This window comes from Ornithorhynchus anatinus, chromosome 2 (assembly GCF_004115215.2).
Source record: "Ornithorhynchus anatinus isolate Pmale09 chromosome 2, mOrnAna1.pri.v4, whole genome shotgun sequence".
NCBI classification, from domain to species: Eukaryota; Metazoa; Chordata; class Mammalia; order Monotremata; family Ornithorhynchidae; genus Ornithorhynchus; species Ornithorhynchus anatinus.
Window position 1 is genome coordinate 33,020,834 of NC_041729.1, and position 105,714 is coordinate 33,126,547.

A 105,714-nucleotide genomic window follows, 5' to 3' on the forward strand; every position below is an offset into this window, starting at 1 on the left:
TTTGTATTTTCCCCCAGAGCTTAGTACAGGGCTTTGCATACAGTAATTGTTTAATAAATAGTACTACTATCAAGAGCAAGTAAGGAAGAATTAGGAGCCCAGGGCAGCATTGTCAACTTGGACACTTGAGCTAATCCCTCTGCCTCAGGATGCATTCCCTCTAGGAAAACAAATCCGTCTTTTAGGACTTCGAGCAAAATGGAGCTAATCCACATAAACAGCAGCAGAAAAGCCTCCTCTAACCCCCTAACGTGTTGCTAAACTGAGACATTATCATCTTTAAAAAAATGAGGCTCCAGGATTATTATTATTGTTATTTATTTTTGCAAATGGGTTGTGTTTCCTGTATCCTGCATAGACTGAACATGGTTTCTGGGGTCGGCCAGCCAGCCTACCTGTGGTCTTAAACTCCTGAGAACCAGAAGGCAAGAAGCCTTACATTTCTCCACAGCCTACAAACACGTGTCTCATTTGTTATGCAAAAGAACCACATCACAGAAGAATGGGCACACACTAAAATAAGAAATGAGTCTTTGAATCACTGTTGGCAACTGGGGCAGAATGGGAAAGGTGGTGGGGAGAGGACCCTTCTTTATGAAGTTGTTAATATGTAGAGGGCACCCTCTTAAAAATACTGGCCACTAGCATTAAAAATAAATCACCTGTCTACAGAAGGCTAATTTTATTTTGAAGAGTTCTATCATGGCCCTGGGTCGGCCCCTTGGGAAATACTAAGTCACAGAAGAGTTAAGGCTACTCACACCCCCTTCCTCTTTCTGTATCTTCCCCGCCCCCACCCCCCTTCTTTACCAATCAATCATATTTATTGAGCGCTTACTGTGTGCAGCACATTGTACTAAATATTTGGGAGAGTACAACCCAACAATATAACCACCACATTCCCTGCCCACAACGAGCTCAAAGTCTAGAGGATGAGCTTACAGTCTAGAGGGCCCCAATTAAATCACTGAATATACTTGGCTCTCACATCATTTCTGTAAGAGCAGCATGGTGTAGTGGATAGAGAACGGCCCTGGGAGTCAGAAGGTCACGGGTTCTAATCCCAGCTCCGCCACTTATCTGCTGTGTGGCCGCGGGCAAGTCAGTTCAGTTCTCTGGGCCTCAGTTACCTCATCTGGAAAATGGGGATTAAGACTGTGAGCCCTATGCGGGACAGGGACTGTGTCCAACCCGATTTGCTTGTATCCACCCCAGTGCTTAGTATACTTGGCACATAGTGAGCGCTCAACAAATGCCATAATTATTATTGTCATTACCGCAGCCCACACAACTCATTTTCCCCCTGCCTAGTCTACAGCCTAGACTGGATCAAGACTCCATGGGCAGACCGGAGCCCAGGCAGGGCTGTAGGCTACAGCCTGAGGGGAGCATTGTGTGTGCAGATGAGTTTTCTGAACTGGTGAGTAAGGCTATCACAGGGCAAGACTAAGGGCAGGATCAGCTTCTCCTTTTTCTGGGTCCCACCCCCACATCAGATTTCAGCACACCGATTCTTTGGAACGTCCCCCCTCCCTACTTTTAATAGTATTTGTTAAGCCCTTACTACGTGCCAGGCACTGTTCTAAATGCCGGGGTAGATATAAGCTAATCAGGTCCGACGCTGTCCCTGTCCCACGTGGGGCTCACAGCTTTAATCCCCTTTTGGCAGATGAGGTGACTGAGGCAGAGAGAAAGTGAAGCCACTTGCCCATTGTCACCCAGCAGGCACCTGGTGGAGGCGGGATTAGAACCCAGGTGGTCTGACTCCCAGGCCCGTGCCTTATCCGCTAGGTTTCACCTTGGCCCGGCGTACCCGCCTCACCTGTGCCAGCGCTGGCCACTCCACGGCAAGCCAAAGAAAGCCTCCCTCCGAGACTGAAGGCGCCTTTCCTTTCCACCTGCCCGGGGCTCGCTCACGCTCTGGTCCCTCAGCGGACACAGGCGGTCACCGGCGGTCCCGCGTGAAGACTCCCCGGCTCGGGCTCCTGCCTTTGGCCTTGCTCTGTCCATGCCACTTTCCATCCAAATTCAGACCTCAGATTTCAACAACGCAACTTGGGGCATTGTTTTTGATGGCCGAGGAGATCACCTTGGCACCGTTTTCTCCGATGCTGTTTCCCTGGAGGCTGGAAAGAGGGGAGTACGTTTAGGCAGGATCTGAAAAAAGGCCTAAGGGCTGGGTCCGTATTATATATCTACTTCACCATTTGGTGGAGTGGTGGGTACATAATCAGCACTTCCCAAATACCACAGTTGTGATCATTATGCCAGATTGCTTGTGAGATGGGATGACAAGGTAGGGAAGCAGGGGGATGATCCCAGAGGAGAGGAGAAAGGGTAGGGGAGAAGGAAGGCAGAGAGAACAGACCCAACCCCCAGGAAAATCTAAGACCAGAACCTCAGCTTTCTGGAAGCCACACTGCTCTCCAAGATTCCATCCTACAACAACCTAATCAGGTGGGAGACACCTGTCCTTCTTATCAATCGATTGATCATATTTAATGAGCACTTACTGTCTGTAAATCGTACTTATCGAGCATTTACTGTGTGCAGAGCACTGTACTAAGCGCTTGGGAAAATACAATATAATAGACACATTCCCTGCCCACAGTGAGTTTACAGTCTAGAGTTTGCAGAACACTGTACTAAGTGCTTGGGAGGGCACAATGAAGCAGAGTTGGTGGACACGTTCCCTGCTTATAGTCTAGAGGGGGAGATAGACAGGAATATATTATGGATATGTACATTGTGTACATAAAAAGGGATTTACCCACGGGACCACCCCCGCTCCCTTTAGCGCCCAACATCAGGAGATCCTCATCCGCCGATATCCCATCTCTCAGCGGGCCTTCCTCTAGGCCTGGAACCATTTTGGCATCACGGGGCGGGCGAGGAACACGGAGAGTTTGGGTTGGGACACGCACTGCCTTTCTGTGCTCAGAGAGGTGACTCAAACCTCGTCGGTCTCCCAGGCAAGTCAACCACAGCAGCTGTCGGACTAGCCTGTCTATTCCCCACTCGCCCTTGCTCCGACTGTTTAAATGGCTTTTCATCTGGGGAAATGGGCCCTTTGGCTCAGGGTCCTGCCCCTGCCCCTGTTCCAAGGTCAAAATAAAAGCCCCCGGCATTATTGATCACTAGGTTCACAGTATTCATCCGGTCATCACGTACTTGATATGCTTGAGCCCGTGGTTGCCAGACAGCGCGGCCGAGATGCAGAGCGCTCCATCCATCCCCAGAGTGTTCTCCTGAAGACTGGGGCAGAAGAGAAATCCGGCAATCAATCAATCAATTGTATCTATTGAGCATTACTGTGTGCAAAGCATTGTACAAAGCCCTTGGGAGGGTACGATATAACAGTTGGCAGACACGTTCCCTGCCCTCTAGGAGCTGGTAGCGTAGAGGGGAAGACAGATTTTAAAATAAATTACGATTATTTACATAAATGCTGTGGGGCTGAGGATGGGGTGAATATCAAGTGCTTAAGAATTAGATCCAAGTGCATAGGAGGCAAAGAAGGAAGAGTAGGGGAAAGAAGGGTTTGGTCGGGGAAGGCCTCTTGGAGGAGGTGTGATTAATAAGGCTTTGAAGGAAGGGAAAGTGGTGGTGGGTCAGATATGAAGGGGAAGGAGGTTCCAGGCCCGAGGTGGGACATGGATGAGGGGATGGTGGCAAGATAGACGAGACTGAGGTAAAGTGAGTTGGCTGGAGTTAGATGAGTGAAGTGTGCAGGCTGGGGGGTAATAGATCAGCCAGGTAAATGTAAGAGGGGGCCAGCTGATTAAGTGCTTTAAAAACCAGTGGTAAGGGGTTCCACTGTTTGATGCGGAGGTGGATGCACCCACTGGAGGAGTGGGGAAAGCCTGAATTGAAAGTTTGGGTTGTTTTTTTTTTCAGAAAAATGGGGCAGAAAAGTGAAGTGTGGACTGATGTAGGGAGAGATAAGAGGCAGGAGGGTCAATGAGGAGGGTGATGCAATAATCAGAGCAGGATAGGATAAGTACTTGGATCCCTCTGCTGCCCCTCTACCCCCGCCTTCACCTCCCCTTAGCTAAGCCCCCTTTTCCCCCCTTTCCCTCTGCTCCTCCCCCATCCCTTTCCCTCCCCTCAGCACTCTGCTTGTCCACTCATTTGTATATATTTTTTATTACCTTATTTATTTTGTTAATGAGATGTACATCACCTTGATTCTATTTATTGCTATTGTTTTAATGAGATGTACATCCCCTTGGTTCTATTTATTGCTATTGTTTTTGTCTGTCTCCCCCAATTAGACTGTAAATCCGTCAATGGGCAGGGACTGTCTCTATCTATTGCCGATTTGTACATTCCAAGCGCTTAGTACAGTGCTCTGCACATAGTAAGCGCTCAATAAATACTATTGAATGAATGAATGAATCAGTGTAGAAGCAGTTTGGATGGAGAGGAAAGGGAGGAGCACGGAGATGTCGGGAAGGTAAAGCTAACAGGATTTGGTGACAGATCGGATGAGAGAGATGAGTCAAGGATAATTCCAAGGTTACGGGCTTGTGAGACAGGAGGGTGTTGGTGGTGTCTACAGTGATGGGAAAGTGACAGGGAGAACGGGCTTTGGGTGGGAAGATGAGTTCTGATTTGACTGTAACCCCCTTGTGGGACAGGGTCTGTGTCTGATGTAATGGCAGTATATCTATCTCAGCGCTTACCACAGTGCTTGGCATAGAATAAGAACTGGGTAAATATCACAATTATCATCATCATCGAAACCATCTGAAGCAGCGTGGTCTACTGGATAGAGCACGAGCCTGGCAATCAGAAGGACCTCAGTTCTAATCCGGGGCCTACAACTTTTCTTCTGTGTGACCTTGGGCAAGTCACTTAACTTTTCTGGGCCTCAGTTCACTCATCTGTTAAATGGGGATTAATACTGTGAGCCCCATATGGAAGATAGACTGTGTCCAACCTGATTGACTTGAATATACCCTGGCTCTTAGTTCAGCGTCTGGTACAGAGTAAGCGCTTAACAAAGACCATAAGAACAAAAAAGTCTAATGGTGACCCTTTGGGTGGCTGGGGCACGGCTTCTCGGGGCTTGGTTTGGGCCCCTAACACTGGTCGGGGAGAGAGGGACAGATGGAGAGGAGACAGACAACCAAGTGCTTAGTGCAGTGTTCTGCACATAATAAGCGCTCAACAAATACCACCGTTTGATCAGGCAACCTAGGATTCATTTTGCCTTGGGAGGAGGCTCAAAGCCACAGCATCAATGGGCTGGATTCTCTTGGGCTGACCCGGAGGAGTCAGCCAGTCAGTTGTATTTATTGAGCACTTACTATGTGCAGATCACTGTACTGAGCGTTTGGGAGAGTACAATAAAACAGACATATTCCCCACCCAGCTCCCACGGAGCGGCGGCTTTCCCAGCCGCCTTCCACCCCGGAGCAGAGAGGAGCAGTCACTCACTTGAGGAGCCGGAGGCTGGCGTTCACCTTCAGGGCACTGGCCATGGCCTTGGCCCCCGCCAACCCGATGGCGTTCCCTCTGAGGCTGTTGGGAAATGGGAGAGCAAAGGCAACGTCAGAGAGGGGAAGGGACTGGCCCAGGACGGCGTCCCGGAGGCCCCGAGTCGGGGGATGAGCTTCCCGGCCCCCTGTCTCTCATGCCAAAGGGGACACGCCTCCCCTGAGAACCAGTCGGGACACTGCAAGCCAAAATAACGGACTGGATATCGCTAACTGCCTCCATTATCCAGGGAGGCAATTATTCTAAGGAAACATGCCTCATGGGCCAAAGAATGTGCAAATTGGCTATCACGGCTCAGAAGGGGAACTCACTCCAGGATCTCCAAGGTCTTGTTCACCATCAAAGCCTCCCCGAGGGCCTGGGCCCCCATCACCCTGATAGAAGTCATCTGGAGGCTGCAAGAGAGAGATCGACTGATTTAGGGCACCGAAGACAGGTGGGCCCTCCCTTTTCCCCCCACCCTAAAGAACTTTTGTATTTTCAAATCAATTATTTTCAAATCCCAGGCAAGGGCTTGGGAGTCAGGGGGACCTGGGTTCTTATCCTGGTTCTGCCACTTGTCTGCTGTGTGGCCTTAGACAAGTCACTTTACTTCTCTGGGCCTCCAGTTACCTCATCTGTGAAATGACGATTAAGACTGTGAGCCCTATGTGGGACATGGACTGTGTCCAACCCGATTCTCTTGCATCTACCCCAGCACTCACTAGAGTGCCTGGCACTTAGTGTTAAAAAATAGCATTTTTTTAAAAATCAAGCAAATCAATGGAATTTATTGAGCAGTTACTGCATGCCGAGCACTGTAATGAATATTTGGGAGAGTGCACTAGAGTTAGTTGACAAGATCCCTGCCCTCGAGGAGCTTCCAACGCAGTGGATACTCCTCTTCGTTCATCGTAGACTAGGGCGTAGCGCACAGTAGCCCTTGCTAAATCTGAGCCACAGTTGTTCAGCAGTGGCCCAAGAAGCCCAAGACACCTCCTCCCCCTTCTCCCCACCTCCTCCACCTTCACTCTGCCTCCCCTTCCATTAACAGATTGACCTACCCCCCTTCCCTTTGGAGCTCGTCGCAGGCAGGGAATGTGTCTACCAATTCTGTTGTACTGTACTCTCCCAAGCACTTAGTACAGTGCTCTACACATGGTAAGCTCTCAGTCAACGCGATCGACCGGTTACGTTTCCCTGAAAGTGAGGCTCAGGCTGGGGGGGTCTCCCGGCTCGGCTCCCTCAGCCTGAGGTCAGAGAATGCATCATGTGGGAAATGACAAGTTGTTCTCTCACTTCGAGATTTCATTTGGAGATTTTTTTTTCCTTTCTTGGATTCTCCCCTCCCACCTGTCTTCCCAGCACCTAGTGCAGGAGAGACAGCCCAGGGAGAAGCCTTGTTCCCCTCCCTCCCACCCCATCCGCTCTACCTCCCCTTGTGAGTCTAGGGGCTGGGCAGCAGGAGATTCCCCTAGATGCTTCACTAGATCCTGAGCTCTCTGGATGGTGGGCTCAATAACAACAATAATGATAACAATAATAATAATAATATTTGTTAAGCACTTACTATGTGATAATAATAATAATGTTGGTATTTGTTAAGCGCTTACTATATGCAGAGCACTGTTCTAAGCCTGGGGTAGATTCAGGGTCATCAGGTTGTCCCACGTGAGGCTCACAGTTAATCCCCATTTTACAGATGAGGTAACTGAGGCACAGAGAAGTGAAGTGACTTGCCCACAGTCACACAGCTGACAAGTGGGAGAGCCGGAATTCAAACCCATGACCTCTGACTCCCAAGCCCGGGCTCTTGCCACTGATCCACGCTGCTTCTCCGACAAGCACTGTACTAAGCAGCGGGGTAGATTCAAGATCACCGGGTTGGACACAGTCCCTGTCCTACATGGGGCTCAAGGGCTACGGAGGCGGGAGAACAGATATGGAGCCCCCATTTTACAGATGAGAAAACGGAGGCACAGAGAAGTGAAGTGATTTACCTAAGGTTACCGAGCTGTTAAGTGGTGGAGCCAGAATTAGAAGCCAGAGAAGCAGCATGGTGTACTCGATAGAGCTCAGCCCTGGGAGTCAGAAGGTCGTGGGTTCTAGTCTCCGCTCCACCACTCAGCTGCTGTGTGACTTTGGGCAAATCACTTCCCTTCTCTGTGCCTCAGTTACCTCATCTGTAAAATGGAGACCGAGACTGGGACCACGTGGGACCAGGTACTGTGTCCAATCCGATTTGCTCGTATCCACCCCGGCGCTTAGTACAGTGCCTGGCACACAGGAAGCACTTAACAAATACCACAAATATTGTTACTATTATTATCCTATTTGCTAAGCGCTTACTATATGCCAGGCACTGTACTAAGCTCTGGTGTGGACACAAGCAAATTGGGTTGGACACAGTCCCTGTCCCACGTGGGGCTCACAGTCTCGATCCCCCTTTTACAGGTGAGGTAACTGTGGCGCAGAGAAGTAAAGTGGCTTCCCCAAGGTCACACAACGGACAAGTGGCAGAGGCAGGATTAGAACCCATGACTTTCTGCTTCCCAGGCCCGTGCTCTTTCCATTAGCGCACGCTTCCAGAGCTGCCCCATCCCAGGCCCCCCCAGGCCGACCCCTGCCGGCTCAGGGGAGCAGGCGGGACACTTACTAGAGGGCCAAAAGGATGCCGTTCACCTTCAGCGCCCCGGCCAGCGCAGCCGCTCCTTCATCCCCGATCTCGTTCTCCTGCAAACTGAGACAGAGTCAGTCAGGCCTCCCGGCTCTGGGCTGCCTCTTCCCTCCTACCTGGTGGCCATTCCCACAATCCTGACTGGGTATGCCTGGAAGAACCCACTGCTGGACCTTCCTGGGGTGGACCAGCCCCAACAGCTCCAGAAGAGCAAGGGGAGCAAGAGCAGATTCATTCAATAGTATTTATTGGGCGCTTACTATGTGCAGAGCACTGTACTAAGCGCTTGGAATGTACAAATCGGCAACAGATAGAGACGGCCCCTGCCCATCGACGGGCTTACAGTCTAATCGGGGGAGACAGACAAAAACAATATGGAAGCTGGAGGGGATTTCATTACCTTTGGCTTTGGGCTTTTGCCCTTCCAAGCCCTTTGCCCTATAGGTCTATTGATTAGACTGTGACCGATTAGACCGTGAGCCCGTCATTGGGCAGGGATTGTCTCTGTTGCCGAATTGTACGTTCCAAGCGCTTAGTACAGTGCTCTGCCCATAGTAAGCGCTCAATAAATCCTATTGAATGAATACTGAGGAATTTCCAGTGTGGGCACACACCAACGGGTAAACAGATGTCCCCCAAAGCCCCATCCTGGCCGCCCCCATTCCCCCCAACAACACACCCAGGTTCACTAAGCCTCCGGCTCCAAGCCGCCAGAGTCAGGGACGGGGCAGACACTTACTATAAGCTGGTCAGACTCCTGTTGAATTGTAGTGCTTGGGCCAGGGCCTTGGTAGCAGACGACTGGATGAAATTCCACTGAAGGCTAAGAGAGACCCCAGACCGGGGGCAAAAGTGAGGACGGGGCTTAAATAGGCAGAGGGACACCCAGAACCGGACCCAAAGAACCGGACTCCCCGAGCGGACAGGGGAAGGGGAACACTTTCTGATCCCGTGTTTCATCGGGACGGAGACCTCCTCTCCTCCCTTCTGCCCCCAGTTAGGATAGCTGTGAAGGAGAGGTTTGGCGGGGGTAGGGAGAGAGGGTAGGAAAACTCCCCGCTGCTGAATAGGAGGAGCTAGGGCAAGGGAATGCAGAAGAAGGGGGAGGAGGAAGGCCTTACTGAAGGGAAGTGAGAGTCTGGTTCTCTTTCACTGCTACGGCAAGAGCTTGGGCTCCTTCCTCGCGGAGAAGGTTTGCTGCCAAGCTAGGAGAGAAGGCACAAGTGGTGAGAGGGGCAGCCCGAGGCCCAGTCCTGTCCTGGGAACGGACGTCTCACCAACACTCTAGACCTGAGGACTCCCCTCCGCCTCCCTCTCTACCCTTTGGTCCCTCCCATGGCCGGCAGTTTCCAGGGGCTGAAAGGGCTCTCGAGAGGACATGGGGTCCATTTCCCCGCCTACTGGGGAAACTGTTCCCGGAGCTCCTACGGAAAGAAAGCGAGCCCAGCCTCTGCCTCAGTGACACAGTTCACTGTTAACCAATTTCCCCTACATCACTTCGCTGCAGAGGTAGCCCATTTCCCCCAGGCCGCGATCCCCTACCTCCCCGGACAGGCAGACGCAGATGTCCGAAGGGAGACCTTTCTGCCATTTTCCTCTCCCTGCAGCCAAGTAGTCCTTTCTTTCCTCTGCCTCATCTCATCTCCTTTTCTGAATCTCCAGCTAGAACTCGGGCCTCGGATTCCCCCGAGGAAACACCCCGGGAGAAGAGGAGAGAGCCAGCAGACACTGGGACAGACAGCCCTACCTTGACCTCCCCAACCCCTGCCCCGCCTCCCCCGAGACTCACTCCAGGTCCTTCAGGGTCCGGTTGGCGCGGAGTGCGTTGGCGATCTCACGTGCCCCCTCTGAACCGATGGAGTTTTCCCGGAGGCTGAGGAGAGAAGACCACATTTGGGAAACAAATCGGGCCCATTTGAGAGAGGAGTCCCCACTGTCCACTGGGAATGTCAGGATTTCAGAGGCTACTCCTTCCCTCAGGCTCCAGTAGGCAAAAAGGGATCCCTCTCTCTGCCTGGGAATTGGGGAGGGAAGGGGCAGACCCAAGCTGAGAGCAGCAGGGAGGTTTCTCCAGATCTCCAGGTCTACCGGCCTTTTGACCAGCCTGGAAACGTTGCTAAGGCTCCACCTCACTGGCCTGCTCTTCCCTTGAAATCGATGACTTCCAATCTCTTTATAATAATGCTAATGGTATTTGTTAAGCGCTTACTATGTGCCAAGCACTGTTCTAAGCGTTGAGGTAGATATAGGGCAATCAGGTTGTCCCACGTGGGGCTCACTGTATTTTGTTAATGAAATGTACATCGCCTTGATTCTATTTAGTTGCCATTGTTTTTACGAGATGTTCTTCCCCTTGACTCTATTTATTGCCATCGTTCTTGTCTGTCCGTCTCCCCCAGTTAGACCGTGAGCCCGTCAAACGGCAGGGACTGTCTCTATCTGTTACCGACTTGTTCATTCCAAGCGCTTAGTACAGTGCTCTGCACATAGTAAGCGCTCAATAAATACTATTGAATGAATGAATAATCCCCATTTTACAGATGAGGTAACTGAGGCACAGAGAAGTGAAGTGACTTGTCCAAAGTCACACAGCTGACAAGTGGCGGAGCTGGGATTAGAACCCATGACCTCTGACTCCCAAGCCCATTCTCTTTCCAGTAGGCCACATCACACTCAGAAAGTAGAAGCCTTCTCTGCACAGTCCCTCCGGCTCAACCCCCAGGCAAGAGCTCCTATTAAACGCAAGAAGAAAAAAAAGCACCCACATCTCTGGGGTTTTTTTTTTCCTTTTTTGGACACCCTCCCCGGACTGAACTACAAAAGGGTCAAATCTCAGCAAAACTCCCTGGGTGATCTCAACCAACTCCTGGTCCTCCCCCGACATCCTCCACCTACTTCCATTCTCAGAGAAGGAGGAAGGAACAACCAGTTAGTAATTGCACAGATAGAGCTTGTTTCCACTCGTGGCAACACAACATAAAGTGAATGGAACAAACTGTCAGAGAGTCAAATGTCCAGCAGTCCAATAAAAGACATTTTGTTGGAGAGGGGAGAAGGGCTGTGCATGTGGAGTGGATGGGAGGCTGTTGGGGGAAGGGGGAGGAGGTCATAATGAGAATGGCTCAGAGGGCAGCTTTTTATGCTTGTCTGTTTTCATTCATTCATTTGAATCATATTTATTGAGCACTTACTGCTCAATACAAAGTACAATACAACAATAAACAGTGACATTTCCTGCCCCCAATGAGCTCACAGTCTGGAGTGGGGGAAACAGATATCAATACAAATAAAATCACAGACATGTTTTGTGATTAGCCTCTCTGCCGTTATTCACTCAAAGATATTTATTGAGCATTTACTTTATGCGGAACACTGCACTAAGCTCTTGGGAGAGTACAATACAACAGAATTACCAGACACGTTCCCCGCCTTTAAAGAGCTTACAGTCTAGAGGACAGAGCCAACCCAAATCTAGGAGCCCTTTGGAATCTCTGGGTCTTTAGCCATCCACACTCCCTTGGGGAATGAGCCCAGAGATGGCTCAAATATTTCTCAGAATACATAATGGAAAGCAGCACGACTTAATGGAACAAGCATGGGCCTATGAGTCAGGGCACCTGGGTTCTAATCCCGGCTCGGCCACTTGCCTGTAGTGTGTCCTTGTGAAAGTCACTTGATTTTCCTGTGTCACAGTTTCTTCATCTGTAAAATGGGGATTAAATATCCCTCCTACTTAGACTGTGAGCACCATGTGGGACAGGGACTGTGTCCAACTTGATTAACCCAATCCTTAGTACAGTGCTTGACATATACTATCATCATCAATGGTATTTATCAAGTATGGACGATGTGCAGAGCACTGCATTAAGCGTTTGGGAGAGTATGACACTACAAATACAGTCCCTGCCCACAACGAGCTTACAATCTAGAGACTAGAAAGTGCTCAACAAATACTGTAATTACTGTCTGGTTGTTTTGGATCTATTCCAGCACAGAGCACAGTGCTCTAGTACATAGAAAGTAAGAGAAACAGCATGGCTCAGTGGAAAGAGCCTGGACTTGGGAGTCAGAAGTCACGGGTTCGAGTCCTGTGGCTCTGCCACTTGTCAGCTGTGTGACTGTGGGCAAGTCACTTCACTTCTCTGTGCCTGTTACCTCATCTGTAAAATGGAGATTAAGACTGTGAGCCTCATGTGGGACAACGTGATTACCCTGTATCTACCCAGATCTTAGAACAGTGCTCTGCACATAGTAAGCGCTGAACAAATACCAACATTATTATTATTACTTAATAAACTCCATCATTATGATGATTTCACCATTTCCGTTGCTCTATTACAGTTCCCTCCTAAGTGTGTTCCATTCCAGTGGGTCAAGGGAACCCAAAGAAGCCATAGGAAGAAGGAGCGTAAGAGCAGTCCAAGCCTCATTTCTAATCCACGGGAATTCGTTCCACCCCTTTGCATGCGGAAGACCTGTTCTTCCTGCGTACGTCTAGATATCGAGGCTCTTGCAGGTCGACCTGGGCTCAGAGCCCTCCGGGAGGCAAGTGCGATATCGTCAGATAATAATGATGGTATTCGTTAAGCGCTTACTCTGAGCCAAGCACTGGTAGACAGCAAGCCCCGAACAGACGTGGGAAGTGAGGACAGTGAGGGTGAGGGGGGAATGAGGACTTACTTCAGGTTGATCAGAGTCTTGTTAGAGCAGAGGGCTTGGGTCAGGGCCAGGATCCCAGCGTTACTGATGGAGTTGCTCTGCAGGCTAAACACCAGGGCAAGGAGGAAAAGCACTCCATCAGGGGGCAACGAGCACAAGTGGTCCCCGAGCCCAAATGCAGAAAGTCTGGGGGAAGTTGGCTCGGTCCCACCACCGCCGCCTCCAACCCCCTGGAGAGAAACAGCTGCAGCTCCAGGGACCCAGACTCCCATCCCAGGTCCCCTACCGTACCCCCCATCCCCACAATCAGCACTGTCTCCACGGGGGCGGTCAGAAAGGAAAGGCTTCAAAAATGGCCACTGTGATCCAGAAATGGTTCTCCTGACCCACTGTCCAGAAACGGACATCGGCATACCCTATCCAGATACATTCTTTCTCTCCACTGATCCTCCTCCCTTTAATGGGACAGAGGTATCGTGGCAAAAGGCAAGCTGATCAACTTCTCAAGGATTCCTCATCGATACTGCCTCTTCCTCGTCTTTTTCCTTTCCTGCTGTTTGTCTCTAAATCCACCGACCCAGTCCCCTCTCCCTTCCTAGAAATACTTGCCTTGACTTATCTCACTTCTCTCTCCTACTTCTCGCTCCTTTGGCTCTTTCCCTTCTGCCTTCCAACCAGCCCAACCCCCCTCTTGACCCCACACCTCCTTCCAACTCCCGTCCCATCTCCCAGCTCCCGTTCTTATCCAAACTCCCGATATCGGTTGTTTACACTCACCGCCTTCACTTCCTCTCCACCGACTCTCTACTCGATCCACTTCCATCAGGCTTTCAACCCATTCACCCCACCGAGGCTGCTCTCTTTGAGGTGATCCTTGACCTCCTAGCCAAACCCGAAGGCTCTACTCCGTCCTAATCTGTGCCTGGCTGACTTGGTCGTGAGAAGTCATAGCTCCTCTGCCCTCGCCAGTTCTCGCGCGAGAGTCCGCGAGGACCAGGGTGGTCCCAGTCACCAAGTGATGATAGAGGTTTCAGAGGTCTGAATACATTCAGGCCCTGCAAGAGCCCCAACAGGCCCGCTTCATGATGGTTGTAGTCTACAGGTGCAGGGAAGGAAAAGGCAGAGAGGTGGAAGAGGTGATGGGGAAGGGTTAAAGGTAAAGGGGGAAGAAGAGGAGGAGGAAACAGCTGAGAAAGGGAGCATCAGGGCAAGAGGGGCTATTCCTAGCCCTGTCTGTCAAGCCCTGGGGGTGAGGAGGGTGTGAAGCAAGACAGGAGTCTAGTCTACTTACTCCAGGGTGATGAGGCCTTGGTTCAGTTTCAGGGCCTCCGCCAGGGCTTCCGACCCCTCATTTCCACATCCGTTGCCGGAGAACCTGCAGACAACAGTCGCCATCAAGTGAACAGCAGCTGGGCAGGGCTGAGGTTCCAGGCACCCACTCCTTGCCGGTTCCCCTCCACCCACAAACCCCAAGACTCAAGAAGCAGAGGGAGGAGAGCGGCAGTGCCGGGGATTCTCCTTGGATTTCCTCTCAGGATCTTTGTGAGTCATCACCCCTGGGAATGGTCAGCCTTATGGCGGGGACAGTCAGTAAGGGAAAGACACTCACTAGGAGCCTTTCAGGAGGAGGAGGAGGAGGAGGAGGAGGAGGAGGACGGTGATGGGCCGGACCAGTTCATGAAAGGGAAATGAGACAACCGATAAAGTCTGGGAATGGTTTTTTACTCGACTTTGAGGAGGAGCTAGAGGACGAAGAAGAGAGTGACACTTGCTCAGTTCCACACCAGATGGAATTTAAAGCACTCAGTCAACTCGCCCCATCCTACCTCACCTCACTGGATCTCCTACTACAGCTCAACCCACAACTCCACTCCTCTAGCACCAGCTTACTCACTGTGCCCCCATCTCATCTATCTCGCCGCCGACCACTTTCCCACTTCTTCCCATTAGCCTGGAACTCCCTCCCCCTCCACATAGACCAGACCACCACTCTCCCTACCTTCAAAGCATTACTAAGATCACATCTCCCAAAACCTTCCCTGTTTAAGCTCTCTTTTCCTCAGCTCACTCTCCCTACAGTTCATCTATGCCCTTGGTTCTGCGACCTTAGGACATTTGATATTCGCCCCACCCCTGCCCCCACAGCACTTATCCCAGCTCTGCCACTTGTCAGCTGTGTGACTGTGGGCGAGTCACTTAACTTCTCTATGCCTCAGTTACCTCATCTGTAAAATGGGGATTAAGACTGTGTGCCCCACGTGGGACAACCTGATTCCCCTGTGTTTACCCCAGCACTTAGAACAGTGCTCTGCACATAGTAAGCGCTTAACAAATACCAACATTATTATTATTATTAATCTTTAAATCATGAATTATAAATTACTTATTAATTCTTATTAATGTCTGTCTCCCACTCTAAACTGTAAGCTTGTTATGGGCGGGGAACATATCTACTCCGGTTATATTCATTGATTCATTCATTCAGTAGTATTTATTATGCATTTACTGTTTGCAAAACACCATACTAACTCTTGGGAGAGTACAATATGACAATTTGTACAGTGCTGTGCACATAGTAAACGCTCGATAGATACCACTGATTAACGACAATGCATCCCGGGGGTCGGCGCCCGCAAAACCGCCCAGCATCCCCCGGCCCCTCGACCAGACTCCCCTCCCAGACCCGAAGGCTCTCCGCGGGAAGGGGAATGTCTCGTCAAACCTTACATGAGCTTTTTCAGAGTCCGGTTCTGCTTCAGGGCACTGGCTAACGTCTTGGCTCCTATGGGCCCGATGGAGTTCTTCTGCAAGCTGGAAAGGAGACAGAGTTAGCCAGAGCACTGAGCAGCCTAAGCCTTGCAGTCAGGAGGAGGAACCTTGCTTTTAGTTTCCTGCCTCACCCGCCAGGCCTTCGGCACATCAGGGCTGCAGCCCAGGTGGAAAAGGGGGATGGACTTGGATCCCCAAGCAAACGCATGGCGTAGTAGATAGAGCCGGGCCTGGGAGTCAGAAGGTCATGGGTTCTGATCCCTTGTCTGCCGTGTGCCCGTGGGCAAGACGCTTCACTTCTCGGGGCCTCAGTTACCTCATCTGTAAAATGGGGATTGACACTGTGAGCCCACTCCATTTGCTTGTACCCACTCCAGTGCTTAGTACAGTGCCTGGCACATAGCGCTTAACAAATACCATTATTATTATTATCCAAAATGTTCCTTCTCACAGAGGGTGGGGTAGGACTTGGAAAGTGGAGGGGAAGCAGTTTGGGTTGTGTTTTGGGGAGGACCGGCAGAGTCTGGAAAAGGGAGCAGGGGATGAGAGTCAGTGAACCTGGATTCTTCTCCCGGCTCTGCCACTTGTCCGCTGTGGGACTCTGGGAAGTCACTTGACTTCTCTGGGCCTCAATAACCTCATCTATAAAATGGGGATTAAATCCTCCTCCCGCAGAATTAGACTGTGAGCTCCACATGAGACAGGGTCTGTGTCCAACCTGATCATCTTGTATCTATCCCAGCACTTAGTACAACGCCTAGCACATAGAAAGTGCTTAACAAGTACCATAAAGAAACCCTAGATTTTAGCTACATTTTACTGACCATATACAGTAGGCAAAATCTACTACTCAGAAATGCAGGTCCCGCCCCCATTCCCTCCACCACCTCCATCTCTTCTCCCTTGCTGTAATGTTCAGGACCCCCCAGTTCCCACGTTCCACAGGTGGACTGGCTCAGTCCAGAAAAAGAATGGCTGGGCTCTGCCAGGGGGGTGGGGGAAAGAGGAGAGAGCAACCTAGGCTTCAATCTCAACCGGACCCCTAAACCGCAGCCCAGCCAGGAGACCCCATGGAAACCTGGAATCGCGCGTGGGGCGGACTGATTCCCTTAGGATGGAGGGAGGGACGGCCCCACACTTACTGGAGAACGGAGAGCGTGTTATTAGTAGAAAGGACATGAGCTAAGGCCTTGGCGCCGTCATCCTTTATCTTGTTGTTCTGGAGGCTGCGGCGAGAAGCGAGAGGAGAGTCACGGGTGATAGCTGCCGGGGAGATTGGCCTGGGGATCAGAGAGCCCCGGGCTGGGATTCAGGGATGCTGTGCAAGTCGTAAGTAGGGCTGGGGTGGTTTTCTGCCCAGGGCAGAGCTGCTTAGATCAGTGTTAACTTGAGTGAGAGGGGACTGATGACAGCTGGCTCAGGCCTGAGTCAGGAGGCCCAGGACGGCAGGCCGAAAGCAGCATGGCCTAGTGGCAAGAGCACGGGCTTGGGAGTCAGAGGTCATGGGTTCTAATCCCGGCTCCGTTACTTGTCTGCTGTGTGACCTTGGGTAAGTCCCTTCACTTCTCTGTGCCTCAGTTACCTCATCTGTACAATGGGGATGAAGAGTGGGACAGGGACTGTGTCCAACCTGATTACCTTGTATCTATCCCAACACTTAGAACAGTGCTTGGTACATAGTAAGCGTTTAATAAATACCATAATTATTATTATTATTATTATTATTATTATTATGGGTACTCATGCCCAAAGGGAAATAAGTCAAAAGCCAGAAAGCAAGCCCTCGTTAATCCAGTTTTGCATGTGGTTGCAAAAACGGTCACAACCACCATCCTCCGCATCTCTGAAGTCCATCACCTTGGCCTTATCCTGACTCCCTCCCTCTCTTTCCACCCCGTTTTGGAGGGGGGCTTCCGGGTGGGGCTAGGGTGCAAACCAATAGGCAGTGAAAGCAGGGGCCCAAAACCTAGGCCACGTACTTCAGAGACATCAGGACGCGGTTAATCTTCAGAGCATCCGCCAGGGCTTTGGCTCCTTGAGGCCCGATGGAGTTACCACGGAGGCTGGAAGGGAAAGGACAATGAGCGGGTGATCCCGTTCGCCGAGCGGAAGCCGGCAAGTGGGTCCTAGCAGAAAGAGCGCAGAACCAGGATTCCGGGGGACTTGAGTTCTAATCCTGACTCCGCCGCTTGCCTAATGTATGACCTTGGACAAGTCATTTAACTTCTCTGGGCCTCCGTTTCCTCATCTGGAAAGTGGGAATTGAATACCCATTCTCCCTCCTCAGAGTGTGAACCCCACGTGGAACAGAGGACTGTTCCTTGTATCTACCCTAGCACTTAATAAAGAGTTAAGAACTTAATATCATTATTATTGAAGGCCCTTACCCAGCACCTTTCTTCCTTCAAATCTATGTCCAACAAGCTCAGAAAACCACTGATGACAGCATCTGTTCCAGTCTGTCCCCGGTTCTGATCTCACCCTTTGCCGGCCTCGGGCCGTCCCGGTGCTGTGCTCAGCGGGCCCAGCTCAGTTCTGGGGAGCAGGTGAGGGCAGACCACAGGTCCCCATCTTCTTCCCAACCTCCCTGTGGAATCTCCCATGTCCCGGGGGGACCCAGTTTCCACATGGGTTTCTTTAAGATCCTTCCAGAAAGACAATCTGCTCCCCTAGAACACGGGGTTGGGCATTCCTGAAGTTCAGATCCAGAGGATGGGAAGACTAGAAGTTTGGCACCCAGCAGGGAATACGTCTGTTTATTGTTATATTGTACTATCCCAAGCGCTTAGTACAGTGCTCTGCATACAGTAAGCGCTCAAGAAATACCGAATAAATGACCGAACTACGAGCGGCGCTCACTCTCCACGGGCTGTGGCTGGTCGCAGTTAGTCGAGCGGGGAAAGTTCCCCGCCAGCCTGACCCCGCGTGGCTCCAGCTCAAGGTGGGTGTGGAGGGAGTGTGTGTTTCCGCCACAGCCAGGCAGGGCCCGCTTCCCCTTATCCAGGGTGGAGGCCGCAGGGCCCTCGGCTCCCAAAGCAGAGCTAGAGCAGCTCTGGGTGGAAGCGAGGGTGCCTGTGCCACATTCCCAAGAGGAACTTCTTGGGAAAGGGGAAGAGATGGAGGCAGTGCCATGAGGTGAGCAGGCGGCACTGTGTGGTGCCCTTCCGGCTCAGCCCAATTCAGCAAGGGCCTCCGCCTCACCGCCCACCCGGCTGATGGGGGACTACACACGTGGCCGCTTTCCGACCGTCACTTCAAGCCCGGTGCCACATGGGACGTGAGGAGAAGGTGGCGACACTCTACCTCCATCTCGTTTTCTACCTTCATCACATCTACCTCGCCACTGACCTCTTGCCCACAACCTGCCTCTGGCCTATAATGCCCTCCCTCTTCATATCTGACAGACAATTACTCCCCTATCCCTTCAAAGCCTTAATGAAGACATTTTCTCCAAGAGGCCTTCCCTAAGCCCTCCTTTCTTCTCCTCTCACTCCCTTCTGTATCGCCGTGACTTGCTCCCTTTATTCTTCCCCCCTCCCATCCCCACAGCACTTATATACATATCTGTAATTTTATTTATTTATATGTCTGTCTCCCCCTCTAGCTGTAAGCTCACTGTGGTCAGGGAATGTACCTGTCATATTACTATATTGCACTCTTATTCATTCAATTGTATTTATTGAGTGCTTACTATGTGTAGAACACTGCACTAAGCGCTTGGGAGAGTATCATATAGCAATAAAGAGATGCATTCCCTGCCCACAACAAGCTTACCACTACAGGGAGCTCAGGGTGGAAGTTGGGGTTGTTCCAGGGAGGAGGCTACAGGGGTCTGGGGGAGAGTGGAGAGGGATAAGAACCCCTCCTGGAGGTCCCATGCTGCTGTCCACGGACCCAACACTGGGGAAACCTGGGAGGGGCTGCACCACCTGGCCTCAGCTCCCTGAGTCCCGCTCCCATTGTAATTTCCCCATGTTAATCTGGCCCAGCCCATGACAACACGCATCTGGCCTAACAGGTGCCATTGTGGTCGTATAGGCCCTTGCAAAGACCCTCATCGTGGTCATACATCTTTACCAGGAAACCCACCAGTTCAAAGGTGGGAATGGACCATCACTTGCAGTGTGGGACTCTGGGAAGAGGGAATCCAGAAGATTGATCTCTGAGAAGAAAAGCATCCCACTTACTCTAGTGTAGTCAGACTTCTGTTGACCATGAGAGATCTGGCCAGAGCTTTGGCCCCTTTGTTGCTAATCTCGTTCTCTGCCAGGCTGCCCAGGGAAGAAAAGAGAAATCATTATTTGTGCGTGTGTGTGTGTGTGTGTGTGTGTGTGTTTGTGTATCCCCTGTAGGCAACCACTTCACTGTAGCCTCCTCTTCCCACCTTGTCCTTTTCGCAGGTGTGAGCTGCCTTGACCAGCCACATCATCCTGACTTCTAGTATCCCCAGATGGGGAATCAACAGAACAGGGATGAGAGCAAACTATGGCCCTATGGGAAGGGTGACAGCCTAAGAAACCCTAGTGTGGTGAAGGGGGAGGAGCAGGTAGTGAGAATCCTCAATAAGCCAGAACCCTAAGACTCAGAGCAAGACCAAGTATTGGGCCTCCTTCCAGTGAGGAGCAGGAAAACCCATCCCCTTAGAGCCTAAAGGGAAAATTAACAAGAAATTCCTCAGGGCTTCAATACTTTCAAAAGCAAATCCTGGTTTCTGATGCAAAAGAATCCATGCTAATAGTACATTTTTTGCAGGCACTTAGAAATAAAATGAAGATCCACGTGTCCCAGACTTTCGCGGCCCCTACTCCTTTCCCCAGAGGCAGCTGGATCTCCACTTACTTTCCCACTGCCCCTCAAGTCCTGCTGGGGGAGACCAGGCTACCCCAAGTGTTGGAAGTAGCCCAGTGAGACTCCACTTGGCTGTGCTGGCCCTAGGAGTAGCCCCAGCCCTGCCCTCTCCTATGCCGCAAAGGAGTACGGAGGGATTGTCACTGTGCCTGTGGGGGCTCCCAGGGGGGTACTTTGAATTTTTAACTGGTGGAAACCCCAACAAGGGTCACCTGAGACCACATAAAACCACTCCACTGCACTGAAGCCCACTGATTGGGAAGCTCTGGGCAAGGATTTGCTGTACCATAAGCCTGTGGGGCCAGGGATCATGTCGACCAACTCTATCTAATTATACTCTCTCAAGCTCTTAGTATAGTGTCCTGCACACAGTAAGAGCTCAATGGGTACCAGTTATTTATTGACTGGAAGGGGAGAAACAGCCCAGTCTCCTTCAGAGCAAAGGGTGGAGAATGGCTCTAGAAGGGAAGAGGTGAAGATATAGAAGCAGAGAGCTGAGCAGCCAGGGAGCAGTGTGGCCCAGTGGGAAGAGCACAGGCCAGGAGACCTGCTTTCTAATCCCGGCTCTGCCATTTGCCTCTGTGCGAACCTTGGGCTTATCACAACTGCCCTGTGCCTCAGTTTCCTCATTTCAAAAAACAGGTATAAAATATCTGTTCTCCCTCTCCCTTAGGCCGTGCACCCCGAGGAGACAGAAACTGCATCACACTGTATTTTATCTACCCCTGTGCTTGGCACATAAGAAGCCCTTAACAAATATTATTATTAGCATTATTAAGGGAAGCACTGGCTAGGAGATGAGCTAATAATAATAATAATGTTGGTATTTGTTAAGCGCTTACTATGTGCAGAGCACTGTTCTAAGCGCTGGGGTAGATACAGGGTAATCAGGTTGTCCCACATGAGGCTCACAGTTAATCCCCATTTTACAGATGAGGTAACTGAGGCACAGAGAAGTTAAGTGACTTGCCCACAGTCACACAGCTGACAAGTGGCAGAGCTGGGAGTCGAACTCATGACCTCTGACTCCAAAGCCCAGGCTCTTTCCACTGAGCCACGCTGCTTCCACAGGAGCTGTGGAGGCAGCATCTCTCTCAGCCAGGGGTGAGAGGTGTTCCCTCTATCCCAGGTTATAGATAGGGAGGGCCGTACAGGCAGAGGGATACCGGGGGATGGGGCAGGAATCACTGCCTGGTATGGTGGGATAGAGCTGAGAAACTCCAGGAAGACTGGGACCGTCCAAATTCCCAGGGGACAACTGGGTGCTCCCTCCACCACCGGCTACCTGTGGGGAGATGTGGGTGGGGTCCCCACCCCAGAGATTTCACCGATTGGGTAGGGTGACGGCCCCAGCGTGGGGCAGGGATGTGCAGAGTAGGGGAGGGGACGGTGAAGCTGGAATGAATGGGATGGGGGCCCGGGAGCCAGAGGGAGCCACCCGAGGCATTTCCAAAATCTATCGAAGTCTTGGTCCTATGGTTTTTGAGGGGATGGACCCCAACCGACCCTTCTCTCCCCCAGCGGACCCTTGACCTCATCAACCAATCCCTGGTCATCACCTGAGCTTCTCAATCAGACAGTCCTTCCCACTGAGCACGCTCGCCAGGAGTTCCATCACACTGTCCTGGAACTGGTTGCTGTCCATCCTAGTCAAGCAGAGCAGACGGCTCATTTCACCGGGAGGGGAGAAAACTTGGTTATGGATTAGAAGCTGGGGAAGGGGAGGCTTGGAGGAGGAAATGACTCCCTATTTCCAGATTCTCCAGCCTGGACTACTCCCTCCAGGTAGGGTCCAGTGACATTCCGGTAACCCAGGTCACCAGCATGGTCGATAGTGGTTGGGGTCCTTGGGGGAGTGGATCGCCCTTCCCGGACCACCCCATCCTCAGATCCCCCATCCTTGGCGCTCCCCTTGGAATGGGGCACATTTCCCAGGGGTGACCCCTGGGATGGGCCTGAAAGGAGACCCTTGATCTAAGAAGCCTGGGGTGTTCTTCTGAGGCGCAAAGAGAATTCTCAGGCTAAGTGCCACCGAGTCAAGGCGGATCCAGGCCCAGTCAGGCCCAGGGATGCTGCTCCAGACCTAGGGCCTCCCAGAAGGCCCGTAGCGGGAACCACCCGCAGCCCAATCCCCTTCTCGCCGGCTTCCTCGACACCACCAAGCAGAAACACACACATCTGGCTCCAAGTGGGGAAGGAAGCAGCGAGCCTCCCCTGCCTCCTCCCTTTAACCCCAACCCCCCAAAGGGAGGAGGGAGATGCAGCTCTCTCCGTGCAAGCCAGCCCGAAAGCAGCGTAGCCTAGTGGCTTGAGCACGGGCCTGGGAGTCAGAAGGCCTTGGGTTCTAATCCCAGCTCCACCACCTGCCTACCGTATGACCTGGGGCAAGTCACTTAACTTCTCCGGGTTTCATTTACTTTATCCGTAAAATTATAATAATAATGATAACAACAGTGGCATTTGTTAAGCACTCACTATGCATCAGGCACTCTACTAAGCACTGGGATGGATACAAGTAAATCGGGTTGAATTTTCATTTATTGGACACAGTCCGTGTCCCATGTGGGGCACACAGCCTCGATTCCCATTTTACAGACGAGATGCCTGAGGCACAGAGAAGTGAAGTGATTTGCCCAAGATCACGCGGCAGACAAGTGACAGAGCTGGGATTAGAACCCCTGACCTTCTGACTCCCAGGCCCGTGCTGTATCCAATACGCCACACTGCCTCCCTAAAACGGAGATGAAGACTGAGCCCCACGTGGGACGCGGATTGCGTCCGAATGGGTTAGCTTCTATGTACCCCAGGGCTTAGACCAGGGCCCGGCACATAGTAAGCGCTTAACAGATACCATAAAATTAAAAAAAAAGTCAGCCCCACCTGAGGTTCCGGCAGTAGAGAATCTGAGCCAGGAGGCTCTCGAGATCGCCGTGGCTGAGGCACCTGGAGAGGTTGGTCTCGTCGGCGCACGCCTCCGAAACCTGCAGCACGTAGGCCAGGGCCGAGCGGTGGAGAGGGGTCAGCTTCCCGGCCAGGCTCTCGCTCGCCATGGCCTCCTCCACGCTCTGGGCCAGCTCCGGGCACTGGAGCTCCTGCAGGCAGCGCACGATGTTGACCATGCGGGAGGAGACGTTGGCCATGGGGCGGAGGCAGTCCTGGAGGAGGTCCCTGACGGGGCCCCGGTGACCGTCGTGCTCGTCCTTGACCAGCAGCCAGCCGGCCAGGAGCCGGTTGACCCGCGGGGAGAGCAGGCCGGACAGGAAGCGCAGGAAAACGTCCAGCCGCCCGTCCTCCGCCTGCAGCGCTCTCTGAAGGGCGTTCCTGTAGTGGGTGAGGAAGCCCAGTTTGAACCAGGACATGCCGTTATCGGAGAAGAGGTCGAAGAGAGCCCGCTTGGCCGCGCCGTAGTAGTAGGCGGCGGCCGCGAACTCCTGCAGAGACAGGTGGGCGAAGTAGTAGTGGACGGAGCCCTGGGCCTCCTCCTTGAGGAAGAGGCAGTGGCGGGGGTTAGCCTGCAGCAGCGAGAGCTCCACGCCGTGGGCCTTGAGGTCCGGCTCAGAGAAGACGTATCTCTTCTTGACCAAGCCGAAGAAGGCCAGCCGGCCCAGGGCCCCCAGCAGTTTCTTGCCGCTGGCGGCCTGCTCCGTCCGGAGGCTCTCCTTCGGCCGGTCCGGCCAGTCCCCGCACAGCGCCATCTTGAAGTAGGAGGCGTACAGCTCCGACAGGGACTTGGGGAACGAGGCCTCGGGGAGCTGGCGGTCGGGCCGGCCCTTGAGCAGGCAGCCCAGGACCACGCCGCAGAGCCGGCAGAAGGAGGGGACCGTGCACAGTAAGTACAGGGCCGGATTGGCCCCGACCTGCCTCAGGACCCGGACGGCGAGGTCCGGGCTCTCCGGGAACAGGCGATTCAGATAGTCTTCCATCTCGGCCTTATCGAAGCCCCGGATCTCCGTCATCCGGTCCACCAGGCCCCCCGGGATCTGGCCGGCCGCCGTGGGGCGGGAGGTCACCCAGACGGACGCCTCCGGCAAGAGGTTCCCCCGGATGATGTTGGTGACCAGGCCGTCCACCGGGATCTCCTTTTTGGGATCGGTGCACGCCACGGCGTTGGAAAAATCCAGGGGGGTCTTGAACTCGTCCAGGCCGTCCAGGATCAGCAGGACGCGGGCCAAACCGCAGTGGGCGGCCTCGCTCGCGTTCGCGGAGGCCAGGCGGACGAGCCTATCGGCCGACAGCTTGTCCAGGGCGTTCAGCTCTTGGAAGCTCAGGGGCAGCACCCACTTGATGTCCTGGCCCACCTCCCCCTGGAGCCAAAGGCCGACGTACAGCTTGACCACGGCGCTCTTGCCGATGCCGGCCACGCCGACCGTCACCGAGACCCGGGGCGGGATGGAGACCTTGGACAGGGGCGAGAAGAGCCGCTCCAAGGCGATGTTCTTGGAGGCCTGACGCCCACCTCGGGTGGCCTCTATCTGCACGAAATCGTGGTCTTTCTGCTGGAGGTCGGTCAAGCCCTCCACCAGCAGCAGTTTGGTCAGCCTCTGGGATGCAGACAGAGTCGGGTCTGGGCCCGACCCGAACCTTTTGCGGAGGAACTCCAGGTGCCTCTGCATCGTAGGATCTGCAGCCAGAGAAGCAAGAGTCTAAGTCGGGCGGGGGGGTGGGCGGAGCCGAGGCTGAAGGAGCCGTCGGGGCCGCCTCCGCGGTCGGTACCTGGGTCGGGGGCAGTTGGGAACGTGGGCCTGGAAACGAGCAGCGTGGCCCCAGTGGATAGAGCAGGGGCCTGGAAATCAGAGAGTCATGGGTTCTAATCTCTGCTCTACCACTCATATGCTGCGTGACCTTGGGCAAGACGCTTCGCTTCTCTGGGCCTCAGTTCCCTCATGTCTAAAATGGGGATTGAGACTATGAGCCCCACGTGGGACAAGGACTCTGTCCAACCCGATACGCTTTTATCCACCCTTGTGCTTAGTAAACTGCCTGGCCCATAGGAACAGCTTACAGATACCACAGTTATTATTATTATTATTCAAACTGCAGAGGGGCGTATAGAGGAAGCCCCACAGGTAGCTTGCCTTGACTGTGGTCTTAGCCTTCACCCTCTTAGTGTCAAAGAGGTGAAAGCTGCCTGACAATTTAATAATAATAAATAATGGTATTCAAGTGCTTATTATGAACCTAGCACTATTCTAAGCACTGGGATAGATACAAGATAATCAGATTGGTCACAATCTCTGCCCCAAATGGGCCTTACAGTCTTAATCCCCATTCAACAGATAAGGTAACTGAGGCCCAGAGAGGTGAAGTGACTTGTCCAAGGTCACACAACAGACACGTGGCAGAGCCGGGATTAGAACCCAGGTCGTTCCGACTCCCAGGCCCGTACTCTATCCGCTGTCACGCTGCAAAGCGCCCGGTGAGGCAGGAGGTTAGGGTGGAGGAGGGTGGCGGCCAGAGACGTCACCTCCGGGAACAGGAGGAGCTGGGAGAGAGCCGGCTGGGAGGGGTCTCGAACAGGGATGGACGGAAGAGGGAGATTGGTAGAACTTGTTTTCTACCGTCAGGTCACCCTGAACCCTCCTTTCCATCAGCAATTCTGAACTGGTTCTCTCTCGTGTCTACCAACTCTATTGTATTCTCCCAAGCTCCTAGCACGGTGCTCTGCACACAATAAGCATTCAATAAATACCGTTGATTGACTGGCTGTCCTTCCTGCCATCCTCCAAGGTCATCACACCCTCCAGCACTCAATCAACGGTATTTAATGAGCGTTTATTCTGAGCAGAGCGCGGGACTGAGCCACAGAGCAAGCAGAAACGATCCCCGTCCTCAAGGAGCTCCCACTTGATCACTGAGTTGGCCATCGGGAACGCGTCTACCAACTCTGTCGCACTGTCCTCTCCAAAGTACTTACAGTGCTCTGCATGCAGGAAGTGCTTAAAAAATACCATCATTGACGATGACGGTTACCGGAGCTTCCGACCCCTCAGACTCCGCACTCACCTCCACAGACACCCCTGGTACAGTCTCCGGCGGTGCAGGCAGCGAGATGGCGACAGAGCTGGGAGTCGGAGTTCTCGATGAAGGTCTGCAGGGCCCAGGAACCCTGGGTCCCTTTCCCGGCCAGCAAGTCGACCAATGCCTTCACCTGCCCGGCCAGGGAGGTGGCCTGGCACACCTTGCCGGCCTCCTCGCCCGTGAGCACCTCCTGCTTTCTCACGTAGCCCAGGATCTCGTCCAGGAGAGGGGAGGAGATGGCTTGCAACAGCTGCTTCTGGTGCCGCTGCAGCCAGGAACCCGGGGCCGGTGGGGGTCGGCGACCGCCGGGGCCTTCCAGACACTCGGCAAGGGGAGACGGCGCTGGGGAGGCCACCCTCTTCTGGTTGTTGGCTTAAAAAGAAAGTACGTGAATTCGCCAAACTTCCCGGTTGCCCTCCCCACGGCCCCTCGTTCCTCCCAGACTGCAGTCCGACCCCCGCCGGATTTGGCGGTACAACCTCGCCGTGTGAGAAACATCGGCGGGGAGACCGTCCCCCACCTTGGTCGGTGGGTGCTGGGAGGGGCTCCCCCGCCGAAGGTCAGGCCACCAAGCCCCTTGCTCACCTTCCATCGGGGGCACCAAAGCCTCAGCAGCCCCACCGGAGGGATTGTGCCCTGCCTGCCACCACTTCCACCGCCATGCTGCCCCTCCAGCTCTTTCCCTAGGGGCGGGGCCAGGCTCGGGGCTCAGATGGCTTCAGCCCTTCTCCATCTTTCTAAAATAGACAAAAAAATCAACGTTAGTAGAAATCCCGAGGAGCCCATCTGCTCCAGGCTCCGGTCTCAACCTGAAGGAGCAGAAAGCGGAGCTGGAAATACGGGCAGCTGCTGAGGCATGGAGTGACTGGTGGTTTTTCCAGGCTGACTCCAGCCTGGAGTGGCCAGTCCGAGGGGCAGGACCACTCTCCTTTCACGGTTAGTAAACCCCTTCTTCTGCCCACCGCGGCCTAGGCTGGGAAGAGAAAGCTCGGAGGCAGAGGGTAAACTAGTTATGGGCGGGGAACGTGTCTACCAACTCTGTTATACTCTACTCTTCCAAGTGCTTAGGACGGTGCTCTGCACATAGTAGGCAATCAATAAATAGGACTGATTGAATGCCGAGTTGGGGGAGAGGAGCAGGTGAAAAGGCTGGGCTGTGGGGGTAGGAAGGAATGCAGGGCTGCTGTACCCTATCCGAATGTTGGCTGCAGCCCTCCAGTGAAAGGCTGGGGAATGGGGGGAGGAGCTGTTAATGTCGGGGGAGGCTGGCCGTCAGCCTCTTCACAGTGGGTGAGGCTGAAGCAGAAGTGGCAGAGCTGTGGCCATCCTGCAGGAAGCATCCTACAAGGGGGTCCCTTGAGAAAGACAACAGGGAGGACCCGAATCTGGGACCCGCTGGGGGAGCGGGTGTCTCCAGGGTACTTTTCCCCTGGCGGACGGGCTCCCACAGGGTGAAAGGACGATGGCAATGCCAGGCATCGGCGTTCACTGACTCCACACCCCAGAAAGTTGTGCCCCCCCAATCTGTGCACTCCAATCTGGGTCAGAGCCTAGACCACGTGGGCCCTTTCCAGGAACCTCGTCGAACTCGGACCAGGATGGGGGCTCGGCAGCGGCTTCCTCCAGCACCCCAGGCTGAGAATCTCCCAACTTCCCAACAGAACGAGTAGGGTGGTCCCCTGTGGCATTTGAGAATGCCCAACAGGGACATACACAATGAGTTACCCTGGATATATATCATGACAGCATCACACATACCATTTTGTTGAGGTGTGTCTAGTTGGCCCAAACCTAGACCGTTTCTCTTGGGAGACCCCTGAGCACTCCCACTTGATCCAAGAGGAGAAGCAACATGGCGTAAGTGGATAGAGCATGAGTCTGGGAGTCAGAAGGTGATAGGTTTTAATCCCAGCTCCACCACTTGTCTGCTGTGTGACCTTAGGCAAGTCATTTCACTTCTCTGTGCCTCTGTTACTTCATTTGTAAAATGGAGGTTGAGACTGTCAGCCCCACATGGGACAGGGACTGTGTCCAGCTCAATTTGCTTGTATCCACCCCAGCGCTTAGTACAAGGCCTGGCACATAGTAAGCACTTAACAAAGACCATTATTATTATTTGCATTCACCTCCCAGGTCCCTGCGATCCTGGATGCTGGGCTGACCTGCAGAACACAATAGAGATGGGCAGAGGGTGGAAGGGGGCTGAAAATAAACATACCAGACAGTCAATCAGTGGTATTTATTGAGCATTTACTGGGTGTAGAGCACTGGACTAAGCACTTGGACATCAAGGTATCTAGGGGCCATCTGTACTGGAGAGGGGACAGGCCTGCTGAACTTTGAACAGTTCACTGTAAAGCTGGGGGGGTTGGGAGGGTGGGGTGTGTGTGTGTGTGTGTGTGATGGCATCTCCAGGAAGGGAAGCAGAAAAGAGAAAGGTAATATAAGAAATGATAATTAGAATAATAATTATGGTATGTGTAAAGTGCTTACTCTATGGCAAGCACTATGCTAAGCACGAGGGTAGCTAGACTTCCCTCACCAACTCTGAAATCCCTCCATCTGACCACAACCTCCTCCCCACAAACCTGTCCTGTTCCCCTACAGAGACCTCCAAACCTTTGACCCCCTCCAATTTTTCTCGTCATCATGCCCCATTTAGCCTCTTCACCCAAACTACTTTCCCTTGACAACCAAAATGACACCCTCAACACTAAGCTCTCTACTGAACTCTACTCACTCGCTCCCCTATCCCTTCATTGATCTTGAACCACTAACCCACAGACCTGGATCACCTCCACATTCTGCTTCCTTCACGCCTGTGCACGAGCTGCAGAACGCTACTGGCAGAAATCTAGATATCAGGCTGACCTCGGCCACCTCTAATTCATTCTCGAATGCCTTAACTCTGCCCGACAAAATAATTTCTCCGTCCTGTTGACTCTCATGCCCACTGCCCTCATAGGTCATTCCAGACGTTTAACTCCCTCCTCAAACCCCCTGTTTCCCAACCTCTCCCATCTTTTGTCCCTAATGACTTGGCCACCTACTTTATTGAAAAAATTGAAAACAACCAGTGCGATCTTCTTAAAATCTCTCCTGCCCCTATTAAACTCTCCCACCTTTCCCAGGTATGTATCTCAAGAGATCTCCTGCCTTCTTTCCAAAATCCAGCCCCACTAACTGCACATCCAACCTTATTCCTTGGCACTTTATCAAAAGAACTTGCCCCCCTCCTCTTCTCTCCCTGACCACCATCTTTAACTGTTTGCTCTACTATGGCTTCTTTCCTATTGCTTTCAAACATGCTCATGGCTCCCCTATCCTAAAAGAAAAATCCTCGCTTGACTCCACGGCTCCCTTCAGTTATCACCCCTTCACCCTCCTACCATTCCTCTCCAAACTCCTTGAGTGAGTTGTCTACAGTTCCTCTTCTCCAATTCTCTCCGCGACCACTTCTAACCTGGCTTCCACCCCCTTCCCTCCACAAAAAGTGCCCTCCCAAAGGTCACTAATGATCTTCTTGCCAAATCCAATGGCCTCTCCTCCATTCTAATCCCCCTTGACCTCTCATCTACCTTTGACTCTGTCAACCACCCCCTTCTCCTGGAAACATTTTCCATCCTTGGCTTCATTGACACTGTCCTCTCCTGGTTCTCCCTCTATCTCTCTAGACACTCATTCTCAGTCTCTTTCGTAGGCATCTCCTCTGCCTCCCACCCCCTAACTGTGGGTAACCCTCAAGGTTTCAGTTCTCGTTCCCCTTCTATTCTCCATCTACACCCACTCCCTTGGGGAACTCATTTGTTCCCATGGCTTCACTACCACCTCTGTGTGAATAATTCCCAAATCTACATCTCCAGCCCTGATCTCTCTCTCTCTCTCTTTGCAGTCTTATATTTCCTCCTGCCTTCAAGACATCTCTACTTGGATGTCCCACTTAACATGTCTAAAACGGAGCTCCTTATCTTCCCACCCAAACCCTGTCCTTCCCCTGACTTTCCCATCTCTGTAAATAGTACTGCCATCCTTCCTGTCTCACAAGCCTGTAACCTTGGTATTATCCTTGACTGCTCCCTCTCATTCATCTCACATACTCAATCCATTACTCAATCCTGTCAGTTCGACCTTCACGATATCGCTAAAATCCTCCCTTCCCACTTCATCCAAACTGTTACCATTTTATAATCCAAGCACTTATCCTATTCTGCCTTGAATACTGGATCAGCCTCATTGCTGACTCCTTGCCTGCTGTCTCTCCCCACTCCAGTCCATACTTTACTCTGCTGCCTGGATCATTTTTCCACATAAACGTTCAGTACATGTTTCCCCACTCCTCAAGAACCTCCAGAGGTTGCCCATTCACCTCCGCATCAAAGACTCCTTACCATTAGCTTTAAATCAATCATCTTGCCTCCTCCCTCACTAGCTACTCTCCTACTACAACCTAGCCTGCAAACATAGCTCTACTAATGCTAACCTTCTCAATGTACCTCGATCCCACCTATCTCACCGCCGACCTCTTACCCACGTCCTGCTGCTGCTGGCCTGGAACACTCTCCCTCTTGATATCTGACAGACAACTACTCTCCACCCCCCTTCAAATCTCCTCCAAGAGGCCTTCCCTGACTAAAGTCTGCTTTCCTTTTCGTCCACCCCTTCTGTGTCGCCCTGACTCGCTTCCTTCATTCATCTCCCCTTCCCAGTCCCACAGCACTTATGTACATATCCGTAATTTCATTTATTTATATTAATGTCTGTCTCCCCCTCTAGACTGCAAGCTCCTTGGGGTCAGCGAATGTGTCTATTTTGTTACACTGTACTCTTCCAAGCATTTATTACAGTGCTCTACACACAGTAAGTGCTCAGTAAATATGACTGCCTAACAAGGAGTTTTGCTCTATAACAGGAGAAATGATCACAGTTGAATAACTTCCTCTGCTCAACTGCAGAAGGAAGTCCTGAGTGCACAATGACTGTGGTTTCACTTACAAAGCAAGCCAAGCAGGACTCACTACCCTAGCTCTGACCCTCCTCTGACTCATTGCTCATCTCCTTCTTCCAGCCAAGCACTGCCTCCCCCCTTCAAGACCCTCCCCCACCCCATCTTCAAAGTCTCCCTGAAAGCCTAACACCTCCTCCAGGAGAACTTCCCCAATTAAGATTCACCTTTCCAGAGGGCATATGCCTAGCAGCACTTAGGCACATTCTCAAATTACATCAATTTTCACTGATTTCCCCTTCCATGCTCTTGCTAACAGCAACTAGAGCCTTGTTTCTTTCTCTTCCTCCAACTATTTGTGAATTCTGCTGCACCCAAAAAGGGAGAATACCAGCCCCACAAGTTCAATGCTCTGGTCGAGGATATAATAATAATAATAATAATGGTTTTTGTTAAATGCTTACTACGCACTAGGCACTGAACTAAGTCCTGGGGTGTATACAAGCAAGTCAAGTTGGACACAGTCCCTGTCCCATGTGGGGCTGACAGTCTCAGTCCCCATTGTACAGATGAGGTAACTAAGACACAGAGAAGTTAAGTGACTTGCCCAAGGTCACACAGATGACAAGTGGTGGAGCTGGGATTAGAACCCATAACCAGGGCCGGTAAAATAGAAAGAAAGCTGTGAAGCTACTCTCCATTTCTTCTCCATTGAAACAGTGTGACCTATTGGAAAGAGCAAAGGCCTGGGAGTCAGAGGATCTGGGTTCTAATCCCAGCTCTGCCACTTGCCACTTAGAAGCAGCGTGGCTCAGTGGAAAGAGCATGGACTGGGGAGTCAGTGATCATGGGTTCAAATCCCGGCTCAACCGCTTGTCAGCTGTGTGACTCTGGACAAGCCCCTTAACTTCTCTGTGCTTCAGTTACCTCACCTGGAAAATGGGGATTAAGACTGTGAGCCCCACGTGGGACAACCTGATCACTTTGTATCCTCCCCAGCGCTTAGAACAGTGCTTTGCACATAGTAAGTGCTTAACAGATGCCATTATTACTTGCCTGCTGTGTGGCCTTGGGCAAATGACTTCACTTCTCTGTGCCTCTGTTCTCTCACCTGCAAAATGGGGATTCAAACCTGTTCTTCTTTCTGCTTAGACTGTGAGCCTCAAGTGGGATTATGTCTGATCTGATTAATTTGTATCTTCCCCAGCCTTAAGAACAGTGCCTGATGCTTAGTAATCTGGCTGACCTATGCAGTCCTCAAAACCAGGAAAGGCGGGAAGGAGAGTGGGATGGAAAGGGGCAAACAGGAGAGGGAGCAGAGGCATCGGGAGAAAGCAGTGGATGGGAAAGTTTAGTTTGTGTAGTTCATTTTCCTACCCTACTGTCTCCCACTTAGCCCATGACTTTAGCTTTGTAGCACCTAATATGGAAAAACTCAAACCCACAGTGGTTTTTTTTCCTGCCTGGTGGCTTTGATCGGCAATTTTCTGTTACCTGCAATCATCCAGACCTGTCGCGAAGGCAAGCATCTTGTGAACCGCATTACTGCTTGCTGACTTTGTTCTCCATGCCGACCCAACTGTCACAAAAGCATCCACACAAGGCTGCCCCCCCTTTCCTTCGGGACTGGGGCACAGACAATGAGACCAATTTTTGGAGGGGAGTTCCCAGTCCTATCACATTTCAACCTGTTCCACAACAGGAAATTCTTCCTTATAATTAAGTGAAGTCCTTCATGCTATAATAATGATAATAATAATGGCATTTGTTAAGCATGTACTCTGTGCCAAGCAATGTATTAAATGCTGGGGTAAGTACAAGATAATCAGATCAGATGCAGTCCCTATCCCTCATGGGCCTTAAAATTTAAGTAAGAGAGGGGAACACGTATTCAATCCCCATTTGACAGATGAGGAAACTGAGGCCCAGAGAAGTGAGGAACTTGCCCAAGGTCACACAGCTAACAAGTGGAAGAGCATGGAGCTGAATCTAAGTTCTCAGACTCCCACCATTTGGCTACACTGCTTCCCAGTTCAAGCTTATTGCTCAAGTCAGGGCTGAAGGATAGGATAGTATCTCCTGCCTTCTACCAAAATCCACTCCCTTCGCCTGCATCCGACCCCATTATTTCACACCTTAACGACACTTGCCCCCTCCGTTCTTCCCTCCCTGACCGCAATACTCAGTAATAATAACCATGGTATTTGTTAAACACTTACTAATTGCCAAGCACTGTTCTAAGCGCTGGATAGATATAAGGTTATTAGGTTGTCCCACGTGGGGTTTACAGTCTTAATCTCCATTTACAGATGAGGTAACTGAGGCACAGAGAAGTTAAGTGAGTTGCCCAAAGTCACACAGCTGACAAGTGGCAGAGCTGGGATTAGAGCCCATGACCTCTGACTCCCAAGTCCATGCTCTTTCCACTAAGCCACGCTGCTTCCTCAACTGTTCGCTCTCCAGTGGCTTCTTCCCCACTGCTTTCAAACATACCCATGTCTCCCCATCCTAAAAAAAACCCCTTCCTTGACCCCACGGCTCCGTCCAGTTATCAACCCATCTCCCCCTATCTCCCTGTAACAATCTTTCCCAAACTCCTTGAGCGAATTGTCTACAACCACTGTCTTTAAGTTCCTTTCCTCCAATTCTCTCCTTGACCCCCTCCAATCTTCCATCCCCTTCACTCCACAGAAACCACCCTCTCAAAGGTCACCAGTGAGCTCCTTCTTGCCAAATCCAATGGCCTCTACTCCATCCTAATCCTCCTCGACCTCTCAGCTGCCTCTGACACTGTCGAGCACCCCCTTCTCCTAGAAAAATTATAAAAATGATAATGATGGTGTCTGTTAAATGCTCACTATGTGCCAAGCACTGTTCAGTTTCACTAACACCATTCTCGCTGTAACTTCTATTCTTGTAACTTCTCTGGCTGCTCATTCTCAGTTTATTTCATGGACTCCTTCTCTGCCTCCCATTCCCTAACTGTGGGGGTCCCTCAAGGGTCAGTTCTGTGTCCCCTTCTACCCTCCATCTACACCCACTCCCTTGGAGAACTCATTCACTCCAAGGCTTCAATTACCACCTTTATGTGAATGATTCCCAAATCTAGATCTCCAGCGCTGATCTCTCTCCTTTTCTCCAATCTCACATTTCCTCCTGCCCTCAAGACATCTCTACTTGATTGTCCCATGGTCACCTCAAACTTAACATGTCCAAAACAGAGCTCCTTATCTTCCCACCCAAATCCTGTCCTCTCCCTGACTTTCCCATCACCGTAGACAGCACCACCATCCTTCTTCGTCTCAAAAGTCCGTAACCTTGACTCCTTTCTCTCATTTAACTAGAGTGGCTCAGTGGAAAGAGCACGGGCTTAGGAGTCAGAGATCATGGGTTCTAATCCCGACCCTGCCACCTATTAGCTGTGTGACTTGGGGCAAGTCACTTAACTTGTTGGTGCCTCAGTTCCCTCATCTGTAAAATGGGGATTAAAATGTGTGAGCCCCACTTGGGACAACCTGATTACCCTGTATCTACCCCAGCGCTTAGAACAGTGCTCTGCACATAGTAAGTGCTTAACAAATACCAACATTATTATTATTCAACCCACAAATTCAGCTTATCACTAAATCCCAATGGTTAAACATTCACAATATCACTAAATTCCATTCTTTTCTCTCCATCCAAACTGCTGCCACATAAATCCAAGCACTCCTCCTATCCCCCTTGATTACTGGATCAGCCTTCTTGCTGACATCCCCGCCTTCTGTCTCTCCCCACTCCATTCCATACTTCACTTTTGCTCTCCGGATCACTTTTTATACAAAAACATTCAGTCCAAGTCCCCCACTCCTCAATAACCTCCAGTGGTTGTCCTTACACCTCCACATCAAACAGAAACTCCTTTATCTTCGGCTTTAAAGCAGTCAATCACCTCGTCCCCTCCCACCTCACCTCATTACTCTCCTACTACAACCCAGGCTGCACACTTTGCTCCTCTAATGCTAGCCTTCTCCCTGTACCTAGATCTCATCTATCTCTCAGCCAACCCACTGGTCCAAGTCCCGCTTCTGGTCCGTAACACCCTCCCTCTTCAAATCTCACAGACAATTACCCTCGTATCTGTAATTTACTTATATATAATGCCTGTCTCCCCCGTAGACTGTAAGCTAGTTGTGGACAGGGAATGTTTCTGTTATATTGTTTGTATTCTCCCGAGTGCTTAGTACAGTGCCCTGCACATAGCAAGCACTCAATAAATATGATTGATTGATTAATTGATATTACTAAGCCTTCTCTCTCCTTTTTCTTCAAGCTGAAGAATCCCAAACTTTCCCCTCATAACCTCTATTTTCCCAGCCTCCGATCATGCTTATCACCTTGGTCTTTTACACAAACTCCTTATTTTGTGCCGCCTAGCACTCCAAGAAGGGACTGTCTGCGTCCAGTTACAATGGTAGAATGGATTCAAACAAATTCTATGAATTTTTTAAATGAGTTAGGGGAGCTAGACTGTACATTCCTTCACTAGATTGTAAACTAGAGGACAGGGATTGTGTTTACTAACTCTGTTGTATTGTACTCTCCCAAGGACTTAGTACAGTGCTTTGCATATAGTAAGTGCCAAATCAATGCCACTGATTGAACAATCAACAAGAATAGCTCTGCCTGGAAAAGGAGAGCAAGGGCAATTTATTAGTGAGCTTTTCAGAATGTGAAGAAGCCCTCAGCTTGTGTAGGCTCAGCTCCTCAAGGTCTTTCAGTTCTCTCATCCGATTAAACTGTGGTCTTTATTTGAGCTTCCTGTATGTCAAGCCCTGTATTAGACATAGAGGGAGATACCAGAAGATACACTACCAGAACAATTGCAGATGGAGAACGGGGCGACTGGAAGAGATGCGTCTGTGGTGTCGCTATGGGTCAGAAACGACTCGATGGCTTTAAAAAAGATACCAGACGATTGGATTGGACATCAAATGCTAAGTCCTGCAAATTCTCCCTTCCCAACAAACTCCTAGACCCAACCCTCTCTCTATACCCAAGCAGTTACCAACATGGTTCAAGAACTTGCCAGAGCAGACTACTACATCCAAATGGAAAGAGGAGGGAACATCCTCTTGATTCTGTTGCATTGTACAGTGCTCTGCATATAGTAAGCACTCAATAAATATGACTGATCAAAAGAGCATAGGTCAAATCAGAAGACCTGGGTTAAGATCTGGCTCTGCCACTCTTCTGCTCGTTACCTTGAATAAGATATGTAACTTACTCCTGCCAGAGTTTCCTCATCTGTAAAATGGGGATTAAATCCCTGATTCCTCTCCCTCTTCGACACTGAACCTCATGTGGGGCTGGGGCTGTATCTGATCTGATTGTATTGAACCCCTCTTGGCATTTAGTGAGCCCTTAAACAACATTATTATTATTGTTGTAGCCTCCTCCCTGGTCTCCCTGCCTCTCCCCAATAAATGCTATACTACCCAGTGCTTCCTTTCTTGTTGTCTTGAAAAGTTGCTTGGAAACACTTCTCCACTCGTTAAAAGTCTCCAGTAGATAGCCACTTCTCTCTAAGTCACACAGAAACTTCTTAAAATTGGCTTCAAAGAGGTTGAGCAGATCTCCCCACCTGCAGCACTTCAGCTAATACTTCGCTTCTCCACAACTCGACTTCTCATTGTTTCCTGCTTTCAGTTGTCCCACCTCAGACCCTTGTCTGACACTACAGCTACCTGGAACTCCTTCCGTTCCACCCCCCCCGCCAAATCTATCAGCCTGTAGCTTCCCCCATCCGCAAAGCTCTTTTAAAATGCCTCCTCCAGGAAGACTTCCCTGATTAACTCATAACTCAAGTCACATAAACCCAATAGCCACCCTTAGTATGTATATATTTCAGATCCATTCTCCAGACCTATTTACATATATACCTATTTATTTGGCCATTTCATGATGACATATCATTGTTGTTCATCCTGCTTTCACTCTTTGTAAGTAATTATGCCTGTCTCCCTCGCTAAACTAAAAGCTCCTTAAAGGCAAGGAAAACATAGTTTGGGCTAAATGGCAACATGAGAACTTTAGGCTAGGTACAAGGAAGAGGTAGGTAATCTTAGACCGTAAAATCTTCAAGGGCAGGGACTGTGTCTACCAACTGTACTCTTCCAAATGCTTAGCATACCGCTGTGCATATAGTAAACGCTCAGTAAATGCCACAGATTAGTTGATGGAAATGATGACCAAGAAAGACCGTGGGATCGCTCCCTCTCTGGGGGCCTTTTCACAGTTGGAAGAGATGCTTATCTATGTGAAACCAGCCTTCTGACCCAGTTCCATCAACACTCAGGAAAGTCCATCAGACGGTCAGTCAATAGCTAATAATCCCACACTAGAAGGGCACGACTCTGCTTGGCAGTAGGAAACGTCTGATACAGATTAGGAACAGGTCCTGCCCTTCCCGGTAGGGGCTCCTGAAGCTCACAGGAAACCAGGCAGGCAAAGCGCTGAACATTAAACCTCACAGAGATACACAATGGAGGGGGAGAAGAGCAGGAGCTGGGGAGGTTTCTGTGCAGTTCGCCACAAGGTGAATTACAGACTCTACACCCAAAACCGCTCTTGCGTAGACATTGACATGTGAACCCCAAGCCCACCACGGCTGCACTGCAGGGGTGCTCTGGCCTCTCACAACAACTGATGCCCCTCCGGCCCCCAAACTCACATCACCTGATCCCACCACAGGCCCAGGCGGGACTAAGATACAGGAACCGAAAACCCCCGATGAGCAGAACTGCAGGCAGCTCACACAGCCCTGGCTCCCCAGAGCCTTGTTTCTGAGAAGTAGCATGGCCTGGTGGCTAGAGCACCAGCCTGGGAGTCAGAAGGCCCGGGGTTCTAATCCCAGCTCTGCCACTTACCTGCTGTGTGACCTTGGGCAATTTGCTTCACTTTTCTGTGCCTGAGTAGCATCCACTACAAAAAGTGGGGATTCAACACTTGAGTACATTGTGGGGGAGGGATTGTCTCTATTTGTTGCCAAATTGTACTTTCCAAGCGCTTAGTACAGTGCTCTGCACCCAATAAGTGTCCAATAAATACAATTGAACAAATGAATGAAACTATTCTCTCTCCTACTTGACTATGAGCCCCACGTGGGACAGGGACTGTACCCAAGATTAACTTGTATCTACCACAGCACCCAAAACAGTGTTTGGCACTTAGTACTATTTTAAGTGCTTAGTAAAGTGCTCTGCTTACAGTAAGTACTCAATAAATATGATTGAATAGTAAACACTTAACAAATACTATAATACTGATTCCCAGGATCAGGAATCGGTATGGGTTCTAATCTACCTTTGCCTCCTGTGTGACCTTGGACAAGTGATTTAACTTCTCTGAACCTCGGTTTCCTCTTCAATAAAATGGATATTTAATGCATCTCACCCACCCTGTCCCCAAACAGGGAAAGGATAGATATCAAAAACAAGTAGAAGCTGAAGCAGTGGATGGGAGGGGAGGAGAGAAGGACCACTCACTAGCCCTAGTGGTCGGGGAATTAGGTAATACATCGATTCAGATCACATTGCAGAGGCCAGGATGGGAAGGCCCAAGGTCTGCTAAGCACTTGGAAGGCAGAAGCTTGTGATCAATCATATTTATTGAGCACTTTCTGTGAGCAGAGCACTGTACTAAGCACTTAGGAGAGTACACTACAACAAAGTTGGTAGAGACACTCCCTGCTCACAAGGAGCTTAGAGGCTAGAGGAGGAGAGACTAGCAACTCTGTTACTGTGTCTCCTACCCCCGTTCAAAGCCACCAGCTGAGGCAGCTAAATAAATGAAATTTGCATTTTCTCACCTGGCAGTGATGACTACTTGTTCTGGGTTAAGCTGGGAGTGGTTGTTGATGAGATGATTTCTAGATTTAGCTGCAGAGGGGACCCTGGAGTCGAATGGTGTAAATCTCCCTGGACCTGCTCTTCCCCACTGCTAGGACCCTTCCCCCTCTAACCCCCCACCAACCATCTAGCTCCCAAAGGACCCACCTGACCCATCCAACAGCTCCTTTCCCCTCCCCTTCTTCCTCTTGTGCACACACTCCCTCCTCCTCTGAGGCTGCTAACCCAGACCTAAAAACAGCCACAGTGGGGTTGCTGGGGTGAGACTGAGTCTGCAGAGAGGTCAGAATGTGTATATTCATTCAATCAGTGGTATTTATTGAGTAGTTACTATGTACAGAGAATTATACTAAGCGTTAGGGAGAGACAGAATACAACAGAATTAGCAGAAGTGATCCCTGTTCATCACAGGCTTACTGTCTAAAGGGGTAGACAGGCATTAATATAAATAATTTATGATATATAATTTATAGATCTGTACCTAAGTGCTATGGGGCATATTCTTCTCTGAACTTCAGGCCTGGACTTTTTAAAAATGGTATTTGTTAAGTGCTTAGATACAAGTTAATCAGGTTGAGTGCAGTTCCTGTCCCATATGGGGCTCACAGTCTTCATCCCCATTTAACAGATGAGGGATCTGAGTCACAGAGAAACTAAGTGACTTGCCCAAGGTCACAGAGCAGACGAGTGGCAGATTGGGGATTAGAATCTAGGTCCTTCTGTCGCTCAGGCCTGTGCTCTATCCACTAGGCCACACTGCTTCCCTTGGCTTCCTCTGCCCTTGACCCACTGCTCCCAACAAAGAATAATATTTATTACTACTACTAATAATACTACTAATAATTTAGATATTTAGACCGTACTAAGCACCACGTATGTAAAGGTTGGAGTATTGGAGTGAAAGCTATCTGTGGGCTGGGATCATGTCTATCAGTTCTACTGTACTGAACTCTCCTAAATGGTCAGTACAGTGCTCTGTGGTCTGCGTAAGTAAGAGCTTGATTAATACCACTGATTGAGTAGATACAATTAGATCAGACATGGTCTCTGTCCCATTTGGGGCTCACGTTCTAAAGGAGAGGGAGATTGGGTATTTTAATAGGCAACTGAAGCCCAGAGAAGTCAAATGACTTACCCCAGGCTGCACAGCAGGCAAATGGAGGAGCCCGAGCTGGGGTTAGAAAGAAGGTCTCTCTGACTCCCCGTGCTGCGTTCTTTTCACTAGGCCATCCTCAACGGTTGAGCCGCAGCCAAAAGAAGGAGAAGGATGGAGAAGAGGATTGTATGCACACATACACGCAAACACATATGCCCCATCCCTCCAAGGATGAGACATTTAAGTGGGAGACATGGGAATTGAGGGAGTGAAAGTCAGGGTGGTAGGAGGCAAAGAAATGACTGGTCAGAACCACCTTTGTGGAGGAAGAAACAGAGACAAAGAGAGAAGGGGGGAGAGAGAGCCGGAAGTGGGGGAGAGAAAGCCAGGAGGAGAGAAAAACAGAAAGGAAGAGATAGAGAAACCACAGAAATTAGTGCTCTCTGTCGCTCAGCTGTGTGCAATGGAGGCCTGGGGTTTGGGCAGATGGTCACTGGGACTGTGCCCGGACACAAGAGCCCAGTGGTCCAGCCTGGACTCCACCTCTTGGGCAGTTTCTCGGCCAGACTGCCGACAGCTCCCGCAGGGAGTGACGTCCTCGCCAGAGGGGAGATGGGGAGGCGGTTGCAGGGCAAGGGGAAAGATGGTGGAGGTGAGCCGAGGGCTGATGAGAGCAGCATCCTGTGTCTGTCCTGCTGCCCACACACCTTCCTTCAGCTCCGGTTACTCGGTTGAGAAGAGAGCTGCCCCGCTGGACGAGGATTTTGTTCCACGACCAACGATAGAAAGGCCGTCATGTCCAGTCATCCCTGATATTCGGAGGCACTTCCTACGCCTCACCTCCCTTCCCTGCTGTGGGTTGGGGTGTGGTTTGGGGCCCTCTAGACCGTAAGCTCACTATGGGCAGGGAATGTGTCTACCGACCCTGTTACAATGTCCTCCTCCAAGCACCTAATACAGTGCTCTGCACACAATAAGTGCCCAATAAATAGGTCGATTGATCTAGAATGCACAGTCCTCTAGGCTGTAAACTCACTGTGGGCAGAGAACGTGTCTACCAAATCTGTTATAGCATACTTTCTCAAGCGCTTAGTACAGTGCTCTGCACATAGTAAGGGCTCAGTAAATACCATCGATTGATTTGGGTTCTTGAGCACATGACAGTCGCTACTTGGTGTAAGAGTCACGGTGGAGCCAGGAGGCAGCGCAACGGTGGGAGACGGAAGGACCTGGGTTTTAATCCTGACTCCACCACATGTCTGCTGTATAAACTTGGGCAAGTGGCTTAACTTCTCTGTTCTTCAGTTTCCTCATTTGTAAAAAATGGGGATTAAGAGTGTGAACCCAATGTGGGTCGGGGACTCTCTCCAACCTGATTAACTTGCCTCTACCCCAGTGCTTAGAACAATGCCTGACACAATAAGTGCTTGGCAAGTACCATTATTATTATCATTACTATTATGATGAGGATGATGGTATTTATTAAGTGCTTACTATGTGTCAAGTGCTGTACTAAGCGCTGAAGTGGATACAGCAAATCGAGTTGGACACAGCGTCTGTCCCACATGGGACTCACCGTCTCAATTCCCATTTTCCAGATGAGGTAACTGAGGCACAGAGAAGTGAAGTGACTTGCCCAAGGTCACACAGGAGACAAGTGGTGGAGCTAGGTTTAGAATCCATGACATTCTGACCCCTAGACTCATGCACAACCCACTATACCATGCTGGCTGAGGTCCCTGCTCAACTTAGTGGCAAGAGCCCGGGCTTGGGAGTCAGAGGTTGTGGGTTCTAATCCAGGCTCTGCCACTTGTCTGCTGTGTGACCTTGGGCAAGCCACTTGACTTCTCTGGGCCTCAGTTACCTCATCTGTAAAATGGGGATGAAGACGGTGAGCCCCATGTGACACAATCTGATGACTTTGTATTTACCCCAATGCTTAGAACAGTGCTTGGCACATAGTAAGCGCTTAACAAATACTATCATTATTATGCTCTCATAATATCCCGACTGGATTATTGTGTCAGCCTCCTCTCGGATCTCCCTTCCTCCTGTCTCTCCCCGCTCCAGTCTTTTCTTCATTCCGCTGTCTGGCTCATCTTCCTGCAGAAACGCTCTGGGCATGTCACTCCCCTTCTTAAAAACCTCCAGTGGCTGCCTGTCAACTTCCGCATGAAACAAAAGCTTCTCACTTTAGGCTTCATCTCCATCACCTTGCCCCCTCCTACCTCTCCTCCCTTCTCTCTTTCCACTGCCCACCCCGCACGCTCCGCTCCTCTGGCGCCCACCTCCTCACCGACCACTGTTCTCGCCTATCCCGCCGTCGACCCCTGGCCCACGTCCTCCCACTGTCCTGGAATGTCCTCCCTCCTCACCTCTGCCAAACTAACTCTCTTCCCCTCTTCAAAGCCCTACTGAGAGCTCACCTCCTCCAGGAGGCCTTCCCAGACTGAGCCCCCCTTTTCCTCTGCTCCCCCTCCCTTCCCCCCCTCCCCGCTCTTCCCCCTTCGCCTCCCCTCAGCTCTGTGCTCATTTGTATATATTATTTATTACCCTATTTATTTTGTTAATGAGGTGTATATCTCCTTGATTCTATTTATCTTGATGATGTTGTCTTGTTTTGTTCCGTTCTGTTTTGCTTTGCTGTCTGTCTCCCCCGTTTAGACTGTGAGCAGGGATTGTCTCTATCTGTTGCTGAATTGTCCATTCCAAGCGCTTAGTACAGTGCTCTGCACATAGTAAATGCTCAATAAATACTATTGAATGAATGAACTTAGAGAGAGAGAGACCGACCCCACAAGCCTCCAGTTCATCTCTGCCCCGGAGGCCTTTCTTTTTTCAATTCAAGCTCTTTGATATTACCACATTCTCCAAGTGTTCTTGGCCATGGTTGTCTAGATTATTTCTAGCCCGGTCAGCCCCGGAGAAACAGGAAGAAGGGAAAAGGAGCAAAACCCTTCAATAATAATTAATAATAATTTTTTGTATCTGTTAAGCGCTTACTCCGTGCTTACTATTATACTAAGAGCTGGGGTGGATACAAGCTAATCAGGTTGTACACAGACCCTGTCCCAAAGGGGTTCACAGTCTCAATCCCCATTTTACGGATGAGACAGCTGAGGCACCAGTGAAGTGACCTGCTCAAGGTTACACAGCATACAAGTGGTGGAGCTGGGGTTAGAACCCATGACCTTCTGACTCCCTCCGGTGCCCTAGATGTACACTTTAGCCTCTCCAGCCGTGCCCCGGGCCTTAGGAAGAGCCCAGCTCCCCCGGAAGTTTCCGACCAGGGTTGTCTCTTAGCTCCCCCGAGCCAAAATCCAAATAGCATCGACACTTGGCACCAAGGCCCACTCCCAGCATCCGTTCCCGGGTGGTGGGAAAAACCCCCCATGCTCCGCATGGCTCCTGCACCCTCATTCATTCAATAGTATTTATTGAGCGCTTACTACGTGCAGAACAGTGTACTAAGCGCTTGGAATGGCCAATTCAGCAACAGAGACGATCCCTGCCCAATGACGGGCTCACAGTCTAAATGACAGGCTCCCGGTCCCGGGCCACCTTCGGCCCTCTGCCAGCTTTGGGCACCGGCCCCATCCCAGAGTCGGAGAAGTCACCAGTCAGCAGCCTTTTCTGCACCCCATCTCCTGAAAGGCCGGTCCCTTTCAAGGCCTAGATGGTGGAGGAGCCCTGGCCTGCAACTTACCTCAGTCCCTGGAGCTCTCCTCAGGGGAGTTCAGGCAAGAGAGCCTCGGTCCCTCCAGCTGCCGCCTCCGTCCCTCTCCGGCCCCCGCGGTGGGGTCTGAGCAGACTTCCCAGCACTCTTCTGGGTGATGCTTTAACTTTCTTGCAACCAGAGGAGCCAGAAGGCAGCGAGGCAGGTGGCTGGTAAACCTTCTCCTCTCTGCTTCCCTAAGGTATCCACACAGGTCCCGCTCATCGCCGTCTTCTCCCCCAAGTGGGTGAAAGGATCGTCGCCATGACGGAAGCGAGGTGCGGGAGTGGCCCGGGCCACGGGGAGAGAGTTGCTCCACCCTTCTCTTCCTCCCTCCCCAAGCCCACGGTCTATCACGCTCTCAATTGGACCCCTCACCTCTTCCTGTGCTGTGGCTCTGACTCGATCTTCCTTCCTGTCAGATTTCAGAAGCCAACAAATTCACCGAAAAGTCTCCCCCCGCCCCGCCAGCCCTTCTTCCTGGCTCGGCAAGAACGCAGCGACCTGCTCCACCTCCGTGCCGTCTAAACAAGACATGCAAGCTAAGTTCTTCTTTGGGTGCCCACCCCAACCGGAGGTTGCCAGAGGGTAGAATGGGCAAAACCGCCGGCCATTTTAAGCTCCAAGTTCTACAGTGCTTATGTCCATATCTGCAATTTCTTTATCTATATCGATGTCTGTCTCCCCCTCTAGATTGTAAGCTCGTTGTGGGCAAGGAGTGTGTCTGTTATACTGTTCTATTGTACTCCCCCAAGCACTCATGACAGTGCTCTGCACATGCTAAAGGTTCATTACCAGTGATGGATTGATTGAAATGAACTGAGAATCCCAGAAGCCTAGGGCTGGAAGGATCCCCTAATAATAAGAGTAGTAGTTATTAAGTGCTTACTATGTAGTAAGCAGTGCCCTCAGCCTTACTTAGACTGAGAGCCCCGAGCAGGACAGGGACGTTGTCCAATCGGATTAACTTGTATCTTCCCCAGTGCTTAGAACAGTGTTTGGCACAGAGTAAGCAATTAAAAAGATATGATAATAATAATTTAGGTAATCAGGCTAGACACCGTCCCTACCCTACATGGGGCTCACAGTCTAAGTAGGAGAGAGAACAGATATTGAACCCTTTTTTACATGTAGGGAAACTAAAGCACTGAAAAATCAAGTACTTGCCCAAGGTCAAAAACCCAGCAAGTGGCAGAGGCAGGATGAGAACCCAGGACCTCCAACTCCCATCCTGTGCTCTTTCCACTAAGCCACACTACTTCCCATAGAAGCTAGCCGCTTCATTCTATTGCCCCATCCCGGACCGTCTCCTTTTTTAAAAAAACTTTCAAGGTGTCAGTTCTCTAACCTTCAGTCACCCTCAGTCACCCACTGAATAACGGCCCTCCCTTCCTTTTCCAATGACTTCATCGGCTAAATCCCTCCTGTGGCCACTGTAAACCCATCTTCCATCATCCTGACTTCATCATCTCTCCTACAGCATCCAATCACAGGAGCCCCGGCCTCATAAGCCTCACCAAACCTCTGCTTCGCCAAGCTAAGTAACCCCCACTTCCTTTGCTTGCCGGTTGTGTTTCTCGACTTTTTCAGGCTTGATAGTTTAGGTTGCTCCGGTGGATAACACAGCTTGAATCAATGTTCTGGCCCCAAAATGACAGTCCCTGGGGTGACGTGCAAACAAAGAAAGGCGTATGAAAACCAATCTGCACACAGGATGCAGGAAACCACAGGTCTTTAGGGCAGGAGCTTCTCATGTGTGTCTGCTGTGAAAAAGGGGAGGTCTAAAGCTTTCAAATTAATAGACACTTGGCTTGCCCTCCCCATTCTCTAGTTCTTGGTGGGGGGAATATCACAGGGAGCCAGAGGACCACGGGGGGCTGGGCGTACACAAGCACAATCTATCATCAATCAGTGGTATTTTTTGAGCTTTACCGTGTGTAGAGCACTGTGCTAAGAGTTCGGAAGGCACATTTCCTACCTTCAAAGAGCTTTAAGTCCAAGCTCCGTTCTCTTTCATCGAGATCTTTAGGGGAGGCGGGGTGGTGGAAAGACACCACCGTTCTGGGATTTGGAAGTCCTGGGTTCAAGTCTGGGCTCTGCCACCGGGCTGCTGTGTGACCATGGGCAAGTCACTTAACTTTGTAGTACCTCAGTTTCCCCATCTGCGAAATGGGGATACTAATACCTACCTTTCTTCCTCTCTCACAGGGTTATGGTGAGGCAAAAGTGAGATAACATGAGACTGCTCTGGGAAGAAATGAGCTCTACAAAAACCCAAGTATTATAGGTCTTATTCTTGTTCTACTGACATCCTCTCCCTTTCCCTTCCAGGACAAAGGAAGCTGTAAATCAGTGGGCATTTCAAGGGAATTTCAATCTACCATTTTTGAACCGACTTGAAAGCGTAGGACAGATGTTGTCAATCAAATTTATTGAGTGCTTTACTGTTTGCAGAGCACTGTACTAAGTGCTGGGGAGAGTACAGTATAACGGAGTTGGTAGACACATTCCCTGCCCTCCATGAGCTTTCACTCTAGAGGGGGATACAAACATTAATATAAATACATAAATTACAGATAAGTACAAAAGGGGCTGGGAAGCTGAAAGAGGGGTGAATAAAGGCTGCAAATCCAAGTCCAAAGGCACAGCAGAAGAATGTGAGAGAAGAGGAAGTGAGGGCTTAACTGAGGAAGGCCTCTTGGAGATGGATTTACTAACCCTTTGAAGAAGGGAAGAGTGAGAAGAGTGATCGTGTTGGATATGCAGAGGGAGGGTATTACAAGCCAGTGGCAGGAGGTGGGCGAAATCTCAGTGGCAAGGTAGATAAGATCGAGACACAGTGAATAGGTCGGCATTAGAGGAGCCAAGTATGTGGGCTGCGTTGAAGTAGGAAATCCAGAAAGTAGGGTAGGAAAGGACAAAGTGATTAGGCGTTTTAAAGCCGATGGTAAGGAGTTTCTGTTTGACGAAGAAGTGATGGGCAACCACTGGAGGTTTTTGAGAAGTGGGGAGACACGGACTGGGCATTTTGTTGTTTTAAATGATCCAGGCAGCAGAGTTAAGTGTGACCTGGAGTTGGGAGAAACAGGAGGCAGGGAGGTCAGCAAGGAGGCTGATGGGGTTCATTAATTCATTCAATAGTATTTATTGAGCGCTTACTATGTGCAGAGCACATGCGGTTGAAAAAGCAGGGTCGGATAAGTGTTTTGATTAGTGTAGTAGCCATTAGTCTGGATAGGAAAAGGGGGATTTTAACAACGCTGTGAAGAGTGAATCTTCAGGGCCTGGTGATAGACTGAATATGTGGCCCAGAAGCAGGCTGGAGCCTAAGGGCTCTCATCCCTATTACATTTTGAATAAATGATACAAGCTAAAAATTTTCTGCCAGGTCATTTTTAGCTGAGACCTTAGAGATTGAGCCTACACGATGTAGTATCCGTGGCTTGACCCTCAACCGGCCTGTCCGTGACCCATGGCACAACTGTCCAGGAAGGGCTTTGTGGCTGACGGATAAAGCTCTAAGCCTCGCACATTTTTTGTTTTCAATCGTAGCCCACTCTTTGAGGAGAGTAAGCCGTTATGAAGGAGCCCTTAGGTTTTCACAGTAAGGTGAATGAATGTAGTCAAGCAGCAGGGAGGAGGCTGAGCACCTACTGAGTCCCTACTGAATGCCAAGCACTCGAGTACTTGAGAGAGGGCAAATATGTACACACACACACACACACACACACACACACAAAAACAACACACATACACACACACAAAAAAAATTGGTATTCATTCAATCATGTTTATTGAGCACTTATTGTATGCAGAGCACTGTACTAAACACTTGGGAAAGTACAGCAATAAACAGACACATTTGCTTTGCTGTCTGTCTCCCCTGCTTAGACTGTGAGCCACAGCAAAACAAAACAGAACAAAACAAAACAAGACAACATCATCAAGATAAATAGAGTCAAGGAGAAATACACCTCATTAACAAAATAAATGGGGTAATAAATAGTATATGCAAATGAGCACCATGCTGAGGGAAAGGGGGAAGAGCCGGGGAGGGGAGGGGGAGCAGAGGGAAAGGGGGGGCTCAGCCTGGGAAGGCCTCCTGGAGGAGGTGAGCTCTCAGAAGGGCTTTGAAGAGGGGAAGAGAGTTAGTTTGGCGGAGGTGAGGAGGGAGGGCATTCCAGGACAGCAGGAGGACGTGGGCCAGGGGTCGACGGCGGGATAGGCGAGAACGGGAGACGGTGAGGAGGTGAGCGGCAGAGGAGCGGAGCGTGCGGGGTGGGCAGTAGAAAGAGAGAAGGGAAGTGAGATAGGAGGGGGCAAGGTGATGGAGAGCTTTTGAGCACTACCCCCATAAGGCCCCTTGGTCCCCTCATCCCCATGATACAGAGGTATGAATTGTTAAACTATGCTGCTTTACTTGTAATTTATTTTCGGGTCTGCTTCCCTCTCTATTTTTAAATGGCATTTGTTAAGCACTTACTATGCGCCAGGCACGTTCAAAGCACTGGGGGAGATAAAAGGTAATCGAGTCGGACACAGTCACTGTCCCACATGGGGCTCACAGTCTTCATCCCCATTTTACAGATGAGGTAACCAAGACCCAGAGAAGTGAAGTAACTTTGCCCAAGATCACGCAGCAGACAAGTGGCAGAGCAGGGATTAGAATGGTCCTTCCAACTCCCAGGCAGCGCTCTATCCACTAGGCCACTAGGCGTTCCAGGAGTGCGGGAGGGCGTGGCCCAGGGGTAGATGGCGGGATAGACGAGACCGGGGGACAGTGAGGAGGTGGGCGGCAGAGGAGCGCAGCGTGTGGGGTGGGCAGTGGAAAGAGATAAGGGAGGAGACGTAGGAGGGAGCAAGGTGATGGAGAGCCTTGAAGCCTAGAGTGAGAATTCTACATTAGAATGAATCCTACATTACCTCACTACCTCCTACATTACCTCACTAGCTCCTACATTACCTCGCTAATTTCCTACTACAACCCAAGCATAGACTTCGCTCCTTCACATCAACCTACCACTGTACCTCGATCTCATCTGTCTTGACGCCGACCCCTTGCCCACATCCTCCCTCTGGCTGAAACTCCCTCCCCCTTCATTTACTACTCACCACCAGTCCCCCGACCTTCCACACCTTATTAAAATCACATTTTCTCCAAGAGGCCTTCCCCAGATAATCCCTCATTTCTTCTATTCCCTCTCCCTTCTGTGCACTTGGATCGGTACCCTTCAGTCACCCCAACCTCAGCCCCACAGCGCTCACGTACATAGCTGTAATTTATTTTAACGTCTCTCTCCCCCTCTAGACCGAAAGCTTCTTGTGGGCAGGAAACCCGTCTCCCAACTCTGCCATATTGTACTCTCCCAACCATTTAGTACAGTATTCTGGCCACTGTGAATGGTCAGTACCATAGATCGATAGCTCGGTGCTCTACACATGGTAAACCCTCAATTGTGACTGTGGGCAAGTCACTTCACTTAAAATGGGGATTAAGACTGTGAGCCTCACGTGGGACAACCTGATGAAGTGCTTAGAATAGTGCTCTGCACATAGTAAGCGGTTAACAAATACCAACATTATTAATAAAGACCAGTCAGTTGATAGTACAGTGTTCAGCACATAGTAAGCTCTAAATCTTTTTGATTTACGTGGCAGTTTGTCTACTCCATTTATCTAGTCATTTATTTCATCTTTCCTATCAATGGTACATTCCCTTGGTCAGCCTGTCACCCCCGTCAGACTATAAGCTCCCTGAGAGCGGTAATCGTACCTTATTTTGATTGTTCTCTGAGATGTGATTGTTCATTTGATAGTCCATACCTCCCCCTCCTGGCTTCGAGAAGCAAAAGAGAGCTGTCACTTTACAGTGTACTCACAGACGAGGGGAACAAGATTCCTGCTTTGCCCCGGTCCCTGATTCTAGCTGGTTTTCTTCATTCCCACAACTGTCACTTTCCTTTCGGATTCCTCATTCCCACCTGGCTTTCAGGGAAGGACCCAAACCTTGACCGGCAGACACGAGTCTCTCACCAGCTGTACACGAATTGAATAAGAGAGCAGCAATGTCCGCTGCTGAGATCATCCGGACGTTCGGTTCTTTGGCCACACACTCCAGTGGTTTCCGGTGAACGTTGCCCTGATTTTTACCGTAAATACAAATGTCCCTCGATAGCAATGTATAAATTGGATGTTGTGGGGAGGGAATGTGTCTGCTACACTGTTATACTGTACTCTCCCAAGCACTTAGTATAGTATTCTGCACACAGTAAGTGTTCAGTAAATACCTTTGTTTGGTTGATGAGGGCCGGGCAGTGTCTGCCATTGAAAGGAATGCTCGAAAGCATTCAGTTCCCCTGCCTCTTATCCCAATCCACCACCTCCACCTCATCCACTGAATACACAGAACACTAGAGAAGCAGCGTGGCAGAGTGGATAGAGCACAGGCCTGCAAGTCAGAAGGACCTGGGTTCTAATCCAGCCTCTGCCACTTGTCAGTCGTGCGACCTTGGGTAAGTCATTTAACTTCTCTGTGCCTCAGTTACTTCATCTGGAAAATGGGGATTAGGACTGTGAGTCCCACGGGGGACAGTGACTGGGTCTAATCTGATTAGCTTGCAACTACCCCTGTGCTCGTTTACTATGGTGCCCGCACATGGTGAGGGTTAAACAAATACCATGAAAAAAACAAAACAGAAAGTGATATGAAGACGTAGAACAGCGTGGCCTAGTGGATCGAGCAGAGGAGTCAGGAGGCCTAGTCCTGGCTGTCACTTGCCTGATGCTTGGGCTTGGGCAAGTCAACTTTGCCTCAGTTTCCTCATCTAGGAAGTGGGAATTCAGTATCTGTTCTCCCTCCCCATTAGACGGTGAGCACCCTGTGGGGTAGGGATCGTGTCTGACCTGCCTACTTTGTCTCTCCCCCAGAGCTTAGTACATCGCTCAGCACATAGTCAGGCCTTAATAAATACCACAGTTATAATATGACAATACTATTCAGAATACCTAATGTATCCATGCACACTCACACTTCAAAGGGAACAGACTGGTCAGAGGAAAGAAGCAAGTGAGGATGGGGAAGAGGTGGAACCCAGGATCCAAGAGAAAAAGGCAAAAAAAAATAAAATAGAAACGTGCCACCCAAGTCACAGAACTTCATTTTTCTCTCCTCCATTTTCTTTTTAGTTCTCCTTTTCAACAGTGTTGAATTTCTGCCCTCGTGATTTGTTCTCGGTCTTATTTTCCACACTCTTTTGTAGGAGCGGAAGGACGGGGAATTCCCCAATCCTTTCTGAAGCCAGTCTGAGCACTACACTCGACAATCAGGGGAAGGGAGCAGCCATATCTGCTGCAGATAACTGAGATATCACAGTCAGTCACCACAGATGCAGTTCGATGATCTCTCCAGCCATCTGTCGTCGTATGCTTCGCCACAGAGAGACCAGGCCGGGACATGGATGGGTCAGTGGAAACCATCGCCACTCCTGCAAGTGTAAAAAAATCAACACTGTGATGATGCCTTTCTTGCCCGACCTTGCGGAAAGCTAAACTCGCACTGTGGTAGTCACCCGATTCAACGCCACATGCGTGTGCCCAGCAGGCAGGCGTGGTTGGAAAAACGGTTCCTAATTCCCTAATAGAGTTCTAGCCAAACCGTGTAGTGAAGCGTGTGTCGAGGCAGGGTGTGTGGATGTATCTGGGCATGTCTCTCCCCACCTCCCAATCTGCAGCATGGCTTAGTGGAACGAGCATGGGTTTGGGAGTCAGAGGACGTGGGTTCTAATCTCGCTCCGCCACTCGTCTGCCGTGTGACCTTGGGTAAGCCACTTAACTTCTCTGTGCCTCAGATACCTCATCTATAAAATGGGGATTAAGCCTGAGCCCCACGTGGGACAACCTGATGACCTTGAATCTACCCCAGTGTTTAGAACAGTGCTTGGCACATACTGCTTAACAAATATCATAATTACATTATTATTAATAATAATAATAAAGACCTTTGAAAGATGGATGGCCCCACTCCGGTGTCATGGTGAGGGAAGGGCAGCAGTTTGGTAACAGCTCTCCCGAGAGCTTAGTACAGTGCTCTGCACATAGTAAGCGCTCAATAAATACTATTGAATGAATGAATGAGATTAAGCCTCCCTTCTATAAAGATCCAGTGGTTCCCTCAAAACGTCAAGGGATCTGAAATAGTGCCCCAGTAGATTTTCCAAGGAAGAATGCAACAAAATCCTTCTCAGTGACACTCCAGAATCACACGCATCAGCAGCAGCAGCAACTTCCAAGAGGGAGAACATTGCTTACTCTCCCCATCTCTCCGTATACATGGATGTTCAGTTCTCCTATGATGCAGAGCCTTATTTTTGGGGTTAGGTATTTTTTAAGTGCTCGCTACATGCCAGGCACAGTACAAGATGCTGGGGTAGATAAAAGTTAATCAGGTTGGCCACAGTCCCTGTCCCACACAGGGCTCACAGTCTTAACCCCCATTTTACTGCTTGATGAGGGAATTGGCCCAGAGAAGTAAAATGACTTGTTCAAGGTTACACAGCAGGCACGTGATGGAGCCGGGATTTGAACCCATGTCCTTCTGACTCCCCGGCTGTACTCTATCCACTAGGCCACGCTGCTCCATGGCCATTTCTTCCGCCACCGTATTGTGTTCTATCAAGTTGGATGCAGGTTGTACTTAACAGTGTTCTACCCAAAATGCACTGAAAGAACACGGGGCTGGGAGGTAAGGAGACCCAGGCTCCTTTCCCAGTTCTGCCAATCACCTGCTGAATGACCTTTAACTTCTCTCACCTCCTGAACTTCTCCATGCCTCCATTTCCTCATCTGTGAAAGGGGGAGAGGATACCTGCTCCCTTTACGTCCTCTAGACTGTGAGCGGACTGTGAGCGTTGTGGGAGCGGACTGTGTTTATTGTTATATCGTACTCTCCCGAGGGCTTAATACAATGCTCTGTTTCATCTATCTCGCCAATCCCTCACCTGTGTCCCGTCCCTTCCCTGGAATACCTTCCCTCCGCAATTCTGACAATGACTCTCCCCCATTTCAAAGCCTTATTGAGGGCACACCTCCCCCAAGAGGCCTTCCCTGCCTGAGCCCCCGCTTTCCTCTTCTCCCACTCCCTTCTGCATCGCCCCGACTTGCTTGCTCCCTTTGTTCTTCCCCCTCCCAGTCCCACAGCATTTACGTACATATCTGTCATTTATATTAATGTCCGTCTTCCCCATCTAGACTGAGCTCACTGTGGGCAGGGAATGTGTCTGTTTATTGTTGTACTGTACTCTCTGAAGCGCTTAGTTCAGTGCTCTGCACAAAGTGAGCGCTCAATACAACTGATTGACTGAAATACAAATGATCGTAAACTTGTTATGGGCAGGGAATGTGTCTAATTCTGTTGTATTGTACTCACCCAAGCGCTTAGTACAGTGCTCTGCACATACTAAGTGCTCAATAAATTCCACGGATTGATTGATGGATTGACCAGAACATTATGGGGATTCACCACTTCATATTTAGTTGAGAGAACTGTTATTCTTTTGAATTTGGGGCTGTGAATTTCAGAATCTGGATGACTAGAAAGTACTTTGGCAAACCCAGGCTTGGGATTGTCTCTATTTGTTGCTGAATTGTAGTTCCCAAGCGCTTAGTACAGTGCTCTGCACACAGTAAGCGCTCAATAAATACGATTGAATGAACGAAGAATGAATGATACAGGCTGGAAGGGGTTAAAAGGTCATCACTGTAAAACAACACTATAAAACAAATGAGGAGAAAAGTTACACAAGGCAAAGTGCTGAATATTCTTACAAAATGTTTGATTTTATTGCACATAATGTACATGACATAAAACCGTGCCTGCGCTACATTTAAATTAGAAATAAGGGCATCAGTTTGGGTCTCGCAAACATAAAAGTTTTTTTTTTCCTTCTTTTCAGCCTCATCCTCCGTATTCTACCATGGGTTTATCACACCTCCTGAGGCTGAAGAAAACCCTAACATGTAAACTAGAAATTTACAAATATCCTCTATTCTGGCAACTGACACACCTCCGACCTGATCTACTGGGGCCAACTTGGAAAAATTCCAGCTGGCACTCAGTAAGGGAAGCCTCAAGGAAAGTGTCCCAGAAAAGCCGGATTGCAATGAGGAGCTGGCACCTAAAAACGTTCTTTTTTTAAAAAAGAAGAAAACGGGGCTAGGTTAGGGCAGAATCTAATAAGGGGAAGAGGTACGAACGCATAAAAACACACACACACACACACACACACTTAATATATAGATATAAAATAGAGACTTGAAAACTCCACTGGAACGCTTTAGCCTGGGTAGTAGTCGTGAGACAGGACGAGGAATTCTTCCTTGAATACCTGCCCAGGTTTTTCGGGTGGGCAACTCAGCTCTGGCCTACAGAGCCCCCCCACCCCGGTCCCCGGCCCCGGCCCCCAAAGGGGCTTTGCGTGAAGCCCAGTGCTTTCAGCTTTCTGGCCATGGGAGATCTCCTCAGTCCCCAACCCTCACTTCACTGGGGGCAGATCCTTCCCGCGGGAAGCTCGTTTTCTGACAAGTCCAGAAGCAGGGGGATTTAAGAAGCTTCAGGGAGGAAATCTCCCTTCAGTAGCGTTTTCCCCTCTTCTTGGCCCCAGGATTCCGCCGCTGCTGCTTCTCCAGCTTCTCCTTCCGGGCTCTGGCCGTGGTGAAAGTGATGCACTGAGTGTCCAAAAAGTCCAGCAGCTTTCCCATTGCCAATTTAATGCCATTCTGCTTCAACTCGGCCTGCAGCTCGCCCAGCTCCAAAGGCTGGTAAAGCAGGATCTTCCGGTACAAGGCAGGGTTTGACCGGATGTAACGCCTCACGGCTTCCTCCTTGTCTGCCTCCAGCAAAGCTGCCTGGGAGGCAGTGATGTCTTCCTCTGCTACGTCGTCTTCCCCTTCAGACACATATCCTGCCCCGAACTCACTAGCGGAAGAACTGAAAAAACACAATACGCAGATTGGGGTGAAATGCCCTCCCCGAGAGATAAGAGTAAAGAGAGAACCGCCAGGGTGACGGAGATATTCCTGCTACCAGACCCTGCTTGCCAAGACACATAATAATAGTAATAATGGCATTTGTTAAGCGCTTACAATGTTCAGAGCACTGTTATAAGCGCTGAGGTAGATACAGGGTCATCAGGTTGTCCCACGTGAGACTCACAGTCTTAATTTCCATTTTCATTCATTCATTCATTCAATAGTATTTATTGAGCGCTTACTATGTGCAGAGCACTGTACTAAGCGCTTGGGATGAACAAGTCGGCAACAGATAGAGACAGTCCCTGCCGTTTGACGGGCTTACAGTCTAATCGGGGGAGACGGACAGACAAGAACAATGGCACTAAACAGCGTCAAGGGGAAGAACATCTCGTAAAAAGGTAACTGAGGCACAGAGAAGTTAACTGACCCTCCCACAGTCACATAGCTGCCAAGTGGCCGAGCCGGAATTTGAACCCATGACCTCTGACTCCCAATCCCGGGCTCTTTCCATTGAGCCACATTGCTTCCCTGACGGACATCTCTGACGGAACTAATCCTCAAGTAATTTGGGGCCAGATGCAAGCAGCAAGACACATTGTAATATATCAAGAACACAATTTGCCAAAGACCCACTGTTTCAAAGGCACGCAAGGAACTAAGGGTGCAGGGTGGGAAAAACGGCTAGAAAACAACTGAAACAGTAGGCTAGCAACTGACCTACAATCTTTCTCTAGGACTAGTCCCCCCACCCAGCTTGGGGTAACACCTTCGTTCGCATCCACAAAATTTGAGGGCCTCTTCCAAGCTCAGGAGATGCAGTGTAAAGACTTGCCCACCTGCAGTTTACCCAGAGTGACACATGGTTATCCCCAGCAAAAATGGGTCAGGTAGGATTTCTATGTGGGTGTGGGTCTGGGATGAGTGATGAGCAGGCAGTGATTGCCCACTAAATCACCTCCCCTTCACCAATCACAATCCTCTTCAATGGGTAATTTCACTGTGATTCAGTTACCTGTTGTGTAAGATGAGGATTAAGACTGAGAGTCCCATGTAGGACAAGGACTGTGTCTCACCTGATTAGCTGGTAACCACCCCAGCGCTTAGTAGAGTACCCGGCATACAGTAAACACGTAAACACCCTAAATAAAATAGAACGACAGAAAAGAAACCGAGCGCAGCACCCAGGTAGAAACCTGGAAAATCAATAGGTTCAATTTGAGATGGACGAATGCCACCACGTAGGATATTTGACTTCAAGCCCTAAGACTGTTAACAACCAGTGAACTGGGTGAGCGCCACTGTCTCCTAATTCACTCTAGCTGGACTCGTGAGAGGCTGAAAGAACTTTTCATTCATTCATTCAATCGTATCTGAGCGCTTACTGTGTGTGGAGCACTGTACTAAACGCCTGGGAGAGTACAGTATTAAAATGGACAGGCACATTTCCTGCCCACAGTGGACTTCGAGACTAGAGGTGCTTACGGTCCAGAGGTTTGACCCTTCAAGAGTAGGGCAGGTGACTGTGGCACCTTTTGGGATACACGAATATATGAATGAGAAGAATCCAGGGGTACAAAATAAAGTAACCGTGCAGGTCTCTAACCCAACACTGATTGCTGTGGTTCTGAGTTGGGGTACAAATGGCAACTTTAAGGGTCTGGGGACTTCCATTACTAAAGTACAACCTTTAGTACAACCCAGCGGAGGTGCCAGGATCGCAGCCCTACTACACATCTGCAGGTAATTTTCTCAGGTAATCTGTGCCTTCGGCTCCTGGCGGGATGTGCTTCTGATTTCAGGTACTTCGCTGCAGGTCCCCTTGGGACCAAGGAAGGAGATGAGGGGTTTTGGAGAAGTGGGGTAAAAAATCCTGGCCACCTGGACGCTCCTACCCTGGCTCTGGCCAGGAATGACCCTCCACCACTGCACTTTCCCCTTTACCTTTGGGAACCAGAGGAGAAGTCGTTCTCAGCCCCGGAGGATGAGCAGGAGCTCTGGGACGCCGAGGGCAGACTGTCTTCTCCGGGGTCGGGGAGCAGTGCCTTGGCTGGAGATTTGGGGGCTGACAGAATCGCTGGGTTCGGCTGTTTCTTTGCTACTCGGGAGCCTCTGATCTTGGTGGTATTCCTGATTCTCTGCTGGCTGGTTCTGGAGGAGCTCTCTGTGGCCTGCAGGTAGCCGTTCTCCAGGCTGGACAGGGAACTGCTGGAGGAAGCCGCATCGGGGTCCTCCGCACCCAAGGTGTCCGGGCTGGCCTGGGAGGGGCAGCGAGGCTCGGCCGGAACTTTCTGCGGAGGCACCTGGGAGGAAGGGACCTCCTCTTCCGAGTCAGACTCCAGGATCTGATGAGTGTACTGGAAGATCTCCTTCAGTTTCAGGACCATCTGGCGTTTGGGGAGAGGACGGACTCCAAATCTAAATCGGGAAAGGAATCGGTAGCTTTTGCCCCTTTGGAGGACGGGCCTATCATAGATACATCGATCCAGGCTTCCCCTTTCACAATAAAATCCCCAAAGGCTGAGACCTCAGATTAAGCTATTGCATAAACTCCTTAGGAACTGATCCAATACCACTCACTGATTTAATTGGTGGTGGTGGTATTAGAAATGGAACAGTGATGCTTAGCAGAGATAGGATTTTCTGAAGCAATCTCTCCATTTTACGGAAGAGGCTCTTCCCCTTCCTACTCCCAGTTTGTTCCCCGTGCTTCAGGTAGGAAGGTGTCGGACAGTCAGCGCCTCTTCTGTTTCTTTCTTTAGTCAGTGTTAACAGCTGAAATGGAACTGAGGCCGCACTGGCCTTCAAAATGGTCCCTCTACCAAAATAAAGGCAGCCCATCGGCCAGAACGACATAGAATCCAAAAAGCCTTCCCGAAAGTAAAATGATTAACTCGACTCAGCCTCTCTTGCCTCCTCCCTCTGTGCTTCCAAGATTTTTCTTCTCTCTGTTTTGACAAATCAGAGGTTTGAAGGCTAAAGTTTTTATAACCGATAATTAGAATATTTTATTCCCAGCTGCCCTAAAAAACTGACTGTATCAAATAGTTGAAATAGCCCAGAAACTCTGAGTCCCTTCTCAAGTCAGAAGTCATCACTGAAGTTCTTGTCCTGCCCAGTACAGGGGACTAAGTTTCCACACTTTCCCTCTCTCCCCACAAAGGCCTGCTGTTTTAACCATCTGCAGATGGCTTTCATGAAGAGTCTAAACCACAGTATGAGAAAATACACCAGTGTAATCTGAAGCCCAATTTGTGAGGGAAGGTGAGACACAAACTCACCTGTCGAGCTCTTTCTTCAGTTTCGGAGTTTCCATTATAGAATATCTTGGCATTGGGGTTATGGGAACTTTGGGGGGCAAATTTTTCTTGGGATCAGTAACTTCTGTGGCGGAGTACATAAAGAAAAGAAAAATAGGTTTAATAGAGGCTTCTGGACTCTAATCCTTTCACTTTATCTTACACACACTGGGGACGATGCACCATTTGGATATTAAGAAAAAAAATTAGAACATCTCAAAGTAGGTTAAAAATCATGACGGCTTATCCATGAAAACACTTGGAGCGGCAGTCACAGAGGCAAGAGGAACTAGAACTGTGGGGGGCGGGGGGAAATTGCTCCCTCAGTCCCGTGACTTCATATCGGTCTAAACTTACGTCCTCTAATGGATAGCCACTTTCCACCTGTTTCTTCTAAGCTCTCGTCCCCTTGGTTGGAAGCAAGAGGGAAGGGACTACATTTTAGTTACCTGCTGAGTTCATAAAATACCATGGCTCTTTAATTGCCTGCCAAGGGGGAAAGGGGCACGAGATCAGTTGCTAAACAGGGTGAGAGCTAAGGTGGAGCACCTTTGTTTTTCCTGTACTTCTTTTGGGTTGGCTGCCAGGGCCCAGTGGCACTGACCACTGGCGAACACATGTCCCTATATGCCTCCAGGATCAATAGCAACAATTAATGGAGGTCCTCCCAGGTTTTTAAAAATTTTTTAATGTTGTTAAGCCCCTACTGAAGTGCCAGGCACTGTACTAAGCACTGGGGTAGATACAAGTTAATCAGGCTGGACACTGTCCTTGTTCCACAGCAGGCTCCCAGTCTTAATCCTCATTTTACAGATGAGGGAATTGAGGCACAGAGATGTGACCTGTCCATGGTCAACAGCATGTACGATTGGAACCCAGGTCCTTCTATTAGGGCTGTGCCCTATCCAATAGACCACACTGCTCCCAGTGAATAAAATACCATACAAAATCCTAGATAACTTACTTGGAGTCTTCAACACCTCAGTTTCCCTTGGAGGCTCAGCTCCCAGCAGTCTCTGGGACAGAGGAAGCACCACTGTCAAGTCCTCATCCTCTCCATCCCAATCCTCCCAAATGGCTGAATTCAAGAGGCTGACTCGGCTGTCCTCTGGGGAGCCTGATGGCAGGGCCCTCTCTTCCCCCCTGGGCATGGGATTTTTCCTATCAGCAGGATTTCCACATAAAGGAGTGCTGTGCGCTCCCTTCGGGGCTCTGGGGGAACTCGACTGCCTGTCAACTGAAGCACCACGAATTCTGCCATTGGGGCTACTGGTCTTCAAGGGGCCAAGTCTCTTAGGGTCCGAGCTGTCCAACGGAGCTGGGGAGAAACATTCAACGGCCCAACAGTCGTCGTCAACGGGAACTGGGGGGTCGTTGTCCAGAAATAAGCTAGCGTTTGGCAGAGATGAGGCAGCTTCCTCTTCTTCCTCGCTATCCTTGACCTCCACCACTTCACCGTGGACCACTGGCAGGGTATCTTCTGCGTGGGAGAGCTCTGCCTGAGGTGAAGGTGGGTCACTCAGAGGCTGGCCAACTAAACCGGCCCTCTCAGAGGAGAATGGACTCGTCGCCACAGAAGTTGACCTCTGGTCCTCTGAATAGTGATTTGAAGAGCTTGCACAGGGTTGTCCCTTGCTACCAGAGTCTGACGAGAGTGGGCCGATTTCTGAAGTGATGGATAAGAGACGGGAAGCTGTTTGCGGACTTCTTACGGTCAAGTCTTCTGTCACTTCTTTACCACTCGAGTTTCCGACTGACGTTTCAGTCCTTTGTGGGTGATCTCTATCCACCAGAATGGAAGTCCGGGACCTGGATCTGATGCTCGTGATATGGGTTTGGATCGAGCACTCTCGACTTCTGTTAGCCACGGGGGTGGCTGGTACGAGCCATGAGGTGTCGGTGGAACTGCTTGCCTCGTGAGTCCTTTCGAGCTCAGGGCTCATCAGATTCAGTTTGCCATCCGTCCAGCCATCTTTCTGCCCGTTTGACTGGCTGACTGTCAAAATCTCCGAAACGCCATCTCTGAGCACCCCAGATGCACCTCGCAGGGAGCATGAAGAGAGTCTGCGGCTCTTATCGGTATCAAAAGTTGAAAGAGGTTCGGATGACTCCGGATCATCTTTCATCTTTAGGCTACCCATCAGAGACTGGGGTGTTTTCTTTTCTTCTGGGAAACCTGCAGAGAGAGCTTGCACGTGGGTTTCTTCTTGCTCTATTTCTTCATCGGAATCTAAGAGCAGAATAACGTCATCCTCCTGGTTCACTCTGGTTGTAGAATTCTGAGACCTGGTGACCAGTGGGGACTGCCTTGAAACGGATTTTGGTTTAGTTAGGTCAATGGATAGTGATTTTACTGGAGAAGTCAGGGAACGGGTAATTTGACGTCCTGTGTGGGTACGGTCACTCTCTTTCTGCTGGACCAAGTCATCAGATTGGGCAAGAAAACTGTTACTTTTCTTGCGCCTGGCTGCTGGACCTGGAGAAAGTTGGATCTGGGAAGCTATGCTAGAGAACAGTCTTTTTAATCTAGGCAATGAAGGGGACGAAGTGATCTGAGGCAGAGGAGGGAGAGGAGACTTGGCAGGAGAACTTTTAACACTATTACTCTTAGACAGTAGAAATTCTGGCTCCGGTGATGAGGATTGATGGCTATTGGGTGAATTACAAGCTTCGGACTTTTGTGGGGCAACTGACTCCTTTGACTTTTCCAGATCACTGTTGGTTTGGGAAGGTTCGTTGTATTCTCCTTGAGTCACCGAGAAGAGATGAACATAGCTCTTCTCAAGGTTGGCATCGGGGGTTAAATGTGGGGAGGGTAGTTCTCCTGGGCCACCTACTTTGCCTTCCCGGGCAATTTCAGTTGAGCTTGAGTCATCCTCCTCCTCAGTTGCCTTGACTGGAGTATTCATTCCACGGGGCCTTATACAATCCTCAACATTGCAGGGTTTACCCTGACTAGACAAAGAAGTGAATTGTTCAACGCTTAGGCTGTCACCTACAGTATGATTCTGGTTTTCCTTTATCACTTTTGGTGACTCAACGTGATCCAAGTTTACTTCTTTCACTTGGTTGCTTGCTCGCAGACACTCGGAGAACTGAATCTTCTCCTCTCCTGGCTGCTCAGACTCTTCATCTTCCTCTGTCTCACTTCTGATGACTTCTTCTGGACCACTTTGACCCCGCAGGATCTTTCGCTGAGTGGCAGCAAATTCATAAATTTCTTCCATTTCGTCCTCATTCATCATTTCGGCTTCTTCCTCTTCCCGATCTTCAGGTTTCGATGAAATTCCGCCTTCCTCCTCTTCATCTACCCACATCGACCTTAAGAGTTCTTGGAAATGGTCGGCTCTGGTTTCGCAAGTCTCGTCTTCGTTTTCCGAACAAAACACATCTCCCTCTGACTCGGCACCCATAGATTTGGGACCCCTTTCGCATATATCAACGAGTTCGCCCAAACCAAACCTACACAGAGGAAAGACAATGATGTCACAGTTGGTTTTCCTGTCCTAGAAATCCACCTCTGCTCTTCAGGGAAGGCAGAGCTGGGACTTCCTCACTCAAAGACCAACTCTCAATAAACCTTTCAGGGCCTTCCTTCTTCGTCCCTCTCCTTCCACCACAACCATGGAGAAACGGGTTAGGTGCTCTGAGCCGTCAGTGGTCCCGGTAGGGGCTTGCCACCAGGTGCCCTGGATCTTTTGGCTCTACGTGATTTTATCAGTAAAAACAGAAGGGGTAGTTTGAGCTGCATTTAAACCCACAATAGCTGAGGTGGTGGGATCCAGCATAGACTATGTTAGATTTTTATGTAGGTTAGATTACTCAAGTGGAAAGCAAGATCCGTGTGAGTATTAATACTTGGAAGATCCTATCATCAGCTGAAAATTTCAGACTGGTAAACGAAAATGAATTTAAGCTTTGGGATCTTGTCCTTGGGCAGTCCACTGTAACGATAATAATTGTGGTATTTGTTAAGTGCTTACTGTTACCAGGTACTGTATTAAGCGCTGGGGTGGATACAAGGGAATTGGGTTGGACACAGTCCCTGTCCCACATAGGGCTCACAGTCTCAATCTCCATTTTCTAGATGAGGTAACAGGCACGGAAAAGTGAAGTGACTTTCCCAAGGTCACGCAGCAGACAAGAAGCAGAGCTTGGATTAGAACCCAAGACCTTCTGACTCCCAGGATGGGCTAAAGCACTCAGGTTGAGTTCCCTAGTTCAGCCATATATACATACAATTAAGTTAGTCAGAGAAGCAGCATGGCCTAGTGGAAAAGGCATGGGTCTGGGGTTCTAATCCCCGCTCAGCCACTTGTCTACTGGGCGATCTTGGGCAAGTCAAACTTCTTTGCGCTTCGGTTATCTCATCTGTAAAGTGAGGATTAAATCCTCCTCCCTCCAATGAGACTGTGAGCTCCATGTGGGACAGGGACCATGTCCAACCTGATTACCTTGTATCTAGTACCCCAGCCTTTAGTACGGTGCCTTGTTCAGAGTAAGTACTTAACAAGTACCATTAATCAATCATATTTATTGAGCACTTACTGTGTGCAGAGCACCGTACTAAGGATTTGGAAGAGTACAATACAAGAGCGTTGACTGACACGTTCCCTGTCCACGGCCATTAAAAAAAAAGTCACCCATATTGGATTTTTCTGGCTGATAAATTCTGCTTGATAGAACAATTAAATTCTTCCCAAGAAGTGTCCAAATCTAACCTTCCTGCCTGGCAACACGCCCCCGCCCCAATCGGTAAAATAAATTTCAACTGCTCCGTGCAAGTAGAAGGTAGCATAATGACCTGACAGCTAGAGAAGCCAAATCAGAGAACAGATGGGGAGGAATGGAGGTGTCAGCAGCGTAGAGATACCGCAGGAAAGCAAGAACTGCTTCACTGGTCACTTCATTCAGCAGGACCCGCCGACTTCTCAAATCCCCATCTTCCTCAACCAAAAAGCCTTCACTGTGAATCTAGAAGTAAAAGTAAACAGAGAAATGGAGAAAACAGAAAATAGAATTTCAACAGCAGAGCACTTAACTCTGTATATATATTTTTCGAAAGATGGTATTTTAGGGCAAGCTCAGAAGTAGTCGCCTTCCTATTTACTCAGAAGTTAATTTGTGCAGAAGTCTACTTTAATTGTTTGCCCATGGACCTCCAAAAGAAAGTGCACGTGTTCTACCCAGTGCCATTTTTCTTCTTTACTAAAGAGTAAGCATTATAGCATATCAACAACTTAGAGATTTCTAAAATCTGATGGGATGAGGTGAAGAGAGAGAGAGGAAGAAAATACAAGAGAAAAGAATAGAAGCAGCAAGGCCTAACGGATATAGCATGGGCCTGGGAGTCAGAGGACCTGGGATCTAATCCTACCTCTGCCAATTGCTTGCTGTGTGACCCTGAGCAAATTACTTAACTTATCTGGGCCCCAGTTTCTTCACATGTAAAATGGGGATTAGATACCTGTTCTCCCTCCTAATTAATCTGTGAACACTTGGTGGGACAGGGACTGTGTCCAACCTGATTAACAAATATCTACCTTAAGGCTTAGAACAGGGCTTGACACAGTAAGTGCTTCACAAATATAATGATAATGATAATACTAATAATGATGGTGATGACGATGATAAAAACGGGAGACTGAAAAGAGGAAAAAGGAGAGTGAATTGAGAAGGGGCCAAAGACTGATGAGAATAGTCAGAGAGTGGAAGGAAAAAGATAGAAAGGTGGGTGACAGCGGAAGAAGCAAGAAAGGAAAGAGGGAAAAGGTGAGGAGAGAGGAAAGGAAGATGGAAAGGGAAGAGAAAAGAAGGAAGAGAAAGAGGGAAAATCAGGATTTAAAAAATCTAAGTATATTCATACTTACAATCTGAACAAGACAAGGACATCGAGCGTACAGTACAAACATGTGGGCATAAAGGACTTCACCACAGTCCACCTGGAACTGGACGTCACTCAGGTGGGGGTTATTAATCATTGCACCGAAGTCAGAGGCCAGCGAACTAAGTACGAGCTGAAACAAGAAAAGGGAATGTGGAACAGACCAAACTGTCATTCATCCCATAGTTACTTAGGTAACACCACTCACTAAATCATCCAGTGGAAGGCTGAGATAGTTCAGAGCCCTGCTGCCGATCCAGTGGAAAGAGCAAAGTACTGAGAATCGGAAGACCTGGGTTCTAGTCCCAGTTCTGTCTTAGCTGGCTAACACAGGCAAAGACCACTCGTGCATGGTACCGTATCCATGCCCACCTACTCGCTCAGTGCGCTCTCTGCCCCAGCGTCAACAGGACTGGCAGGAGTAAGAGAGTCAGTGGTGGTGAACAGGCCACTGCGTTATGGGTGCCACTCACGGATCCTTTGTGCAGGTTCTCAGGCCTGAAGTCTCAAGCCCAAAGCTCACCAGTCACTCCTGACCCATGCCTCTGTCATCAGGAGATGCCTGAGAACCCATTTTGTTAGCTTTCCCTTCTAATGAATGAATCGCTGAGGGGATTTTGCCTCTGGATGAGTGATAAGTGAAAAATCATTTTATCACCCACTCCTCCTATGTCACTGAAGGGCAACGACATGAATATCTTTCTGAAATTCTCCATTTCACTGATTGCCCTGCCTAGCCTTTGGTGACAGTGCATGTTTCTGAGGTGTTCATTCCCTCCCGACTGCCTTAAACATAGAACAAAAACAAGGAACTTCAGAGTGACATTCACCTTAGTCACTTTAGCATCGCATTCATATTTTATGGACTAAACTCCAGAATAGGGGTCTGATCTGCCTGCTACTCCAGTTAAGAAAATTGGCAATTTTAGCTCCTTCACAGAGGTGCTCCTGGCCTAGTGGATAGAGCATGGCCTGGGAGTCAGACCGTCCTGGGTTCTAATCCCAGCTCCGCCACTTGTCTGTGTGACCTCAGGCAAGTCACTTAACTTCTCTGTGCCTCACCTGTCAAATGGGGATTAAGACTGTGAGCCCCATGTGGCTCTACCCCAGCACTTAGTACAGTGCCCGGCACTTAAGAAGTGTTTAACGAATCCCCAAAATAGAATAAAATAAAATAAAAATCTAAGGTCCACCTAACCAGTAGCCAGGACAGCAGGAATCCCAACCCAGAATCCTATATACCAATACATATTCCCCAAAACCCTGCCATAGATTTTGTTTTCTGAAGGAGCAGACTCAGACTGCCTGTTTGGTTTCTGCCTACTTACTCTATTGTACTCTCCCAAATGCTTAATACAGTGTCCTGACACAGTAAGTGCTCCATAAATTTCACTGATTGACTCAGGCCACAGGCCCCCAAGGTGGTAATGACCAGAGTGAGCAAGCAGCAAAGTCCTCTCAGTCCCACTCAGGTAATTGAAGAGGCTAGAGCACTCAACTGGAATCATTTCTTAGCAGTATCAAGAGTCAGGTCAATGACCAAACAAAGCTGGAACCAATCATATGTCAACACCAATCACACGTGTAATTGTTAATATTCAAGGAACAAAACAGTCACGCTAAAATTAACAACACTTCAAAGACTGAGTCTCCTGTGCTTACTAAATCGCTGCTGCTCTCCTGATGCTGCTCCTCTCTGGGTGAGGCGACAAATCCAGTCAATGGGATGTCATCAGACATCACATCTTTCCCTTAGAGGAGGAAATGCAAATCAAAAGGAAAAAAAATCAATACCACGAATCCCAGGTACAGAAAAGCAAGCGAGTCAAGCGAGTCCTTTGAGGTGAGTTAATATTGGGACTAGAAAGCAAAGCTGGGTATAGGCTGAAATTCTATGCCAACTGAACCTGGTTAGGTCTGACCTAATTTTCAGGGCAGAAGTTTAGAGGGGATCTGCACATGCTCATTGATCACCTGAAACATTCTCAGCAGTCCATCCAGAGAGTTTGTGAAATTGTAGTGTGCTGAACATGAGAACTTTCCCATTATGCACATCCATGTTCCAAGTCCCAGAGATCCTGACAGTAGTCCAGAAGAGGCCCAATATGGGACAAGGACCTTCTTATCCAAGCCCAGAGCCACCAAAATTCTGGTTCACACCTTGTCCTGAGTCACGCTAAGGCCTACAGGCTGAGCCCTGGGCCTGTGCCGGCATCTGCCAGATGAACTTTGGGTATAATCATCACCAAGTAGAGGAGTTTTTACACATTTTGCCAAGATTTCTCTTCCTTTTCTCCCCTCCCACTGCATTGTTTTTGGAAGGTTGGAAGGTTAACAGTTTACTCAACATTTTTACTCCTTCCTCCTCCCCTTAACTAGAGAAGGAGTAAAACAAAATCTGCATCTGCCCTATGCCGACAGCCGGGCGGAATTCTGGGGGAATCCAATACTGTTCGATCCAAAGTTGACTGCAGCGGTACAAACAAGTAAACCTGAAAGTTGGACTGCTCTTGCTGTCACATGACTAGGTGTGACACAAGTCAAGATCCATGCGGTTTCAAGTTGTCTGTCCAAAGGGTCCGTCTCTGTGCTTTTTAACCCACCAGAGTCCGGGAAGAGGGCTTCTGGGAAAGGGGGAGGAGAGGTGAACTGAGCGGCAGAGAGAGTGAGGATTTACCTGAGGGTTCCCCAGAACAGACCCGGTCACCGGGAAGGTTCCACTGAGTGAGCGTCAGTCCCTCCCCTGCCAGATCCACTAGGTCCTGGAGAGCCTGATGATCCTGGCTGCAGGAAGACAACTGGCTTTTGGCAATAGGCTCTTCACACGTTTGGGATCCGAAGCCCTCCGAAGCGGCAGGAAGCTTGAGCTTGTCAGTCGCCACTGATGGCAAAGCGGGCTCCTTTTTAAGACTCTAAAAATAAATGCAAAAGGTGACGTTTGCTCCCCTTCTCCTCCCGGCTCTGCATGTACACTGGGGGTGGGGAAAAGATGATTAACCTTTTCCCCATGTAGGATGTCATACTTCAGCCTAGTGGAAAGAGGACGGGTCCGGGAGTCAGAGGGCCCGGGTTCTAGTCCCAACTCCACCACTTTCCTGCTGTGTAACCTTGGGTAAGTCACTTAATTTCTCTGTGCCTCAGTTTCCCCATCTACAAAACAGGGATTCAATATCTCTTCTCATTCCCCCATAGACTATGAGCCCCTTCTGGGACCAGGACGGTGTTCTATCTGCTTATAAGCCATGCTTAGTAAAGTGCTTGGCACCTAGAAAGTACTTAAATACCAATAATTATTATTGTGATGATGATGATGTCTCTCTACAGTTTAAAGTTAGTCCCCAACATATGTGTCTCTCACTCACACACCCCCAGTCACAAGAGTGAACTCATTACACAGTATACCCACACAATCCATTGAGAGGACGATCACCTCCGCTTTTCAGATGGTGGAAACTGAGGCTCAGGCAGCTAAAGTGGCTTGGGCGAGGTTATCCAGTCAATGAGAGTACTGGGAGAAGAAGTCCGGCCTCCTCGCCCTCAGTCCAAGGTATCCTACCCAATTCCCCCACCACGAATGCGGGCTTCCAGGAATCCCTCACCTTCAGGGGCTGCCAAGGAAGAATGGGAGGAACTAATCCTGCAGCATAAAAAGCCTCCAAGGCCCAGGCTCCGCTCAAAGCGCTGCCTTCCCAGAGATGCTTTCTTTGGGGCTGGGGCAGATACCAATCTGCTCTACCCATCTCTTCGTCCAAAATTCTGCTCTCGCGAAGTGGAGGAGTACTGGATAGCTCCACTTCCTCTGTGAACAACCCAGCGACACGATCCTCTATCTGTCTTAGGGTTGTTGCTGAGTCCTGAACTAACAGTGGAGGTGGAGGCCCCGGTTGTTTCTTACGACTTTTCTTTTCTAAAAGACAAATAAAAGAGTAGTGTGGATCAATAATGGGATTGGCCTTTGCTTCTGAAACTCGTCCAGCTGCATGTTCATCGAAAGAGAAAGGGACCTTGGTTTCGCTGACCCTCTCCTGGTACTCTCCTATCTTTCTGGCTGCTCCTTCTTGGTCTCTCTCTCCAGGCTCCTCCTCTGTCTCCCTAACAAGACCCCCCAATAAGTGTGGGGGTGCCCCAAGGCACAGCTCTGGGTCCCCTTCTATTCTCCATTTAGCCCACAAATGTTCTCACCACTTCGCCGACAACTCCCAAATCTCTCTCTCTCAAGCCCTGACCTCACTCCTTCTCTGCAGTTCACATTTCCTCCTGACTTCTGAGCACCTCTAATACTGTACAGAACATGGCTAAAACTGAATTTATCTGTACCAAACCCGCTCCTCCCCTTAAATTCCACTTCACTGTAGACGCCATCCTCCCTGTCTCACAAGCTTGCAAATTTGACATTATCCTGGACTCATCTCTCTTTTTTGACCCACATACTTAGTCACCAAATCTTATCAGTCTTAACCTCACAAACTCTCCATAATCTCTCCTTTTCTAGTCAAACAATGACCATGCTGGTCCAGGCACTTATCTCCTGACTTGATTTGTGCATCAGCATTCTTGGTTTTTTAAGGGTTTTTTTGGGTACTTGTTAAGGTGGGTCATTCTGGGATAGATGCGTCCGTGGAGTCGCTAGGGGTCGGACACGGCTCGACAGCATTAGACCATTCTGTACACGTCTTCCCACTCCTCAAAAATCTCCAACAGCATCTCTGCATCAGGCACGACCTCCTTTCCAGCTGCTTTAAGGCACTCCGTCGGCTCTCTCCTCTCTCACTACAAACCAAACTGCGCACTTCGCTCCTCTTATACCCATCCACTATTCGTCTCTCACTCTGTCGACCTCATGCTCATATCCTCCCACCTTCCTGGAACTCCCTCCCGCTTCACATCCAGCAAATGGCTCCTCTCCGTCTCCAAAGCCCTACTAAAATCATACCTCCTCCTGGAGGCCTCCTCTGATGAATCGCTCATCTCCCCACCCCACTCCCTTCCCTACTGCACCACTTGGGTACTTGAGTTCTTCTCCTCTAAGTATACTCTCCCCACCTCTTATGATCATGGCACTTGCGTACGTATCCTTATAGTCTGTAGCTTCCTCTACCTAAATATAGCGTGGCTTAGTGGAAAGAGCAGGGGTTTGGGAGTCAGAGGTTCTAATCCCAGCTCCGCCACTTGTCTGCTGTGAGACTTTGGGCAAGTCACTTAACTTCTCTGTGCCTCTATTACCTCATCAGTAAAATGGGGATTAAGACTGTGAGCCCCAAGTGGGACAACCTGATAACCTTATATCTATCCCAGTGCTTAGAACAGTGCTTGGCACATAGTAAGTGCTTAACAAATACCATTATAGAGAAGCAGCGTGGCTCAGTGGAAAGAGCACGGGCTTGGGAGTCAGAGGTTATGGGTTCAAATCCCGGCTCTGCCACTTGTCAGCTGTGTGACCGTGGGCAAGTCACTTCACTTCTCTGTGCCTCAGTTACCTCATCTGTAAAATGGGGATTAAGACTGTGAGCCTCATGTGGGACAACCTGATTACCCTGTATCTACCCCAGGGCTTAGAACAGTGCTCTGCACATAGTAAGCGCTTAACAAATATCAACATTATTATCATCATTATTTAATATCTGTGTTTCCTACTACACTGTAAGGTACTTGAGGGCAGCAATCATATCTGCTTTACTTTTCTGTACTCTCCCAAGAGCTTGTTAAAATGCTCTGTATAAACTAAGCACTCAATAAATACCCTTCACCGGCTGACTGAAAGGAATCAGGATCTGGCCTAAGAGCCACCAAATTCTCTTTGGGCACCAATTCATCAATACGTACCTGCCCCTGGCTTTATCTTGTCCGGAAGACCGCTTTCCATTTTAACATTCAGTACAGTCTTGGTTTCCTCCAGCAGTGACCGTGACATTACCATGGCTACCAACAGGTCCTCTGACATGACTTCAGTCTTGGATGTCTTTCGCCTCTTGTGGGGCTCTCTCTCCTTGGTGGACCCTTTCCGCTTTCCTCTGCCATCTGGATTTCTGAAGTTTAAAATTCAACCAAAGCGATGAATTGGCATTTTGTATCAACCTGCGTGTTCTCTGTCGTTAAGAGAGACTGAAAAAGGTTCTACGCGGCTGACCAGCTGCTCTCTTCTCACGTTTCTTCAGTGAAATAATGGAGAGGAATGTCAGGGGTGCACAGAATTACCCGACTGGTATTTTCCACACTCCTGTCTTACGTTGGCTGCTTCCAGAGGAATTTTCATTTATTCATAATAATAATAATGACAATAATAATGGTAATAACAACAACAGTATTTGCCAAGTGCTACACTAAACATGGGGCTCGCAGCTAAAGTAGGAGGGAAAATAGGTACTGAATCCATATTTTACAAATGAGGAAACCGAGGCACAAAGTTAAATGACTTGCCCAGGGTCACACAGTAGGAAAGTGGCGGAACTGGGATTAGAATCCAGGCCCTCCGAAGACCAGTCCTGTGCTCTTTCCGCTAGGCTGTGGGGTTTTTTGAGGAGTAGTAACAGCCCTGGTTTTTTTAATTGAGGGCTTATCCAGTAGAGTAGCCAGTTTAGGCATTTGAGAAGAGTCGAATAAAAAAGTGGCTTATTTCTTAATCACAAGGTGCTCCCTTCTCTTCCCTAAATGTCACTTTAAGCAACCTTATGGCTTGAAAGAGCAGGAGCTCTGACTCCCCATCAGGCTCTCAGTAACTGGAGCTTCCCAACTCCAACTTATTAGAGCTGTGCTGACATGCTTTTGGGCAATGGGGTTCCCCCCCCGCCCACCTCACAGGTAATAGAGAGGAGGATTTTCTGGAAGAAGGTACTTGGAGGACTTACTGCTGAAAGCAGGCTGCAAAAGTCTCTATGTTGTATAGTGATTTGCTTTTCAACACATTCGCACATTTCTTCTTCTCCCCACACCTGAGGATAAACCTCAAACCACAACATCTTCTTTGTGCGCAACGTGACAAAGGCACAAAGGGCCCTCTAGCAGGAGGGGACAACTATTTTTGGCTAGAAGGCCAAATTACGAGGTTTTGACGACTCACCAGGGCCACATAACCCAAACTTTCCCAGCTCGTTGACCCCAAAATTTTCCTCCCTTCCTTTCCCCACAACTCTCACACTACTGCCTACAGCATGGTCCGATGGACAGGCCATTGGCCTGGGAGTCAGAAGGACCTGGGTTCTAATTTCGGCTCTGCCACTTGACTGCTGTGTGACCTTGGACATGTCAATACACTTCTCTGCACCTCGGTTCCCTCATCTGTAAAATGGAATTTAAGACTGTGAGCCCCCGTGTGGGATTGGGACTATGTCCAACCTGATTTTCTTGTATCTACCCCAGCACTTAGAACAGTGCTTGACACATAATAAGCGCTTAATAAATGCCATCATTATTATTAAACTCACTTTATTCAACTGTGAAATGTGCTTAGAACCACAGAATCTCCCAACTGGGAGACACAAGATTAGGGATGTGGGGGGGAAGGGGAGGGGTGTCCTTTTCAGGAAAGACGCTTGCATCTTTACTCATTAGTACAGGGAGCTAGGGGGTAGGGGAGGGGTGACCTTTTCAGGAAAGAAGCTTTCACCTTTACCCATTAGCAGAGGGAGCTAATTTGAGGATGGAATGGCAAGAAGCAGGCCGGGTCCACCGCATCAAGATTCCAAAAATAGGAAGAATGGGAGTTGGAGGGAGAGGTTGATTCAGAGAGCCTTCTGAGAGAGAGAGAGATGTTCAAATGTTATCTCAACTAGTCTCTCTTGTTCCCTCTGGGCCAGAGCTCAATGATGCCGAGACCTAAATGCATCCACTCTAACCCTAATTACTAGGGGTAGCGGTAATAGGATTTATTCAGAGATCATGTTCCAGTGTGGGCATGAAATAAATTTCGGAATTAAATCTTACATCAGGCAGGAGTAAGGAGGAAAAATTGGATGTGGCAGTACTCTTCCGATTCCCAGTCTGCACAGAATCTACAAAGGGAATACTTTAAAAATCCATCAATCGATCGTATTTATTGAGTGCTCACCGTGTGCAGAGTCCTATACTAAGCGCTTGGGAGAGTACAATATAACAGACTTGGTAAACACCTGCCCTTGCCCATATGGACTTTACAGTCTAGAGGGGGAGTGTGGCTTAGTGGAAAAAGAATGGGCTTGGGAGTCAGAAGTCGTGGGTTCTAATCCTGGCTCTGCCACTTGTCAACTGTGTGACTTTGGGCAAGTCACGTCACTTCTCTGAGCCTCAGTTACCTGATTTGTAAAATGGGGATTAAGACTGTGAATCCCATGTGGTACAACCTGATTAACTTCTATCTCCCCCAGCACTGAGAACAGTGCTTGACACATAGTAAGCACTTAACAAATACCATCATTATTATTATTACATTAAAATAAACAACAGATACGTACATGAGTGCTATGGGGCTTAGCATAGGGTGACTAAAGGTACAATTCAAGTGCAAGGGCAATACAGAAGGGAGAGGGAGTAAGGGAAATGAGGCCTCAGTCAAGGAAGACTTCTTAAAGAAATGTGATTTTTAACAAGGCTTGGAGGGTAGGGAGTGCGACTGTCTGTCGCATACAGGTACACGGAGCCTTCAGAGAAGAACGAAAGGATTTAACTGAATAGAGAAGTGTTCAGGTGAACTGCAGGCGGGAAGTGCACATCGGCCCAGGGAGAAGACGGCAGAGCCCTCAGTGGGCCAGGCTCAGCTCGTAAATCCCTGAAACCTTGACTCAGAGAGCCTTATTCGGGCCGGAAGATTGTGGCAAAGTGGCTAAGCTACTGGAAGTCAACACAGTCTAAACCAGAAATTGTTAACCATTCCTTTCTGGAGGGATACCAGGTAGGCACGCACATCTGTCCTAGAGTCTATGGAGACCTTAACCCCCAGGAGTCCATGGGACGATGGGACCGATGCTGCTGCGTCCCCGGAGAAAATGAAGTCACTTCTGGTTTGGCCCTGCTTGTTCGGCTCCAGCCTCTTACCCTGGAGTATTTCCAAGCCAGAAATGGGCAGGTTTCCTTTCCCTCTTTCCTCAGGCACTAAAGCTAGCGTAGGTGACCCAAGCTCTTTGCCGAGAAGGAAAGAGAATGGTAGAGTCCAGCTGTGGGTGGGATTACTAGCTTGTGAACTCCTTCAGGGCAGGAATCGTGTCTACTCACTCTCCTGTACTCTTCTAAGTGCTTAGCACAGTGCTCTGCACACAAGAAGTGATCAGTTAATACCACTGACTGATTACCGGGCCATGCATCGATCTTATCAGTAGCTCACGGGAAGAATACTGGCTGTTGGTGATTTCTTGAGGAGGGCAGAGAAAGCAGACTGCTGACCCGACAGAATTCCGGGAAAGGTGCTGATTGGCAAGGACTTGGAATTCATGGGATCTGAGGCTGCCGTGGCCTGCTGCTTACCCACTTAAGTACAAATGATTCTGCCGGGTAGATCCTAGGTAGATCCAAAGGATCACTCCACTGTATGTAATTACTATGGAACCTTCTTCTCTAGAAGTCTTCAGAAATACGTAAGATTCTTATTTGCCTGAGATGATTTAAGTGAGGAGGGTGAGTGAAAGCAGGGGGATGGGCTAGATGACCTATAGCCCAATAACTTCTGGAGAACAGATTAATGACGGCACAATGACTTCGGACCAATTAGGCTGCCTGACCCACCCGACCCCAGATGTTAATGCTGATTTTTTCCATAGATATTGCAGGTCGGGAATCCTATTGGGCACCTTTTGCCATTTCCTACACGCGATGGTCTTCCTAGCAAAGAATCCCGGGAGCAAAATGAGTCTTGGAACCTGAGCTTCCTTCATCCCATCCCTAGGTCAGTACTGAGACCCTGTATGAAAATGGTTGTGGGGGCTGGTGAAAGAAGGGAGAGAGAAAACACACTGTCTCGCGTTTGTCTTCCCAGGTTACAGAAATAAAATGGATCTCTAACTGTCGCTGTGGTCTTTCACCAATTCAAAGTGTCTTGAACACATGCAAATTTTCTGAAGGGCTGTGCAGAGGCCCGTGGCTAGACTTTGAACCTGCTATGGCTTTTAACCACATCTACAATAACTGAGTGATGGACAATTTACCTAGTATTAATAGATATGAAAAGTGGACTATTAATACCGGGAAAGAAACTGTAGAGCTCAATAAAGGAAATAGAGCTCAATAAAGGAAACTGAGGAGGTCAGGAAAATGAAACCAGTTGGGCCACAATGTGGGTTTCTCTGACCCAGTATGGAGAGGTCGCTACTGAAGAATTAGGGAAGGTTTTTCTGATGATGCCTGTCTGTCTGGATATAACATGAGGGGGTGTGGGAAGAAGTGATGCTGCACAAGTAGCCATCATTGGCCTTACTACAACGGAAGTTTTCCTTATAGCAGGCTTGACCAGGAGCCCAAGTGTTGGGTTGGAGGAGATCTGACTGAGATAATGATGGGATTTGTTAAGCGCTTACTCTGCATCAAGCACTGTCCTAAGCGCTGGGGAAGGTACAAGTTAATTGGGTTGGACACAGTACTGACTGTTCATACTATCATACTGGGGCTGAAAATAGTGGATTGGAGACACTACAGGTTAGGAGCATTGGGAGAGGTTTTCCGGTCCACTTCCCCCCTGCCTCTAGAAGGGATACACCTCAAATTTTGCAGATAGCTGGACATCCACTCTTACTTAAGGAAGCCTTTGGAAAAGGAAATTCCATATTTTGCCCACAGTACACGCTCAATAATTATCACTGACTGACTGAATGATTTGCCCTTGGTCAACCACTCCGCTGTTTGACTAACTAACCCCAGTTAAACTAACTAAACCTAGCTAGTACAATTCAACTGTATTTACTGAGTGTTTACTGTGTGCAGAACACTGTACTAAGTGCTTGGGAGAGTATGCTATAACAATAAACAGACACATTCCCTGCCCACAACGAGCTTACAGCCTAGAGGTGGAAGAAAGACATTAATATCAATAAATAAAAATTACAGATATGTACGTAAGTGCTGTGGGGCTGGGTGTGAGCCTATTCTTGGTAGGGACTGCCTCTATTTGTTGCCAAATTGTGCTTAGTACAGTGCTCTGCACACAGTAAGTGCTAGATAAATACGAATGAATAAATGAGTGAACGAATAAAGGAAGCAAGTCAGGGTGACGCAGAAGGGAATGGGAGGAGAAGAAAGGAGGACTTAGGGAAGGCCTCTTGGAGGAGATGTGACTTCAACAAGGCTCTGAAGTGGGGAGAATCACTGTCAGTCGGATTTGAGGAGGGAGGGCACTCCAGGCCAGAGGCAGAATGTGAGCGAGGGGTTGGCGGCAAAATAGACATGATCAAGGTACAGTGAGAAGGCTGGCATTAGAGAAGCAAAATGTGTGGGCTGGGTTGTAGAAGGACAGAAGCAAGTTGAGGTAGGAGGAGGTAAGGTGACTGGGTGCTTTAAAGCCTATGGTGAGGAATTTTTGTTTAATGCAGAGGGGGATAGGCAACCACTTGAGTTTCTTGAGGAAAATCAAAGTCACCCAGAATCATTTTTTCCCCCACCAGAACATCCCGAAGGAGTTTCAGGCTACTTAACTCTTTAGAGTCAGCTGGGACAACTTATTCCAGCCAACTGCACCTCTTCAAAGGCTTACTCGGGGAAAATCTACAGCTTCAGCCGACGATGGCAGCTTCCTCCCTCCTCGTGTCTTACCTCAAGGCTGCCGGGCAGCTTTCGGATTCCAAGGCCTGCAGTCGGACGGCCTGGAGGAGGACTTGCGGGGGAACCTCCATCTTGACTGCACAACGCTTCATGTGGTTGGTCCGGCTCTTGAAGGATCCAAACAGCTTGCCGCAGATTGGGCAGTCGGGGACCTGCGGAGAGCTAGAAGTGGCCTCCGGGGACTTTTCTGCGTCATCCAGACACCTGTATGAGAAAAACAAAACCCATGTGTCGGGAGTAACCGCAGGAACAAGGATGGCTTATTTAGCGAGGAGGAGGAGACTGGGAAAGAGAAAAGTCGGGGCAGCGTTTTCCCAAGACGAAAGCCTCAACTGATAAGAGGTTTTACCCAAGTAACATAGAACTGTCCTCCCTACAAGACATCGCACCTGATTTGGTAGTTATGTAATATGCTACCCACTAGTCTTGGGTATCTAAAAACAGGGCCCACTAAGTGGGAAACCAGTAACCCCAGCCAAAGCAGGGGAGCTCCTGTCTCATTAGCTGCCCCAATCCTTGAAAAGCAATATGATCTAGTGGAAACTGCCTCGATCTGACAGTCAGAGAATCTGGGTTCTAGTCCCAGGTCTGTCACAGGACTGCTGGGTGACCTTGGGCAAATCACTTAACCTCTCTGGGCCTCTTGTTACCTCATCCGCTCCACAGAAACGTTTTGAGGAACAAAACAATATGAAAAGACTGAAAAAATCCAAAGTAATAATAATAATAATAATGGCATTCGTTAAGTACTTAATACGTGCCAGGCAGAGTACTCAGCGCCTGGGTGGATGCAAGCAAATCGAACTGTACACACAGGCCCTGTCCCACTTACAGTCTCAATCCCCATTTTACAGATGAGGTAACCGAGAACCAGAGAAGTGAAGTGACTTACCCAAGGTCACAGAGCAGGCAAGTGGCAGAGCCTGGATAAGAACCCATGACCTTCTGACGCCCAGGCCCGTGTTCTATCCATTATGCCATGTATGTGTTTCAGTTACGTCTTTGCATATGCTGCAGCTCATCTGCGGCAGCAGCAAGTCTCTGGTTTTGCCCAGACCACAAGGTTCGAAGCAGATCCAGTCCCGGAAAATAATGGAGAGCTTCCAGCCGGAGACATGGTCCAGCTTCTGCCCAGAACTCGGTAGCCTAGGGCAACCCGAGGCCACAACTGTCACTCAAGGATCCCTCTGGGCCTGTTTACTAGGACTCAGAAATCTACTCTCCACCCCTCCTCAGGTATGGGGAGGAGAAAAAAAGGGGAAAGAAAAAAATAAAACAAGCAGTAAGTCAATGTTTACCGAGCGCTTACTGTGCACATATCACTGTACTAAGTGCCCTGGACACAGTACTGGGGGGAATCGGTCAGGGTCAGACGGGCCCCAAATGTTTACTGGGTAAGTCCCTCCTGTTACCGGCTTTCAGCATTTCCATATAAAAATCTCAGAAGCCGAACTAGCATGCTAGTGCAATATCAAACACCGTGAAAGGCCGGCGATGGCAGGTGAGAGAGGGGAGCTTACCATGAGCCTACCTGTTCACATGCTGCTCCCTCCGCGTGGCATTCATAGCAGAGAGATCCTTCTGGCAGATCTGACAGAAAAACAGGCCCTTCTGCTCCAGGCTGTCTGCATTCTCCGAAGATCTTTCCCGTCCAAACTCTTGCTGCAGAGCCAAAGCCAGAGCGGCATCGCTCTCCATGGTAGAGAGTCCGGGTCCTTTCTCTGGGAGGAAAACCAACGAATCCTTCTTAGGAGGGGGAGACTAGGGACACCAAGATCACGTGTGCTTCTGCCAAAACCGGGAAAGGTCAAGGGCGCTTAGGGAGAGAACTGGAGCCCAAAGAGCTATCAGCTCCTTCTTGAAGTTTGTCTGTCCAAACCTACACTAGGGAAAAACATTGAGCTCCTTGTGGACAGGGAATGTCTCTACCAGCTCTAGTGTACTGCACTCTCCCAAGCGTACAATGCTCTGCTCCCAGTAAGCGCTCAAACAGCACCTTCGATTGACTGACGGTTCCAAGTACAAGCTTCTTCCTGGCCTTCCCTATCGTCATGATACTGTCAAATTTGAAAGGGCAGGACTTACCTCCACTTGAACTTCTTGAGTCTAGAAGCCCTCAGCACTTCTTTATTGTGTTTAAAATCTGGGGGACACGTAGGTCACTGTGGAGTGACACCACGAGCCCAAAAGGTCCACACCCATTTGGGAGCCCAGAACAAGGACCAGATTCTCCTCAACTCCTAATTTTGGCTGCTTGGGCCAGAGTAACCGGAGGGTTTGAACTCACCGGATCGACTCAGTGGAAGAGGTGGATTTTATCAGATGAGCAAGTGGGCAAGAGTATTCCAGGTGTTAAGGAAAATGTCATATGCAATGGCCAGAAGGGGATACAAAGGCCAAAACCAGGGAAGCAGCATGCCCTAGTGGAAAGAGCACAGGCCTGCTAGTCGGAGGAGCTGGGTTCTAATACCGGCTCCGACACGTCCACCGTGTGACTTTGGGCAAGTCGCTTAACTTCTCTGTGCCTCAGTTACTTCATCTGTAAAATGGGGATTACGACTGTGAGCCCTGCTTGGGACGGGGACTGTTTCCAACTTGATTATCCTGTACCAACCCCAGCACTTAGTACAGCGCCTGCCATCGTCAGCGCTTAACTACCATTTGGGGGAAGAAAAAAAAAAAGAACAGGGAAAAGTAGACAGGCTTGCCTGGCTGGAGATGAGACTATGGACAGGAGTATTGGGAGATGAGGGCACTTGGAAATGGGGGAGCCGGTAGATTGATGGTCTAAAATCTGAGCACAGGAGGTTTCACTTGAGAGCAGCAATTGGCGGTCACTGTAGGCTTCAGGGCAGAGAAAGGACATGAACCGAGAGCTTGATAAGACCAGGACATCCGAGATGAGAAGGCTGTAGGTGCCCAAGGGCGTTAAAGAATGCTCACCACTCAAAGCTGGCTAACAGCCAATCCCAGGAATCCCATCTCTGCTCCACCCTGACCCCTTTGAAGAAAGATCAATCGCAAGAACATACCATTTTCCAAGGGATCTTCTTGGCCAACGTCTGGGAGGTGGGCTTCAAATACAGCCTCCGCAGCAGAGTGATCTCCAGGGGTGTGTTTCAGCCGCTCTGGATCTGCTCTCTTAAAGCGCTGCATTCTCTGCAGGACCAGCTCTGCTGCTCGGGGTCGGATGGTAGCTGGTTGTGGTGGAACCACCACAGCCGAACAGGTGGCTGCTTCCTGGGCATGGCCATTTACTGTAGCCACTGTTAGAAGGGAATAAAAAAATAAAAATTCTACAGCATCCATTCTTGAAGTGGAGAGGGAGGCGGGTGGAGGGAAAGATAGACTAGGCTACCTGAAGGAGTTTAAATAAGACTTTCATACTTGTGCGTAATTGGAGATAGCATCACCACCATTATTAATAAAAGTCCAAATTTTTCTCTTTTCTTCTAATGGGTTCCAAAGATCATAAAAACAGATTGATGGACTCAATTCTCCTGAAGCATAAGTCCTAGCCCTCCCCACCGACACACCAGAGTGTAGGGACTATCTCTGCTGTCATCTCGGTGCCCCAGTTACCCCATCTGTAAAATGGGGATTAAAACTGTGAGCCCCACGTGGGACAACCTGGATTCCCTTGTGTCTACCCCAGCGCTTAGAACAGTGCTCGGCACATAGTAAGCGCTTAATAAATACCAACATTATTATTATTATTATGGAGCTTCCAGTCTTCAGGAGGAGAATATAGGGATGAATGTCCAGTGGGGGGACGGTGTTGAGCCCACGGTCAGTCCACCAGCGTGGGAAAGCCCGGATCGATCCCATTAGTTCCCAGGTCAGGCCAGTCTGGCTGGAGGCAACATCTTACCAGCAGAGTATAAGGAGTGGAATTGCCACTTGGCCCCCGGGACATGCCAGTCACAGGGCCCAGTGTTTCAGGCTACAGTAGAAATGGAAGTGGTGAGGCTACAGTTGCTGGCCACCAGAAGGCAACGGGAACCAACTGGAAGTGGGGCTGGACACGGTGAAATGATTTTTGTCAGCAGAACAGTCATTCCAAGACCTTTTTCTGTCCCCGGAGCCAAAGTCAGGCCCCTTCTGGTTTACTTAAGACCCTGCTCTCACCCCTCTCCCAGGATAAATCCTCAAGTTTCTAAATGTTCCCTAGTCTTGAGGCGTACTCAGCACACTTTCCGGGTCAGGTGGAATTAGACATATAATAATAAAATAATTATTATGGCATTTGTTAAGTGCCTATTCATTCATTCAATAGTCTTTATTGAGTGCTTACTATGTGCAGAGCACTGTACAATGTACAACATAGATGTACAATTTGTACAATTTACAATTTGTACAATTTACAATGTACAATTTGGCAACATAGAATTAGACCTAACATAGAATTTGACATATAATAAAATAATAATTACGGTATTTAAGTGCTTATTCATTCATTCATTCAATAGTATTTACTGAGTGTTTACTATGTGCAGAGCACTGTTCTAAGCACTGGGGTAGATACAAGGTAATCAGATTGTCCAACGTGGGGCTCACATTTTTTAATCCCCATTTTTATAGATGAGGTAACTGAGGCACAGAGAAGTTAAGTAACTTGCCCAAGGTCTCACAGCAGACAAGTGGCAGAGCCGGAATTAGAACCCATGACCTCTGAGTTCCAAGTCCGTGCTCTTCCCACTGAGCCACACCGCTTCTCTACAGAGGAGCAGTCATTTCCCTCATCTCATGTAACAGGCCTCTACATAGATAGAGCCAAAATTAACACCTGTAGAGAGCCATAAAAAACCCAAGTAGAGCCTAACTTGAAGCGCTGGCAGTGTCGGATTCTGTCATCTCAAAAATTTTGAGAACAAGGGCCCAATCTGCTTACCTGTCAAGTTGTCTTGTTTGCTACCCTGTGCCCCCAACTCTCTCTGAGCAGTAGACGGTGCATCTCCCTTTCCATCGGGAACAGGAGTGCTTTCGCTTGCGTGGGAAGTGGCTTCCTTTGGCTCTCCGTTCCCCAGGGCCTGGTCTCCCTTGCTCGGATTCTGCTGGAAGGCAACCGGCTTCCCTCTGGAGTCTTTGCCGCTTCCATTCTTAACAGCGACTTTGGTCCTTCTCAGTCGGCTTTTTGGTTGGACACCGCTTTTTTCTTTTTGAGTCCTTGTCCCTCCCTCCCCTTCTTTGGCCTCCTTCTTTCTCACCCTTGGAAGGTTGGACCAGAGCTCTTTAAAATCGTCATCCGACTCCTCCATCAGCCAGCGAGTCTTAATGAGGTCTGGTTTCCAGGGAGCCGGAAGTGGAGGCTTAAATGAGAAAGTGAACTCCGATTCAATGCTTCCAAGACTTGCTGTCTGTCCCCTTGGACGTTTGAAAGCGTGCACACCTGTCTTTCACCATCGGCTAGAGACTCACAAACGGTTTATCAGCCTCGATCTTCAATTGAGGCACCAAGTTAAAAAATCTTCCTTTAAAGTTCACGTTTCAAAGAATTCCTGCTCTTAGATCATTCTGAAGAATAATAAATACATACCCTAGGTTTAAATGCTGCTTCAGGGCCTTCATGGTGTGAAAGAAGTCTCCAGAACACAGCTTTTTAGTACCTGAGGTAAACAAGAAAAATCCACTTTACATAATTTTACATGCCTTCAGCGGTTTCATGTTATACCCCTCCTTCTTAATAATGTTGACACAATTTGGCCAAACAGGGCAGGTAGCATTGCCAAAGCAAAGAAATGATTTTTATAGAGAAGCAGCGTGGTTCAGTGGAAAAGAGCCTGGGCTTGGGAGTCAGAGGTCATGGGTTCTAATCCCGGCTCCGCCGCTTGTGAGCTGTGTGACTTTGGGCAAGTCATTTAACTTCTCTATGCCTCAGTTACCTCATCTGTAAAATGGGTATTAAGACTGTGAGCCCCACGAGGGACAACCTGATCACCTTGTATTCCCCCCAGCGCTTAGAACAGTGCTTTGCACATAGTAAGCGCTTAACAAATACCATCATCATCAGGAAGAGAGTAGATCCCCACTTGGCCTTAAGGTGCCCCAGGGCACTCAGGAATATGTTCTCTTTCCAGAATTTTGTGCAACAGAACAGTTACCTTTGGCTTCTGAATCAGAATCGTAACTACAGATACACAAAGAATAAGGTATTACTGCATCAGGATCCTTTCTGATCTCCCATCTCACCGCTTCAGTCTGTACTTCACTCTGCCGCCCGGACTATCTTTTTACAGAAATGCCCTGGGCATGTCACTCCGCTCCTCAAAAATCTCCAGTGGTTGCCTATCGACCTTCGTATGAAGCAAAAACTCCTCACTATTGGTTTCAAACCTCTCCATCACATTGCCCCCTCCGATCTCACCTCCCTTCCATCCTTCTCCAGCCCAGCCTGCACACTCCGCACCTCCGCCGCCGCTCACCTCCTCACTGTGCCTCACTGCCGCCTGTCCCGCCGTCAACCCCTGGCCCACGTCCTCCCGCTGTCCTGGAATGCCCTCCCTCCTCGCCTCCGCCAAACTAGCACACTTTCCCCCTTCAAAACCCTACTGAGAGATCACCTCCTCCAGGAGGCCTTCCCAGACTGAACCTCCCTTTTCCTCTGCTCCTCCTCCCCTCCCTATCAACCCTACTCCCTCCCTCTGCTTTACCCCCTTCCCGGCCCCACAACACTTGTGTGTATATTTGTACATATTCATTATTCTATTTATCTTATTAATGATGTATATATATTTATAATTCTATTTACCTATTTTGATGCTATTGATGCCTGTCTACTTGTTTTGTTTTGTTGTCTGTCTCCCCCTTCTAGACTGTGAGCCGGTTGCTGGGAAGGGATTGTCTCTATCTGTTGCCGAACTGTACTTTACAAGCGCTTAGTAAAGTGCTCTGCACATAGCTAGCGCTCAACAAATTCAATTGCATGAATGAATGAATTTTAGTGAATGGGCTTAAATCAAAGCCAGAAAGTTCTGGCAAGGAATAAAAGTCTGGATATCTTTGAAAATCCAATTAAAAAATCTGTGTTAAGTGGTTCAGTTGTAGTCTTGCGTAGAGACAGTGAGTGTATCTACAATGGCCCTCAAAAAAAATTGATTTGCCTTTGGTTAATGAAGCAGAAACCACAATTTTAATGCAGTTCATAAAATGAATCATATTCAAACCAACTTGGTTTAGCAATAAATTTACAATATCAATCTTTCTAAAGGTTTATATTCCATCCATTTTCCCTGCGCTTTAGAAAGTACTTCATCCCCTCCGATTACGCTAATTCGAGAAGAATAAGCATTGGTTAACAGCATAGAGATCGGCCTAAGATTCTTCCACAGTTTTTATTTGAAAAGTTGTGTGATCTTGGGCGAGTCACTTCTCTGGCTCAGTCTTCTCTACTGTAAAGTGGAGATTCAATACCTCTTCTCCCTCCTAAACTGTGAGCATCTCTGACCAGCCTGATTAACTTGTATCTACCCCAGTGCTTAAAACAGTGCTTGACACATATTAAGTGCTTAACAAATACCATATTATCTTAAAACAGTGTCTGACACATAGTAAGCGCTTAAATACCACATCTGAAAACAGTGCTGGTCACCTAGTAATCATTTATCATATACCACAATAGCTTTAAACAGTTCTTGACACACAGTAGCCATTTAAGATATACTACAGTAGCTTTAAACAATGCCTGACATATAGTAAACGCTTAACTAAAACCATACTTAGACTGTGAGTCCCATGTGGGATGGGGACTGTGTCCAACCTGTTTATCTTGCATCCACCCCAGCGCTTGGCACAAAGTAAGAGCCTAACCAGTACCACTGAAAACAACCAAAGTAAATGAAATACTAGGGACAGTCTTAAAAATCTCTGTGAGACTCACGGGACAGAATTCTTCCCTTCCCATCCAGGGGCCGAAGAACAGATCTGCACACCGGCCTCCCATTTCGGCAGTTCAAGTTAAAAGCATACATTTGAATTTATAACATATAATAATAATGTTGGTATTTGCTAAGCGCTTACTATGTGCCGAGCACTGTTCTAAGCGCTGGGGGAAGATACAGGGTCATCAGGTTGGCCCCCGTGAGGTTCACAGTCTTAATCCCCATTTTCCAGATGAGGGAACTGAGGCCCAGAGAAGTGAAGTGACTTGCCCACAGTCACCCAGCTGACAAGTGGCAGAGCTGGGGTTCGAACCCATGACCTCTGACTCCCAAGCCTGGACTCCTGCCACCGAGCCCATTTACCAGATGAGGGGACTGAGGCACAAAGAATAATAATGGTATTAATGCTGGTATTTGTTAAGCGCTTACTATGTGCAGAGCACTGTTCTAAGCGCTGAGGTAGATACAGGGTAATCAGGTTGTCCCACATGAGACTCACAGGCTTCATCCCCATTTTACAGATGAGGTCACTGAGGCACCGAGAACAATAATAATAATGTTGGTATTTGTGAAGCGCTTACTTAATGTTGGTATTTGTTAAGCGCTTACTATGTGCAGAGCACTGTTCTAAGCGCTGGGGTAAACACAGGGGAATCAGGTTGTCCCACGTGGGGCTCACAGTCTTAATCCCCATTTTACAGATGAGGGAACTGAGGCACAGAGAAGTTAAGTGACTTGCCCACAGTCACACAGCTGACAAGTGGCAGAGCTGGGATTCGAACTCATGAGCCCTGACTCCAAAGCCCGTGCTCTTTCCACTGCACCACGCTGCTTCTCTATTTGCCATACCTGTTCTAAGCTCTGGGGTAGACGCAGGGTAATCAGGTGGTCCCACGTGAGGCTCACAGTCTTCCTCCCCATTTTACAGATGAGGTAATTGAGGCCCAGAGAAGTGAAGTGACTGGCCCACAGTCACCCAGCTGACAGAGGGCAGAGGTGGGATTCGATCTCCCCCGATTAGACCGTAAGCCCGTCAAACGGCAGGGACTGTCTCTATCTGTTGCCGACTTGTTCATCCCAAGCGCTTAGTCCAGTGCTCTGCACATAGTAAGCGCTCAATAAATACTACTGAATGAATGAATGAACCCCTGACCTCTGACTGCCAAGCCCGGGCTCTTGCCACTGAGCCCCGCTGCTTCTCTACAGGGTCATCGGGTTGTCCCACATGGAAAATGGGGATGAAGCCTGTGAGCCTCCCGTGGGACAACCTGCTGACCCTGGATCTCCCCCAGCGCTTAGGGCAGCGCTCTGCACAGAGTAAGCGCTTAACCCAGACCAACATTATTCCCTCCCCCCGCCCTGAGAACAGCGCTCTGCCCAGAGTAAGCGCTTAGCAAATACAGCGTGGCTCAGTGGAAAGAGCACGGGCTTTGGAGTCGGAGGTCATGGGTTCGAATCCCGGCTCTGCCACTTGTCGGCTGTGTGACTGTGGGCCAGTCACTTCACTTCTCTGGGCCTCAGTTCCCTCATCTGGAAAATGGGGATGAAGACTGTGAGCCCCACGTGGGACAACCTGATTCCCCAGTGTCTGCCCCAGCGCTCAGAACAGTGCTCTGCACATTGTAAGCGCTTAACAAATACCAACATTATTATTATTAAATACCACCATGATGATCCCACTAAATGCGGGCGAATGACTGTCCTTCCCAAGGACAGTCCCATCAACCAGTGGGGTTGATGGATGATTGATAAAATGGTATTTAAGCGCTTACTCTGGGCAAAGCACTGTTCTAAGCGCTGGGGCTTTTAGGCGGGCCCCCAGGGCCCCTGCTCTCCTGCCCCCGGCGAGCTGAGCGTCTAGCGGAGGGTGGGCCCCGCGGGCGCCCTGAAGGACCTCTTACCTTGGCGCCCTCCCCCGCCCGGGCCGCTCGACATCTCCCTCAGGGCGGCCCAACGGCCCGCCGCGCGCCGGCCCCCCCCCCCCCCCCGCTAACTGACAGCCGGCGCGGCCAATCAGCGCCCGGGGAGCCCGCCCACAGACCAATCAGAAGGCCGGATCCCGCCGGCCGGGCTGGGCCTCGCGCTTCGCCTTTAGGCGCCAAGCTGAGGCGAAGGAGGGGGGGGATGATGGCGGACGGCCTGGGGTCCCCTTTTCTCCGACCCGGAGGCCTCAGTCTAAAGCCCCGACGCTTGTGGAGCGTCCTCCGGGGCCCCCCGCCACGGAAGAGCGGATTCGGGCTGGGCTTGAGGGCAGACGGGGGGGGCGGGGAGGAAGGGCAAAGGCGCGCCGGAAGTGGCTGCGGGAGGGAAGGAGTCAACTTCCGGTCCCGCCGCCATCACCGTCAGCCGCCATTGGGCGGGCGCTGAGGAAAAGATCCCGCTACGCGGCGCCGGGCCCCTCCCATTCTGTACGAGGGCTTGGGATGAGAATAATGTTGCTGTTTGTTAAGCGCTTACTAGGTGCAAAGCACTGTTCTAAGCGCTGGGGGACATCCAGGGTAATCAGGTTGTCCCACGGGAGGCTCCCAGGCTTCAACCCCATTTTACAGATGAGGGGACTGAGGCACCGAGAAGAAGAATAATAATACCGGGTCAGCAGGTTGTCCCAAGTGAGGCGCACAGTTCAGCCCCATTTTACAGATGAGGGGACGGAGGAACAGAGAATAATAATAATGTTGGTATTTGTTAAGCGCTTACTCTGTGCAGAGCACTGTTCTAAGCGCTGGGGGAGGCACAGGGTCATCAGGTGGTTCCCCGTGAGGCTCATAGGCTTCATCCCCATTTTACAGATGAGGGGACTGAGGCACAGAGAATAATAATGTTGGTATTTGTTAAGCGCTTACTATGTGCCGAGCACTGTTCTAAGCGCTGGGGGAGGCACAGGGTCAGGTTGTCCCACAGGAAGCTCACAGTTAAGCCCCATTTTACAGATGAGGGGACTGAGCCACAGAGAATAATAATAATGTTGGTATTAAGGCTCACAGTTAATCCCCATTTTCCAGATGAGGGAACTGAGGCACCGAGAATAATAATAATAATACAGGGTCAGCAGGTTGTCCCATGTGAGGCTCCCAGTCTTCATCCCCATTTTACAGATGAGAGGATTGAGGCACAGAGAATAATAATAATGTTGGTATTTGTTAAGCGCTTACTATGTGCCGAGCACAGTTCTAAGCGCTGGTGGAGATACAAGGTAATCAGGTTGTCCCACGTGGGGCTCACAGTCTTAATCCCCATTTTACAGATGAGGGAACTGAGGCACCGACAAGTTAAGTGACTTGCCCAAAGTCACACAGCTGACAGGTGGCGGAGTCGGGATTCGAACTCATGACCTCTGACTCCCAAGCCCGGGCTCTTTCCACTGAGCCACACTGCTTCTCTGTGATAGGCGAGGCAGCAGAAACATTAATTTTCGCCATCTACAACCCAGCCTGCCCACTTGGCCCCTCAAATGCTAACCTTCTCACTGTGCCTCCATTGTAATAATAATAACAATATTGTTGGTATTTCTTAAGCGCTTCCTATTTGCCATTCCTGTTCTAAGCGCTGGGGTAGATGCAAGGTAATCAGGTTGTCCCCTGTGAGGCTCTCCATCTTCATCCCCATTTTCCAGATGAGGTCACTGAGGCACCGAGAAGTGAAGCGACTTACCCAAAGTCACACAGCTGACCGGTGGCGGAGCCGGGATTAGAACCCATGACCTCTCACTCCTAAGCCCGGGCTCTTTCCACCGAGCCACGCTGCTTCTCTATACATTGTACAGTCCAAGTGCTTAGTACAGTGCTCTGCACATAGCGCTCAATAAATACGATTGAATGAATGAATCTTGCCTCCGAGTCCTTTCTCACGTCCTGCCTCTGGCCTGGAAAGCCCTCCCTCCTCAAATCTCAAATCCCTCCTCAAAGACAGTCACTTCCCCCAACCCAAAGCTTTAATTGAAGGCCCATCTCCTCCAAGAGGCGTTCCCAGACTAAACTCCACTTTTCCTCATCTCCCCTCCCTTCTGCATCACCCTGACTTACTCCTTTGGTTCTTCCCCCACCTCCCAGCCCCAAAACACTTATGTATATATCTATCATTTTATGTATCCTTTTGCTCTACCCCGGCCCAGCCCCAAAGCACTTATGTACATATCTGCCACTTTATCCCTTTTTTCTCCCCGCCTCCAAAGCCCAAAGCACTGAGGTCTATATCTGTCATTTTATTTATTTGTATCGTGTCTGTCTCCCCGCCACCCCCTAGACTGTAAGCTCGTTATGGGCAGGGAATGTCACTTATTTACTCTCGTATTGTACTTTCTCAAGCACTTCGTAATAATACTAATGGTATGACAGTGCTCTGCACACAGTAAGGGCTTAATAAATGCAATTAAATGAATGAATGAATGAATGAATGAATAAGCAGGAAACATTCCCCCACCTACAAGGACCTTGCACAATAACGGGGGAAAGGAAAGTATGTCTCCAAGAGGTCTTCCCTGACTAAACCCTCTTTTCCTCTTCTCCCACTCCCTTCTCCGTCGCTCTGACTCGCTCCCTTTATTCATTCCCCCATCCCAGACCCTCAGCGTTATGTCGCTATCTGTGATTTATTTATATTCACGTAATAATGATAATAATGTTGGTATTTGTTAAGCGCTTACTATGTGCCGAGCACTGTTCTAAGCGCTGGGGTAGACATAGGGGAATCAGGTTGTCCCACGTGAGGCTCACAGTCTTAATCCCCATTTTACAGATGAGGGAACTGAGGCACAGAGAAGTTAAGTGACTTGCCCACAGTCACACAGCCAAGTGGCAGAGCTGGGATTCGAACTCGTGAGCCCTGACTCCAAAGCCCGTGCTCTTTCCACTGAGCCACGCTGCTGGGCTGGGGATACATCTGTTTATCGTTATAATAATCGGGGTGTTTGTTAAGCGCTTACTATGTGTCAGGCACTGAATTAAGTTCCAGGGGTGGTGTCCCATGGTGAACCCGGGTTACCCACTATCTCAAGCTCAGCTCGTGGCTGTCCAAGCCAGCAAGGCGGAACTTGGAGGTGTGGGGATTACTTTTATTTTGTTGTCTGTCTCCCCCTTTTAGGCTGTGAGCCCACTGTTGGGGAGGGATTGTCTGTATCTGCCGAATTGTACATTGCAAGCGCTTAGTCCAGTACTTTCACACAATAAGCTCTCAATAAATACCATTGAATGAATAAATGAATAACGCCCCCGCCACCCAAACAGCTAGATTGACAACCAAAGCTGGGAATACAGAAGGTGGCCCTCGCCCTCATGCCAAGTAAATTAGGTTTGAAGGATGGGGGAGGGCAAAGATTGGATAAACTGAGGCCAGAAGCTGGAATGGCCGAGGAGTATAGGTAATACATTTCTGCGGCCTCTGACCCGCTGGGTAGCGGATGGAGACGTCTACCACCCGGGCTGTGGGGCATTTCTGTCTGCCCAGGACGTGGGATGCCCGCTCTGCCCGCACCTAGGCGAGGAACTGTGGCATGGGTGACTGAGGGTCCCGCTGAACGCTCATGATTTGCCCATTTCTCCCGGGTGGGAATTGCTCGTGGGTGGGGGCTAACTGACTCACCGCATGCCCTCACTCATTTGTATATATTTTTATTACCCTATTTATTTTGTTAATGAGGTGTCCATCCCCTTGATTCTATTTATCGTGATTAACTTGTCTTGTTTTTGTCCGTCTGTCTCCCCCGATTAGACTGTGAGCCCGTCAATGGGCAGGGATTGTCTCTATATGTTGCCCAACTGTACATTCCAAGCTCTTAGTACAGTGCTCTGCACATAGTAAGCACTCAATAAATACTACTGAATGAATGAACAAGGCCTATGTGAATCCCTCCCGGGTGTGAAGCATTCATAGGTGGGGCCTAGGTTTTTTGCCACGGGCAAGCAAACACAGAGGTATAGTCCTCCCGATAGAGAAGCTCTAACAGCATTAACTAATCACTCTTATTACTGTTATTGTGCTGTTAAGTCGTTCCCCAATCGTAGTGACTCCATGGGTGTACTTTCTCCAGGATGTCCTGTCTTCTGCCAGAATTTGCAACTTTCTTAACGGTTCTTCTGTTATCGCTGTTCTCTGCCTTCAAACATGCCCACGTCTCCCCCATCCTAAAAAAACCCGCTCTTGACCCCACTTCCCCCTCCAGTTATCGTCCTATCTCCCTACTACCCTTCCTTTCCAAAATCCTAGAACGAGTCGTCTACAATCGATGCCTAGAATTCCTTAACTCCCATTCTCTCCTAGACCCCCTCCGATCTGGCTTCCGTCCCCTCCACTCTACCGAGACTGCTCTCTCTAAGGTCACCCGTGACCTCCTTCTTGCCAAATCCAATGGCTCCTACTCCATTCTGATCCTCCTTGACCTCTCTGCTGCCTTTGACACTGTCGACCTTCCCCTCCTCCTCCATACCTTATCTCACCTTGGCTTCACGGACTCTGTCCTCTCCCGGTTCTCCTCTTACCTCTCTGGCCGATCATTCTCGGTCTCCTACGCTGGAGCCTCCTCCCCCTCCCATCCTTTAACTGTTGGAGTTCCTCAAGGGTCAGTTCTCGGCCCTCTTCTGTTCTCCATTTACACTCACTCCCTCGGTGAACTCATCCGCTCTCACGGCTTTGACTACCATCTCTACGCAGATGACACGCAGATCTACATCTCCGCCCCTGTCCTCTCCCCCTCCCTTCAGGCTCGCATCTCCTCCCGCCTCTGGGACGTCTCCACCTGGATGTCGGCCCGCCACCTAAAACTCAACGTGAGCGAGACTGAGCTCCTGATCTTCCCTCCCAAACCCGGTCCGCTCCCAGACTTCTCTATCACCGTGGATGGCACGACCATCCTTCCCGTCCCGCAGGCCCGCAATCTCGGTGTCATCCTTGACTCGTCCCTCTCGTTCACCCCACACATCCTATCCGTTACCAAGACCTGCCGGTTTCACCTCTACAATATCGCCAAGATCCGCCCTTTCCTCTCCACCCAAACGGCTACCTTACTATTACGGGCTCTCGTTATATCCCGGCTAGACTACTGTGTCAGCCTTCTCTCTGACCTCCCTTCCTCCTCTCTCGCCCCGCTCCGGTCTATTCTTCACTCCGCTGCCCGGCTCATCTTCCCGCAGAAACGATCTGGGCATGTCACTCCCCTTCTTAAACAACTCCAGTGGTTGCCTATCGACCTCCGCTCCAAACAAAAACTCCTCACTCTAGGCTTCAAGGCTCTCCATCACCTCGCCCCTTCCTACCTCTCCTCCCTTCTCTCTTTCTACTGCCCACCCCGCACGCTCCGCTCCTCTGCCGCCCACCTCCTCGCCGTCCCTCGGTCTCGCCCATCCCGCCGTCGACCCCCGGGTCACGTCCTCCCGCGGTCCCGGAACGCCCTCCCTCCTCACCTCCGCCAAACTGATTCTCTTTCCCTCTTCAAAACCTTACTTAAAAATCACCTCCTCCAAGAGGCGTTCCCAGACTGAGCTCCTCTTCCCCCTCTACTCCCTCTGCCATCCCCCCTTTACCTCTCCGCAGCTAAAGCCTCATTTTCCCCTTTTCCCTCTGCTCCTCCACCTCTCCCTTCCCATCCCCACAGCACCGTACTCGTCCGCTCAACTGTATATATTTTCGTTACCCTATTTATTTTGTTAATGAATTGTACATCGCCTTGATTCTATTTAGTTGCCATTGTTTTTACGAGATGTTCTTCCCCTCGACGCTGTTTAGTGCCATTGTTCTCGTCTGTCCGTCTCCCCCGATTAGACCGTAAGCCCGTCAAACGGCAGGGACTGTCTCTATCTGTTGCCGACTTGTTCATCCCAAGCGCTTAGTACAGTGCTCTGCACATAGTAAGCGCTCAATAAATACTATTGAATGAATGAATGAATGAATGAATGGTCTCTAACTTTCCAGCTGCCGGCCTGCCTCTTCCACGTTTTCCCTGGATTTCTCCTAGCATTAGTGTTTTCTCCAGAGAATTAGACCTCCTGGTGAGGTGTCCAAAATATGTTCATCTAAATCGCGTCATTTGGTCTTCAGAGACCACTTTGGCCAAATTTTCTCCCCAATCCATTTGTTTATTTCTTTTTTAGGCAGTTCATGGTATTTGCAAAAGTCTTCTCCAGTTAAATAATCATATTCTTCCCGAAAGGGAGGTTCAATTCGCCGCGTCCAAAATAATCAAATAATTTAATTCACTTCACGGAACAAATTTTGTGTAAGACACAGCCTCTCTCTCTCTTTCACCGCACCGATTCCCAAACGAACCCATCCCCGGGCGATGGGTGACAGGTGGATATTCCCTGTCCCACGTGGGGCTCACAGTCTCAATCCCCATTTTACAGGAAAATAATAATAATAATAATTGTGGCATTTGTTAAGCACTTTCTATGTGCCAAGCACTGTACTAAGCGCTGGGGTGGATACAAGCAAATCGGGTTGGACACAGTCCCTGTTTCACATGAGGCTCACAGTCTCAATCCCCATTTTACAGGTGAGGTAACTGAGGCATAAAGAAGTGAAGTGACTTGCCCAAGGCCACACAGCAGACAAGTGGTGGAGCTGGTACTCTCCCGAGCGCTTAGTACAGTGCTCTGCACAGAGTAATAATAATAATGATGTTGGTATTTGTTAAGCACTCACTATGTGCCAAGCACTGTTCTAAGCATGGAGTAGATACAAGGTAATCAGGTTGTCCCACAGGAGGCTCACAGTCTTAATCCCCATTTTACAGATGAGGTCACTGAGGCACGGAGAAGTGAAGTGACTTGCCCAAAGTCACACAGCTGACAAGTGGCGGAGCCGGAATTAGAACCCATGACCTCTGACTCCTAAGCCCGGGCTCTTTCCACTGAGCAACAATTGACTGGATAAGAGCCCTGGGTGCAAGAGAATGACCACATTCCCAGATTAACCCCCATTTCCTGCTCGTTACTTCATTAGATCTTTTAACACTCGTATTTATCTGTGTATTAATTCAATCAGTGGCATTTATTGAGTGATAAATGAATTTATTGAGTGATATTTTCATTACCCTATTTATTTTGTTAATGAAATGTACATTGCCTTGATTCTATTTAGTTGCCATTGTTTTTCCGAGATGTTCTTCCCCTTGACTCTATTTATTGCCATTGTTCTCTTCTGTCCGTCTCCCCCGATTAGACCGTAAGCCCGTCAAACGGCAGGGACTGTCTCTATCTGTTGCCGACTTGTTCATTCCAAGCGCTTAGTCCAGTGCTCTGCACATAGTAAGCGCTCAATAAATACTATGAATGAATGAGTGCTTCCTGTAATAATAATAATGTTGGTATTTGTTAAGCGCTTACTATGTGCTGAGCACTGTTCTAAGCGCTGGGGTAGACACAGGGGAATCAGGTTGTCCCACGTGAGGCTCACAGTCTTAATCCCCCTTTTACAGATGAGGGAACTGAGGCACAGAGAAGTTAAGTGATTTGCCCACAGTCACACAGCCGACAAGTGGCAGAGCTGGGATTCGAACCCATGACCTCTGACTCCAAAGCCCACGCTCTTTCCACTGAGCCACGCTGCTTCTCTGTGTGCAGAGCACTGTACTAAATGCTTGGGAGAGTATGCTGCAACAGAGCCGGTAGACACGTTCCCTGCCCTCCATGAGTTTAGGGTTTAGAGGGGGAAACAGACATTAATATAAATAAGTAAAGTGCAGATAGGGACATAGGGAGAGAGGAGTGAATAAAGGGAGCAAATCTAAGTACAAGAGTGAGACAGAAGGTAGTGGGAGAAGAGGAAATGAGGGCTTAATTCCTTCCTTTTGCTTTTATCATTCATATATCAGCTCACCCCTTTATCTATTATGTTGGGCAATTTGTACCCTTTTGGCTCCCCATTAAATTGTTAAGATCTTAGAGGGCAGGAAATTTGTCTCCCCCTTAAAAATAATAATAATAAATATGGTATTTGTTAAGCGCTTACACTGTGCAGAACACTCTTCTAAGCGCTGGGGTGGACACAGGATAATCAGGTTGTCCCACATGGGGCTCACATTTTTAAATCCCCATTTTTACAGATGAGGTAACTGAGGCACAGAGAAGTTAAGTGACTTGCCCAAGGTCACACAGCAGACTATGAGAAGCAGCGTGGCTCAGTGGAAAGAGCAGGGGCTTGGGAGTCAGAGGTCATGGGTTTGAAACCCAGCTCTGCCACTTGTCAGCTGTGTGACTGTGCCTCAGTTACCTCATCTGTAAAATGGGGATTAAGACTGAGCCTCACGTGGGACAACCTGATTATGCTGTATACCCCAGCACTTAGAACAGTGCTCTGCACATAGTAAGTGCTTAACAAATACCAACGTTATAATAAGTGGCAAAATGGGGATTAGAACCCCTGACCTCTGACTCTTAAGCACAGGCTCTTTCCACTAAGCCACGCTGCTTCTGCTTCTAAAAATGCTCACAAGTGCCTAGAATGGGTTTCTGCCCCTTGCAGGTGTTTAATAAATGCAGGTGATGTTGATAACAGAGTCAAATGATTTCACCTCCACAATGCATGTATTTTTTTATCTTTCCCTCTGATACTCCCAGTACACCTTTCACACTAACTTCATACAATTGTCCTTCATAATTAATTATTCCTGGGTTTACGTGTAACTACATAGACCCATAGTCCATTCCAACTATGACTATTCTTCTAGAAGGTCATGGGTTCTAATCCTAGTCCTCCACTTGTCTGCTGTGTGATCTTGGGCAAGTCACTTCACCTCTCTGGGCCTCAGTTACCTCATCTGTAAAATGGGGATTGAGACCGTGAGCCCCATTTGAGAGAGGGATTGTGTCCAACCCGATTTGCTTGTATCCACCCCAGCTCTTAGTACAGTGCTTGGCACATAGTAAGTGCTTAACAAATACCACAATTATTATTATTATTATTTTCCTGCAATGGGTGTAAGTTCACAGTGGGAAGGGAACATGTCTATCAAGTTAGTTACATTGTACTTTCCCAAGTGCTTAGTGCAGTGCTCTGCACACAGTAAGTGCTTAGTAATGTCATTAATTGATGGAATGGGTGATCAGTGGAAAGAGCATGGGCTTGGGAGTCAGAGGTCATGGGTTCAAATTCCGGCTCTGCCACTTGTCAGTTGTGTGATTGTGGGCAAGTCACTTAACTTCTCTGTGCCTCATTTACCTCATCTGTAAAATGGGGATAAAGACTGTGAGCCTCATGTGGGACAACCTGATTACTCTGTATCTACCCCAGCGCTTAGAACAGTGCTCTGCGTATAGTAAGCGCTTAACAAATACCAACATTATTATGAGTGAAGTGACCTTGGAGACCTCAATGTTTATAGTGTTTCTTATAGGTAAAGTCCTGTAAGTGTGACATGTCTTTAAAATAATCTGAAACTTTGATGTTGTAATATTCACGGGCTTCTTGTTTTGGTTCTTTTCATGCTTTTATTATCTAAGTCTAAATCTGCCTTGTGAACTTGAACAAATCACTTAGCCTCTCTGGTCCTCAATTTCCTCATCTGTTCAAGGGGGATGAAAGTAGATTGAGCCCCATGGAAGACAGGAACTGTGAGCAATCTCCTAACCTTGTATCTACCACAGCAAATAGCATACAGTAAACACTGAAGTGACATGAATCGTTAAATTGCGACTTCAATTTTTTCAGTTAGAACTTGAGTTTTACTAGGTGCCCAAAGTAGAAAATATTTTCGTCCTTAATTTAGGGAAGACTACTGATGAAAAGAACATTCTTTTCTGTCTGATCTAAGTTAGAGCTAATGGAAATGATTAATTACTGAAATGATTGATTATTGGAGAAGTCTTCAGGCATTTTGGGAGATAAATTTAATACTGATTAAGAGAGAAGGCTTGTGAAAGTCTTCTAATTAGGTGACAGGAGAGGTCAGGAAAAATGCCATTTGGTCCCGAGTTTTGAAGCTTAGACTGCCACAAAAAGGTCATGTGCTGCTAGTGAGTCTTTTTTCCATAAAATGAACATCCATAGTCCATGATAGGGGCCTGAAATCAACAGGGAACATCGGTCCTTTTGAGTTCTTTTCCCTTCAGTAATGCAGGACTGAATTTGTGCCTCAGATTATTAGAAAGTCTAGCGCGCTGTCCATCCTACACAAATCGAATCAAATAGTTGCTTTTTGATATCAACGACTGGCAACATTCCTTTTTCTCTGCTACAGATGACAGAAAACAGCTGAGCCTATAAGGCACACGAGAGGACTGACCACCTTCCAGGCACCCTAAGAAACTAATCCCCAGATCTTGAAGAAAAAGCAATGTGCACATAGCAAGCAGTTCACGGACTGCTCTGAGTTCTTTGCAGTCAGGTGCTGAGCTTAGAGACCCATCTGCCTACCCTTTGGAAAGAGCTCTAAAAAATTTCTGTACAAAAGCCAGTCTTTTTTATAATTTGATTAGAGTGTTTCCTCCCATGCCTTTGGTATTGTACTCTCCTGCACACAGTAAGAGCTCAGTGACTATGACTGACTTTTCAGCTGTGTGTGAAACTGGTATTATTTGGGGAATTTTAGCTTGTTCTTGTATAATGTGCCAAGAGATATCCCTGGAGACTTTTACTCGAAGGAAAAGAAAGCCATGGTTCCTGTCCCCATATCATATCCGCTTTTAAACAATTACCTACATCGGAAATTAAGTCTCGTTGGGCGATTATCTCATTCTGGCAGGATTGTCATTGGTTAATGAGGACTGCTGGCTTGCCAATAAGTCACACGTTCAGTGATGTCGGTTTCTTGCCCGCTGATATTCCCCCTGGATCGTTAACCAAAATGCTTCCGACGTGTAGCTCTTTGAGCATCTTTCTGCCTCTGCATAACAAGTCTGGTAACGATGGCTTAGGATCCTGGGGAAGCCCCAGATAAGCCAGTGTTTTATTTCCAACAAGTAATCGAGAGGATAATCGATGCGAAGAGCTAGGAGCAGCCTGGGCAGCCAGCAGAATCCCAAAATGATTTAGCCGCTTCACACATCAACCACTCTAGCCTCACCCCTCCCAGGGAAAGACGACGGCCTTGGTAGCTTGGAGTACAAGGGTGAAAGGGAGTTAATAATCTCTCTGTACAGGCAGATACTTGAACCTGGACATTTATGCTGCTTCCATGACCAGCAGCAGACATTGGCAATGGCTGGGAGATGGCTCCCACGTGGCAGGATTGGCTACCCATTTCAAAAATACATGCATATACGTGTGTCAGTGCGTATACATGCACGCACATATATATGCACATGCACACACAGACTTGCCCAGAGTCACAAGTACAAGTACAAGACCAGACAGTAGACAAGCAGCATGGCTCAGTGGAAAGAGCATGGTCTTGGAAGCCAGAGGTTGCGGGTTCTAATCCCGGATCCGCCACTTATCAGCCGTGTGGCAAGTCACTTAACTTCTCTGTGCCTCAGTTCCCTCATCTGTAAAATAGGGATTAAGACTGGGAGCCCCATGTGGGACAACCTGATTACCTTGTATCTACCCCAGAGCTTAGAACAGTGCTCAACACATGGTAGGTGCTTAACAAATACCAACATTATTATTATTATTATGTACACGCACACATACATATATACACACATATATAAGTGCTTAGTACAGTGCTCTACACACAGTAAGCGCTCAGTAAATACAATTGAATGAATACGTGTGCGCACCACTTGTCTGCCGTGTGACTTGGAGCAAGTCGCTTCACTTCTCTGTGCCTCAATTACCTCATCTGTAAAATGGGGATTACGAGTTGAGAGACCCATGTGGGACAGAGACTGTCCAATCTGATTAATATATATATATATATATATACATATATACATATGTTCATTTAATCGGGTTTATTATGAGAGCACCTTACAACAATGGGAAGCAGCATGGCTCAGTGGAAAGAGCCTGGGCTTCGGAGTCAGAGGTCTCAGTGAGAAGCAGCATGGCTCAGTGGAAAGGGCCCGGGCTTTGGAGTCAGAGGTCATGAGTTCGAATCCCAGCTCTGCCACTTGTCGGCTGTGGGAAAGTCACTTCACTTCTTTGGGCCTCAGTTCCCTCATCTGTAAAATGGGGATTAAGACTGTGAGCCCCACGTGGGACAACCTCATTCCCCTGTGTCTACCCCAGCGCTTAGAACAGTGCTCTGCACATAGTAAGTGCTTAACAAATACCAACATTATTATTATTATTATGGGTTCGACTCCCGGCTCTGCCACTTGTCAGCTGTGTGACTGTGGGCAAGTCACTTCACTTCTCTGGGCCTCAGTTACCTCATCTGTAAAATGGGGATTAACTGTGAGCCTCACGTTGGGCAACCTGATGACCCTGTATCTACCCCAGCGCTTAGAACAGTGCTCTGCACATAGTAAGCGCTTAACAAATACCAACATTATTATTATTATTATTATTATTAACAATAAACAGACACATTCCCTGCCCACGGTGAGCTTACAGTCTAGAGGGGGAGAGACAGACATCACTATAAATAAATGACAGATAAGTACATAAGTGCTGTGGGATGGAGGATGAATAGAGGGAGCAAGTCAGGGCGATGCAGAAGGGAGTGGGAGAAGAGGAAAGCGGGAGCTTAATCTGGGAAGGCTTTTTGGAAGAGATAATAATAATAATGTTGGTATTCGTTAAGTGCTTACTATATGCAGAGCACTGTTCTAAGAGCTGGGATAGACACAGGGGAATCAGGTTGTCCCACGTGGAGCTCACAGTCTTTATCCCCATTTTACTGATGAGGTAACTAGGCACAGAGAGGTGAAGTGACTTGCCCACAGTCACAGAGCTGACAAGTAGCAGAGCTGGGATTCGAACCCATGACCTCTGACTCCAAAGCCCACGCTCTTTCCACTGAGCCACAGGAGATGTGTTTTCAATAAAGCTTTGAAGTGGAGGAGAGTCACTGTCGGTTGGATTTGAGGAGGGAGGGTATGAGGAGGGAGGGCACGCCAGGCCAGAGGTAGGAGGTGGGCTAGGGGTTGGCAGTGAGATAGGGGAGGTGGAGGCACAGTGAGAAGGTTAGCATTAGAGGAGCAAAGTGTGCGGGCTGGGCTGTAGAAAGGAGAGAAGGAGGTGAGTTAGGAGGGGGCAAGGTGGTGGAGTGCTTTAAAGCCAATGGTGAGGCGCTTTTGTTTGTGGCGGTGGATTATCATTGTTATTTTTATTAGTATTTATTGAGCGCTTACTGTGTGCTTGTACTAGGTGCTTGGGAGAGTACAGTATAACTTCAAACACATTTCCTGCCTACAACGAGCTCATTGTCTAGAGGGGGAGACAGATATTAATATAAATAACTAAATTACAGATAGATACGTGTGTGCCGCGAGGAAGGGAGAGAGGATGAATGACGGAGCAAGTGTGAGTGACCAGAAGGGAGATGGAGAAGAGGAGAGGAGGGCTCAGTCAGGGAAGGCTTCCTGGAGGAGGTGTGCCTTCGATAAGGCTCTGAAGTGGGGGAGAGCAATGTTCTGAAGGTGGGACCTCCAGGATTTGGTGATAGATTGAATATGTGGGTTGATTGAGACAGAGGAAGGAGCGGTGTGGGGAGTAAAAAACTCTTAAGTGAAATTAATTTTATTGTATTTAAGCATTCATTATGTGCCAGGCAGGCATTAAGGGCTGGGATAGGTACCAGTTGATCAGTTCTTGCCCTGCATAGAGCTCACTGTCTTAATCCTCATTTTATTCATGCATTCATTCATTCAATAGTATTTATTGAGTGCTTACTATGTGCAGAGCACTATACTAAGCGCTTGGAATGGACAATTCGGCAACAGAGACAATCCCTGCCCAATGACAGGTTCACACTCTAATTGGGGGAGACAGACAAAAACAAGACAACATAATCACGAGAAATAGAATCAAGGGGATGGACATCTCATTAACAAAATAAATAGGGTAATAATATATACAAATGAGCAGAGTGCTGAGGGGAGGGGAAGGGATGGGGGAGGAGCAGAGGGAACGAGGGCTTAGCTGAGGGGAGGTGAAGGGGGGAAGGGGGAGGGAGCAGAGGGCAGAGGGAGAGCAGAGAGGGAGCAGAGGGAAAAGGGGAAGCTCAGTGTGGGAAGGCCTCTTGGAGGAGGTGCGCTCTCAGTAGGGCTTTGAAGAGGGGAAGAGAGTTAGTTTGGCTGAGGTGAGGAGGGAGGGCATCCCAGGACAGAGGGAGGGCGGGGGCCATTCGCTGCCATGGCTTCAACTATCATCTCTATGAGGATGACACCCAAATCTATATCTCCTCCCCTGTCCTCTCTTCCTCCCTCCAGGCTCACACCTCCTCCTGCCTTCAGGACATCTCTACTTGGATGTCCTCCCGCCACCTAAAACTCAACATGTCCAAGACTGAGCTCCTCATCTTCCCCCCCAAACCCTGTCCTCTCCCCGACATTCCCATCACAGTGGACGGCACGACCATCCTTTTTGCCTCACGAACCCGCAACCTTGGTGTCATCCTTGACTCCGGTCTCTCATTTACCCCACACATCCAATCCCTCGCCAACGCCTGCCGGTCTCACCTTCACAACATCGCCAAGATCCGCCCTCTCTTCTCCATCCGAACCGCTATCACGTTAGTACAATTACTCATCCTATCCCGACTGGATGACTGCATCAGCCTCCTTTCTCATCTCCCATCCTCCTGTCTCTTCCCGCTTCAGTCCATACTTCACTCTGTCGCGTGGGGATTATCCTTCTACAGAAACACTCTGGGCACGTCACCCCGCTCCTCAGAAACCTCCAAGGGTTGCCTATCAACCTCCATATCAAACATAAACTCCTTCCACTATTGGCTTCAAAGCTGTCCATCCCCTTGCCCCCTCCTACCTCACCTCCCTTCTCGCCTTCTCCAGCCCAGCCCGCACACTCCGCTCCTCTGGTGCTCACCTCATTGTGCCTTGTTCTCACCTGTCCCACCGTCGACTCCTGGCCCACGTCCTACCTCTGGCCTGGAATGCCCTCCCTCCTCACCTCCCCCAAACTAGCACACTTCCCCCCTTCAAAGCCCTACTGAGATCTCACCTCCTCCAGGAGGCCTTCCCCGAATGAGCCCCCCTTTTCCTCTGCTCCTCCTCCCCTCCCCATTGCCCGTCTCCCTCCCTCCGCTCCACCCCCTCCCCACTCCACAGCACTTATGTATATATGTACATATTTATTATTCTATTTATTTTATTAATTCATTCAATCGTATTACCAAATTACTTACCAAATGCTTGGAATGTACAATTGGGCAACATAGACAAATCCCTGCCCAACAACGGGTTCCCAGCCTAAAAGATGATGTGTATATATCTATAATTCTATTTATTGATATTGATGCCTGTCTACTTGTTTTGTTTTGTTGTCTTTCTCCCCCTTTCTAGACTGTGAGCAGGGATTGTCTCTATCTGTTGCCGAATCGTACTTTCCGAGCGCTTCGTACAGTGCTCCGCACACAGTTAAGTGCTCAGTAAATATGATTGAAAGTGTTCGGGCTGGGTTGTAGAAGGAGAGTAGTGAGGGGAGATAGGAGGGGCCAAAGTGGAATGCTTTAAAGCCAACGGTGGGGAGTTTTGTTTGAGGTGGAGGTGGCTTGGCAACTACTGGAGTTTATCGAGTAGCGGGATGACATGTCCTGAATATTTTTGGAGAAAAATGATCCGGGCAGCAGAATGAAGCATGGACTGGAGTGGGGAGAGACTGGAGGCTGGGGGGGTCGGTCAGTAATGCAGTAATCCAGACAGGAGAGAATGAGTCATTGTTTTAATGTGGTAACAGTCTGGATGGAGAGGAAGGGTTGGATTTTAACGATTTTGTGAAGGTGGGACTGACGGGATTTAGCGATGGATTAAATATGTGGGTTGAATGAAAGAGGCGTCAAGGATATGGTTGGCACCAAGTTAGCGCTCAATAAATACCACTGCTTGATTGATGGGCTCAAGCTGACTTGGAGGAGTGTGTAGGCCCTTTTCCTAGGGAAGGCTTTTGACATTCCTTTCCTAGGAAAAGGACCTACACACTACTGCTTCAAGTCATTTTGAGATTAAATACGACAGTCAACAGGCAGCAAGGAAGCTGGAGGGAGAGAAGAAAATAAAAGAGAGGGGGAGATGCAACCAGGGTCATCCCTCTCCTCGTAGATGGGCAGCCTATATTCAGATTGAAGGTGGGGCTAGCTCTGCTGCTCTTTCTGGGTAGGGAGGGCTGTTCCCGAGGATTTCTGGGGGCCACTCTACATGTAGCCCCGCTGGGGAGCAGCCCCCAGTAACTGCACCGGCAGCTCTTTCGACTCAAAGCAGGTCTCTCCCTGAAGAGCTGCAGAAGGAACGGCCTTGGCTGGGAGCTGAGAAGAACATTTCTGTGCATCTGTGCGAAAATGTGAGGCAGCTGGGGCCCAGACAGGTGAAATGACTTGCCCAAGGTTACACGTGACGAGTGGCGGAGCCGGGATTGGAACTCATGACCTCTGACTCCCAGGCCGGGGCTCTTTCCATTAAGCCACAATGCTTCTCTTGGCTTAACAAATGCCATCATCATAATTATTATTATTATTATTATTTGCCTAACTCTCTCTCTTCTCTTCAAAGCCCTACTGAGAGCTCACCTCCTCCAGGAGACCTTCCCAGACTGAGCCCTCCCTTTCCCTCTGCTCCTCCTCCCCTCCCCATTCCCCCTACTCCTGCCTTCTGCCCTTCCCCTCCCCACAGCACTGTGCATATTTGTATATATTATTGATTACCCTATTTATTTTGTGAATGATGAGTATATATCTATGCCAGACTACTTGGTTTGCTGTTTTGCTCTGCTGCCTGTCTCCCCCGTTTAGACTGTGAGCCCATCGTTGGGCAGGAATTGTCTCTGCTGCTGAATTGTACATTCCAAGCGCTTAGTACAGTGCTCTGCACATAGTAAGTGCTCAGTAAATATGATTGAATGAATGTGGTTTGTTTTTGTAAATCTGTCTCCTTGTCCCCCTTTCCTACTTCCTAATCTTGGACCACTGACGAGGCTCCATCATGGACCCTCTATCCTCAAGAAGATGAGATGATTTCACTTCCTTTTATTTTAGTAATGACCTGTTAGGTAGCTATGGCTCAACGCTTGTGTGGCGGTGCAGGGCTGTGCCCCGTCGTTGCCTGGGTTGTTACCATACAGCTCAAAGTCAGAGCGGTGAGGGGAACTGCCCTCCGTAGCTGGTCCAGGCACAAGGCAGCCTAGAAGCTTCTAGCGCTGATGAATTTTACACCCTTCTGCAGCTCAGCAGCATGGTTAAGTGGATAGAGCATGGTCCTGGGAGTCAGGAGCCGGGTTCTAATCCTGCCTCCACCACGTCTGCTGTGTGACTTTGGATAAGTCAAGCACACCCCATGCTATCCTGTCTTCTACGGGAAGCAGCGTGGCTGAGTGGAAAGAGCCTGGGCTTCCGAGTCAGAGGTCATGAGTTCGACTCCCGGCTCTGCCACTTGTCAGCTGTGTGACTGTGGGCAAGTCACTTCACTTCTCTGTGCCTCAGTTACCTCATCTGTAAAATGGGGATTAACTGTGAGCCTCACATGGGACAACCTGATTACCCTGGATCTACCCCAGCATTTAGAACAGTGCTCTGCACACAGTAAGCACTTAACAAATACCAATATTATTATTATTATTACCACCCGGTAGAAAAAGAGCACTAGTAGCCCATGGTCTCCACATAACCTCGGGAAGGCAAGAGGCCCCAGTGGCCATTGTTGTGACCTCAGATTCTGCTCTTCCAGACAAAGCTCTCTACTGGCTTCTGTTTTCATTTGGCATACTGCACATTTTCCCGTGTCCCTTATGCTGTTTTATTGTTCCATTGTTTTGGATGTGCCCGTTTCCTGTCCTGTCCTCCTCCACCTCCGTTCACAGAGGTGAGCTCCTTGAAGGATGGGGGGATCTGAGTCTAATTCCCATTTGTATAATAATAACGTTGGTATTTAAGCGCTTACTATGTGCCGAGCACTAAGCGCTGGGGTAGGTACAGGGTAATCAGGTCGTCCCATGTGAGGCTCCCAGCCTTCATCCCCATTTCCAGTTGAGGTCACTGAGGCACCGGGAAGTGAAGTGATTTGCCCAAAGTCACATGGCTGGTGGAGCTGGGATTTGAACCCATGACCTCCGACTCCCCAGCCCGTGCTCTTCCCACTGAGCCACGCTGCTTCTCTACTCTTCCCCAGCACATACAACAGTGTTCTGAACACAGAAAACGCTTCGTACTATTACCCCTGGTATTTTGATGACTCTAGTTGTAGAATTTTTTTATGTTTGCCTCCCCCACTGGAGTACAAACACCTGGATAGGGACCGTGGTTACTTCTTCACTCTGGACTTCCCAAACACCTAGTACAGCGCACTTCACCAAGGGGGTGCTCATTAAATATCACTAGTATTATTACTATGAAGAGGAGAGGCAGAGTGGAGGAAGGCGGCCTAAAAAAAAATCCTCCAGAAGGCCTCTTAAGAAGGGCAAAGAGAGAGTGTCGACTTATAGAGCGACTCTAGTACCCTATCAGTCTCGACTACGGAAGGGAGAGCCAAGCAGAGGCCTACCCGTTCCATTCCTAGCTTGGCCAGTGGCTAGCGAGTGGAAGGCAATCTGTTATAAGGCAAAACTCACCTGTGCTGGGCAGCAGCGGCATGGGAGAGAGTCGAGGGCGGAGACTCAGTTTACTGTACAGAAGGCGGCAATGGTAATAATAATAATGGCATTTGTTAAGCACTTACTATGTGCCAAGCACTGTTCTAAGCACTGGGGAGGACACAAGGTGATCAGGTTGTCCCACGTGGGGCTCACAGTCTTAATCCCCATTTTACAGATGGGGTCACTGAGGCCCAGAGAAGTTAAGTGACTTGCCCCAAGTCACCCAGCTGACAAGTGGCGGAGCTGGGATTTGAACCCGTGACCTCTGACTCCCAAACCCGGGCTCTTTCCACTGAGCCATGCTGCTTCTGGTAAATCACTTTCTTATTTTTACCAAGAAAACTATGGATCCACTACCAAAACGACTGTGGACGGAGGTGGGGAGTTTTGGGAGAGATGTGTCCATGGCATCGCTATGGGGAGGAAACGATTAGACAGCATTAAGACAATTTAAATTCTGGAGCTTCATCTCAAGATTTAAGAGAGGTGAGGAGGTATAGGCAAACGGCAAAGGTTGCAAAAGGGCCACCTGGCTCAGTGGAAAGAGCATGGGCTTAGAACATGGGATGTGAGCTCTAATCCTAGCTTTGCCACTTTCTGCTGTGTGACCATGGGCAAGCCACTTAACTTTTCTGCACTTCAGTTACCTCATCTCTAAAATGGGGATTAAGACTGTGAGCCCCATGCAGGAAGACCTGATTAATAATAATAATAATGTTGGTATTTGTTAAGCGCTTCTATGTGCAGAGCACTGTTCTAAGCGCTGGGGTAGACACAGGGGAATCAGGTTGATTACCTTGTATCTACCTCTAACACTTAGAACAGTGCTTGGCACAAAGTAAGTGCTTAACAAATACTATTATTATGAATATTTCTGGCTGCTAAAGGCAACAGAATAAGAACCAGATTTCATCACAAAGAAGGGACATGCAGCAAATGCCTTCCACTCTTTGGAGGGGGCAAAGTCCTTGGGATAGCTGGGCCAGCAAACGCGTGGACGTAGAACTTTGTGGTCACTGACCCAGTTTTTGATGACTTGGCCATTTCCCTGAAAACCCACCACTTCCACCGCTCGTGTTGCTGCTGCAGAGGAGGGTTGTTTTTTTTTTTTAAATGGTATTTGTTAAGCACTTACTATGTGCCATGCACTGTTCTACTGCTGGATTAGATACAAGCTAGTCAGGTTGGACACAGTCCAGATGCC

The 105,714-nt window shown here is 49.2% G+C and overlaps 2 protein-coding genes across 4 annotated transcripts; both read right to left on the reverse strand.

The window, feature by feature from the left end:
- Positions 1 to 1,712: 1,712 nt before the first annotated feature.
- On the reverse strand, positions 1,713 to 44,392 carry NLRC3 (NLR family CARD domain containing 3). The gene is made up of 19 exons (XM_029050465.2): positions 44,086 to 44,392; positions 27,038 to 27,189; positions 26,438 to 26,824; positions 23,315 to 25,055; positions 21,994 to 22,080; positions 19,774 to 19,857; positions 17,566 to 17,649; positions 16,729 to 16,812; positions 15,545 to 15,628; positions 14,109 to 14,192; positions 12,839 to 12,922; positions 9,948 to 10,031; positions 9,280 to 9,363; positions 8,898 to 8,981; positions 8,138 to 8,221; positions 5,814 to 5,897; positions 5,443 to 5,526; positions 3,172 to 3,255; positions 1,713 to 2,126 (listed from the first exon to the last, which is right to left on the reverse strand). The coding sequence occupies exons 2-19, from the start codon at positions 27,042 to 27,044 to the stop codon at positions 2,036 to 2,038; spliced, it is 3,405 nt and encodes a 1,134-aa protein (XP_028906298.1). The 5' UTR covers positions 27,045 to 27,189; positions 44,086 to 44,392; the 3' UTR covers positions 1,713 to 2,035.
- Positions 44,393 to 53,903: 9,511 nt separating this feature from the next.
- Positions 53,904 to 85,854, reverse strand: SLX4 (SLX4 structure-specific endonuclease subunit). 3 transcript variants are annotated; one of them, XM_029057430.1, is made up of 15 exons: positions 85,796 to 85,854; positions 81,554 to 81,623; positions 79,050 to 79,283; positions 77,549 to 77,738; positions 76,009 to 76,221; positions 70,126 to 70,328; positions 67,902 to 68,209; positions 66,980 to 67,214; positions 65,965 to 66,053; positions 64,289 to 64,435; positions 63,223 to 63,392; positions 59,383 to 61,880; positions 58,401 to 58,503; positions 57,064 to 57,537; positions 53,904 to 55,078 (listed from the first exon to the last, which is right to left on the reverse strand). In XM_029057430.1, the coding sequence occupies exons 3-15, from the start codon at positions 79,171 to 79,173 to the stop codon at positions 54,721 to 54,723; spliced, it is 5,112 nt and encodes a 1,703-aa protein (XP_028913263.1). In that variant the 5' UTR covers positions 79,174 to 79,283; positions 81,554 to 81,623; positions 85,796 to 85,854; the 3' UTR covers positions 53,904 to 54,720. The 3 variants fall into 3 exon arrangements, with proteins under 3 accessions (XP_028913263.1, XP_039766891.1, XP_028913262.1); XM_039910957.1 differs by having other exon boundaries at positions 58,401 to 58,500; positions 80,909 to 81,623; XM_029057429.1 differs by having other exon boundaries at positions 80,909 to 81,623.
- Between the last annotated feature and the right edge of the window lie 19,860 nt (positions 85,855 to 105,714).

What these genes read in the sequence shown, in the direction of transcription:
- NLRC3 (XM_029050465.2), bottom strand. An exon ending in TACCAGGGGTGTCTGTGGAG is followed by an intron (nt 25,056 to 26,437) that starts GTGAGTGCGGAG and finishes CTCTGGCTGCAG; the next exon opens with ATCCTACGATGCAGAGGCAC. An exon ending in TGTCTGATTGAGAAGCTCAG is followed by an intron (nt 19,858 to 21,993) that starts GTGATGACCAGG and finishes TTCCCTGGGCAG; the next exon opens with CCTGGCAGAGAACGAGATTA.
- SLX4 (XM_029057429.1), bottom strand. Translation starts at nt 81,275, where the DNA reads ATGGAGGAGTCGGATGACGATTTTAAAGAGCTCTGGTCCAACCTTCCA. An exon ending in AGGGAGCAGCATGTGAACAG is followed by an intron (nt 76,222 to 77,548) that starts GTAGGCTCATGG and finishes TTTCTCATACAG; the next exon opens with GTGTCTGGATGACGCAGAAA. An exon ending in CTGTTCTGGGGAACCCTCAG is followed by an intron (nt 66,054 to 66,979) that starts GTAAATCCTCAC and finishes TCCTCCTCTAAG; the next exon opens with GGAAAGATGTGATGTCTGAT.